This window comes from Gambusia affinis, linkage group LG11 (genome assembly GCF_019740435.1).
Source record: "Gambusia affinis linkage group LG11, SWU_Gaff_1.0, whole genome shotgun sequence".
Taxonomy (NCBI): Eukaryota; Metazoa; Chordata; class Actinopteri; order Cyprinodontiformes; family Poeciliidae; genus Gambusia; species Gambusia affinis.
In genome coordinates, this window is record NC_057878.1 from 4479655 (window position 1) to 4621655 (window position 142001).

Below are 142001 nucleotides of genomic sequence, written 5' to 3' on the forward strand. Positions count from 1 at the left end.
TTGTACAGCAGTCACGGGATATTGTAAATCTGTAAAACATAAAAAACAAGAGAATATGCCTGTCTTAATTTATTAACTTTGGTGGAATCTGTGCAGTTACTGTTTTCTTGCACCGCTTTTGTGATTTTTGTATATGGGGCATGAAAAATATTCTGTGAAATCAATCATTTATATGTTATTGCCTAAACCAGCAGGCTGGGGTTTTACGTACGTTCAGTCTCAATAAATATCAAGTACAAGAATGCGTGTGTATGTACACCAGGTTTTTATGTCTTTATGTCTACAATGTGGGGCTGTGGAGACTGTGTGTGTGTGTGCGTGTGTGTGTGTGTGTGTGTGTGTGTGTGTGTGTGTGTGTGTGTGTGTGTGTGTGTGTGTGTGTGTGTGTGTGTGTGTGTGTGTGTGTGTGTGTGTGTGTGTGTGTGTGTGTGTGTGTGTGTGTTTGTGGCAGGGGAGGGGCTTGTTTTTTATTCAGCATAGGGACGGACCGTTTTTCCATTTTAGGATTTTGGTGGCTGTTTCATTTACCATGGGAATAAATAGTATGCGTGTGTGTGTGTGTGTGTGTGTGCGTGTGTGTGTGTGTGTGTGTGTGTGTGTGTGTGTGTGTGTGTGTGTGTGTGTGTGTGCGTGTGTGTGTGTGTGTGTGTGTGTGTGTGTGTTTGTGGCAGGGGAGGGGCTTGTTTTTTATTCAGCATAGGGACGGACCGTTTTTCCATTTTAGGATTTTGGTGGCTGTTTCATTTACCATGGGAATAAATAGTAAGTATTCAGTGAGTTTCAGAGTGTGATTCACTGTGATTAATACTTGTTTGCAGAAAAGTACAATAAATTACAGTTTACAACCTTAAGAATAGCTTACTATTTACCAACAGATTACTCTGGAGGTTGGAACATAATATAACTTATCTCAATCAAGAGCAGAGAAAGATAACTTATAGAATTTATTAGCCAGTACCCAATAATTCAACCAAGGGGTTTTGTTTGTTTCTCTTTTTTTCATTGTAACATGTAAAGTGGAGTTGGCTCGCTGAGACTTTCATTATTTTTGTCATTGACAGTAAAACGTATTAGTGAATTTTTTGCTGGTGAACAGAAAAGTGGGCTGTAAACAATCTGTTGCTGTGGAGGAATCCCTTCACGTCGGATAAGCAAGTTTGCCGTAAACCACGTGGTTTGTCCTAAAGTGAAAGTGAAAGCGTTTTCTTCCAGCTGCTTGATCATCTTGCAGCGTCTTTCGCTCCCATTTTCAGCTCCTGCAACACAAACAGAAAAGGTAGGAGAAAAGATTTTTCACTGTCATTCTGGGCTGTGCTGATTTTTTTGTCATTAAAAATGAAAGATATGTATGTGAGAAATGTAGCTGATCGGGGAAGCTTTGATTTCGTCTTAAAACTTGAGCATTCTCCGCGGCTCACGGGATCTGGGCTGGAGGTGAACAGAATGAAGTTATAGAGCCTCTAAATAAAGCCAAGAAAGGTTCGGCGCATAGCATTTGGAGGTCCAATCTAAAAATGTCACATATTAATTAAGTCGTCTCTAATATTGTCCCGACAATTTGGACCGCGGCAGGTATGGAAAGCCAAAGTTGCCGCAATCCAATGAATCAAAATGTTCCGAAATATATATATTTACACGTGGAAATGTTAAAACTTGATATGTATTTAATAAATAAATGAATCAATATTTATCCTCATGAACAAATATTTAAATATTACTTTCATTAAAGTAATATTTAGATTTTGTGGTTCACACTTCGTTTTGGAACAGTGTGAAGTTAAGCAGCTGACGTCACAATAATTCAGCACAGACAGTGTAATAGAGTGGTTTGTTGCCCCCTAGTGGTAGAAATACAGATATACCTGTTCTAGGTATAGTTCTTAGTAGGCCAACTTATTAGCGTTGGGTTAGCAAGATAGATGAACTGAAGTGGCTGATTTGTTCCTGTGTTCCACTATTAAAAAGACTTCGTCTCCACATCCCCCCTGCTTGATTTTTCCAACCCCAGAATATCACAGACAGTTTTTTTTCTGTAAATGAAACTTTAAAAAAAATATTTATATATATTACACTTTACACATGATTCAAAAAAATTTTTTACAAATAAAAAACTGAGAAGTGTAGTGTGCAGAAGTATTCAGCCTCCTTTTTCTGAGTGCAACCAATTGCCTTCAGGAGGTGCCTGTTGACTGCTAATAACTAAATAAAGTACAACTGTGTGTAATCTAATCTCAGTACAAATCCAGCTGCTCTGTGACGCCTCAAAAGCTCAGAGGACATTGGGGAGCAAACAGCATGAAGTCCAAGAAACAGCAGACAGGCCGAGGAGAAAGTTTTGGAGAAGTTTAAAGCAAGTTTATGACATAAAAATCATTTCCCAAGTTTTTAACATCTCATTGTTCAATCCATCATCTGAAAATGGAAAGAGTATGACACAACTGTGAACCTACAAGACAAGGCCGTCCACCTAAACCTCCAGGCCAAATAAGCATCAAAGATGCAGATGGGAACTCTGGAGCAGATGCACAGATCTGCAGCTCAAGTGGGGGGATCTGTCCACAGGGCAACTGTTAGTCACTTCACAAATGTGGTCTTCGTGAGAGAGTGACAAGAATAAAGTTTCACCTTCCAGCAGGACAATCACCCTAAGCATAAAGGCAGGGATGCAATGAAATGGTTTAAAACTAAACACATTCATGTGTTACAATGCCGCAGTCAAAGTCCAGTCCAATCGAGAGATGTGACAACTGCTGCTCACAAACGTTCTGCATCTAATCTGACTGAGTTTGAGCTGCTTTGCAAAGCAGAACAGGCGAAAAACATTTTGTCACCTATGGGGACTGAAATAGACAAACCCTAAAAGACTAGCAGCTGTAACTGCATTCAAAATAAGGTTCCACAAAGTATTGACTCAGAGAGGCTAAATGCTCTTGCACACCGCACTTCTCAGTTTTTATTTGTAAAAAAAAAATGTTTTGAATCATGTATAATTTTCTTTCTACTTCACAATTGTACAGCACTTTGTCTTCCACATTAAAGTACAATTACATATGTTTATAAACAAACATAAATATACCTATGTTTGTGGTTGTGATGTAACAAAATGTAGACAAATTCATTGGACGTAAATACTTTTGCAAGCCACTGCACTTCTAAAAGCACTAAAATGGAAAGATGGATGGATTCACTCATGTTAATGTGTATTTATTTGTGCTAGGAAACCACAAGATGGGGAATAGGCTAAGTGAGTGATCATCTCAACTCTTTTTAATACCAAATTTACACTGTATGATCTTACATAACTATTCATTTTTTATGCTCTTTTATTTTTCATAAATGGCTCAGGTAGCGCCATGCAAGTCCACCCAGATGGTGAAACATCAAAAAACAATAAGAAGAAGCCGCCTAAGGTAACAGATGTGAACAAGCAGACATGACATTGCTCTTTTTCATTCAATCATGTCTTGGACCAGATTTGTAGGCAGGCCAGCAAATATTTTAATGAAAATCCCATTGTTGGCATTGTTTTCTATGGTTATTTTCCCTTACTTGTTTGACTGTGTATGTAGGTTAAGAATATCAAAACAGGTGAAACCTTTGGGGCCGACCAAGCTTTGATGGAAAAAATTAACAGGAAGCTCAAGGGAAAAATCAGCAGGAAGAAGATACACCACCTCATAGTTTTTTGTCCCATCACGTCTCGTGTTGGCTCAGACGTGGAAGCAGCCATGGACAAAGTGGGAGGTATGAAAATATACATTATGTTCATGTATTTAACTTTTTTTTAAATTAAAAAAATAATCAAGAATATCTTACCAGATTTTGTTGTCGTATATCTGTACTAACTTGCAGTCCAGCATGTTTTTTCTTTTCTGGGGCTTTTCTGTAGGTCTTGAGACGCTGCAGATTTTTAGTAAATTTCATAATCTACTTCAACATATTAAAAAAAGTCAGGAGATGATAAACATCAATAAGTCTAGATCCCCCAGGCCTTCTGGGAAAACTCACCAAATTTCAAGTTGATCAATCAAAACCTTGTAGAATCGGTTTGATCAAGTGCAGGTTTAATGAGCAGGTCCAACATTTTAGACCAACTCATTAAAAACCTGAATAAAGTTCTGGATGTTTTCATAACTTGTATGTGAGAAAAATGTTCTTGGGACTGAATTTTCAGATTTTTGAGATTGGAAAATTAAGGACACATTTTGAATTAAAAAATGTCTGTTGTAATGATATGGAGGTCAAACTTTGAGCTTCTCTTTTTTTCTTTTTTTGGTTCAACAGGTAATCAGCGTATCATTTTGGTTTTGATGCATCACACCAGAGATCCTGATTACTCAACTGCTGGGACAAATTGGTCTGAAAACATTGCTATTGTTGACTTGGATGTTCACGTTCTCTTTCATGAATCTGTGCCGGGGTCGTTGAAATGTTCACAAAATGACAAGGCTGTGGATCAAATTGTTAAATTTATAATGCAAAATAAAAAGAAAATAGGCAAGACCAGCAAAAAATTAAAAAAAAACTGACAAAAAGAAAGAGGGGATTAAATCAAAAGAAAGAAATAAAAAGAGAGATTGAAATATATCAAATGCAAAAGCAGAGAGAACATAAAGTTCATGACTGATTTACTATGAAACATCTACATATCAACTTACTGAAATTCAAAGAAATAAATTCTTCTTGGAAACAAAACATATTGTTTAAAAAATATACATATAAAACAAGGATAATGAAGTTCAATACCACTGTTGAAAAAATTATTATCCAATTTCATTTAGTTATGAGTTTATTTGAAAGGTTATGTCTTCATGTTATTACTCTGTGTGTTGTTTATTTGGCTCCTTTCTTTTGTGGTAACTGTTTTTTGGATGTTTGCTTGGGGGTTAGAAACGTTTGCACATTCCTGCATCATCAGCTTTCTGATGAAGCTGATTTATAACGGTCAGCCTTGCGTCCTGGTAAGAGCAAGTCCACAGAAGGTTCCAGAACATCCTGTGGTAGAGGCCTTTGATCAGTCGTTCGTGTGACTGTGTGTAAAATCCCAACCTCTTTCCTTGTAATCATAATAAAAGGCAGTTGGGGCCTGAGAGCCGGCGGAGTTGACCACAGACGTCGGTTCTCCTGGTCTGGCTCTGCTCCCCTCTTCTGCAGAAAAGCCATTTATGCCTCTGGTTGATTCTTTGCAGGTTGGGAACCAACATGGACCCAACAACCTCAGATTACTTATGATGTCTTTGATGGTACTAAACAGTATTTTCCAGGCTCTAATTAGACAAAAAAAAAGCAAATCAGAAGAAATCTATGTATAATAATGTATAGTCATATTTAATAAATCGTGTGTTCTGGTGAGACTTGTCAGAAAATTACCTCCTAAAAACACAGCGAAGCAATTCAAGTTGTTTTTTTCATTTACCACACTTTTCTGCAACAAACATATTTGTTTTTTCTTTTTGGTCGGACGTAACTATTCTAATGCTAAGTGTGATCATAAATAACAGAGATAAGGGATGGGAAACATCATTCTGAGTAATTAATCTACATAATGTGTTTCGTTTAGATTAACTTTTCAGTAACATTTTAATTGATCAAATATGAATTTATGTATTTAAGAATAAAAGTTCTCTCTTGTCACTTTGTGTTTAAATGACATGAAATTCAGTTTTCAGGACTGAAGACCTTGTAAAATAACTAATAATTAAAATATCTTTAAGCTTCTCTGTCACGTTAGAGAATCATTCCTGTTTGTCTGCTTTTATTCATTTCTGAGGTTCATGTCAGAACCATAGTTGTTTATTTTGTACATGTTGCCTCTGTCCTTTCTGTATGAAGCATAATACTCAAGATAATGATGTCATTTCCTCCACCTCTTTTCAACTTTGACCTTTGGCTAAAGCTAAGCCTTATCTCTCTTTACATGTCATTTGTTATTCATGTTTTTATCACATTGACTGTTGTAATTCTTTTCTTTGTATTAGTGCAGATGAATCATCTCAGCATCATTTATAAATAGTTCAAAATGCTGCTGATCTTAAAACTGGTGCTCTTCAAATATAATATAATCAGATATTAGAACCATTCAGAAATCTTTATTTCCTCTGTTCTTTGGCTGTTTGATACAAGACACTAAAATATTTCTAGCTTGTAAGGCACTTACACTAAAACTCCACAGATGAATTATGCACAATATGGAAGAATGTTTGTCATGAATGTAAAATAGCTCCTGTAGCTGTTCATCAGTCAGGGTTGTACTTTTTTATCTTTTGATATTTTGCATTATTTGGGACATATTTTGGACATTTTTAACTGGATGATTTTACTGATTGATTTTGTGCGTCATTTCTTTGTATAGAAGTTATAAATAAAAGCTGACTTTCTAATTTGTAAATTGCACATATGTACTATGATATTCCTGAAGATTCGTTCGTAATGGAAGGCATAAAAAAATAAAATAAATGAATAAACTTTTCATGTTGTTTTCCTCTGATCCATGCCTTTCCAAGTATAAAAGAAAATTATTTTTATTAAAGTTGACAAAGGTCAGAGTAAGAGACAGTTCAGCAGCTTGAGGTGGACACAAGTGAAGCTGCAGACGTCCTAAATGCTGCTGTGAAGATTCAGGGTAATAAACTTGAAGAATGACAACGTATTATAAGTAATTAATAATAGTGAGGATACAATTAGTAGTCAGAATTTTACTGAATGTGTTTTACCAGTCAGGTCGTATTAAAACATCTCTGTCTGTCTTTACAGGTGGATCTTGATTTAATGCTGCTGTTCTTGTTGCTGCCATGTGGGTTTCAGTCACATGACTAAATTATCTGCTTTATCAGATCTGATTTATAACTACTCTAGTCTGCCTGAATGATTCAAACTTGAGCAGCCTCATGAAATGTTGGCTCAGTGCTTGTTATTGTGTGTTAAAGTTCAAAACATAATTCTGAAAGAAAACCTGTCAGAGGCTGAATAACTTTATTCTTCAAAGGTACAAATACACTAAACCAAACAGCCTGAGAAACAATGGAATCAATTAGAGCGAAACTTATTTATGTGCAAAAGTCACCCAGTCAAAGTCCGGACCTGAATCCAATGTAGCACCAGTGGAGACACCAGGAAATAGATTATCACATTCTCCACCTAATCTGAAGAACAAAACAACATTTCAGTCACTGGAGTGCATGAGTTAAACTATTATATCACTTAAATAAGAGACGTTTTTATGTGAATACTGCCAAGTCACATTCATGTGCAAAAATGTTCAATTTTATTCAACTTTTAAGAAGTGCACCTGGAATTCAGAGACATTTTCTTTATTCGTGTTCTAACAGTTTATTTCTAGTTTTATCAGTAGATTCTTACTAAACCGACATTCATGATTTTCATATGGCCTAAAATAAAAATAATACATAAATAATGCAGTAATATTGCAACTTCAGACTTATGATATAAATTTATTCTAGAAATGTTATGATTTTATTCTCATATTATTTCAACTGTACTCATAATATTTTGACTTTATTCCCATAATTTTATGTTTTTATTTCCTCTTGCCATGGCTCTAACTCTCCATCACAGAATGACACCACAATTTAGAGATTTGTATTTCCTTTTACTCTTTTTTCTTAAACTTCTCAAGAATTTGGGGAGAGGGTGTTCGCATAAAATAAAAATAAAAATCCACTGAAGTTTCTGAGAGCAAAAGATGAACATGAACACTTCCAATAGAAACCTTCTTCCCCAAAAATCTGTTTTCATTTTCTAAAACGTCCTTAAAGCAAAAATAAAGAGAAAAATTAAATCACAAAAACTGAAAACTTCACAAAAAGAGCACATAACACCAGTTTTAAAGTCTCTCCACTGGCTCCCTGTAGCTCAAAGAATAGAGTTTAAAATACTGTTGTTAGTTTATAAATCACTGAATGGTTTAGCACCACAATACATTAAAGATCTGCTGCTGTTGTATCAACCTTCCAGAACCTCTCAGGTTCTGGTTCTGGTTCTGCTCTGCATCCCCAGAACCAGAACCAAACGAGGAGAAGCAGCATTTAGCATCTATGCACCAAAAATCTGGAACAAACTTCCAGAAAACTGTAAAGCAGCTGAAACACTGACTTCCTTTAAATCTCAACTAAAAACCCACTTGTTTAGAGTTGGATTTGAAACGTAATCGATTGCAAATTTATTGACGGAACCTGACTTGATGTTGTGTTTTTATTGTTGATTCTATGTTGCATTGTATCTTTGTGTTTGATTTGATGTAAAGCACTTTGAAATGCCTTGCTGCTGAAATGTGCTATACAAATAAAGTTTGATTTGATTTGATTTGAAAATGAGTTAAAGTAGGTGTGTCGGAATGAGTAGCTTGCTGCTGTTTTTCATCATTTTCTTTATTTACCTTCGTCAGGCTCTTTTCTTGTCCTTTTTTTTTCATTTTACCACAAATAAGGAACCTGCTACTGCTACCTCAATTCTGTAATTTCTGCATTTTGAACAAGATCATAGCCTGTTTAAATCGGAGAGGAATTTATGACTTTGCAAATTTTGCAAATAAATGGATTTTTTTAGTGACATCACACGTTGCTAAGAACAACTAATTATTCAGGTCACTTAAGTGAAGGCATTGAAAAAAACTTCTTCTTGCAATCAGAAATATAAAAGTTTTAATCGGTTTAATCAACACCGAATTATTTCCTCTTGCTATGGCCTTAACTCTCCGCCATAGAATAACACCACAATGTAGTGATTTGTAATTCGTTTTAATCTTTCTTCTTAAACTTCTCAACTAAGTTTTTTGTTTTGTTTTGTTTTGTTTTTGGGGTGGGGGTTACATAAAAAAACCCAACTAAAATCCATTGAAGTTTCTGAGAGCAAAAGAAGAACATGAGCACTTCCAACAGAAACCTTCTTCCCCAAAAATATGTTTCCATTTTCTAAAAAGTGCTTAATGCACAAATAAATAGAAAAATTAAATCACAAAAACTGCAAACCCAGGCTCGTTTCTTGTCCTTTCTTTTTCATTTTACCACAAATAAGGAACCTGCTACTGATACCTCAATTCTGTCATTTCTGCATTTTGAACAAAATCATTACATCGGAGAGGAACTTATGACTTTGCAAATTTTGCAAATAAATGGATTATTTTAGTGACATCACACGTTGCTAAGAACAAGTAATCTTTCATGTCGCTTTTAATGTAAGTCCTAAAAAAGTGAAGGCATTGAAAAAAAGCTTCTTCTTGCAATCAGAAATATAAAAGTTTTAATCGGTTTAATCAACACTGAATCTCAACTCGCCTGTCAGTCCCTTTTTAACAGTATATGAAATATACTGTTTAAATAATTTTTTTTCCGTCACTATTCATAGATAAGAATAAGCAATCATGACAATGTTATCCCACTTATAAATGTGACCTCAGATCATAATCACATTTTAAACTTCTTGTAAAAGTCATGGTTTCTCCTTGAGTTATCCTTTTTTTTCAGAACAACTTCCTGTCCTCAGACCTGGTCATTATTTACCATGTTGCAGTGTGAATGACTTCACACTTACAGGAAAATAAAATAAATTTGATTCATTTACTTGATATATGGAACATGCAGAAAGACCCCGGACCGGGAATCGAACCCATGACCTTCTTGCTGCAAGGCAACAGCTCTACCAACTGCGCCACTGTGCAGCCCTGCTCATTTATCACTTGGTAAAAAAAAAAATGCATTTTTGAGAGGTCATGAGGTCAACATTTCCATTATGAAGCAAGACAGTGACAGACATATGCAGTAAAGACGTTCTTTTTGACAGACCAAGTCAAAGTACAGATTTAAATTCAAAGAAATAAGATTCTGATTTTTATTATTTCCTTCCAGGTAGCAATTATATCAGACTTTGTGTCGGTTTATTTGAAATCCTTTTTATGTTTCAGTCTGAAACATTTGAAAATTGCTCTAAATTAAAATGTTTATTTCACGGTGGGTAAGCGTCACCAGCTGACCCACAGTTGATGACATCTTTGTGAAAAGTGCAGAGTTTTTAATGGAGCAGTGGGAGCAGGCAGCGGCCTGAATCGAGGCCCCCAGGGCCGCTGTTCCATCCCAGCGGGTGAACCCTGAGCCGTCACGCCGACAGGAAGTGCTCTCCCAGCGGACTTCAACACACATTTACCCGCTGTGGACGTCTGGAGCTGCACACACCCTCCATCAGAGCTTTCTCTAACTACAGGGGGCTTCGCCTGACAAAACACACACGCAGTGAGTCACAAATTAGATTTTTATGACGTTCCTCGTTCCAGGCAGGTCAGTGACAAACCCTCCGTCATTCCCATCTCCCTCCGCGGGAAACTGCTTTTCGTCCGCCGACGTGGCGAAATGAGCCGCTTCAGGGTGTAATAACTTCTGAATGAGGAGCTGCTGCTGGCAGCGTGGGGGCTAATTTTACCCGTTTCCTCTCCTGAAGTGGCATGAAAATTTAAAATGGTCCAAATTGAGCGCGTGCTGTAAAAGAGATGTCGCGCGCAGCCAGGAAGCGGTCACATCCATCGTGTCCCGCTGTTTGGAACCGACTGAGTGATGGAAACCGATAATAGTCGGGCTATTTCTGGAAACCAAGAGCCGAGACACTTACGGAGATTACCTTTAATTTCTCACTCTGCTCCCCTGGTGAACGTCTCCACTGGGAAAAGAAGTGGACACAATTATTATGATTCAATTATTCCGTCCACAGCTCCGCAAAAAAAAGAAATATATTCCCCCTTTTATGGATTTATGGAGGGTTTTTAAGCAGTTCTTCAAAATGTTCAATATCAGCGGCACAACTTCCTGTGGGATTTTTTGTAGAGATTTAACTAATTGAATTTCATTTATTTTTTTCAAGCTACCACTTGAATTTGCTTTGATTTATATCAAAGGTATCCAAACTTTTTGCAATTACGGCCAAAACTGTAAGAGAACTCAAGGGACACATAAAAAAAATTTAAGTGATTAGACAGATATTATAAAAATAGTCTAAATTTTCTTGAAAAGTATTATGTAAATTATTGTTGATCTAAAATATAAACAGTGTTTTTCACAGTTGCTGTACTAATTAGTTTCCAAAAATGTTTTTGTCCTCAAGTTTTCTTTTTGTCATCTTTTTTTTTTTTTACCTTTGGCAACAGCGGTTTTATCAATGTATAATCAATAAAAGCAAACATTGTTAAAAGAAAAATACTTTGTCTTGCATCTAAATAAATGTTTTTAAAAAATTTATTTGGCTGTAAAAAAAAAAATAAATCTCAAATTATTCACAGATTGGCTCCACTCTTGGACTGAGGGGCCAAATAAAGCCATCCACAGGGCCACACTTTGGACCCGAGTCATTCCATCCCATCACAGCCTCCACTCCAGCACCAAGAACAAAGACATGTTATTTTGCGCTTGATAGCCTCTCACAATAAATGGAAAGCAAATCTACAAACAAGATGCTAGATCAAACTGAGGAGGCGAAACGAAGGACCAGACTGAGACTGAAGAACGACAGGAAGATCAGGAAATTACTGGCATTATTAGACCTCTTGATGCCGCGGTTTTCAATTTACCGTTTCCTTCTGAAGAGCACAAAGCATGGGATTGCCTGTGAAAAGCTGGTTGGTTTTAAACTAATTTTACTTTTACTTTTTTGTTTGTCTGGTCCGAATCCACCGGAGGTTTGAGACAACGTGCATCATTGTCATCCTAAAGCACGAAGCTCAGCGAACAAACGGTGAGCTTCATTAGTCCTGTTAGCTGAGCTCATGAGCCCATGCTGTCCTGCAGGCTGTTTGTCGTACAGTTTCGCTCCTCAGACTGTGTTCTGTGTTTACTGATGTGAAAATGAGGTTCTGTTCAGGCCCTGGTGGATCTGAAGGTGTGAACAGAGCTTCAGGGAATCATCTTCCATCTGTTATCTAGACATGAATGAGTGCCGATCCATTCACTCCAGAAAGCTGCTTGTTCTCCTGCCACGTAGAGGTGGGAACATCTGGAGGGACAGATGTTCTTCTTCTCCCCCAGTCCTGCCGTCCTCTAACTGCTGGTTAGGATGGAAGTGTGTGTCAGAAGATTACAGATATGGTTTTGGATTCTTGAACAGAGAGTAGAAGGGGATGTTTGAAACTTGGTGAGGTAACCTGTCTCTGCTCCTGTCAGACAGTTATTCAAGTCAAAATGTTCAATAAAATCCACATAAACACACACTGTGAAAGAACCGCATTGCTGGTTCTGTTGGACCTCAGTGCAGCTTTTGACACTGATCATGACATAATTCCGGAACGGCTCAAGAGTTGGGTCGGACTCTTCGGTCCACTACTCAACTGGTTCGAATCTAAAGAACAGGGACTTCTTTGCTCATAAATATCTTCTTGGAAGCGGCATCAAAAACTGTGTAAGAGAAACTTTCATAGTTTCAATGTCATGCTTTATTTGAAATTAGTTTTCATCCCCTCTGTCTTCCCGTCACTGTTTTCCCTCAATAAATTCACACAACTGTAACAGAGTTCAGTCTAATTTAACGAGGCACAGCCTGATTATGTGCTGCAGGACATATGGCTCCATGGTCTCATCAGCCATGAAACATCTGCTGCTGTTTCAGCGCTTCCTTCTTCCACCGATCGCTGTGTGAAACGCTGGAGCGAAGGCGCTGAAACCGGAGCGAGCGCCAACCGGCAGCCAGGCAGAGATCCTCCACATGAGAGACACTCAGTGACATCTGGTTTATAGTCGCATGGCACTGGAATGGAGAACTGAACAATAGGAAATACATTGGTAATGGTATCGTTGATAATGGTGCATTGAACTGGATTCAGAGACGCGGCTATAGAGGTGGTCAAAAACAAAAACACAACAATCTTGTTGCTCTTTAGATCCACTAACTTCCATGTATTAGTGAAGTTTATTCTTGTTTTCACGGATGGTAGAAAATAGTCCTATATCAAAACACAGAATCAAAGAAATTACATTTTCCTGGAGCAAGAGGGGCTCCTTGTGGTTGTGCATGCTAACTTCAATGCTGTTGGCCAAAACTCCTTGAGAAAATCCTTGGCTCGGCAGAGTTACAAGACTGAATACAGTCTCTTCCAGCTTTCTAAATAACATCCAGCTCCACCTCCTCTGCTGTAAACACAGCAGCAGGACATGTTTAACAGTGACACCTGCCATCCGGGGGTTTGCCTATTAGTGCCAGTCATCTATTGGGTCCACGGAGTCCCAACCCCCGTCCTTCATGTCTCAGGTGGGCGAACTTTCCCCCCAGAAGACTCGTTAGATTGTTGACCACTGTGCCTAGGAAACCGATGTTTCCCAGCGAGTTTATTTCCAGATCGGTGAAGGAAAAGAAACAGAACTTGGCCAAACTCAACATATCGTTGTTTCCTATGTGGAGGAAACCATGTTGTTCTTGGATATATTTGGAGACATGTAAAGTGCCTTGGGCCATCAGCCTTCGGTGTGGAATCATTTTGAAATGGACTAAACATTGAAATTAACGTAGATAAAAGTCTAAGGGGGAAAGATGCACGCCGTTACTAAATATACTGTTACTTTTAGCACAATATTTCGTAAAATTTCACATAAGCATATATTCATATTTGTGATCAACTGTTTAGTTTTGGTCATTTTAAATGTTTCTTCAATAGAGTTCAATATATTTTGTTTTTTATTTTTCTCCATTTTCAACATTAGTCTATTAGTGTAGCACATGTCAGTGACAAGGCAGTTCAATGTGCTTTACATCATAATTGATCGCTTCATCAATTATGAAGAAATCAATAAACATTACAGTTTCATTGCTTTGTTCAGCCCTTTGTATGGAAGCACTTCATAAATAACATTATCAAATGTCATCAGGAAAACCATCAAGTAAATAAACATCAGACATGTTGACCAATGTTTTACATGCTACTAATCAAATTGCATATTTTCTTTTATCATAGTTATTAATATTAGTATTTTAAGTGCTCCATAAAGACGCTTTAGGCTAAATCTTACATAAGATGTTTTGCATCTTATTGCAAAAAATGTTAAATGCTGAGTTTAACATTTTGATTCCTCCCAGTGATGCTTTTCCTACCATCAGTGTTTTGCATTTTAATGAACATAGTTTCTTCTTGTCTACATTCAGTAGCTCCAGCCCCAACCAGAGGGTAACTCTCTGCTGCGGCTCAGTGTGTGTGATGTAGCGATTACAGGCGGTCTGTTCATCCTGCCGACTCGGGGGTTTAAGGAGAAATCACACATTTTGTTCTCTATTGGAAATGACACTGTTGACTTGACCTGGTACCAATGTAAATTTCTCTCCTTATTACAATTTATAAAACCTGTGATCTGCCAGAAATGTTTTTTTTTTTTTTTTTCTCTGGGATCTGACTTTGTGTGATTTTCAGGATTTAGGCCCTGCAGCGCTGCAGGAAAGCCACAGCAGATAACACACCAGCGTCTCTCAGAGTCTTTAATCCATCAAAAGCCCCAAAGGGATGCCAGACACTCTTGGATGTGAAACGTTTTGATTTCCTCTTCTCCTTTTCTCATTTCCAAAACCATAATGTGTAAACACGAGCATCCGAGAGGCTTGTTCTTTTGAACAGCCGGGTTAAATATTAAACAGAATCGTTCCTCTTCCTGATCCTGTCCTGCTGTTCTCAACATGTCCTTTGTTTGTTTTTAAACTATGAATGCTTTATATAAGCAGTGAGTGCATCCTCCCCACTACTGCTGGTATTAGTTGATCTGTTTACACAATTCATATTACATTTCTTCAGGAGGAATTTTTTAAACAATTTCTTCTTCCCATATAACTGCTGCAGCCAACAATTACATTATTTTCCTATGGAGAACATTCAGCCATTGAATTGACACAACCTATACTGTTCTATTAAATTTCACTAAAATAATCAATTTCTTTAAAAAATGGGACCAAACACTCCACTCTGAGGAGTCCCAATAGGACACATCATAATCCTCTTTAATCTTAGCAAAAGGGAGACATGTAAAGATTTTAACTTTGAAAATTACAGGAGATTAATATTATAATACTCTTTAAATTTGGCCAAAAGGAGAGATGTAGATATTTTAATTAAAAGAGGCACAAGATTGGAGCCTTGAGGAACGCCACCAGTAATCTTTGATTGTTCACTCTTTAGAAAAAGACAAATCAGGTTGATTTCATAATTCTCTTTTCTTGTCGACTTAAAGTTTGAGCAGCAACAGTTTTTATCGATTGTTTTATGCCCATGTGGCACAAATCACTTTTATTTTAAAATAAAGTATATTTATTACTTTAGCAACAATCTTCATTTTATATTTTGTGATTTCAGGTTGTTCTCTCCATGTGGTTGATGCTGTAGGAACACAGGAAAAACTTTTTCCCTCCAGGTAGTTTTTCTTTTTAGAAGTTTAGAAACTTTAGAGCAATGTAACCCATTTCTGACAAAAAATAAAATGTGAGTTTTCTTTTTCTGAATGGGCTAAATTGACCAACAACCCAACCCCTGCCTACTTTGTCCAGCAGGGCTGATGGGTCTTATCAGCAGCAGCAGCAGCAGCAGCAGCAGCAGCAGCAGACAGGAGCAGCAGACCGTCCCTCTGCTCTGAAGCTTATCGTAGACAGACAGACAGCCGGGCCTCAGGATGCTGGACCTCCTCTGTCTGCAAGCAAACGGAGATACAGAGCGAGACGGGAGACGAGTCAATGTGGGCCACAGAAATTACCAGATTGAAATTATATTTATATATCAGTATGAAATAATCCCATCTGATTTTGTATTCAATTGTGATATTGCATCCATTTATAAACTGTAGAAAGAAATAATCTATTCTGTTGCATCCAGTGATTTATAAGAGTTTTTTAGATCATTTTAAGTAGAAGACTTTAACTCGTTAGTATTTTACAAGTCTTGGCTTTTATGCATATGAAATATTAGTCATTACAAACATCTTCAAACGGATTTTTGAAGATGTTTTGTTCCACAGCGTGGACTGGATTAGATACACTTTACTGGTCCCAAGGTGCAATTTTACAGTGCAAAAAGCAAAACATGTACAAATGAATAAAATCCAACAGTAAATGATGCAAAATCAAATGAGTTTATATGAGTTAATTTGCTACAAGTTTTCAACTTAAGTTAATCCAACTTAAGTAAATATATTAAGTTTATTAATTCATTATAAAGTAAGTTTGACAAACTTATATTGATTACATGTGACAAATGAACCCTAATCATGGCCTACACTGTTTGGTATAAGGGGTATGAATACTTTTGTCCTTGTAAACAGACAAGCTTTATATACCAAATATGACGCAAAAGAAATTTGACTTTGTAATTTACCGTTTGTAATTTGAAATTGGGCCTCTGTCTCTTTAAGAAGCTCCTGCTCTTTCTGAAGCTCTGCCTTCAGGATGTCATCACAACATGGCTCCTCTATTAACATTTTTACCAGCATTGCACTGAGAAGTAGCTCTTATGAACTCGGCAGATGCTCATTTCCACCAGGTGTTTGCTAATTGCTGCTGGCTAGTCTGAAGGAGCTGGGTGCGGGGAGGAGTGATCTGTGAGCTGGAAGCTCAGAAACTAGGCAACTGTAGCTCAGACCTCGCTGGGTGGCATGCATATGGCGACAGTGGAGAGGAAATCACTCACCTTTAACAGGAGGAAACATCAAGCAGAACCAGAACCCGTCTCAAAAAGAGATTTGCTTCAACCAATCAGTTGTTTGACAGAAACACAAACAAAAAAACAAAAAGAACTTAAAATGTTAACAAAAAGTTAATAGCAAATAGGGAAAAGGATTAGAGGACAGCAGCATCATCTCAGCCAACGCCCTCTTTCAGGAAAGTATCACGACCAAAACAGAACGAAAGACCAGGAGTAGTTTCTATGGAGAGAAAAAAATCCTTAACAGTTAAAATAAGAGAAAATTATGCCAACGAAGAAAATTGGGTTTGTGGCTGTTTTTACTATGAGTTTACAAAAGAGGAAAGTTTTAAGCCTCGTCTTAAAAGTGTAACCCAAAAAAAAAGACTAGGCAAATCTTTTCTACTGGAAACAATAGGAAGAGCAAGAAAAGTATCAGACACAGTTAACTATGTAAAAAGTTTCATATTAGAATAAAACTTGTTAAATAAACTGATTTATAATCTTAACTCAGCAGTGATTATGTAAATGTGTGGAAAGCAGATAACGTTGACTAAGGTATAAATATGTGACGAACTTAAACTCAAGTGGTTTTAGAATTGATCATATAGTGACACCTACTGACATGAATTTGTAATTGCAGTTGTGCTTCAGGCTCTCCTGCTCTAAGAGACAAACATCTTTTATGGCTCCAAACACGATGATACAGAGCTGCTCCATCTTAAAGCTGACCTGCTGCAAACGACCAAACCTCAGCTATCTTCCCCTCTGGACAACAATAGGTTGTGATGTTATGTGGATAAACTTCTCTTATAATAAAAATGGTATATTTTTATTATAAGTAGCATTATACTGTAGCACTTGCCAAAAGAATAGCCAATTCAAGTCTGAGTGAACGCAACTAATAAAGTATGAATAAGTTCAGACATTAAAGCTAGTCAGGACATGTTACATGAACAAATCCATATTTCAGAATAATTCAAACAGATAATGTGTTTGAGTTTGATTGATTAATTCTGATTAAACGTTTACCCGTCATCCTCCCAGTGGTTATTTATCTGAAACTGTTTTACCCAAGATTTTTATCTTAAAAATAAAACAAACAAATCTGAACAGGTATTTCAAAGCTATAGATTCACAAAACCCGGCTGTTTTTCAGAAGGAGCAATTTTGTTCACTTGTTACCATGGAGACTGAGCAAAAGATAGTGGTCAAAGGGTGATTTATTCCTGAGGCAGGTCTTCCTCTGGTCATTTCATTTTGGTTCAGAATATATTTTTGAAATGTATTAAATGACAGATAACTTCCTAAAAGTGTTTGTTTTGGCCTCAACAGGGTCGGATTAAGAAGCATAAGGGCCCCTGGGCCAGAGCCAGTTTGGTGCCCTAACTAAAAAAAATTTAAAGTAAAACAAATAAGCATTTTACTCATGAAAATTACAGTAGATCCAGAAGTAGGTAGGTTTAAACATCCAAAAAAAAAAAAAAACACTTCAAATGGGCCTGTAAGTTTTATATAAATCTAGAAGGCACAAGCACTCATCTTAAAAAAATTCTAAATCTTTGAGGCAACCCCAAAAACTTGGTGCCCTGGGCTACTGCCCATGTAAACTCTCACTAATACCCCCCCCAGGGCATAAAAACCTATACTCTGTTTATTTAATTTTTTTTCAAATAAGGCTTTCTGTGTTCAAACCATTCAAAAAAACAACAACAACAAAAAAAAAACACTGGAGATGGAAAAAAACTTGCTGTTGTTCTCTATTTATTTTTTTCAATGTCGAACTCTTTCAGAGGATCATAAATATGTTACAGAGTGAGAACAGCAGTCTGGTTATTTACAAGATAAAATAACGTACAACTCACAATGTCTGCTCGTGTTCGCGACGCTGAGGCGGAGGAAGCGGAGGGGAGAAACGGAGGGAGGGAGAGAAAACAACTACCGTTGTTTCACAGTTCATCTGAGGGGGGCGCAAACGAGCAAGACTCTGACCTTAGATACAGAAAGGAGAAGAACTGGAAGAGAAGCAGCTGCTGTGCCACGGCTCCTGCAGGTTTTAATTCACATAAACAAACATTATCTGGACTCGCCAGCTAACGGATTAGCTGAAGAGTCCAGCAGCACACGATTATTTTGTAACCTAAAACGAAAAAACAAAAAAACAACAGTAGTGGTTCCTTGAACAGTTTTGAGCTGCCACTCAAGACGACAGGAGATCTGAGACTTAAAAAGGGGAAAACAAAGATCTGAGACTCGGGATCATCAGCTTTTACTTCCTACTTCCTGAACACTGTTTAAGCCAATTAGGAAAAACCAGAGGAGAAAAAAAATGCTTCAAACACTAGAAGACTATGAATTTTAAGTTTTTGCGTTATAGAAAATAATAAAAACGGTAGAAACATTGCTTCCAGCAACAGACAGATGAGAAGTTAAAAGCCAAGGACACAATTATGGATAATATCCAATATCTCTTCTTTACTGGTCAATATTAATAGAAGTAGAATGTTGTAGTGTCTACCAGGAAAGGATGTGAGGTCCAAAAAGGACGAAGCAGAATATGTATGATTTACTTTCAAGCAGAGATGTTCTGATGTTTTTCTTGTCCATCTGAACTGCCAACGCTCCTGTATAAACAGCTGTTTGTACTGGTCAGAAAGCAGCCGAAGCTTCAGTCATTCAGTTTTAAAACATTCAAAGATCTAAGTTTGTAAAAACTTACAAACAACTTTTTCTCCATTTTTTGTCCAAACACAACTAAAGAAAAACCAAACTGAAATATTTTATGACTTAACGTATAACATAGCATAAACTGTGTTAGCCTAGCATTTCAAGAAACTGAACTGTAAGGAAAATTGTCACCAAGTTGTGATTTAACTGAATATGTCTCTACATATCTATCCGAATACATGTTCAACAAATCTGAAACCCTTTCAGTTGTGACAACAGTGAAGTATTTTCCTGACAATGTTATTTTAATGAATATACAAGCCACTGATTTTATTAAGGTACAAGATGAAGATCGACAAATTCGCCTGCAATGACTTGGATCGTATGAGAGACCAAAAAATACTGACTGGGAAGATTCACCTGAAACTTGTGTTTGAAAAGACTACCAGGATACTTCCTTCTAAAAAAAACAACATAAACAACAAAAAAAACGTACCGACTTCTCATCTGTGAATGAAGCGATGACAAACAAACAGGAAGCCAGAGTCTGAAAGTCTCAAGTGTTCAATTTGAAACTATTCAATCAGCCGTCTGTGACCATTGGAAACCTCTGAATACGCTGAACGATTGTTCAGTGTCCGTTCTGAAACAGATTATAAGCTAAATGTGATTGGCAGTGAACTAGATGACAACCTCTGTGCTATTTTTTTTTTTTAAAGCCAGGTTTTTTTCGAGCAAGTAAGGAAGTAAACAGACCGACGGATCGCAGGTCGTTCTCTCAGAGTTGTGGAGAGTAGAGGAGGGGGTTAAAGCTGGGAGCAGCTTGTGCGTATCATCCTAAGTGCGACAAAACATTGTGGGATTGACTGAGACGTGGAAACAACAAAGAGCGTGTAGAAGGTAGTTTGCTCGAAGTGAGAGCCGTTCAGAGTCTTGCCACCAGGAAAGACGACTGAGATGAAGGTGGATGCATCTGGAGATGTCGGTCCTACTGTCGGTGAGTGGGGTGGAGGTGGGGGCGGGGGGTGGAGGTCGCTGAGGGGCGACAGGGAGAAGAGGGGGTTCCTTAGATGGGCAGCTGGAAGGTGATGTCCACTTGAGCTTCTTTTGCCAAGGAAACGATTTCAGAAAGCTTTACAACCTGCAAACAGAAGAGCAGAGGAGATCAGTGCTCATCGTGGTGAACACTGTAAAAACACAAAGTCTTACCAAGTATCTTTGGTCTGGTTTCTATTAGTACACTTCTAACAAACTTAGAAATAACTTTTCAGAAAGATTAATAAGCTTGTTTTCAGTCAATAACTCTTGAATATAGATATTTAAAACGTTCTAGATCCACTGCAGATTATTTCACTTATAAACAAACATTCTTTTCTGTTTTAAGTGAAAAAATCTGCCAGTTGAATTAGTACTTTTTGGATACGTATCTAAAAATTACCAACTGAAAACAAGATTACTTGGTATGATTTTGTGTTTTTGCAGTGTACAATTTTGACTGTTTTATACTTTGTCAGGCAGAAAGTTAAGATGTTAGTAAAATAAACTTAAAGGCTTCTGCACATGCACAACGATTTTATTGAACCTTCATTCAAGTTCAAGAAGAAAATTAAACATTTTCTATGACCCAAGAGTAAAATGTAAAGCCACAGTTCCAGGCGAGATCCGACTGCCGACCCTCAACACCTCCATCACCTGACTCTTCTCCTCAGAACCTGGCAGCTGGCATTTCCTCTCTTGGTTTCTACTGGGAACGTCCGTGTCAAACGAACAAACACAGAGCCAAGTGTGTGTAAGTGTGTGTTTTTACCATCTTTGCAGCTTCGTCCAGGTCGTCACAGGCCAGGATCTTCAGAGGGCTGGAAGCGATCAGAGCTTTGGCGTCGTCCACTCTCGTTCCTGGAGATAAAATTACAGAGAAGCTGATAACCGATGTCACCTGATGAATCGACACACATGCTGCTTTCAGTCAGCTACCCTAGACAGAACTGAGAGAAATCTTCTGGTTGCCAAACCATTTTCAGATTAAACAACCTGGCAGCTGATCAGTGAATGCAGCGTGCCCATGTAATTCTCTGGTTTGAATGCTGTAACTGAGAAAAGAGAGTTTTGTCAGCGGTTTGCTTTGATTCTGATTATTTTTGCGCTTTCTCAATTTCCTATTTTTGCAGTTTTGCTCATTTTGTAAACAGAAAGATCCCCTCTGCTCCAAACATAACATTTAACAACCGCACTATGACAAAAAATAAAATTGGGAAACCTTGCAACCTGATCTGACCCGTCAAAAGTGAAGCATAACTAACTTATAAGGATTTCTTTGGTCGAAGTTGGTCACTAGCACAATATTTACTGCTGGTGAATTCTGTCTGCAATTCACTCTCTGAAGCCAGATTAAAGGCAGACTTTAAAAATGTGTTAAAGGTCAGAAATTCAAAACTAAATACACTCTAAACATTCCTGAAATATAAAAAAACCAAATATATTTAAATAAAATTCCTTCTAACATGAATAGCGTTACACTTAAATAAAAACATATTCACATCATTATTGCACAGCAGTAAAAACAGCAGATTTTCCAAACTGCTGTCATACATGTGCAGCCAGTCTTCAGTCATATTAGCAGCTCAAATGTTTTTTTAATTTCAATCAGTTTTACTCACTGAAAGCTCTCTCCACACCACCAGTAGTCACAGGTACAGTACAAAATACACACAAAGCAATACAGACTGCTCAAACATGCTGAGTTGTTGCATTTTGTGCATTTCATTTAGGAGAACATTGGGGCACAAGTTAGGAGGCAGCAGATATCTGTAACTTATAGCTAAAGTAGGACAGTCGCTGTTCAAACCGCCCAGCCTCCAGTCCAGACAGGAGGCTGTTTTACCATCACATTATAAAAACTGCTTTCATTTCTGTCAGTAACTAATATTTCAGTATTGTTGTATAATTGTAAAAAGATCAAAGAGACAAGAGAAATCATCTTACACTCCCTGGAATGATGCTAAGTAGCCTAGCATGTCACTGAACAGTGTGGCTCACCTCTTTCACTGGGACAGGGGGGAGTTAGGCTGGTATGTGCTGCTGACTCTGACACATCTGTTGTTAAGTGTGGTAAAAAGTACAGGGACAAGTTACATAGATAAATATTTTCCTTCACTGAATAAGTCCTGGTGAAATGGAGGCTAACGCTAGTCTTTAGCTAAGCTAACTAAGCTAATAGGTGGATAATGATGCGCTAGTGTACTAGCCTCTCTGAGAAAAACTGGGTTGCAAACAGACAACCTTCCTTTTTATATGTCTTGTTTTTCTTTTCTCTTTTGTGAAAACTTTATTATTTTTATTAATAGCATAGTAACGGTCAGTCGCTCTGTGAAGACCGCAGAGAAGGAACAAGACATTTTATGTAGATACTGTAGGGTGTTCAATAAACATGGATGTTATGTAAAAGCCATAACATTTAGTTTGTAATACCAAAATTACATAAAAAAAATAATAGTTATGCCTGGAGGAGGAGCTTCGTCCTCAAAGGAGGAGCTAGGTCCTCATAGGCATTTTGCACAGCAGAATGGTTGCCACAGGAGATTAAAGGATTTCTCAAATCTGCATGAAAGAATCAAAGCAACACTCTGGTGTGGTTTTGATTAGGGAATAACTACATAACATAACATAAAGCCTAAAAAGTCAATCTTGCGTAATACTGCCCCTTTTAAAATTCACTGAGAACTTAAAGTGCGGATTTGAGGTTATTTGATGGACAAATAAGTTCAGATGATGTTCTCCAAAGCCATTGTTTCCATCCTGACATCACAGCAGAGCAAATATACATATTTAGCAGATAGCCATCCTACACACTGTGTTCTTTTCTACATGTTCTTCACAAAAACCTTCAGAGGAAGTCGGTTAAGAACATCTTCGTCACATGATTACTCCAGGAATAAATTCCTTGCCCGGTTTCCAAGGACAGGCTAGACACACAACAGAGGAGTCTAAATCAGGGAGCCTCGATTTGCTTATTTATCTCAAAGCTCATGACAATAGATGATGATTATAATGAGATTAGCTAATGAAAATCTTCACTCCCTCTTCATCATAACAATCAAACTCGAGGCCCCCAGTCCCAGCTGATGGCGCCACGCTGCGCCTGTTGAGCTCTGATTATGGAAATATGAATCATCAGAGGGAAGTTTTCATGCTGCAGAAACCCTTCACCCGTCTCCCTCTTTGTGTGCCACTCAGCATCATTAGCTTCCCCTTTCTTTGTGGCTATGAGCGTGACGCACCTTGTAACCGTACTACGATGGGGATTTTCAGATCCAGGTCTCTCACAGCCATGATGATGCCCTGGGCGATGACATCACACCTCATGATGCCTCCAAAGATGTTGACCAGGATGGCCTGAACCTGAGTTACGAAAGACACAATGAGGGATAAATGTGAAATTGTATACAGAACAATATTTAGACTACACAAGTTAAGAAAATAAAGTACAAACAAATTTAAACGGTTTCTCCAAAACTTTCTTGACCTTAAAAATGTGGTTTTTTCTGTTCAATATTTGGATATTATGACAAATCCTGAAGCATCACAGTCAGTAAAATCTTTGTCCCAGAGTTTGTCCAGGTTAAAACATGGAGCTGGGTTTCTTACCTTCTGGTCTGAAGTGATGAGTTTGAACGCCTCCGTCACTTGATGGGCTGTGGCCCCGCCTCCTACGTCCAGGAAGTTGGCTGGTGTGCCGCCGTGGAGCTTGATGATGTCCATGGTGGCCATAGCCAGACCAGCACCGTTAACTGGAGAGCATGAACCCCACTGGTTTGATTAGTTGGCATTATAAAGATAATTTATGTCCAGGATATGCTCCTCTTACTTTCATTGAACACTCTTCAGTGTAGATGTACTTAAAGACGGAAGACGTTTCACTATTTTCCCAGTATCAGTGAGATGAGATATTCAACATTACGTCAAAGGAAGTAGAGATGCAGAAGGCTATTTATTTTGAAATATTTCAACAGATCCCTGCAACTTTTTAATTTTGTAGATAACAGGAAGTTTCTCCAGTGCACTGCAGATTTTCTTTCCTTTATCCTTTTGAGCTTTAACTCAGAGCCAAATCTCAGAAGTTAGGTCAGGATCTACATAGGAAGAGCTATCTTAATAATGCTAACAATGCTAACCACTATGGAGCACCGATTGCAATTTGTTTTTGTCTGAAACGTTGATGAAGTTGTCTGATAGTTGATCTTCCAAAATTAAGGAAAACAGGGCTGATTTATCGGTGCACTCCCTAAAACAATATGGTAATAAGACAGACTATGTTAATTTGTGATCATTTTCTATTTGCTTTAAAATATTAGTGAACTGTTCTACAGCACCTATCCTCCCTCAACACAACGTAATGCCAAATAATATTGATAATCAATGACAGCTCACCATAAGAGGGTTAGAAAAAAAGCCATTTGGATGCTCATCATACATTATTACAATTATTAAAGTGAAATTGGAATTGGTTATATTGAGTTTCAACAAGTTAAGGCTGTAATAAAACCAGGAGATCACAAACTGACCACTCAAGTAAAGGACTTCCTCATTTTAGAAACAATCATTTGAAAAAAAATACGATCACTTGATGAAAACACCAGAGTCATGAACGGATTCTGGTTCTAAATGTCAGAATGACTTCACTTAATACATCTGTGAACGTTTACTTTGAAACACTTAAATGGAGACATATTAAAAAGTACAAGACCCCTGCCTTACACACACACACAAAAAAGCTAAACTAAGACACACTGACCCAGACAGCCGATGGTCCCGTCCAGACCAATGTAGTTGAGGTCAGCCTTGGCAGCCTGCTGGTCCCGGGGATCCTCCTGGCTCCAGTCCCTCATATCAAACACCTTCTTCTGGCGATACGCTGCGTTGGCGTCAAAGTTGATTTTTGCGTCCATGCACATCACTGTTCACGCAAACAAGCATGTTAAGACCAGAGGAAGTTTAACTTTAATTTCATTCTTTAAAATTGTTTGACTGGTCTTGATGCTTTGAGGAACTTCAAGCTTTGGAGGGATGAAAATATCAGAATTAGGTCGTTAGGACTGCAGTGAAAAAGTCTGATGTATTCCCCCCGTGTGTGAACGTAAACAAATACTCTAAAGGATTTTAGGCGAGTAACGTTGGAAGACTAGAGACGCGGCAGTCAAACTGGTCAATGTTCAAAATCTTTTTCTGGATCGGCTTTGACCTGCAAGTCAAATACTAAAAAATTTTATTCGTTTTCTCACACAATGCTTCAACAGGTTTTGAAGATGACTTTTGGAATCAGGCTATTCTAAGCACTAATTATTTGACAGTCGCCATGTAAACTGATCCCCGTCATTTCCCACGAAGGTCAGCGATCCCCTCCTCTTACGACGGTATTTACCAGGAATCAGGCCGAGCCTTTAATCCCGTCACGCTGAGCGAGCGCACAGACGCAGAGTTTAATGAGAAATTGATCTTTTGATCATTTCAACATTTTCACTGACTGACGTATTTCTCCCTGCAGGACGGCCATTAACTTGACTCCCGTAAGGCTGTGACAAAAGTAGCAGCGACCTTTACTGAAGGCTACACATGCATGTCGATGGAAGATTGCATTCATGTAAATGTATCCGTCCTTAATCAGGTTTATGCCAATAATCAAAGGTATAAATAATTTTTCGTAATAATGATGGACAAATTAGGATAAAGCATTCACTGCCAATTGAGTCAAGCAAAATCTGGAATAACATCGTTGGACTACAGCAACCAATGTGTGGTCTAGTAAAAATGAGTAAATAAAAACAATCTAAGAAAATGACAATAAAACTAAACATAATCATAATAAATAAACTCCTCTTTTGATGCAGTAAAATTGTCTAAAAAGTGAAGCACAACATCTTTAGATCATCTTTACAACAGGATCTAAGTGTGTGCATCCACCTCCAAAGCAGGAGGTGGATTTTGATTCTGGTGAATTATTTCTGTGATTATCTAATGAGATGTTTTTGGATCCTGTCCTGCTGGAACACCAAATTATGACCCAGGGTTTCCCTGAGTGTACTATTAGCCTGGCGGGCCTCCAGGCTTCACTTGGCTCACGATTGAATTAATAATACAAGGAGATTTATCCGTGAGCAACAAATGTGAAAACTGTGGAAAAGCCTCATGAGGAAACTGCACATCAAGTAAAACAGAATTATTCAAGATTCAAAAATCTGCTGCACTTATTTGCACAATAATTATTATTATACCTTTCTTTGTTCTAGCATAAAAGTGATTAAGAACAAATTTCTGGCATTTCCTGGTCCCGTCAAAATCAACCTTGGAAGTGTGATAGATGGTGCAGGCGTGTTCGTACCGACACCAGAGGAATCCTCCACCATTGGATTAATCTCCAACATGGAGGCGTCGTACTTGATGAAAACATTGTAGAGCTTGATCATGTTCTCCGCCGCCTCGTCCACCAGAGCTTCTGGGAAGCCCATCTTCTGAGCAACCTGCGGCAACGCAGAGCACACAAATCATCACACCTCATACAGGTATGAGCTGCAATGCCTGCTGACATTTACAGAAGATGACATCATTGCTTTGGGTTTCTGGCTTGATTCACCATCTTTAGCCACAGCTGGCAGAGAAAAGAGGAGACTAAATGATGTCCATATAAAAACACTAGCAGTTATGATAAATTTCCTCTATCAGCTGTAGGACCTGTGTGAATTATCTGCTCTGTTTTGGGCTGTAAAAGGATTTAAATCTAATCTTGGTGTACACACAAACACCATGTCTATATAATCTGAGGTTCCCCACGGTTCAGTCCTCGGTCCACTAGGTTTTTTTTAATTAAGTTGGCATTATTTGACGTTTTTCAATCATTTTCTATCACTTCCATCCCGGCAATATTAAGTTTCATGTTAGATTCCTAATCTGCTAGCTTTTACCAAGAAAAATGTCCCACAAAAAAAACTAGCTGAACATCAGTAGCTTTAAATCTGACACCAAAACTACAGAGCAGTTTGCCCTTCCTTTTATTGACTAAATCGTCATTTGCTGGTGTGAAATTTTAGGTCCTGAAATTTAACTCACTTCATCAAAACAGCGACAATCCGCATTGGTAAAAACCAACTGTCAAAATTCAGCCAATCATCATCTGTTGATGCTTATCGAGTTGTTCTCATTCACAAAACAGACTGTAGAACTACTTTCATTTCTTCATAATTTAAAACAATGATTGTTTAATAGCTTAATTAGAGATATTAGAGTTAATATATCAACATTTAAAAGTGGCAAGTCGCAGAAATGAATCTGAATCTTAAAAGAAAGATCTGGAAATCTGTTTTTTTATTGTTGTTCTTACTATTATTTGCAAAGCAGTTTAATGTTCACCTCTTAGATTCTGACTGCATCCACTGTGAGTACGGTATATTGAAGTTTCTGTCAGCTGAATAAAGGTTTCTGTTTCTTAGAATAAGCTTTGACTGCTAAATATTACAGTGAACTAAAACACTGAAGTCCAGTTAAACTCAGAGGAGTTTCATATGAGGCCTAAGAATCCATAGTTTGTCATTTTATACACGTTTATACACAAATACTCATTTGATATAACATCTAGAATTACATGATGTGTGCCCAGATCGGTTCACAAAAATAGTTAGCTCGTTTTTAATTAGAAAGAGATAAAAAAAGAATTTTAAAAACTACAACTGTAAGCCGTTATAATGGGTTCCTCGCCAAAAACAAATAGCACCACCCCCTGTGCAGAACCCCCCTGCAAAAGAAAAAAAAGGAAGCTAGATTTAGCTGCTTTTAGCCTGTAGGTGACATTTTCCTTTAGATTGTTATCTGACACATGAAATGTTCTGTGAAACACCTTCAACTTGATGCTTCATCAAAAAAGAAAAATTTTTGATAAAATACATTTATTACGACTGTTGTACCAGGTTCCACCAGCAGAGGTCAGACATGGAGTTTAAGAAAAAAAATTATTGGATGCAAATGAGGCATCAAAACATGATGAAACAGCAGTTTGTGTGAAAACTGAAGAAGAGAGAAGATCATTTTCAGCTATTTAAAACTCAAGGATCCAGTCTGTATCTGTTTTAGATGGAGGATCGCCATGGCAATAACAACGTCCACTCAGAAACCGCCACCTCCGTTGCTCTTTGATGACTCAGCTGAAGCGTCTCCAGCCGGCTTTGTGACTATTGATCATACCTTGACAGCCTGCTCCTTCTTAATGCCTTCTACGATGTCGATGGGCTCTTTCACAATGGCGTCTGGATTTTCTGCTGCCACGTCTTCGATGTTCACGCCCCCCTGCGAGCTGCCAATCAGCACAGGACCCTGGGAGACAAGAGGAGGATATTGGTTCTAATGTCGGTACACGTGAAAAAGGTTTAGAGAGGATTCACGTCTCAATCCAACTCATTCTCTGGTTTATCAGTAAATTTCCCGACAGAGCCCAGAAACAAGTAGTCGCTTTTTCAAATTCAGACTTTGTTTGGGCCATTCTAACAGACGAAGGTCCCTTAATGGTGTTGAAACCTCTTTTCATTTTCCTTCCACATACTTGTGAGCATGTTGATGATTCACATAAAAAAAAATAAAAAATCCTACACTGAGGATTCTAGCTGTAGTGTGAAAAGTTCAAATGGTACTTTGAATGAATTATTTTTCTATCATAATTCAATTTTTTTTTCTAAATCTCCAATATTCCCCTTTTTGGCTCAATGAACTTTGTCCACATAGTTCCTACATTTTTTTTAAGAAAAAGATAGAGACAGATAGAAACAGATAGAGACAGATGCAGTCTGAAGAAAAATGGGAAAATACATCAATCAAATTCTGTTACTTTTCCAGAAAGTGTAGGAACTCTGTGCCTATGAGGAGATACTTTCAAAAAACTGTCTTCTGCTCACTGAAATCATTTGGGTTTTCTGTTTGTCTGACTCTTTACTACAAAGTCAAAACAGCAGTCAGCACCTGTCAGACACGTTGTTTGCTCTTTCTTAGCAGTAAATGTCAAATAAAATAAATAAAAACAGTCCAACCAGCAAACAGCCACATTGTTCAGTAAACAAAGACCCCCAAAACGACGGGGAACATTCTTATCACAGAATAACACGTTACTAATGCAGTCTCAAAGCAAATGACTTGTCAATTCATTTGAGGACATTTAGTTGCACCACAATACTCTAATCACTTCAGCACTGAAACGGACTGATTGTGAACACAAACTCTGTGCTGCCGTGACGAGCTGCGTTCGATTTAAGAACACGGCTGCATCAATAACACACTATGACGTCACAAGCTGCCTGAAATGCCACTTCTCTGGGCGTCTCCTAAACTAAACACACACATACATCCCTGCTGTTTTTCTCTGCAGCAGATAAGAGCAGTAATGAGAACCCAGGACTAAATATAGCAATAAAAATAATAAACCCGCTATTCTACAGGAAGTTCTCAGGATCCCTCAAGATTAGATAAGTGTGTGAAGCGTTGCCAGCTTCAACAGGAGGGATGTTCCCCTGCTGAATGACTGGCAGAGCAGCAGATTAGATGGGGGTCATAATCTCAAATCTGGTTAATTAAAATTTTAATATCCAGAATGTTTACAATTTGCCCCTGCTGAGTTTAACTGATCTGAATCAGGAACACTTCTTCAGGGACTCCTCATGTAATGAACATGTAGAACGTATAAATTACTAAGGCTTACTTTTAATACAAGACTGCCCCCTAGTGGTGTTAATCTGCTTTAGTTAGCAAAACCTTGTGCAGGTTCATTTCATGTCTGAATTTGTAGAATGTGACATATTTAAAAAAAAAAAAAAAAAGAAAGAAAAAAAAAACTGTTTAAAAAGTCAACTGTGAGCAGTTCAGGAGCTTCTGGAAGCATAAAAAAACAGATTTATTCAACCACAGTGTCTCACCTGAAAAGACCTCTCCATGGTGATGGCGAAGTAGTACTCTCTGCGCGGATACCTGCGCTCGCAGACGAACACCTGGTTGCAGATTCGACCCGCCTCCCCAGTCTGTTTGGTGAACAGTTTTCGACCAATCATCTGAGAGGAAATTTCCCGAGCCTCTTCTGGGCTGCAGGGAAAACCAAAGGAGGAGAACTTAAAGAGGATGATGGTTGGGATTGTTTAGATAATACAAGTAAGTCCAAAAACTTTGTTTTTCTGATAATATCTACATATGTGGAGGTTACTGTTACTATGGAAGAGGATTAAGGTCACTGAAAAAAATTGAAACTTTAAACTCTTGATTTCATCAGAAAAAGTCTGAATTTTGAGGAAAAAAAGTCAGAATTTGGTTAGTCAAATTTTATTTTATTTTTTTTTTTGGTAGCTATAAACCTCTTCCGTTTATTACCAGCACAAAAACAACAACCATAATCTTTGGAACTTTTCCTGCAGACTTTGTAGAACAACTTAATAGTTTTTATTTCAGACAGATTTGTAGAAAATGTAACTAATTCCAGGTTTTAGTCTCCTTTTATTACACAACATTCACACTGAAGTTATTAATGACACTCTGGAGTGACAAAAATGCCACCAGTTTGGCTGTAGAGGCTGTACTTACGAGTAAACGATCTTCACTCCTCCCTTCAGTCCACCCTCAAACGTCCCCTTCCCTCTGCCTCCAGCCAGAACCTGAGCTTTCACCACCAGGTCCTTGGAGCCTAACACCAAAAAAGATGTCAGAACAAAATGTGTGACGGAGAAAAAGAAACAACAAAATATTGCCAGAAAAGTTCTAAAGTTTAGAAAATGTGAACTAAATCTTAAACCTGTAATCCATTTGGCTCTTTGGTCACAACTTGCCTGTTCTGAAACAATTATTGTTGATGACAGCAAACCACCTCAGCAAAGATTCATCTTTATGTGATGAATGCGAGATTTAAGCAGCTCAGAAATCTATGCTTCCACGTTTTCAGCACATCTCAAATGTTTGTACTTTAATAATAAAATGTCGGTTTGAAAGAGGCGTCAAATATTTGCTCTCATTCATCCTCTGACGATCATCTTTCCAGAACTACATGAGAATAATTAACCGATGCTTTGCACATCAATCATATCGAACCGACAGACAAAATCATTGTCCTTCTTTTTTACGAGGATGGGTCAATAGTTTTTCCCGCCTGCAGCTTGGATATATTGAGTTAGTCAGTTAATTAAGAAATCATCTTTAGTGGATGCTGTTCATTCCTAATCCTCTAACCCTCATGTCTTTTTTTGTTGTTGTCGTTTTTCTCTTACCGATCTTCTTGGCCACATCGTACGCCTCGTCAGAGGAGCTGGCCACCATTCCCGCCGGTACGGAGATGCCGGCTTCTTTCAGCAGGCCTATGCTCATGTATTCATGTAGGGAGAGGTTCCTCTGCTGCTGCTGCAGGTGGGGAGGCTGCAGCTGGGACACATGGCCACCGAACAGACCCGTGGAGCCGCCAAGGACCTGAGGACACAAACATCCCAACCAATGAGTAGAGACAATTATTGTTATGAAAGTTAAATATGTGGATCTTCGTGTTATTTTACTGTTCCTGTTTCTACGAGATGTGTGTCAGATCCTACATAAGATGAACCAGCTGGGTTACTGCTGTCATTAAAGTGAATTTATAATTAGATCCAGTTTGTGCAAGTCAAACTGAAAAAATGCTACATATATCAAATATGACTTGGAAGAAATTGGACTTCCTAATTTAACGCCTCTGTCTCTTTAAGAATTTCCTGCTCTTTCTGAAACTCCGCCTTCAGGAAGTCATCACAACATGGCTCCTCTATTAACCCTTTAACAATGTTTTTAGCAGCTGCGAAGTAACTTGCATAAGGAGCTCAGCAGATGTGTCGTTCCATCAGGTGTTTGCTAATTGCTGCTGGCTAGTCTGAAGGAGCGGAGCGGGAAAGTCGCAGGGGAGGGCTGCTGTGTGAGGCGGAAGCTCGGAAACTTGGTGGAGGAGATTCATCCTTGAAGGTGGAGCTAGTCCATCCAGGTGTTTGGCACATCTGAATGGTTGCCATGGGAGATTGAAGGATTTCTTAAACATACATGAAAGAATAAAACCAACACTCCAGGTATGTTTTTAATGAGGGGAATTAAGTTTGAATATAAAGCTAAAAAAAAGTCAATAAAAAAAAGACTTAAAAAAGTAATAAAAGTGATTTAAAAGGATCACTGAATTCTTTTCAAGTCAGTGATTTTTGATGTAGAAAACAATCTCCACTGCTGTGTGAAGGTCAGGATCTGTGCTTGATCAAACGAACAAACAGCATATTGCTCGAAGAGCTAAACTATTTTATTTGAATTTAAAGGTAACAACAGGGAAAAAGATCCTATTAAACCACTACACTGATGGGTGACTTGAGTCTAGTCTGCAGGTCAGTAGGTCAGTATTGCATTCTGTTCACAAAAGACTATTTATAAAAACTCCAACCAAAGTGTAGATTTTTAAAAAAATCTTGTGTATGGTTTTGTACATGGAAAAATGGAGATTTAGGGTCCCACACAATGCAGTTTGCAACAAATATTGCGCAAATATATCCACATACTTGCTTTGTCATGATTCCCAAACTACATCACCTTGTATTTTAATAACTTTATGTTCTAACACACTATTTAAAAGGATATTTGATTTCTAGCAGGGAGCCATGGCTGTTTTGAAGCAGTCTGATTGGCTGACGTAGGTTTTATCTTTATGCTACACTGCCACCTATGGGTTTGGCATGTTTAAAACAACGCTCATGGGTGGATTTGTGTGGATTCACATGGATGAGAACTTTTCTGAAACCTAATTCTGAGTGTACATTTTGTTTTGTTTAAGCAATATTCCTTTTGTGAACAAGGACTTAGTTACAACATATGAGACGTGTTTGCTGCTTGCAGCACTGAAAAAGCAACACTGGAAACCCAGCTGAGGATGTGAAACAAAAAGTTACTCAGTCTGAGTCAGCAGGACTTCTCTTAAGACTTTTATAAGAATCTAAATGTTAGATAAATACAACTGAAAAGGAATCTTTTAATAATGTGACTAGCCGAGTTTGGCATGATCAACGGTTTCTAATTTAAGAACACTTTATTATTTATTTATTTTAACAGTTAAACATGGCCGTTTTCACCCTCAAACCAAGTAGAAAAACACAAACTCACTATGGCAAACTTCATAATTATAATGCTAGTCATTTTAATTATCAGTATAAATTACACAGGAAGTGTGCACTAATCATTTCAGCTGACTTTGATAACTCTTTTATATACATTGACAGCAGCAAATGCGCTATTTGCATACTATAAATTTCTCATATACATCTGAAGGTAATAGTGACAAAATAAAACTGTATTGTAAACACATTTTAAAGTGAATCACAAGACTATTAAAACCCCAGGTTCCTCCTGACCTTTTTTTATTAAGCCGATGTACAAAGTGAGGAAAACAAAAGTTCATGTATGTAACATCGCATTAACATACGATTCCTGTACATTACAATAAATCTGAGTTTATAAACTCTCTTGAAAAAAATCTAAAACAACCGCCTTGATTGAGCGCCTTGCAAAAGTAAGTTTGAACCATTTTACCTACTGTCGAATAAAAACCACAAAATTCACGACAGAAAGTAGTGCATAACTATGAAGAAGAAGATTATTAATTAATTATTGATGTTTTCCATAATTTACAAAAGGTTGGTGCATCTCGAATGGAAGGGTTAAACATTCACCCTGTCATTTTAAAATGAGAAACAGTTCAAGGGGTATCAAAACAAGGAACATTCAGAATTGATATTTTTTGTTTCTATGTGGAGTTACACCAAAAAAAAAATGCAACTAGTTTTTAAATGTGGTAAATATATTTTCCCCCATCTCAAGGTCTCTCTAGTTCTTTTTCAGGCCGCTGAGCGTTCAGGCATCAGTGAAAACTGCTGTCTGTCCAGACAGAGGCTGAGAGGATTTACCCCCAGATCTTTCCCAAAGGACTCAATGGAACAAATGAAACGGTCCAGTCCAGCTATGGGACAACGGCTGGTTCAGGGACGGTCACCGAACTTTCTCGCGGCACCTCAGCATCAGAAACGCCTCCTTATGCCGACTCAAACTGCCAGAAAAATGAGAGTGAAGAGACCTGCTATGTGGGACCGCTGGTGTTGCTTTAACATTGACAGCTAGCCCTGCTAACGCCAGAGACCCGCTAGTTAGCATGTTAGCCAAAACAACGGAAACTCTATGGAGTTGTGCTAATGTCAGATTTGACCCCTTCAACTATTTAGGAAGTTGCATTTGTCGGGTGAAGGTGCAACACAGAATGAGACATATGCTGCTAATGCCAAGGGGATTTCCTTCCGTTTCGTGACGCAGTTACCTTTGAAGCAGCGCTGATAGTGTTTCTGGCCCCCGAAGATCTCAGGCTAGCCGTCAAACAGCCGCAAATCAGGGACGTCGCCATGTCTCCCGATTCAACCGAGAAGTCACGAACGCGCATGCGTAGCGGGCTTCAAAACTCGGCTTTCTCTCGTGCGACCTTAAGGTGCTGTCGGAAATAAGGAAACAACACTATGTATGTACATACAAATAAACTTCAAAGAGGTAAATATATTATCCATGATATTATAAATAAATCATTTAGTAAACATAAACATGAGTTATTTACTAATCAATTAGTCGTTTAAGAATAACACAAGCCTATTATCATTAAATTTATAATTTACCTAGGTGATTTACAAATTTCCCTTCCATTCCTGCCCCTCTCAGTGGAAATTTAGTAGTTTTAAATAAATACAAAGCTACAGCAAAGATACAATGCAAGAGTTTGACTAATAATAATATGTTTTACCCAATTAAAATACAACGCAAATAAAACAAAGCGACAGTCCACCCTGTATGAAGAGCCTTTGAAGGAAGCATGATGAAGGTCTTCAACGCCTTGTAAATATAGGCATTCTCACCTTTGACCTATATTTCTAATTACTATGATTCATATCAACCTTATTCCTAACCCATTATCTGGAAGAAGTAAGGTTAGTTAAAGAGTTAAACCTATTATGTGTTAAACAGATCTTGACTGATGCTAACAAAAATAACCTCCCGACCATACAAGCTAAATTAGACAGCATCTACGAAAGAAAGGCCTGGGGAGCTTTAATCAGGTCCAGAGCTAAGTGAACCGAGGAAGGAAAAAAAAACAGTTCATACTTCTGCAGACTGGAAAAGAGGAAGCAAGTTTTAAAAAACACATTCAATCCCTTATTATTAACAACAATGAATGTACAGGTCAAATTCTAACTGCAAAAGAAATTAGCAACTTTTATCAAAACCCTTAATTGCTCTTCTTTTTCAACCCAAGACTGCAACCTTCTGCTAGACCAAGTCAGAGACTTGGGCACCAATTATAGTTTTTTGCATAATTAAAGGAACACATGACGTTGAATGCTTAAATTGTACTTTATCAATCAGGTCAAAAGCAGTTTTCATCTAAATGCTGCCAAATTACATCAATGTGAAAAGATGTTCAATATTAATGAACCTTAAGAAGTGCATTGAGTGTAGAGACGATTTCAGAAAAAAACTCAAAAGGTTTTGGGTAATTATGAACAAACACAAATCAGAAAATATTATTTAAAAATAATGTCAGGAAAGGTATTTCTATCACATCCACAAAATGAAAGAGTATCAAGATTTATGCAATTTACACTTCTTTATTATTATTATTTTTAATGTAAATAAGTCTCTTCCTTTGATAGTAGCAACCAGGTACAAAAAGGTCTATTCAAAAAAATTTTATTTACAAGTATATACAAGCTTATTTACATATTGTACCACATGCAACCATCGGAGTTATGCAACACAAAAACTCAGTGAATCACACAGAGAGGAGACAGACCATTAAATACTCACAGTTTTGTTATGCAGGGTTACATTAAACCAATTACAGCTGATGTTTAAAGAAAAGAAAAACAAATCATCAACATTGTCTTATTTCAGGTAAGCTGTTGTTACTGGAGATTAACCAGAACTTTGGGAAACTTGAATCTTGACTGTAACAAATATTCCAACGTCAGTGGTTGTAAAAACTAATGCAAGCTGGTCTGTTTGGCTGCATCAATCCTCATGTTGGTTGAATTCAGAGGGGAAAAAAAAACATCCAAAGGAAACCTGGGATGACGACACTGAAACAAGATTCACACGACAAAAACTGTCGATCGACTTATTAGAAATGAGGCAACATGTTGTTAAACGTAGAAAATGACTGCTGGGTGGAGTTTCTGTTCTTTTTGAAACGGGTTTTGTTTAAGTGGGCACGTGTGCTGGTTACAGTCAAAATTATAGGGAATTTTTTTTTAAATCCCTATAAAAAAAAAATCAACAACTTATATCCTGTTTAATCTTTACAAAAAGCTTTATGTGTAATCAGAAGTAAAGTGAGAAGAACATTTTCACTTCACTTGTTTTGGTACAGTTGAGCTCAGGCTTAAAGTGTGATATAAACAGACAAGTGGCAGCCATTTTGGCCGTTTAGCACAAGGCTAATTTATCACAGAACAATGGAAAAAGTTTGAGGCAAAAACTGAGATAGTCAAGCCTCCATATAGTGAGGAGACAACAGAAAGCAGTAATGAAAGGGAGAAATTCAAACATAAAACTACAGACTGCTGCTAATGCATTCATAGTTCCTAATTTGGTTTCATTTTTGTTATCCAAATAGAAGATGACAAAGAATCTGTTGCATTTTTGTGCAGAGGTTTAGAACATTTTACTTCTTCTCGACTTCTATATATGCTGAGTATTTGAGTTATTCCATTTGAACACTAGATGGCACTGTGGAAGTGGAAGTTCATTTCAATATAGAGAAACTATTTAGCTTTTAAACTGAATGATCATGTGAATTATCTGGGATTATAACTGAAACAGAAACAAGACGGATGAAGGTATCAGTCAGGGTGTGCTAGTAAAAACTCAATAAAGAGCATTAAAAACACAACAGTGAAGAATTTGTGATTTGATCTACTGATAACTTTTTGGAGCATTTGTTTTTTTAATGTCTTCAGTAGAGATATTTACTGCATGACTTGAAGGAAGAAATACTTTGTGAATCTAAAAACCAGCATCACCGTGGCGACAGAAACAAAGTGGGTTAAAGGTTTTCAGCATTTCACAGCGTGGAAACGAGCGGCGCTTCATAACCTCACCTTTCCAGAAATGATTCACGCATTAGGTCAGGAGTTGAAAAAACCTCGTGAGAAAATACATGTTCAAGTGTTGCCTAACATTACACACACACACACCTACACACACACACACACAGACACACACACAATGTCTTTGTTTCAGTCTGAGTCGCTGCTGCTGCTGGACGAATCTGTGGACATGGCCTCCACGTCGTCCTCGTTCTCCTTGTTGTGACCCGGCGGCTCCAGGCCGAAGTCATTTCCATGGTGAGGAGGAAGCATCCCTACTGAGACATCTGAGGGCTGCCAGGGGTAGTGAGGCGTCAGAACGTCTGAGGAGAAACAACACAACATCTGGTCATCTGATGAAAAACTATGAGGCAGAAAATGTTTCTTATAGCAAACAAACATTTGATTTTTGCTCTTAAATGAGCTGAAACGTCTGCTGCGCACACACTGTCAAAAAAAACCAAAAAAAACAAAGGTGGAAATAGTGACGTACTTCTTTCTTAGCTGTGGAACACAGAAAAAAGATGAAGTGTGAGCATTGGGTCAGAACTACAGAGAAAGGGAGAAAGATAGTGAGCAAAAAAGAAAAGGAGGGAAGGAGGCAAGAAACAGAGGAAGGAAAAAAACAAGCAAGAAAAAAAGCAACAAAGACAAGAAGATTCCTTCAAGTAAGAAGGAATGAAGGAAGCAGAAAAAAAGGAAGAAAGAACTCAGGCAAAAAAGGAAAATAGTGGAAAGAAGGCAAAAAAAGGAAAGAAAGAAAGCAATTAATAAAACAAGAAAAATAAAGGAGTGAAGGAAGAAAGCAAGCAAAAAATAAAATAAAATAAAAGAAGGACGTCTCAGAGAACTGGATACCAAATACAGTCTGGAAACATATTTTCCATCTGGAATCTGGATGACTATATTTCTCCAGACTGCATAGTAATCCTGTCACCATTGGCCCATTTTGTCTGATTCTAACATCAGAACTGGCCTCCAGTTCTTCCTGTCCCTCTATGGTAAACTGACCAGGCAGCCGTCCTGCAGCCAGAGCGTCTCCTGGCAGATGTCCGTTCATCCCGTTGGACGGCAGGTTGGCCATGTGCCCCAGCATCCCGCTGCGCATCTCCAGGTCAGTAGGGTACGGTCTGCGCGGGTCACCTGTGGCGCAGCGTTCCCGTTAGCGACTCAAAGTAGCAGAACAGAAACACCAAAGTGACTAAAAGGAGACGCCCGCTCTTACCCGGCACCCAGTTGAGCGGCGCGCACACGGCGTTACTGGCGCTGATTCGGTGAGCGTATTTGATGATTTCTTCGGAAGATATGCTTCCTGCGTTGGAACGAGAAAGTGTGGAGAGTTCAGAAAGAGACAGGGGAAAACAATTATTTAAAATATCTAAATGGTAAATGTTCACTGAAAGCTGCATTTGCTCACCTTTTCTGGCCTTCTCGATGGATTTCAGCTTCTCTTTAGCCTGGTAAACAGCCGTGGCCTTTGGGGGGGGAAAAAAAACACAAAATGGAACACGGCTTGTAAGGGAGTCAGCATAAAGAGTGCTAAATTAACAGTTAGAAGATCATGCTGCTTAACTAATCACCTGCGAAAAATGTAGTAGATTTAGCTAAAGTCCAGCGGTATACGAGTGGAGAAAGCCGTCACATTGTCAGTTCCACTGTCATATTGTTATTAAAGGGGCGGTACTGTGTGTTTTCCTACCATATAGTGTTATTCTATAGCACAACCAAGTAACTATCTTACCTTCAGTTGATGTAGAGATGCTACATCTAAATATATCAAATGTGACTTAAAAGAAAATAATTTAACACCTTGAAATTGGACCTCTGTCTCTTCAAGAAGCTCCTGTTCTTTGTGAAACTCCACCTTCAGAAAGTCAACACAACATGGCTCCTCTTTTAACCCTTTAGCAACGTTTTTGCCAGCATTTCACTGAGAAGCAGCTCCTATAATGAGCTCAGCTGATGCTCAGTTCCAACAGGTGTTTGCTAATTGTTGCTGGCTAGTCTGTAGGAGCTGAGTGGGGGAGTCGTGATCTGTGAGGGAGAAGCGTGGAAACTTGGAAACTGCAGCACAAACGAGGAGCTTCGTCCGTGAAAGCAGAGCTAGGTCCAGCCAGGCGTTTTGCTCAGCTGAATGATTGTCATGGAGATGAAAGGATTTCTCAAACAGGAATGAAAGAATCAAGTCTTTTTGATGAAGGAATAGCAATATTACACAATGTAAAGCTCAACAAAGGGGCGGTACATAATACTGCCCAATTTAACAGGAAAGTAAGGACAAAATAACTGCTTCTGACCAGGATGTGCTCGGCCTCCTTCAGCTGTTTCTGCAGCTGCTGGATGTCGCTGTCCCTCTTCTCCACCTCCTTTTCTAGCAGCTGCATCTCCTGGTGGACCTTCCCCTGCTGCTGTGCCACCTCCATCAGCTCCTGGAACTCCTTGTCCCTCTGCACGAGTAGCTCCAAGATCTGGGACAGAGCGGACCCTCTTTAAATACACCAGAACTAAATTGACCTACGCCATAAACTCAGAAACAATGAATAAATAATGGAAAAAAGGTATAGCTAATAAAAAGTCACCTGGGTAACCAGATACTTGATTTGAGTAATTTGAGATGTGTAAAAAGTGAATGGGGGGAGCTGGAAGTCTCACTTCTCAGCATATATTTACTGTTATTTACTTTATTCCTACATTACTGTATGATAATTTGGCTGCACTACATTAATGTAGCAGTTGAAACATAAGAACTCTGATACACACATTCTTTACTTTTCACACATTTTCAGCAAAAATGTCACCCTAAAAAAATAGAACAAAAATAGTTATTTTCAATCAAACGACAACACTAAGACATCAAATTTGTATCATTTTTGAATTGGGAGCATAATTTTGGAGACCACTGGTTTAAAATGTCCCACTAGCATCCTTTTAAATTGCAGAGTTTATGTAATTCTGACTGCTTGCTCTTACATCCTAAGTGTTACATATCCTCTTGTGTGACGTGCTGAACAGTTTTTTCTCCGTTACCTGCGTGTCTTCTCCTGGCTGAGGGAGTTTCTGACTTCTGGACAGTGCCAACATCTCTATCAGCTCCCTGTAATAAGAATAGTCGAATATTTGTTAACCAAGAGTATGCAGATTGCATCAAACACCCGCTGGTATGATTGCTTTCTGTAAGGCTAGGAGTAATTTATTTGTTTGTTTGTTTTTTTGTACTTTTTATTCTTTTATTGTCTTTGTTTTCCTTTTTATGTAATCTGGACTCTGAGTCTGTAATAATAAATCTATCTATCTATCTATTCGACATATTTAGGGCACCATAGAGAGATAATTATAAAGCAGGGTTATGTGTTTAAGCGACCGGAACTCGCTAAATTGTGATTTTTAATCACTTCTACAATAGAAAACCCGGTAAAGATGGTTCTGACCCGAAAAGCGAATAGCCCTCAGTTGTTTCTTCCTACTTGAAGAGAATGGAAAATAAGAACAACGTCGAACAAAACAAATTAACGAACTTAAAAAGTTCAATTTTACCGTGATAAAACCTCTAAGTCGTCCAAAAGAGAAAGAAGACGCTCCTTCGTTGATTTCTCCGCCAGCGTCGCCATGTTTGAATCTCTCTTTACGACGAACGGATGTGACGTCATTCACTTCTTTCTCGTCATGATGCTCAATGAGTGCCCTCTATCGTTAATAAGACGGTATTACAGAAACCTGCTCCTCGCTCTTGTTAATAAAGAGACAAGCCCCTTCTGGCAACGACGGTGAATTTCATTTTCACTATTAAGAACGTTATTATGGCGAGGAAGAGTGATGTTACTGGCGTCTCACAGTATGTTAAAGTGGAGCCTATATGAAATGCTACCAGGTGTCCCAAAAAATTATTTCTGGATATTGATTATTATTAGAAAAAACAATAACCTCCTGAGTCCTGAGCCAATCAGAGGCCCGAGACCGAATATCATCCATTTCATAAAGGCCTTTAAACAAGGACCAGGAGTAAAGTTAAGAGTTACCAGAGGCACGTGACCACATATCCTCATGCTTTTCATACAGGCCTTTACATAAAGACCCGGACTAAAAATTCTCTTTTTTGTATCCTACATACCGATGCTCGTCCATTTTAGAAAGGATAACCTTTCTTTAATGGCCTTTCTGTTAACAAGCATTTACCTGCAAGACAAAGAAAATGATTAGCGACCATTTGATCGCAGAAGGCTTACATTCAAAGACTCTGTTTCAGGTGGTCATTGACGTCAATCTGTGACGTGTGATTCGGGGTTTGAATACTTTCCTTTTCCTTTTTCTCTTAAAGCGTAATTATTTTCAAAGCTAAGAATCTCTGTTAAAATAAGATATTCACGGCTTATGTCATGTTATTAAACACTATAAAATATTGATAACACATATAACACCCGCTTCGGATGTTATCATCCCATAGAATGGCCTCAGTTGGTCCCTTCTCTGCCTGCTATCAAGTTAATTATCTGTAAAAAAAAAAATATATACTTCCATAGGCCCTGTCTATGAAATTTCCGGTAATTATATGTTGTAAGGTAATTATACATTTTATAAACCGGTAGAATATTTGGGTTTCTGTTTTTACAAATATTGACACGACAAAGAAAAGACAAAGTGACTAAATAATCGCAGATAATTATCGCAGTGACTATATTATCGCAGATATAAAATTAAGATATTATACAGTCTACCTTCAAAGACTGTATAAAAAATACTGTGATGAAGATTTAAATATCTATTTCTATATAGCAACATCCTACATCTATATCACATGTCACGTGACTATTAAAGTTAAGTTACATCACACAGACCACCGTCATTTCACACTAACAACCAGCTGAGCCAATCAGTGGCCACATATCATCCTGCTTTTCATACAGGCCTTTACATAAAGACCCGGACTAAAAATTCTCTTTTTTGTGTCCTGCTTACCGATGCTCGTCCATTTTAGAAAGGATAACCTTTCTTTAATGGCCTTTCTGTTAACAAGCATTTACCTGCAAGACAAAGAAAATGATTAGCGACCAAATGATCGCAGAAGGCCTACATTCAAAGACTCTGTTTCAGGCGGTCATTGACGTCAATCTGTGACGTGTGATTCGGGGTTTTAATTCTTTCCTTTTCCTTTTTCACTTAAAGCGTAATTATTTTCAAAGCTAAGAATCTCGATTAAAATGAGTTATTAACAGCTTATATAATGTTATTATACACTATATAAGTTGTTAATAACACATTTAATATATAAGTTAACTATACATTAGAACAGTATAAATGTATATTCTTCCATTTATAGGCCCTGTCTGTAAAATTTTCTGCAATTATATTTTGTAAGGTAATTATACATTTTATAAACCGGTAGAATATTTGGGTTTCTGTTTTTACAAATATTGACACGACAAATAAAAGACAAAGTGACTAAACTATCGCAGATAATTATCGCAGAAAAACTGTATAAAATGAAGATCTTATACAGTCTACATTCAGAAACTGTATAAAAAATAATACGATGTAGATTTATATATCTATTTAGTAACATGATATATCTATATCACATGTCACGTGACTATTAAAGTTTAGTCACGTGACACAAATTGCCTTCATTTAACGCCAATACCCAGCTGAGCCAATCAGAGGCCACATATCATCCTGCTTTTCATACAGGCCTTTACATAAAGACCCGGACTAAAAATTCTCTTTTTTGTGTCCTGCTTACCGATGCTCGTCCACTTTAGAAAGGATAACCTTTCATTAATGGCCTTTCTGTTAACAAGCATTTACCTGCAAGACAAAGAAAATGATTAGCGACCAAATGATCGCAGAAGGCCTACATTCAAAGACTCTGTTTCAGGCGGTCATTGACGTCAATCTGTGACGTGTGATTCCGGGTTTGAATTCTTTCCTTTTCCTTTTTAATCTGTGACGTGTGATACGGGGCTTGAGTTTGTTGTATTCTTTCCTTTTCCTTTTTAACTTAAAGTTTATGTGGTAATGTAGCCTCCTCTTTCCTTTTTGGTTCATATTTATGTTCCTTATATCTCTGTTTTGGATTGCTTGTTATAATGTGAAGCTATCTAGTTTTGTTAGATTTAGTGGAGTTATATTATGGGGTTGTTGTGTTGCATGTTTCTGATTGGTTGTTTTGAGATCACGTGCCACATACATCGGGAGACATCCGACTGCAGTGGCACAGGTGTTCTGCATCTAATTAAGCAGCGTGAAGAGCGGGAAGGATGATAAGTCATCGACTCCGAGACAGCGGGACGAGAGGAAGACAGTACGCGGCTGGATGGAGAAGCAGACGGACCTGGACTGATCGTTGGAGGACGGCGCAGATGGACTGGAGGACTAGAGACTGGAGGACAAGAGACGGGAAGACTAGAGACTGGAGGACAAGGGACCGGAGGACTATAGACTGGAGGACCAGAGACTGGAGGACTAGAGACTGGAGGACAAGAGACTGGAGGACTAGAGACTGGAGGACCAGAGACTGGAGGACTAGAGACTGGAGGACAAGAGACGGGAAGACTAGAGACTGGAGGACCAGAGACTGGAGGACTAGGGACTGGAGGACTAGAGACTGGAGGACTAGAGACTGGAGGATTGGGAGCAGAGGTGGACTGCGCCTCCCCCTTTGGCCAGCTAAGAGTCTACGTTACAGACTTGTTTATTGACTTTGCATTCAAGGACTGCTTACGCCTCCTTTTAATTATTCACTTTTTAAATAAATCCTTGTAAATTTTATTTGTCTGTTTAAAACTCTGTCCACAATCCTTGTAGTTGTTTATTATGTATGCCACTCGGGTGCCACATTTAATTATTTCCAAAGCGAAGCACTTCAGTTAAAATAAGTGATTAACATCTTATATAATGTTATTATACACTATGTAAGTTGTTAATAATACTTATATAATGCATAAGTTAATTATACTTTATATACGTATAAATATATATACTTCCAGTTATAGGACCTGTTACTGAGATTTCCTGTAAGGTAATTATACATTTTATAAACTGGTAGAATATTTGTGTTTTTGTTTTTACTAATATAGACAATGTGACTAAATTATTGCAGATAATTATCGTAGTGACTATATTATCCTAGATGGAGTGTATAAAATATAGATCTTATACAGTTTTCAGAGTGTATAAAAAAATATTGTGATGTAGATTTAAATATTTATGTCAATATAGAAACATCACATATTTATATCGAATGTCACGTAACTATTAAAGTTTAGTCACATGACACAGACCGCTGTCATTTAACGCCAATATCCAGCTGAGCCAATCAGAGGTCACATATCATCCTGGTTTTCATACAGGCCTTTAAATACAGACCCGGACTAAAAATTCTCTTTTTTGTGTCCTGCATAGCGATGCTCGTCCATTTTAGAAAGGATAGCCTTTCATTAATGGTTTTTGTATTTATATAACATACAAATGACGTGTGATTCGGGGTTTGCGTTTGCTGTATTCTTTCCTTTTCCTTTTTATTTTAAAGTTTATTTTCAAATAGAGAAGCAACTCAGTTAAATTAAGTCATTAACAGCTTATATATTACATAAGTATGTATTTTATATATTGAAATTACACATTATATAAGCTAGTAGAATATTTTGCATTTTGTTTTTACAAATATTGACACGACAAAGAAAAGACAAAGTCACTAAATAATCGCAGATAATTATCGCAGTGACTATATTATCGCAGATATAAAATGAAGATATTATACAGTCTACCTTCAAAGACTGTATAAAACATACTGTGATGAAGATTTAAATATCTATTTCTATATAGCAACATCCTACATCTATATCACATGTCACGTGACTATTAAAGTTTAGTCACATGACACAGACCACCGTCATTTCACACCAACAACCAGCTGAGCCAATCAGTGGCCACATATCCTCATGCTTTTTATACAGGCCTTTACATAAAGACCCGGACTAAAAATTCTCTTTTTTGTGTCCTGCTTACCGATGCTCGTCCATTTTAGAAAGGATAACCTTTCTTTAATGGCCTTTCTGTTAACAAGCATTTACCTGCAAGACAAAGAAAATGATTAGCGACCAAATGATCGCAGAAGGCCTACATTCAAAGACTCTGTTTCAGGCGGTCATTGACGTCAATCTGTGACGTGTGATTCGGGGTTTGAATTCTTTCCTTTTCCTTTTTCACGTAAAGCGTAATTATTTTCAAAGCTAAGAATCTCGGTTAAAATAATTTATTAACAGCTTATATAATGTTATTATACACTATATAAGTTGTTAATAACACATTTAATATATAAGTTAATTATACATTAGATCAGTATAAATGTATATACTTCCATTTATAGGCCCTGTCTGTAAAATTTTCTGCAATTATATTTTGTAAGGTAATTATACATTTTATAAACTGGTAGAATATTTGGGTTTCTGTTTTTACAAATATTGACACGACAAATAAAAGACAAAGTGACTAAACTATCGCAGAAAAACTGTATAAAATGAAGATCTTATACAGTCTACATTCAGAAACTGTGTAAAAAAATAATACGATGTAGATTTATATATCTATTTAGTAATATGATATATCTATATCACATGTCACGTGACTATTAAAGTTTAGTCACGTGACACAAATTGCCTTCATTTAACGCCAATACCCAGCTGAGCCAATCAGAGGCCACATATCATCCTGCTTTTCATACAGGCCTTTACATAAAGACCCGGACTAAAAATTCTCTTTTTTGTATCCTGCTTACCGATGCTCGTCCATTTTAGAAAGGATAACCTTTCATTAATGGCCTTTCTGTTAACAAGCATTTACCTGCAAGACAAAGAAAATGATTAGCGACCAAATGATCGCAGAAGGCCTACATTCAAAGACTCTGTTTCAGGCAGTCATTGACGTCAATCTGTGACGTGTGATTCCGGGTTTGAATTCTTTCCTTTTCCTTTTTCACTATAAGCGTAATTATTTTCAAAGCGAAGCATCTCAATTAAATTAAGTTATTACCTGCTTAAAAAATGCTATTATACACAATAAAAAGTGTTTATAATAGTTATCTATTGTATAAATGTATTTTACATTAGATAAGTATAAATACATGTAGTTTCATTTATAGGTCCTGTCACTGAGATTTTCTGTAAAGGCATTTTTTTTGGTAAAGTAATTATACATTTTATAAACTGGTAGAATATTTGGGTTTTTGTTTTTACAAATATTGACACGAAAAGACAAAGTAAAAGATTTACAAAATGCTCCAAGTAACACTAAAACATTTCAAAAGAAAACAAAATCTGCATTATTTGTTTTCCAATTTCTCTCACGCACCAGTGCGTGCGTTCGTCAATGAAAGTCATGGAAACGACGTTAGCGTTCTCAACCCTATAAATGACGCTGACCTTCTGAATTCGTTCCCCTTTGCGACGGGACTTTTGAGAGAGACGCCTGAAGGAGCCTTTAAAGCCTCGGAAGGTTTGAGCTTGTCGAGAAGTCTACTGTGCAAAACTTATTGAAGAAGCACTTGCTGAAATACGCACTTGCTGAAGAAGCCCGTGGTTACCAAAGCTGCGAAAGACGGTTCCTGGCCAGGAGAAGGACCAGCAGGGTGAACAGCTGGAAGGTTAACATCATTCTTCTACTATTTTTAATAAACGAAAGCAAGTTATTACAACGATATTAGTGACTTGTTTAGTTTATTTTGTGTTTGTGTGTGTGTTTTGAGGAAATACAGACTGCTGTAGAAAAAAAGACGAGTAGCATTCTTTGCTAGCATAGATCGTTCTTAACTAATGAGCCTTTTTCTGAACTGAATTTCGCTGGAAATGTCCGGAATGTTAAACTGTGGGTAGTGATTTAATAAATATATGTATTTTACTGAATTATAGTTAAATTAGTTAAATTAACGTCAAATTCCTGAAAAATTAGCTTGTTTTTTGACCGTTACTTTTTGAAAAATGCCGTGATAAACACTCAGTATCCATGGATACGCTAAATGAAATGCCTTAAATATTTAATTTTTTTTTTTTTAATTTTAAAAAAATTGTATTTGTCCTTATAATAGCCTATATTTTAATTGTTCAGTTTCATTATTTTTTTCAAGATTGGGACATGTTGATATGTTTTTCTTTACGTTTTTCGTTAGCATAGCCAGGAAACATGGTTGAATTGATTGGAAAAAAACAAAAATGGTGATATTTAATCTAAGAGTATCAGGTTTGATGACTTTGGTGTCCAATTCTTTGAAATTTTGATGATTTCTTTGAAATAAATAGCTTTTATAGGTCTCTTTTACATTTGTGGGGTGAAACTAATTTGTGAGTTAATTTAAATTGTTTTGTGACTTATGTGTTCGCTTATTGACATTTATGGATAAATACTTCAGATATTATAGCATTAGTGTTTAAGAAAAATTGTTGTTGGTTTGAAAAAACAGTCAGATTTCTGTCCAATTCTCAGCCTTTACATTTTTTTTTTTTTTTTTTGAAAAATGCCCTTAAAATTATACTTGGTTTCCATGGTAATGACATCAGACTAGGTTTGCTAGGACACTAACATCAATCAAATCAAAGCTAATTTTCACAAACAAAATAATTATTTATTTTTGAAAATCAGCTTTGGAGTCTAATTCTTGGTAAACTTGAAGGTTCTTTGTCCATTTTTTATCTTTTTGATAAATGCCTAGACAAACATATTTAGTTTCCATGGATACATTGGTGACATTATTTAAAATGACTTCACTAAAAAATAAAGAAATGAAGACTTTGCAGACATGTGCCTCCTCCTATTTAATGATAGACTTTAATATGTTTGTTTAGTTTTTCTAAATGGGTGAATTAATTAAAAAAACAACAAAAAAAACATTATTTGAGTTGGTTAAAATCAGCTTTGATTTATTCCTACTCTTTGTTTAGGACGGTTTAATTTGCATTTTAGGGCTGCAACATATTTGTGAGTTAATTGAATTAGTATTGTGATTCATATTGTAGTTATTTGATATTTTGGAAAATGTCAGTAATGCTGTTTGTAGTTGTTTTGGTTTGAAAGACGTTTTGGAACCAGCATTTTGAACAATGTGGTATATGTAGTCTCCATGGATACATTGATTAAATAACAACACACAACTTTATTCTTATAAAAAGTCATTAAAGAACAATCAATATGTGCCTGTCGATTTCACAAAGTAACTAAATTATTTAGTTTATTGTAATTACTCAAGACCAGAAACACAGTCTTTTGTTCCATTGTATTTTAGTGACGTATTATTTTCAGAAGTTATTGAATGTTAAAATTCATTAGAAAAACAATCATTCATTTGTTAGTTAAAATCTTGGGGGGATTGCAGGGTTTGACATTGTTTATGTGTTTTAAAAGTTATTTGTGGTTTTAGAAGATCTGTTTTGTTTTATTCAGATCTTTGGAATAAGTAATCAGTGTCTGGTTCAGGTTTCAAAAAATGCCTCAATAACACATTTGGTCTCCTTGGATACGTTCAAATAAATCCTGAATACTTGAATATTAAAAAAGTTTTTAGATGTATATTTCTCCAGTATTATTTCTAAGTAGTTTAGTTTATATTTAAACTTATTATTGTTTAGTTTTATTTTTTAAGAAAGAGGAGTTTTGAATAATTAGTTTTTTACAAATGCTGTGTTGGTCCTTTGCATGTTTGGAGCTGTAATAAATTTTCACGCTGATCACATTTTCAGAAATAGTCAACAATATTAATAGTGATGTGGTGATTGGAAAACTTTTTATCTTATCAGATTACCATATTATTTTAATAATTTTTTTGGCTTATCTCCAGGCAAAATATAATGGCCATTTCAACACTGGATATGGGTTTCTAAACCAAATAAACAGTTTCATTTTTTGTAGGAGCCCCTGGAAACGGAGGAAAGGCCACTAATGTCGGCCTGATTATGTAGATCCCTACTTTAAAAGATGTACATGTATAAAGTTTTAATTTTCTAGATGTACATTTCTGCTGTAGGCTAAATGTGGGAGTATGAAGGTATTACTGATGGGGTGTCAGAGTAGCTGTGGCTGTGATAACTTTAGTTTGATTATCTACAAATAAGATTTTGGTCATTTATAAATGCTATTGGAAACATTTTTTTGAAGAAAACTTTGATGCTTTTAAAGTATTAAAGTTGTGTAAGCAGTGATTTAAGTATAATAGTAATGAAAGCATCACGTATCTTATCCTGGCTATTATTAAGAATGATAAAATGTATCTGTAGCATCAAAGATTTGTGAGGATGGGTTGTTATAGAAACTGAGTAACTTGTTGCAGGGTTTTATTTGATTCACACTAATGGCACTATCTAAGACTACAAGTGTTTCATTAGCCTTTAAAAAGTCATAAACACAGTGTATAGCTCTTTAATTTATGTTTCCAAATGTTTAAGAGTTTATGGCTAGGAATGAATTACCAAATTACCACATTCACAAACCTGGGTTATTGTATTGTTGGTATTTCAGTGTTCCCTCTAAACATTGCTTTGGACTTTTGTGATTTTTACAAGATACATTATTATAGCTTTTTGCTTTGTTTTTTTTCTTCACAGCCCATACCATGGAGCTTCCAGCGGATGGATCCCCGATGTTGGAGGGACTTCCAGATAATGGTAAGGAAGACGGTAAGTTGTGTTTAAACAGAGCAAACATGGTTTCTGAAGACCATGGAGAGGAGTTGAGGTATAGTTCACCTCCACAGTCTGAGGACTCTTCTACCAGCTCCAGTGGTAGCTCTTCTTCTAGCTCCACTGGTAGCTCTTCTTCTAGCTCCACTGGTAGCTCTTCTTCTAGCTCCAGTGGTAGGTCTTCTTCTAGCTCCAGTGGTAGCTCTTCTTCTAGCTCCACTGGTAGCTCTTCTTCTAGCTCCACTGGTAGCTCTTCTACCAGCTCCAGTGAAGATGAGGTAGGTAATGGAGACCAGGACTTTAGATCCCGATTTCGGGTTGTCCAGGTCCTTCAACCAAACATTAAATTCCTGTGGGGCATCGGCGTGCTTGAACAGGCATTGGAACGTCTGAAATCGACAGTTGATCAGCTGGGCTCCGGTGACAGTAGCCCAGTGGTTCTTGCCAATGTTGCGTTGCAGCTGCCTGAGATTCTTCCCCATAATTTCAAATATATACAAGACATTGGGGTGGCTCAGAAGCCCCAAGAAGACATGGCTCCTTCTACTTGTCTTGAATTGCCCTCTGGACTTGACAAACAGGAAGAGCCCATTTTGCGTCCAGAGAAGTCCAGTCCTATTGGTACCTTGCAACATCCTCAGGTAGGTTTGAAAGAGGACACGGCTCATGTGACATCTGTGACTGGTATAAACGGGAAGAGGAGAAAGAACAGTGATGATGAAGCAGCAGCCCCAGCCAAGAGGTCTAGACAGACTGTTACTGAATTGGAGCTTGCCATCAAGTCTATTGTCCAGTCCTTCCCCTCCCAAGAGATGGAATATGAAGATCCCGTTGTGTTACCACCTGTCCTCTGTCTCTCACCTTTGATGTCATGTGAGGATCCTGGACTGTCATCCCCTATCCTCAGTCCCTCCTGTAAAAGTCCTGTTTTCTCATCCCCCGTCCTCAGTCCCTCAACATTGACTCACTGTGAAGATCCCATTTTGTCACCCAGTGTTTTCGGTCTCTTACCATGGATGCCATGTGAGGATCCCATTCTGTCTCCCCTTGTCAGTCCATCATCAACACACTTTCCAGATTCAAATTGTTTGTCCCCTGACTTCCGTTTCGGGATGGATACTGAAGAGGAAGCAGAAGAGGAAGCAATACCTTCAACCTCTAGTGGAATTACAGCAAGAGAGAGTTCCAGACACGTGTGGTTTAGACCTCACTACGACTTGTCAGGTGACTCTGATTAGATTGGGATCCGTAAAAACTGAAGACCTGTTTGGGAAGTCACTTTAGGACGTCATCATTCCTCTCATGTTTTTTATTAAAGTCAAAGGGTTTCTAGTTAGCCTGAGGAAGCCTTAGGTAGCGTCTTGCACTGGGGATTTTCTTCATCTTTGTGTTTTCCTCTCAGCTCCCCCATGTTTCAGGGTGTAATAGTGGTGCTTCCCAACACGCTGCTCTCCAATATAGTAAATTATTCTGTCCTGTTCCTCTACTAATCCAGTCTCCCAGTTTTTAATCTTTCAGGTTTTAGCTGCTCATCGCTGGATCCTTTCATCGTTGTCCATGTGGTTCCTGCCTTCTGGATCCCTTGTTTTTCACACTGCTTGTAAGTTTTTGCTTTCCACCTTCACATGATACTGGTGGCAGATCAATAATGTCTCTGATCATTGCAGGTTGGATCTCCTCATCCTGTAAACCTCCACCTTCAACACCACCAGTCAGACGGAGGAAGATAAGAGAACCCTGTTGACAAAAAAAGTAAGAAAACATATTTTTACCAAAGTAACAATTTTAAATATGGATGAAATTTAGATCAAACTTTTTCTTTTTTCTGTATATTCTCTGTTTTTTAACACGGTTCTGTTTTCTCTTTATTTCATTTCTCCGTCAACTCATGTACCATGACTGGAGTTGACCAACAATTAAAGAAGAAGACCTGCTCCACCTGCTGATCTACTGGCTGTAACAGATTGTGGAAAAGGTGAGGACATGATGACTTGATGAGAAAGTCTCTTTCAATCATCTGTTATTCAGACAGAGATTAAGGAATGTGTGTCTGATCATGTGTTGATTCTCCAGCATCACCAGCAGCACTGGACCAATCAGGAGAGAGAAGACACAGAGGACTGAAGGGACACAGAAAATCCTGCTGGAAATCCTGAGATGAAGTTTCCTGATGTAACCGGGGGAACCTGAGGACACAGAATAAAGAAGGACCATGTGAAGTAGGTCCTTCAATAACAAACCAAGCATGAGCAGTCTGTGTTGCAGCAAACCTGAAGAACCCTCTGACTGATGATACTCTGTTTTCCCCATACAGACTCATGAAGAGGATGGTCAGAGTCGTCCATAGCTTTCTTGACTCTTATGAAGAATCCTTCTTTGCTTCATCTCCAGAGGGTCCACAGTCGTCTCCAGAACAGAACCAGAACCAGAACCAATCCAGCCTTCTTTATCAAATTGTTGAGCCTTTTGAGGTTCCTGGCTCTGATGCTGCTGCACCAACAGATGATAGCAGAAGAGATGACACTCTCAGCAGCAGACTTCAAGATCTGCAGCAAGTGGCTGCAGATCTACAGTCATTATGACTTTTCTTCGGTACCGGAACCAGGCAGGATGTCTTCCACAACAACGGAACCTCTTCTTGGGTCAGGCAAAGGTTGAAGAGATGCTGCAGAATCCCACAGAGGGACTCTGGGACTGAAACCATCTGGACCTGCAGCCTCGTTCCTGTTCAGTCTCTCCGGCTGCTTCTTCACCTGACTTCTAGATACAGAAACGTTGGAGGTGGAGGCAAAGGGAGCAGCAGCGTCTCCTGATGTGGTTGAAGACAAACTTGTGGAAGCAGAAGAGTCCATGACTGAGGTGGAAGATGGAACATCTGAGGTTCGACAGGAAAGCTGTGGGTCAGAGGAGGATGAGATTCTGTTTGGCTGCAGACAGGAGAGGATGATGATGATGAGCTTGTTCCTGGACTCAACCTGTTGAAGAATGTGTTCAGCTCATTTGCTCTGTGCAGAAACTGATATTGTTCCAAACAAAAGTCATGGTAGCATGTTTTTATGTAATAATGAGTATGTAATGTTTGGAATGAAGAAGATATGCTGCATAATCTGATGAATTACAAAAGATCATTGTGGCTCCCGCTCAGTGCAAAAACATATTTTGTTGGTTTCTGAAGAGTAAAAATTGAACAAATGTGTACACTTAAAGATTAAGTTTATATTTCACAGTCATCACAATGCTAAAGAAAAGTCTCACAACAGTGTGAAAATCATGATGTTTATTTACAAGACAGGAAGCAGGAGGAAGATATTAAAGAATGTAATATTTATTTTGCAGTGTCAGGTTATTTCTATGTATTATGATATAATAAAACATGTATTTTTGGCCTTATTGCATTCTGTTTTATAATTGTGTGAAACTTTAACTTGATTTTGAAAGCATGTAAAATAATCAATCTGATCATAGAGTGAAATAACATTAAGTTGTAAGCAAATTCAATAAAAGCTTTTTTTGCCACCACTGCTTTGGTTTTATTCAGATATCAGATTTGGATCATTTGAGATGATAAATATCTGTTTTAGAGCAGCAGGACAATCATTTGATTTCCTTTTTTATGATATTTAAACTCTGGCATGAAGCCTGGTACAAACAAGAAAACATTAAAGTTTGATCATCTTTTATGTTTTAAAAATAGCCTCAAATACAGAAGCTCTTTTCACATTCATTCTGTTCCCACGGAGTCTAAAGGAACAGATTAAACTGATCTAAGCTGGGAGGAACAAACAGGACATGGAGAGCTGCATGAAAAAGAGATAAAGGACAAAAAACACATGAGAAAAGAATAGTGGACAAACAAATGAGTGGCCAGAAATAAAAGATTAAGAATCATAAAAAAAAAAAAAGAACAAGAGAGCCATTGAACAAAAAATATCAAGAATTAAAATGCCCAAGAAACATTCAGCCTGTCATAAAAATTTATTGATTGAGTCACGTTTGTGAAATCTGACACATTGACTGGAGAAGTATTGATTTCCTCTAGTGACATTATTTTGTAAGGTAATTCTACATTTTATAAACTGGTAGAATATTTGGGTTTTTGTTTTTACAAATATAGACAGACAAATAAAAGACAAAGTGACTAAACAACCGCAGATCATTATCGCAGTGACTATATTATCGTAGATAGACTGTATAAAATATAGATCTTATACAGGCTAAATTCAAGGACTGTATAAAAATACTGTGATGAAGATTTAAATATCTATTTATTACAACATCCTACATCTATATCACATATCACGTGACTATTAAAGTTTATTCACATCACACAGACCACCGTCATTTAACACCAACAACCAGCTGAGCCAATCAGAGGCCACATATCATCCTGCTTTTCATACAGGCCTTTACATAAAGACCCGGGCTAAAAATTCTCTTTTTTGTGTCCTGCATACCGATGCTCGTCCATTTTAGAAAGGATAACCTTTCTTTAATGGCCTTTCTGTTAACAAGCATTTACCTGCAAGACAAAGAAAATGATTAGCGACCAAATGATCGCAGAAGGCCTACATTCAAAGACTCTGTTTCAGGCGGTCATTGACGTCAATCTGTGACGTGTGATTCGGGGTTTGAATACTTTCCTTTTCCTTTTTAATCTGTGACGTGTGATACGGGGCTTGAGTTTGTTGTATTCTTTCCTTTTCCTTTTTAACTTAAAGTTTATGTGGTAATGTGGCCTCGTCTTTCCTTTTTGGTTCATATTTATGTTCCTTATATCTCTGTTTTGGATTGCTTGTTATAATGTGAAGCTATCTAGTTTTGTTAGATTTAGTGGAGTTATATTATTGGGTTGTTGTGTTGCATGTTTCTGATTGGTTGTTTTGAGGTCACGTGCCACATACATCGGGAGACACCCGACTGCAGTGGCACAGGTGTTCTGCATCTAATTAAGCAGCGTGAAGAGCGGGAAGGATGATAAATCATCGACTCCGAGACAGCGGGACGAGAGGAAGACAGTACGCGGCTGGATGGAGAAGCAGACGGACCTGGACTGATCGTTGGAGGACGGCGCAGATGGACTGGAGGACAAGAGACGGGAAGACTAGAGACTGGAGGACAAGGGACCGGAGGACTATAGACTGGAGGACCAGAGACTGGAGGACTAGAGACTGGAGGACCAGAGACTGGAGGACAAGGGACCGGAGGACTATAGACTGGAGGACCAGAGACTGGAGGACTAGAGACGGGAAGACTAGGGACTGGAGGACAAGAGACGGAGGACTAGAGACTGGAGGACAAGAGACTGGAGGACAAGAGACTGGAGGACTAGAGACTGGAGGACCAGAGACTGCAGGACAAGGGACCGGAGGACTAGAGACTGGAGGACCAGAGACTGGAGGACTAGAGACTGGAGGACAAGAGACTGGAGGACTAGAGACTGGAGGACTAGGGACTGGAGGACAAGAGACTGGAGGATTGGGAGCAGAGGTGGACTGCGCCTCCCCCTTTGGCCAGCTAAGAGTCTACGTTACAGACTTGTTTATTGACTTTGCATTCAAGGACTGCTTACGCCTCCTTTTAATTATTCACTTTTTAAATAAATCCTTGTAAATTTTATTTGTCTGTTTAAAACTCTGTCCACAATCCTTGTAGTTGTTTATTATGTATGCCACTCGGGTGCCACATTTAATTATTTCCAAAGCGAAGCACTTCAGTTAAAATAAGTGATTAACATCTTATATAATGTTATTATACACTATGTAAGTTGTTAATAATACTTATATAATGCATAAGTTAATTATACTTTATATACGTATAAATATATATACTTCCAGTTATAGGACCTGTTACTGAGATTTCCTGTAAGGTAATTATACATTTTATAAACTGGTAGAATATTTGTGTTTTTGTTTTTACTAATATAGACAATGTGACTAAATTATTGCAGATAATTATCGTAGTGACTATATTATCCTAGATGGAGTGTATAAAATATAGATCTTATACAGTTTTCAGAGTGTATAAAAAAATATTGTGATGTAGATTTAAATATTTATGTCAATATAGAAACATCACATATTTATATCGAATGTCACGTAACTATTAAAGTTTAGTCACATGACACAGACCGCTGTCATTTAACGCCAATATCCAGCTGAGCCAATCAGAGGTCACATATCATCCTGGTTTTCATACAGGCCTTTAAATACAGACCCGGACTAAAAATTCTCTTTTTTGTGTCCTGCATAGCGATGCTCGTCCATTTTAGAAAGGATAGCCTTTCATTAATGGTTTTTGTATTTATATAACATACAAATGACGTGTGATTCGGGGTTTGCGTTTGCTGTATTCTTTCCTTTTCCTTTTTATTTTAAAGTTTATTTTCAAATAGAGAAGCAACTCAGTTAAATTAAGTCATTAACAGCTTATATATTACATAAGTATGTATTTTATATATTGAAATTACACATTATATAAGCTAGTAGAATATTTTGCATTTTGTTTTTACAAATATTGACACGACAAAGAAAAGACAAAGTCACTAAATAATCGCAGATAACTATCGCAGTGACTATATTATCGCAGATATAAAATGAAGATATTATACAGTCTACCTTCAAAGACTGTATAAAACATACTGTGATGAAGATTTAAATATCTATTTCTATATAGCAACATCCTACATCTATATCACATGTCACGTGACTATTAAAGTTTAGTCACATGACACAGACCACCGTCATTTCACACCAACAACCAGCTGAGCCAATCAGAGGCCACATATCATCCTGCTTTTCATACAGGCCTTTACATAAAGACCCGGGCTAAAAATTCTCTTTTTTGTGTCCTGCATACCGATGCTCGTCCATTTTAGAAAGGATAACCTTTCATTAATGGCCTTTCTGTTAACAAGCATTTACCTGCAAGACAAAGAAAATGATTAGCGACCAAAGATCGCAGAAGGCCTACATTCAAAGACTCTGTTTCAGGCGGTCATTGACGTCAATCTGTGACGTGTGATTCGGGGTTTGAATACTTTCCTTTTCCTTTTTAATCTGTGACGTGTGATACGGGGCTTGTGTTTGTTGTATTCTTTCCTTTTCCTTTTTAACTTAAAGTTTATGTGGTAATGTGGCCTCGTTTTTCCTTTTTGGTTCATATTTATATTCCTTATATCTCTGTTTTGGATTGCTTGTTATAATGTGAAGTTATCTAGTTTTGTTAGATTTAGTGGAGTTATTGGGTTGTTGTGTTGCAGGTTTCTGATTGGTTGTTTTGACGTCACGTGCCACATACATCGGGAGACGCCCGACTGCAGTGGCACAGGTGTTCTGCATCTAATTAAGCAGCGTGAAGAGCGGGAAGGATGATAAGTCATCGACACCGAGACAGCGGGACGAGAGGAAGACAGTACGCGGCTGGATGGAGAAGCAGACGGACCTGGACTGGTCGTTGGAGGACGGCGCAGATGGACTGGAGGACTAGAGACTGGAGGACAAGAGACTGGAGGACAAGAGACTGGAGGACAAGAGACTGGAGGACTAGAGACTGGAGGACTAGAGACTGGAGGACTAGAGACTGGAGGACTAGGGACTGGAGGACTAGGGACTGGAGGATTGGGAGCAGAGGTGGACTGCGCCTACCCCTTTGGCCAGCTAAGAGTCTACGTTACAGACTTGTTTATTGACTTTGCATTCAAGGACTGCGCGCCTCCTTTTAATTATTCACTTTTTAAATAAATCCTTGTAAATTTTATTTGTCTGTTTAAAACTCTGTCCACAATCCTTGTAGTTGTTTATTATGTACGCCACTCGGATGCCACATTTAATTATTCCCAAAGCGAAGCACTTCAGTTAAAATAAGTGATTAACATCTTATATAACGTTATTATACACTATATAAGTTGTTAATAATACTTATATAATGCATAAGTTAATTATACTTTATATTTGTATAATATACTTCCAGTTATAGGGCCTGTTACTGAGATTTCCTGTAAGGTAATTATACATTTTATAAACTGGTAGAATATTTGTGTTTTTGTTTTTACAAATATAGACAATGTGACTAAATTATTGCAGATAATTATCGCACTGACTATATTACCGCAAATATACATTCAAAGACTGTATAAAAAAATACTACAATGAAGATTTAGATATCTATTTCTATATAGCAACATCATATATCTATATCACATGTCACGTGACTATTAAAGTTTATTCACATCACACAGACCGCCGTCATTTCACGCCAATACCCAGCTGAGCCAATCAGTGGCCACATATCATCTTGCTTTTCATACAGGCCTTTACATAAAGACCCGGACTAAAAATTCTCTTTTTTGTGTCCTGCATACCGATGCTCGTCCATTTTAGAAAGGATAACCTTTCATTAATGGCCTTTCTGTTAACAAGCATTTACCTGCAAGACAAAGAAAATGATTAGCGACCAAATGATCGCAGAAGGCCTACATTCAAAGACTCTGTTTCAGGCGGTCATTGACGTCAATCTGTGACGTGTGATTCGAGGTTTGAATACTTTCCTTTTCCTTTTTAACTTAAAGCGTAATTATTTTTCAAAGCTAAGAATCTCGGTTAAAATAAGTTATTAACAGCTTATATAATGTTATTAAACACTATATAAGTTGTTAATAACACATATAATGTATAAGTTAATTATACATTATATCAGTATAAATATATATACTTCCATTTATAGGCCATGTCTCTAAAATTTCCTGTAATTCTATTTTGTAAGGTAATCATACATTTTATAAACTGGTAAAATTGTTGGTGTGTTTTTTTTTTAACATATGTTGACACGAAAAGACAAAGTAAAAAAATTCCGTATAACTGTACAATCCCATGTTTTAAAAAATGCCCCAAGTATACCACTAAAACATTTCAAAAGTAAACAAAATCTGCATTATTTGTGTTCCAATTTCTCTCACGCACCAGTGCGTGCGTTCGTCAATGAAAGTCATGGAAACGACGTTAGCGTTCTCAACCCTATAAATGACGCTGACCCTCTGAATTCGTTCCCCTTTGCGACGGGACTTTTGAGAGAGACGCCTGAAGGAGCCTTTAAAGCCTCGGAAGGTTTGAGCTTGTCGAGAAGTCTGCTGTGCAAAACTTATTGAAGAAGCACTTGCTGAAATACGCACTTGCTGAAGAAGCCCGTGGTTACCAAAGCTGCGAAAGACGGTTCCTGGCCAGGAGAAGGACCAGCAGGGTGAACAGCTGGAAGGTTAACATCATTCTTCTACTATTTTTAATAAACGAAAGCAAGTTATTACAAAGATATTAGTGACTTGTTTAGTTTATTTTGTGTTTGTGTGTGTGTTTTGAAGAAATACTGACTGCTGTATAAAAAAAGACGAGTAGCATTCTTTGCTAGCATAGATCGTTCTTTACTAATGAGCCTTTTTCTGAACTGAATTTCGCTGGAAATGTCAGGAATGTTAAACTGTGGGTAGTGATTTAGAAAATATATGTATTTTACTGAATTATAGTTAAATTAGTTAAATTAACGTCAAATTCCTGAAAAATTAGCTTGTTTTTTGACCGTTATTTTTTGAAAAATGCCGTGATAAACACTCCGTTTCCGTGGATACGCTACATTAAATGCCTTAAATATTTAATATTATTTTTAAAAACATTTTCAAAAATTGTATTTGTCCTTATAACAGCCTATATTTTAATTGTTCCGTTTCATTATTTTTTTCAAGATAGGGACATGTTGATGTGTTTTTCTTTACGTTTTTCGTTACCATAGCCAGGAAACATGGTTGAATTGATTGTAAAAAAACAAAAATGGTGATATTTAATCTAAGAGTATCAGGTCTGATGACTTTGGTGTCCAATTCTTTGAAATTTTGATGATTTCTTTGAAATAAATAGCTTTTATAGGTCTCTTTTGCATTTGTGGGGTGAAACTAATTTGTGAGTTAATTTAAATTGTTTTTTCGCTTATTGACATTTATGGATAAATACTTCGGATATTATAGCATTAGTGTTTAAGAAAAATTGTTATGCTGGTTTGAAAAAACAGTCAAATTTCTGTCCAATTCTCAGCCTTTACAATTTTTATTTTATTTTTTTTTTTTGAAAAATGCCTTGAAAAATATACTTGGTTTCCATGGTAATGACATCAGACTAGGTTTGTTAGGACACTAACATCAATCAAATCAAAGCTAATTTTCACAAACAAAATAATGATTTATTTGTGAAAATCAGCTTTGATGACTTTGGAGTCTAATTCTTGGTAAACTTGATGGTTCTTTGTCCAATTTTTCTCTTTTTGATAAATGCCTAGACAAACATATTTAGTTTCCATGGCTACATTGGTGACATTATTTAAAATGACTTCAATAAAAAATGAAGAAACACTTTGCAGACATGTGCCTCCTCCTATTTAATGACAGACTTTAATATGTGTGTTTAGTTTTCCTACATGGGTGAATTAATTAAAAAAATTAAAAAAACATTATTTGAGTTGGTTAAAATCAGCTTTGATTAATTCCTACTCTTTATTTAGGACGGTTTAATTTGCATTTTAGGGCTGCAACATATTTGTGAGTTAATTGAATTAGTATTGTGATTCATATTGTAGTTATTTGACATTTTGGAAAATGTCAGTAATGCTGTTTGTAGTTGTTTTGGTTTGAAAGAAGTTTTGGAACCAGCATTTTGAACAATGTGGTATATGTAGTCTCCATGGATACATTGATTAAATCACAACACACAACTTTATTCTTATAAAAAGTCATTAAAGAACAATCAATGTGTGCCTGTCGATTTCACAAAGTAACTAAATTATTTAGTTTATTGTAATTACTCAAGACCAGATACACAGTCTTTTGTTCCATTGCATTTTAGTGACGTATTATTTTCAGAAGTTATTGAATGTTAAAATTCATTAGAAAAACAATCATTCATTTGTTAGTTAAAATCTTGGGGGGATTGCAGGGTTTGACATTGTTTATGTGTTTTAAAAGTTATTTGTGGTTTTAGAAGATCTGTTTTGTTTTATTCAGATCTTTGGAATAAGTAATCAGTGTCTGGTCCAGGTTTCAAAAAATGCCTCAATAACACATTTGGTCTCCTTGGATACGATCAAATAAATCCTGAATACTTGAATATTAAAAAAGTTTTTAGATATATATTTCTCCAGTATTATTTCTAAGTAGTTTAGTTTATATTTAAACTTATTATTGTTTAGTTTTATTTTCTTAGAAAGAGGAGTTTTGAATAATTAGTTTTTTACAAATGCTGTGTTGGTCCTTTGCATGTTTGGAGCTGTAATAAATTTTCACGCTGATCACATTTTCAGAAATAGTCAACAATATTAATAGTGGTGTGGTGATTGGAAAACTTTTTATCTTATCAGATTACTGTATTATTTTAATAATGTTTTTTGGCTTATCTCCAGGCAAAATATAATGGCCATTTTAACACTGGATATGGGTTTCTAAACCAAATAAACAGTTTCATTTTTTGTAGGAGCCCCTGGAAACGGAGGAAAGGCCACTAATGTCGGCCTGATTATGTAGATCCCTACTTTAAAAGATGTACATGTATAAAGTTTTAATTTTCTAGATGTACATTTCTGCTGTAGGCTAAATGTGGGAGTATGAAGGTATTACTGATGGGGTGTCAGAGTAGCTGTGGCTGTGATTGTGAGAAATTGTGGAGCTCAAAGACTTTAGTTTGATTAGCTACAATTAAGATTTTGGTCATTTATAAATGCTATTGGAAAAAATTTTTTAAAATAACTTTGATGCTTTTAAAGTTGTGTAAGCAGTGATTTAAGTATAATAGTAATGAATGGATCACGTATCGTATCCTGGCTATTATTAAGAATGATAAAATGTATCTGTAGCATCACAGATTTGTGAGGATGGGTTGTTATAGAAACTGAGTAACTTGTTGCAGGGTTTTATTTTATTCACACTAATGGCACAATCTAAGACTACAAGTGTTTCATTAGCCTTTAAAAAGTCATAAACACAGTGTATAGCTCTTTAATTTATGTTTCCAAATGTTTAAGAGTTTATGGCTAGGAATGAATTACCAAATTACCACATTCACAAACCTGGGTTATTGTATTGTTGGTATTTCAGTGTTCCCTCTAAACATTGCTTTGGACTTTTGTGATTTTTACAAGATACATTATTATAGCTTTTTGCTTTGTTTTTTTCTTCACAGCCCATACCATGGAGCTTCCAGCGGATGGATCCCCGATGTTGGAGGGACTTCCAGATAATGGTAAGGAAGACGGTAAGTTGTGTTTAAATGGAGCAAACATGGTTTCTGAAGACCATGGAGAGGAGTTGAGGTATAGTTCACCTCCACAGTCTGAGGACTCTTCTACCAGCTCCAGTGGTAGCTCTTCTTCTAGCTCCACTGGTAGCTCTTCTTCTAGCTCCAGTGGTAGCTCTTCTTCTAGCTCCACTGGTAGCTCTTCTTCTAGCTCCACTGGTAGCTCTTCTACCAGCTCCAGTGAAGATGAGGTAGGTAATGGAGACCAGGACTTTAGATCCCGATTTCGGGTTGTCCAGGTCCTTCAACCAAACATTAAATTCCTGTGGGGCATCGGCGTGCTTGAACAGGCATTGGAACGTCTGAAATCGACAGTTGATCAGCTGGGCTCCGGTGACAGTAGCCCAGTGGTTCTTGCCAATGTTGCGTTGCAGCTGCCTGAGATTCTTCCCCATAATTTCAAATATATACAAGACATTGGGGTGGCTCAGAAGCCCCAAGAAGACATGGCTCCTTCTACTTGTCTTGAATTTCCATCTGGACTTGACAAACAGGAAGAGCCCATTTTGCGTCCAGAGAAGTCCAGTCCTATTGGTACCTTGCAACATCCTCAGGTAGGTTTGAAAGAGGACACGGCTCATGTGACATCTGTGACTGGTATAAACGGGAAGAGGAGAAAGAACAGTGATGATGAAGAGCAGCCCCCAGCCAAGAGGTCTAGGCAGACTGTTACTGAATTGGAGCTTGCCATCAAGTCTATTGTCCAGTCCTTCCCCTCCCAAGAGATGGAATATGAAGATCCCGTTGTGTTACCACCTGTCCTCTGTCTCTCACCTTTGATGTCGTGTGAGGATCTTGGACTGTCATCCCCTATCCTCAGTCCCTCCTGTAAAAGTCCTGTTTTCTCATCCCCCGTCCTCAGTCCCTCAACATTGACTCACTGTGAAGATCCCATTTTGTCACCCAGTGTTTTCGGTCTCTTACCATGGATGCCTTGTGAGGATCCCATTCTGTCTCCCCTTGTCAGTCCATCATCAACACACTTTCCAGATTCAAATTGTTTGTCCCCTGACTTCCGTTTCGGGATGGATACTGAGGAGGAAGCAGAAGAGGAAGCAATACCTTCAACCTCTAGTGGAATTACAGCAAGAGAGAGTTCCAGACACGTGTGGTTTAGACCTCACTACGACTTGTCAGGTGACTCTGATTAGATTGGGATCTGTAAAAACTGAAGACCTGTTTGGGAAGTCACTTTAGGACGTCATCATTCCTCTCATGTTTTTTTATTAAAGTCAATGGGTTTCTAGTTAGCCTGAGGAAGCCTTAGGTAGCGTCTTGCACTGGGGCTTTTCTTCTTTTTTGTGTTTTCCTCTCAGCTCCCCCATGTTTCAGGGTGTAATAGTGGTGCTTCCCAACACGCTGCTCTCCAATATAGTAAATTATTCTCTCCTGTTCCTCTACTAATCCAGTCTCCCAGTTTTTAATCTTTCAGGTTTTAGCTGCTCATCGCTGGATCCTTTCATCGTTGTCCATGTGGTTCCTGCCTTCTGGATCCCTTGTTTTTCACACTGCTTGTAAGTTTTTGCTTTCCACCTTCACATGATACTGGTGGCAGATCAATAATGTCTCTGATCATTGCAGGTTGGATCTCCTCATCCTGTAAACCTCCACCTTCAACACCACCAGTCAGACGGAGGAAGATAAGAGAACCCTGTTGACAAAAAAAGTAAGAAAACATATTTTACCTGGCTAGCAATTTTAAATATGGATGAAATTGATGTCAAATTTCAAAATTGTTCTTTATTGTCCACTTATATTCTGTTTGTTAACCCTGTTGTCTTTTCTCTTTATTTCATTTCTACATCAACTCGTGTCATTTGACATGAGTTGACCAACAATGAAAGCAGAAACCTGCTCCACCTGTAAACCTCCACCTTCAACACCACCAGTCAGATGGAGGAAGATAAGAGAACCCTGTTGACAAAAAAAGTAAGAAAACATATTTTTACCAAATTAACAATTTTAAATATGGATGAAATTTAGATCAAACTTTTTCTTTTTTCTGTATATTCTCTGTTTTTTAACGCTGTTTTGTTTTCTCTTTATTTCATTTCTCCGTCAACTCATGTACCATGACTGGAGTTGACCAACAATTAAAGAAGAAGACCTGCTCCACCTGCTGATCTACTGGCTGTAACAGATTGTGGAAAAGGTGAGGACATGATGACTTGATGAGAAAGTCTCTTTCAATCATCTGTTATTCAGACAGAGATTAAGGAATGTGTGTCTGATCATGTGTTGATTCTCCAGCATCACCAGCAGCACTGGACCAATCAGGAGAGAGAAGACACAGAGGACTGAAGGGACACAGAAAATCCTGCTGGAAATCCTGAGATGAAGTTTCCTGATGTAACCGGGGGAACCTGAGGACACAGAATAAAGAAGGACCATGTGAAGTAGGTCCTTCAATAACAAACCAAGCATGAGCAGTCTGTGTTGCAGCAAACCTGAAGAACCCTCTGACTGATGATACTCTGTTTTCCCCATACAGACTCATGAAGAGGATGGTCAGAGTCGTCCATAGCTTTCTTGACTCTTATGAAGAATCCTTCTTTGCTTCATCTCCAGAGGTTCCACAGTCATCTCCAGAACAGAACCAGAACCAGAACCAATCCAGCCTTCTTTATCAGATTGTTGAGCCTTTTGAGGTTCCTGGCTCTGATGCTGCTGCACCAACAGATGATAGCAGAAGAGATGACACTCTCAGCCGCAGACTTCAAGATCTACAGCAAGCGGCTGCAGATCTACAGTCGTTATGACTTTTCTTCGGTACCGGAACCAGGCAGGATGTCTTCCACAACAACGGAACCTCCTCTTGGGTTAGGCAAAGGTTGAAGAGATGCTGCAGAATCCCACAGAGGGACTCTGGGACTGAAACCATCTGGACCTGCAGCCTCGTTCCTGTTCAGTCTCTCCGGCTGCTTCTTCACCTGACTTCTAGATACAGAAACGTTGGAGGTGGAGGCAAAGGGAGCAGCAGCGTCTCCTGATGTGGTTGAAGACAAACTTGTGGAAGCAGAAGAGTCCATGACTGAGGTGGAAGATGGAACATCTGAGGTTTGACAGGAAAGCTGTGGGTCAGAGGAGGATGAGATTCTGTTTGGCTGCAGACAGGAGAGGATGATGATGATGAGCTTGTTCCTGGACTCAACCTGTTGAAGAATGTGTTCAGCTCATTTGCTCTGTGCAGAAACTGATATTGTTCAAAACAAAAGTCATGGTAGCATGTTTTTATGTAATAATGAGTATGTAATGTTTGGAATGAAGAAGATATGCTGCATAATCTGATGGAATTACAAAAGATCATTGTGGCTCCCGCTCAGTGCAAAAACATATTTTGTTGGTTTCTGAAGAGTAAAAATTGAACAAATGTGTACACTTAAAGATTAAGTTTATATTTCACAGTCATCACAATGCTAAAGAAAAGTCTCACAACAGTGTGAAAATCATGGTGTTTATTTACAAGACAGGAAGCAGGAGGAAGATATTAACGAATGTAATATTTATTTTGCAGTGTCAGGTTATTTCTATGTATTATGATATAATAAAACATGTATTTTTGGCCTTATTGCATTCTGTTTTATATTTGTGTGAAATTTTAACTTGATTTTGAAAGCATGTAAAGTAATCAATCTGATCATAGAGTGAAATAACATTAAGTTGTAAGCAAATTCAATAAAAGCTTTTTTTGCCGCCACTGCTTTGGTTTTATTCAGATATCAGATTTGGATCATTTGAGATGATAAATATCTGTTTTAGAGCAGCAGGACAATCATTTGATTTCCTTTTTTATGATATTTAAACTCTTTGGCATTTAGCCTGGTACAAACAAGAAAACATTAAAGTTTGATCATCTTTTATGTTTTAAAAATGGGCTCAAATACAGAATCTCTTCTCACATTCATTCTGTTCCCACGGAGTCTAAAGGAACAGATTAAACTGATCTAAGCTGGGAGGAACTAACAGGACATGGAGAGCTGCATGAAAAAGAGATAAAGGACAAAAAACACATGAGAAAAGAATAGTGGACAAACAAATGAGTGGCCAGAAATAAAAGATTAAGAATCATATAAAAAAAAAAAAAAAGAACAAGAGAGCCATTGAACAAAAAATATCAAGAATTAAAATGCCCAAGAAACATTTAGCCTGTCATAAAAATTTATTGATTGAGTCACGTTTGTGAAATCTGACACATTGACTGGAGAAGTATTGATTTCCTCTAGTGACATTATTTTGTAAGGTAATTATACATTTTATAAACTGGTAGAATATTTGGGTTTTTGTTTTTACAAATATAGACAGACAAATAAAAGACAAAGTGACTAAACAATTGCAGATAATTATCGCAGTGACTATATTATTGCAGATAGACTGTATAAAATATAGATCTTATACAGTCTACATTCAAGGACTGTATAAAAATACTGTGATGAAGATTTAAATATCTATTTATTACAACATCCTACATCTATATCACATATCACGTGACTATTAAAGTTTATTCACATCACACAGACCACCGTCATTTAACACCAACAACCACCTGAGCCAATCAGAGGCCACATATCATCCTGCTTTTCATACAGGCCTTTACATAAAAATTGATGCTAAAATTCTCTTTTTTGTGTCCTGCTTACCGATGCTCGTCCATTTTAGAAAGGATAACCTTTCATTAATGGCCTTTCTGTTAACAAGCATTTACCTGCAAGACAAAGAAAATGATTAGCGACCAAATGATCGCAGAAGCTCCACATTCAAAGACTCTGTTTCAGGCGGTCATTGACGTCAATCTGTGACGTCAGATTCGGGGTTTGAATACTTTCCTTTTCCAATCTGTGACGTGTGATACGGGGCTAGTTTGTTGTATTCTTTCCTTTTCCTTTTAACTTAAAGTTTATTTAATGTGGCCTCGTCTTTCCTTTTTGGTTCATATTTATATTCCTTATATCTCTGTTTTGGATTGCTTGTTATAATGTGAAGTTATCTAGTTTTGTTAGATTTAGTGGAGTTATTGGGTTGTTGTGTTGCAGATTTCTGATTGGTTGTTTTGACGTCACGTGCCACATACATCGGGAGACGCCCGACTTGATGAGCACAGTCTCTGCATCTAATTAAGCAGCGTGAAGAGCGGGAAGGATGATAAGTCATCGACACCGAGATTAAGGGACGAGAGGAAGACAGTCATGCGGCTGGATGGAGAAGCAGACGGACCTGGACTGGTCGTTGGAGGACGGCGCAGATGGACTGGAGGACTAGAGACTGGAGGACAAGAGACTGGAGGACTAGAGACTGGAGGACTAGAGACTGGAGGACTAGAGACTGGAGGACTAGGGACTGGAGGACAAGAGACTGGAGGATTGGGAGCAGAGGTGGACTGCGCCTCCTTTGGCCAGCTAAGAGTCTACAGACTTGTTTATTGACTTTGCATTCAAGGACCTGACGCCCCTTTTAATTATTCACTTTTTAAATAAATCCTTGTAAATTTTATTTGTCTGTTTAAAACTCTGTCCACAATCCTTGTAGTTGCTTCATCTCCAGAGGTTCCACTCGGATGCCACATTTAATTATTTCCAGAACCAGAAGCACTTCAGTTAAAATAAGTGATTAACATCTTTGGGGTTCCTGCCCATAGCTGCTGCATAAGATGAGAGCAGTGAGACTTGCCTCGCAGTCAGTCACTTCAAGATCTGCAGCAAGTGGCTATTCTACCCAATAGAATGTCTCTTTAAGTATTATTTATTATTCTTCCACAACACGAACTCGCACTTCTTGGGTCAGCCCAGCCACAAAAGTGGTAAGAGATGCTGCAGAATCCCGGCCCGCAGGTGTGCTATTATTTTTATAAGACCATCGGACTCACGATGGCGTTCAGTCTCTGCGACTGCAAAATTTCCAACCTGCGATACAGAAACGCGTTGAGCATAACTGAGCAACAACTGGCGCTCCAGTGAGTGAGAATTTAAGACAGATTTTTGACCCCAAAGCGATTTTGAAATTGCTGAGGTGGAAGATGGAACATCTGATTGGTATCAAACTCGGTCAGACATTGGAGGCGTGCCTGCTTGGTAAAATGTGATGATATTTCTCTAGCAACGGTTTTCTGTCAAGTTGCTTCAGAGTGAAATAATGCGACAGGGTAACTGAGCCTCCCTGATTCACTTCCATGTATTTCTGAAAAGTTTCTGCACAATTTTGTCTCATCACTGCAATTACTGTGAATGAGGTAAAATATGATATGCTGCATAATCTGATGGAAGACAAATAGCCCTCTTATCGCTTCAAACGGTTTTTGAATATGTATGGTTCCTGAAGAGCAAAGGTTTGTTAGTGTTTTTCCATATTAATTGGCTGGGTGTCTCACAAAGATAGAATTTTTTCCCCCTTTCTGTCTCACACACAGAAAAGTTACCAGCTGATCCATTGTTTATTTACAACACATGAGGTCAGAGCAGCTGATTTATGGGAGGACACTCTGGAATGAGCTGGCCTTTAGAACTACTTGTGTTTGGGCATTTTATAACTGATTATGATATACAAACCATTGTTACACACAGGATTAATGTTTTTTTTAAATAAAGTTAATGAAATTTCCCAATAAAAGCCCCAATATCTCTGTCAGATCATAGAGTGAAATAGCAGGAAAAAATCTCTGCCTATATTATCTTTTCCTCTCAGGTTATGGCACTGGCTTGAAAGTCAGTGCAATACAACAACCATTGACCTAATGATATTAAATAGGACCAAAATCATGTGTTGGGCATTTAATATGAAGCTTATGTTATTTTTTCAAAATAAAAGCCTTCATATTGCCCTCAGATTAAACTGATCTAAGCTGGGAGATATAGAATGCTTTATATTCTTCTCTCAGGTTAAGGGATCTGCCTTGCAGCAAAAAATCATTAGATAAGACTTTTACCTTAAATAAACTATTAGCTATTTTCTTACTTATTAGTCATTTTAAATATACTGAATTGAGTAAGTCAATTACAGAAAACATTCAAAGATACAACATGCTATTGGCAACACTTAGGTAAAGATATGTTTGGCCTGCTTTGATCAGAAAATACTTGATTACTGCTTGAAACTATTAGGATTCCATCTCTCCTGTGTGTTTCATTCTCATGACAGTTGAGCTGCTCTTTAGAACTACAAAGACTGAAGGTAACAACTGGTAGGAACTGTCAGTTACAAATAGAGGAGGAGAGCTGGCCTTTAGAACTACTTGTGTTTTGAGCATTATAGAAACAATTTAACACATTCACTGTTACACATGGGATTAGATTGACCATTTCTTATGATGCTTACTGAAAAATTCAAAATAAAAGCCTTGGCAATTTTTACATCATATATTTGCTCATTTTCTATTTGACGTGATTGGTTATCAAGCACTCTTACACACTATTAGTGTGCATTTAATATGAAGATTACTGCAAATTTAAAATAAAAGCCTCAATATCCCCCTGGTGACAGAGGGTACAATGATATCATTCTGCATTATCTGGTTCTCTCAGGTTAGGGAGCTGCCTTGAGCAAGGCAGTTCTCTTTTAGCTTTTAGCTTAAATAAGCTATTACCCATTTTACTTATCTTTCTTTAATGTATACTGAAGGAATTAAGTAAATTACAGAGAACATTCTAATATCCCACATGCTACTGAGAGCATTCGCCAACATTAGCATTTTGCTCATTTTAGCTTATACACTTACTTTATCTGTGAATGGTGATGTCCAGTTTACTTAACATTCTTTTGTGATTCTTTTGATTCTATTGATTACATTGTATTCTTTCCTTTGATGCAAATTGTTAGCATCAGAACGCTGGGTCCAAACCGACGGGCACACTTTGGCAGGCCCCAGTTAAATTTCTTCAGGAATTTTCTAGTATAACGTTATTATACACTATATAAGTTGTTAATAATACTTATATAATGCATAAGTTAATTATACTTTATATTTGTATAATATACTTCCAGTTATAGGACCTGTTACTGAGATTTCCTGTAAGGTAATTATACATTTTATAAACTGGTAGAATATTTGTGTTTTGTTTTACAAATATAGACAATGTGACTAAATTATTGCAGATAATTATCGACTGACTATATAAAATATACATTCAAAGACTGTATAAAAAAATACTACAATGAAGATTTAGATATCTATTTCTATATAGCAACATCATATATCTATATCACATGTCACGTGACTATTAAAGTTTATTCACATCACACAGACCGCCGTCATTTCACGCCAACAACCAGCTGAGCCAATCAGAGGCCACATATCATCTTGCTTTTCATACAGGCCTTTACATAAAGACCCGGACTAAAATTCTCTTTTTGTGTCCTGCATACCGATGCTCGTCCATTTTAGAAAGGATAACCTTTCATTAATGGCCTTTCTGTTAACAAGCATTTACCTGCAAGACAAAGAAAATGATTAGCGACCAAATGATTAGAAGGCCTACATTCAAAGACTCTCTGTTTCAGGCGGTCATTGACGCCAATCTGTGACGTGTGATTCGAGGTTTGAATACTTTCCTTTTCCTTTTAACTTAGCGTAATTATTTTTCAAAGCTAAGAATCTCAGGTTAAAATAAGTTATTAACAGCTTATATAATGTTATTAAACACTATATAAGTTGTTAATAACACATATATAATGTATAAGTTAATTATACATTATATCAGTATAAATATATATACTTCCATTTATAGGCCATGTCTCTAAAATTTCCTGTAATTCTATTTTGTAAGGTAATCATACATTTTATAAACTGGTAAAATATTTGGTGTGTTTTTTTAACATATGTTGACACGACAAATAAAAGACAAAGTAAAATTCCAGATAACTGTACATGTATTTTTTAAAATGCCCCAAGTATACCACTAAAACATTTCAAAAGTAAACAAAATCTGCATTATTTGTGTTCCAATTTCTCATGACATAGCGTCGTTGCGCCAATGAAAGTCATGGAATCGACGGCGTTAGCGTTCTCAACCCTATAAATGGCGCTGACCCTCTGAATTCTTCCCCTTTGCGGGACTTTTGAGAGACGCCTGAAGGAGCCTTTAAAGCCTCGGAAGGTTTGAGCTTGTCGAGAAGTCTGCTGTGCAAAACTTATTGAAGAAGCACTTGCTGAAATACGCACTTGCTGAAGAAGCCCGTGGTTACCAAAGCTGCGAAAGACGGTTCCTGGCCAGGAGAAGGACCAGCAGGGTGAACAGCTGGAAGGTTAACATCATTCTTCTACTATTTTTAATAAACGAAAGCAAGTTATTACAAAGATATTAGTGACTTGTTTAGTTTATTTTGTGTGTGTGTTTTGAAGAAATACTGACTGCTGTATAAAAAAAGACGAGTAGCATTCTTTGCTAGCATAGATCGTTCTTTACTAATGAGCCTTTTTCTGAACTGAATTTCGCTGGAAATGTCAGGAATGTTAAACTGTGGGTAGTGATTTAGAAAATATATGTATTTTACTGAATTATAGTTATATTAGTTAAATTACCGTCAAATTCCTGAAAAATTAGCTTATTTTTTGACCGTTATTTTTTTTAAAATGCCGTAATAAACACTCAATTTCCATGGATACGCTACATAAAATGCCTTAAATATTTAATATTATTTTTAAAAACATTTTCAAAAATTGTATTTGTCCTTATAACAGCCTATATTTTAATTGTTCCGTTTCATTATTTTTTTCAAGATAGGGACATGTTGATGTGTTTTTCTTTACGTTTTTCGTTACCATAGCCAGGAAACATGGTTGAATTGATTGTAAAAAAACAAAAATGGTGATATTTAATCTAAGAGTATCAGGTCTGATGACTTTGGTGTCCAATTCTTTGAAATTTTGATGATTTCTTTGAAATAAATAGCTTTTATAGGTCTCTTTTGCATTTGTGGGGTGAAACTAATTTGTGAGTTAATTTAAATTGTTTTGTGACTTATGTGTTCGCTTATTGACATTTATGGATAAATACTTCGGATATTATAGCATTAGTGTTTAAGAAAAATTGTTATGCTGGTTTGAAAAAACAGTCAAATTTCTGTCCAATTCTCAGCCTTTACAATTTTTATTTTATTTTTTTTTTTGAAAAATGCCTTGAAAAATATACTTGGTTTCCATGGTAATGACATCAGACTAGGTTTGTTAGGACACTAACATCAATCAAATCAAAGCTAATTTTCACAAACAAAATAATGATTTATTTGTGAAAATCAGCTTTGATGACTTTGGAGTCTAATTCTTGGTAAACTTGATGGTTCTTTGTCCAATTTTTCTCTTTTTGATAAATGCCTAGACAAACATATTTAGTTTCCATGGCTACATTGGTGACATTATTTAAAATGACTTCAATAAAAAATGAAGAAACACTTTGCAGACATGTGCCTCCTCCTATTTAATGACAGACTTTAATATGTGTGTTTAGTTTTCCTACATGGGTGAATTAATTAAAAAAATAAAAAAAAACATTATTTGAGTTGGTTAAAATCAGCTTTGATTAATTCCTACTCTTTGTTTAGGATGGTTAAATTTGCATTTTAGGGCTGCAACATATTTGTGAGTTAATTGAATTAGTATTGTGATTCATATTGTAGTTATTTGACATTTTGGAAAATGTCAGTAATGCTGTTTGTAGTTGTTTTGGTTTGAAAGAAGTTTTGGAACCAGCTTTTTGAAAAATGTGGTATATGTAGTCTCCATGGATACGTTGATTAAATAACAACACACAACTTTATTCTTATAAAAAGTCATTAAAGAACAATCAATGTGTGCCTGTCGATTTCACAAAGTAACTAAATTATTTAGGTTATTGTAATTACTCAAGACCAGAAAATCAGTCTTTTGTTCCATTGCATTTTAGTGACATATTATTTTCAGAAGTTATTGAATGTTAAAATTCATTAGAAAAACAATCATTCATTTGTTAGTTAAAATCTTGGGGGGATTGCAGGGTTTGACATTGTTTATGTGTTTTAAAAGTTATTTGTGGTTTTAGAAGATCTGTTTTGTTTTATTCAGATCTTTGGAATAAGTAATCAGTGTCTGGTCCAGGTTTCAAAAAATGCCTCAATAACACATTTGGTCTCCTTGGATACGATCAAATAAATCCTGAATACTTGAATATTAAAAAAGTTTTTAGATATATATTTCTCCAGTATTATTTCTAAGTAGTTTAGTTTATATTTAAACTTATTATTGTTTAGTTTTATTTTCTAAGAAAGAGGAGTTTTGAATAATTAGTTTTTTACAAATGCTGTGTTGGTCCTTTGCATGTTTGGAGCTGTAATAAATTTTCATACTGATCACATTTTCAGAAATAGTCAACAATATTAATAGTGGTGTGGTGATTGGAAAACTTTTTATCTTATCAGATTACTGTATTATTTTAATAATTTTTTTTGGCTTATCTCCAGGCAAAATATAATGGCCATTTCAACACTGGATATGGGTTTCTAAACCAAATAAACAGTTTCATTTTTTGTAGGAGCCCCTGGAAACGGAGGAAAGGCCACTAATGTTGGCCTGATTATGTAGATCCCTACTTTAAAAGATGTACATGTATAAACTTTTAATTTTCTAGATGTACATTTCTGCTGTAGGCTAAATGTGGGAGTATGAAGGTATTACTGATGGGGTGTCAGAGTAGCTGTGGCTGTGATTAAGAATGATAAAATGTATCTGTAGCATCACAGATTTGTGAGGATGGGTTGTTATAGAAACTGAGTAACTTGTTGCAGGGTTTTATTTGGTGTTTCATTAGCCTTAAAAAGTCATAAACACAGTGTATAGCTCTTTAATTTATGTTTAAATGTTTAGAGTTTATGCTAGGAATGAATTACCAATAAATCTAATGGATTTGATTTATTGTGTTTAATGATTGATTGATACCAAGATCTGTAGCATCACAGATTTGTGAGGATGGGTTGTTATAGAAACTGAGTAACTTGTTGCAGGGTTTTATTTTATTCACACTAATGTGTTTTTGTTATTTTCTAAGACTACAAGTGTTTATTTATTTAATCATAACACAGTGTATAGCTTGTTTAATTTATGTTTCCAAATGTTTAATATTGTTAATTAAATATATTCAATGAATTACCAAATTACCACATTCACAAACCTGGGTTATTGTATTGTTGGTATTTCAGTGTTCCCTCTAAACATTGCTTTGGACTTTTGTGATTTTTACAAGATACATTATTATAGCTTTTTGCTTTGTTTTTTTTCTTCACAGCCCATACCATGGAGCTTCCAGCGGATGGATCCCCGATGTTGGAGGGACTTCCAGATAATGGTAAGGAAGACGGTAAGTTGTGTTTAAATGGAGCAAACATGGTTTCTGAAGACCATGGAGAGGAGTTGAGGTATAGTTCACCTCCACAGTCTGAGGACTCTTCTACCAGCTCCAGTGGTAGCTCTTCTTCTAGCTCCACTGGTAGCTCTTCTTCTAGCTCCACTGGTAGCTCTTCTTCTAGCTCCACTGGTAGCTCTTCTTCTAGCTCCAGTGGTAGCTCTTCTTCTAGCTCCACTGGTAGCTCTTCTTCTAGCTCCACTGGTAGCTCTTCTACCAGCTCCAGTGAAGATGAGGTAGGTAATGGAGACCAGGACTTTAGATCCCGATTTCGGGTTGTCCAGGTCCTTCAACCAAACATTAAATTCCTGTGGGGCATCGGCGTGCTTGAACAGGCATTGGAACGTCTGAAATCGACAGTTGATCAGCTGGGCTCCGGTGACAGTAGCCCAGTGGTTCTTGCCAATGTTGCGTTGCAGCTGCCTGAGATTCTTCCCCATAATTTCAAATATATACAAGACATTGGGGTGGCTCAGAAGCCCCAAGAAGACATGGCTCCTTCTACTTGTCTTGAATTCCCATCTGGACTTGACAAACAGGAAGAGCCCATTTTGCGTCCAGAGAAGTCCAGTCCTATTGGTACCTTGCAACATCCTCAGGTTGGTTTGGAAGAGGACAGGGCTTCTTTGACTTCCAGCCCCACCGAGAGAACAACGAAGAAGGTGGATGCTGCGAAGGATGACGACCCACCATCACAACCTAGTCATCAGGTAGGTTTGAAAGAGGACGCGGCTCATGTGACATCTGTGACTGGTATAAACGGGAAGAGGAGAAAGAACAGTGATGATGAAGAGCAGCCCCCAGCCAAGAGGTCTAGGCAGACTGTTACTGAATTGGAGCTTGCCATCAAGTCTATTGTCCAGTCCTTCCCCTCCCAAGAGATGGAATATGAAGATCCCGTTGTGTTACCACCTGTCCTCTGTCTCTCACCTTTGATGTCATGTGAGGATCCTGGACTGTCATCCCCTATCCTCAGTCCCTCCTGTAAAAGTCCTGTTTTCTCATCCCCCGTCCTCAGTCCCTCAACATTGACTCACTGTGAAGATCCCATTTTGTCACCCAGTGTTTTCGGTCTCTTACCATGGATGCCATGTGAGGATCCCATTCTGTCTCCCCTTGTCAGTCCATCATCAACACACTTTCCAGATTCAAATTGTTTGTCCCCTGACTTCCGTTTCGGGATGGATACTGAAGAGGAAGCAGAAGAGGAAGCAATACCTTCAACCTCTAGTGGAATTACAGCAAGAGAGAGTTCCAGACACGTGGTTTTAGACCTCACTATGACTTGTCAGGTGACTCTGATTAGATTGGGATCCGTAAAAACTGAAGACCTGTTTGGGAAGTCACTTTAGGACGTCATCATTCCTCTCATGTTTTTTATTAAAGTCAATGGGTTTCTAGTTAGCCTGAGGAAGCCTTAGGTAGCGTCTTGCACTGGGGCTTTTCTTCTTCTTTGTGTTTTCCTCTCAGCTCCCCCATGTTTCAGGGTGTAATAGTGGTGCTTCCCAACACGTTGCTCTCCAATATAGTAAATTATTCTGTCCTGTTCCTCTACTAATCCAGTCTGCCTTCTGGATCCCTTGTTTTCACACTGCTTGTAAGTTTTTGCTTTCCACCTTCACATGATACTGGTGGCAGATCAATAATGTCTCTGATCATTGCAGGTTGGATCTCCTCATCCTGTTAACCTCCACCTTCAACACCACCAGTCAGACGGAGGAAGATAAGAGAACCCAGTTAACACAAAAAGTAAAAAACATTTTTTACCTGGCTAGCAATTTTAAATATGGATGAAATTGATGTCAAATTTCAGAATTGTTCTTTATTGTCCACTTATATTCTGTTTGTTAACCCTGTTGTCTTTTCTCTTTATTTCATTTCTACATCAACTCGTGTCATTTGACATGAGTTGACCAACAATGAAAGCAGAAACCTGCTCCACCTGTAAACCTCCACCTTCAACACCACCAGTCAGATGGAGGAAGATAAGAGAACCCTGTTGACAAAAAAAGTAAGAAAACATATTTTTACCAAAGTAACAATTTTAAATATGGATGAAATTTAGATCAAACTTTTTCTTTTTTCTGTATATTCTCTGTTTTTTAACGCTGTTCTGTTTTCTCTTTATTTCATTTCTCCGTCAACTCATGTACCATGACTGGAGTTGACCAACAATTAAAGAAGAAGACCTGCTCCACCTGCTGATCTACTGGCTGTAACAGATTGTGGAAAAGGTGAGGACATGATGACTTGATGAGAAAGTCTCTTTCAATCATCTGTTATTCAGACAGAGATTAAGGAATGTGTGTCTGATCATGTGTTGATTCTCCAGCATCACCAGCAGCACTGGACCAATCAGGAGAGAGAAGACACAGAGGACTGAAGGGACACAGAAAATCCTGCTGGAAATCCTGAGATGAAGTTTCCTGATGTAACCGGGGGAACCTGAGGACACAGAATAAAGAAGGACCATGTGAAGTAGGTCCTTCAATAACAAACCAAGCATGAGCAGTCTGTGTTGCAGCAAACCTGAAGAACCCTCTGACTGATGATACTCTGTTTTCCCCATACAGACTCATGAAGAGGATGGTCAGAGTCGTCCATAGCTTTCTTGACTCTTATGAAGAATCCTTCTTTGCTTCATCTCCAGAGGTTCCACAGTCATCTCCAGAACAGAACCAGAACCAGAACCAATCCAGCCTTCTTTATCAGATTGTTGAGCCTTTTGAGGTTCCTGGCTCTGATGCTGCTGCACCAACAGATGATAGCAGAAGAGATGACACTCTCAGCAGCAGACTTCAAGATCTGCAGCAAGCGGCTGCAGATCTACAGTCGTTATGACTTTTCTTCGGTACCGGAACCAGGCAGGATGTCTTCCACAACAACGGAACCTCCTCTTGGGACTGAAACCATCTGGACCTGCAGCCTCGTTCCTGTTCAGTCTCTCCGGCTGCTTCTTCACCTGACTTCTAGATACAGAAACGTTGGAGGTGGAGGCAAAGGGAGCAGCAGCGTCTCCTGATGTGGTTGAAGACAAACTTGTGGAAGCAGAAGAGTCCATGACTGAGGTGGAAGATGGAACATCTGAGGTTCGACAGGAAAGCTGTGGGTCAGAGGAGGATGAGATTCTGTTTGGCTGCAGACAGGAGAGGATGATGATGATGAGCTTGTTCCTGGACTCAACCTGTTGAAGAATGTGTTCAGCTCATTTGCTCTGTGCAGAAACTGATATTGTTCAAAACAAAAGTCATGGTAGCATGTTTTTATGTAATAATGAGTATGTAATGTTTGGAATGAAGAAGATATGCTGCATAATCTGATGGAATTACAAAAGATCATTGTGGCTCCCGCTCAGTGCAAAAACATATTTTGTTGGTTTCTGAAGAGTAAAAATTGAACAAATGTGTACACTTAAAGATTAAGTTTATATTTCACAGTCATCACAATGCTAAAGAAAAGTCTCACAACAGTGTGAAAATCATGGTGTTTATTTACAAGACAGGAAGCAGGAGGAAGATATTAAAGAATGTAATATTTATTTTGCAGTGTCAGGTTATTTCTATGTATTATGATATAATAAAACATGTATTTTTGGCCTTATTGCATTCTGTTTTATATTTGTGTGAAATTTTAACTTGATTTTGAAAGCATGTAAAGTAATCAATCTGATCATAGAGTGAAATAACATTAAGTTGTAAGCAAATTCAATAAAAGCTTTTTTTGCCGCCACTGCTTTGGTTTTATTCAGATATCAGATTTGGATCATTTGAGATGATAAATATCTGTTTTAGAGCAGCAGGACAATCATTTGATTTCCTTTTTTATGATATTTAAACTCTTTGGCATTTAGCCTGGTACAAACAAGAAAACATTAAAGTTTGATCATCTTTTATGTTTTAAAAATGGGCTCAAATACAGAATCTCTTCTCACATTCATTCTGTTCCCACGGAGTCTAAAGGAACAGATTAAACTGATCTAAGCTGGGAGGAACAAACAGGACATGGAGAGCTGCATGAAAAAGAGATAAAGGACAAAAAACACATGAGAAAAGAATAGTGGACAAACAAATGAGTGGCCAGAAATAAAAGATTAAGAATCATATAAAAAAAAAAGAACAAGAGAGCCATTGAACAAAAAATATCAAGAATTAAAATGCCCAAGAAACATTTAGCCTGTCATAAAAATTTATTGATTGAGTCACGTTTGTGAAATCTGACACATTGACTGGAGAAGTATTGATTTCCTCTAGTGACATTATTTTGTAAGGTAATTATACATTTTATAAACTGGTAGAATATTTGGGTTTTTGTTTTTACAAATATAGACAGACAAATAAAAGACAAAGTGACTAAACAATCGCAGATCATTATCGCAGTGACTATATTATCGCAGATAGACTGTATAAAATATAGATCTTATACAGTCTACATTCAAGGACTGTATAAAAATACTGTGATGAAGATTTAAATATCTATTTATAACAACATCCTACATCTATACCACATATCACGTGACTATTAAAGTTTATTCACATCACACAGACCACCGTCATTTCACGCCAACAACCAGCTGAGCCAATCAGAGGCCACATATCATCCTGCTTTTCATACAGGCCTTTACATAAAGACCCGGACTAAAAATTCTCTTTTTTGTGTCCTGCTTACCGATGCTCGTCCATTTTAGAAAGGATAACCTTTCATTAATGGCCTTTCTGTTAACAAGCATTTACCTGCAAGACAAAGAAAATGATTAGCGACCAAATGATCGCAGAAGGCCTACATTCAAAGACTCTGTTTCAGGCGGTCATTGACGTCAATCTGTGACGTGTGATTCGGGGTTTGAATACTTTCCTTTTCCTTTTTAATCTGTGACGTGTGATACGGGGCTTGTGTTTGTTGTATTCTTTCCTTTTCCTTTTTAACTTAAAGTTTATGTGGTAATGTGGCCTCGTTTTTCCTTTTTGGTTCATATTTATGTAACAGCTTCCTTTTTACCGGTCCTGTCATACAGACTCGCGTGGACAGTGGGTTGGATTGTAAGTGGTTTATTTTACAACCTGCAATGAGTGGTCGACAAAAACATCCCGTCAGCCTCCCCTACTAGTCCACCTGTTCTCTGTGCACACATAAGAGTGCAAAACCGTCTGTGACAAATGATTATTACAATGAAGTTTATCAACATATTTTCTCTATAACATGCGATCGTATAGTGATTATACTTAATAATACATCTTTAATATAAATCCCATACAATTTCATCTTTCTTCTATAAACAAAACAATCTAGAAAAACAAACACAGATAGCAATCAAAATTAATCATTAAATTACTAAATAGCACCCTTTAGTGCTTAACAGAAAATAACAGCCATGTTGTCATGAAAACAGCTAATAAACAAACTAACAAATAGGCAAACATAACTGACAAACAGGCTAATACAACTGACAAACTGACAAACATAACTGACAAACATAACTGACAAACTGACAAACATAACTGACACATCAAATTATTTACACTTTTACCTGCAATGAGTGGTCGACAAAAACATCCCGTCAGCCTCCCCTACTAGTCCACCTGTTCTCTGTGCACTGCAACAACACTCCAATTTAGTCCCGAACAAAATCACAAAAACAAGTCAGAGGAGAACCAGACCTGATGACTTACCACATAAGAGTGCAAAACCGTCTGTGTGGAATTTCCGGTTTCCCCTCTTATTTATAGGCAACCAGTAGGGGGCGCCAAACACCACTCATCCCAAGGCAGTTATAAAATATATACAAAGATGTTTACCAAACACATTTTAGCAAGAATTTCAACTTTTGTATCTAATATCCGTTACATACACCCCCCTGAAATTCTGCTAAATATGAAAAGTAATATTTCGGATCGAACAAAACAAAAACAAACAAACAAATTAAAAAATGTGTGTACCAAGGGGAAAGCAAAAAGAAAGTGTGCAACACTAGGAACAAAACTGTGTATACTTGTCAGTGTAAAAACTCTCCCAAAAGGAGTATGTAAAGAAAGGAGGCGATCAAACTCCTAGCTAAACACAGACTCAAAGGTGCCCATTACGCCTCTGAAATGTAAACAATGTTCCTGTGATCCTAAAAGTACTACTCAAGCACTTCAATGCTTAATACTGTCCTAACTCTGTTACTTAAACTGAAAATGCATTTGAAAAAAACTGAATCAGGGAACTAACAGATACGGCAGATAAAGAAGTCTCATCTACTGTTTGATTGTTCATCTCACAAATAAGACGTCTGGGGGCCTAATGGAACTACGGTCCCTAAGAATACGACGGTCCAGCTGTGTGGAAACAGTCTGGGTTAAGGAGTCTGGAAGGGCAGTGTCTGAACAGTCACCGTCTGGAGTAGCTGTCACAGGGGTGTCAATGTCTATGAGGAGTTTGTCAGGAGAGGGCACGTCTGGATGGACAGAGTTGGTAGGGGTTATTACCATGTCTGGGCAATGTTTTGGATCTTTTATATCATCGACTGTTGAGTGGCCAATATTGTGGACAGGAATCGGGTGACTGGTTGGACTGGATGTAACAACTGAGAGAGAGTCAGACTGGATGGCACAGGATTCCCGGTCAAGTGAGTCGTCATCATCTGAATGGGTTCCATCATCGCCGGACTGCATCAGCCAATTGACTGTGCGGACATCACTGTCCTCCATTACATCAGGTACATCTGGACATAGACCACTTCCATGCATAGCAGCAGTACTGTCAGATTCATGGTCTCCAGCACTCTCACATGGCAAGAAGCTAACAGAGAGTAGCAGATTTCTGTGGACAACTCTCTCTCCGTTAGGACATCCTTAACTTTGTAGACGTTGATATCAGGCTTGACTGATATGACCTCATAAGGGGTAGATTCCCACTTGTCTGCAATCTTGCGTTTTCCCGGCACTCCTCTGTTGGCGATCAGTACTCTGTCTCCAATGACGAGAGGTGATCCCTTGAACTTGCGGTTGTATAGATTGGCATGGCGAGTCTGTTCCGTGAGACTGTTTTCTGCACAATCTGAGCAGCCTCGTGTAGATCTTTCTTTAGGTGAGAAACAAAGTCTGAGTAGTTGACAACAATATCATTGTTGAGGGCATGTTGAAACATCACATCAACAGGTAGACGAGGGATCCTTCCAAACACCAGGTAGAATGGTGCAAACCCTGTTGTCTCATGCTCTGTGCAGTTATAGCAAAAGGTTAGTAGCTGCAGTATTTGTGGCCACTTTGCTTTTGGCTGAGGGGGAAGGGATCTGATCATGTCTCCCAGAGTCCTGTTGAATCTCTCTGCAATACCATTCCCCATGGGGTGATAAGGGGTTGTATGGGATTTCTGTATCCCAGCCATCTCTAGAAGCTCTTTGATTAGCTTGCTCTCAAAGTTGGCCCCTTGGTCAGAATGTATACGGCGAGGAAACCCATAAATGAGAAAGAAGTTGTTCCAGAGACGACGAGCAACTTCCTTGGCAGTCTGATTCCTGCAGGGAAAGGCGTGTGCCATCTTGGAGAAATGATCAGTCACAACTAGAACATCCACAGACTTGTTCCCTTGCTCAGCAGTCCAAAAGTCTATGCAGACTAATTCCATAGGCTCAGTAGTGACTATGTTTTGAAGTAGCGCACGGCTGTGTGGTTCCGGTGTCTTCCCTACAATGCAGCGCTGGCAGGACCGAACATAGTTCATTATATCATGGCCCATACCACTCCAGAAAAATCTTTGCCTTGCCAGGGACAAGGTACGGTGCTGGCCTTGGTGACCCGCTGCATCATGGAGACCATGGAGAACTTTCTGTTTCATTGAGTCAGGTACTATGAACTGGAGGATTTTCTTATTCATGTGAGGATCTTTCCTTGCCTTGTACAGCATGCCATTCTGTATGGTGAGTCTGGTCCAGTGTTTCAGTAGCTTAATCACGCTTCGTGATTCATTAGCCCTTTCACGTTTGGTAGGTCTTCTATGTCTCTGTACATAGTACATGGCTCTGCTGATTGTGTTGTCAGCCTCCTGCCAATTGACAAGCTGGCTCTGTGGGAGTGCAGACGACTGGTTTTCATCCAGCAGAAAATTGGGGTCAACACCAGTTCCCATCATATGACTCACACCTCCGCTGGACTGAACATTGAGGATGGCAGCAACTTCATCTGCTGAGACTGTGCCTTTTTTGTTTGGTGGAACTGTATCTTGAACTGTCTCATTTGGCATCTCACTACTATCATCTACAACAGCTTGACAGTTGTTGGACACTCTGAAGACATCCTGTACGAGTCTGTCATTCACACTGTTGACCTGGTCCAACAGCGAGGTATATGGCTCATTTATGAGGCGATGACCCACACATGATTGGACAAACGGCTCACGGCTCAAGGCGTCTGCAACAATGTTCTTTGGGCCAGGGATGTATTTTAGGTCAAAATCATATGCAGCAAGCTTTGCCACCCACCGCTGTTCACACGCGTCAAGTCTGGGTTTGGTCAGAATATATGTCAATGGATTATTGTCAGTCCATATGGTGAAGTGTCTGCCCTTCAACCAATGGCTGAATTTGTCACATACTGCCCATTTCAAGGCAAGAAATTCAAGGCGGTGTGCAGGGTAGTTCAGTTGAGAGGATGAAAGAGTTTTACTTGCAAAGGCAACTGGCCTGGCCACTGTTCCACCAGGTGGTAGTTGTGACAGGACAGCTCCAATCCCATCAAAGGATGCGTCGACAGCCAGAATGAATGGGGCCTTGAAATCTGGGTGTGCTAGAGTGACTCTTGTCATGAGGTCATGTTTCAGTGTTTCAAAAGCAGTCTGGCATGCATCTGTCCAATCAGCAGGTGTCAACTTCACATGACCTTTCCTTTTGACAGGTTTGCGACCTCTTTTGTGTTTGTTTTGAGCATCCAGTCCAGCTGTTAGTTTAAACAGTGGTTTTGCCTTTGCAGAACATGCCTCAATGAAGCTTTGATAATACATCACCATGCCTAGATAAGATCTGATTTTGCTAGGGCAAGGTGTTTTTCCATCAGGCTGCATGAGGTCAGTGACTTGGATGTCATTTATGGCCTTCACTTTCTCAGGGTCTGTTTGGACACCATTGTCACTGATGACATGCCCAAGAAACTTCACAGTCCGCCTTAGGAAGAAGCACTTCTTGGGTGCGAGTTTAAGATTGTGTTCTTTAAGGCGGGAGAAAACCATGTGTAGGCGATGGAGTGCGGTTTCCTCTGTAGGTGCAAAAACCATCAGATCATCGAGGTAGCACAATAGGCTTGTGAAGTTCTCATCACCGAATATGGACATCATCATCCTCATGAATGTAGCTGGACTATTGCACAGGCCTTGAGGAAGGCGGTTATATTCATGTAATCCAAATGGGGACGAGAATGCTGTATATTTTTTGTCATCAGGGTGAAGAGGGATATTATAAAAGCCTGATGTCAGGTCCATCGTTGAGAAGAACGCATTACCACCAAGGGCAGCCAAAGCATCAGCTTGATGTGGAAGTGGGTAAGCATCCTTCACAGTTCTCGCGTTGAGCCATCTGAAGTCAGTGCAGACTCTGAGGTCACCATTTGGTTTCCATACCAGAACGAGTGCAGATGCATACTCACTGTTTGACTTCTGGATAATGCCTCTCTCTTCCATTTCATTCAGAGTCATTCTCAGTTTCTCATACTGGCTTGGTGGTATGCGTCTGTAAGGTAAACGGAATGGCTTGTCATCGACAAGATGGATGCGGTGAACGAACCCCTTAGCTTCTCCACAATCCATCTTGTGACGGGAGAAGATCGACTCATGCTGCACAATGAGGTCAAGGAGCTTGTCTTTCCACTGCAGTGGCACTTCACATGATTTCAGGTCAATGTCTTGCAGACCCAGAGTCTTCAGTGTATGCATCATGTCCTCCTCTGACCTTGGCTGCACAACTTCACTCTGTATACGCTGCATATTACACTCAATCTTGTCAGCTTTTGGTAGGTCTTCAACTGCAATACATGGAGACACATCTGCTAATTTGGCATTTCTTCTCAGTACTACAACTCTGTCTGTAGGATTGATGACTCTAACAGGCACCCATCGATCTCCCCAAAGAGGAGTGACAACTCTGCCAACAAGGATGTCTCTTGGCCTAGCTTTAGACCGTGTTGGCTCAACAATCACTGTACTGCCTGCCGACATCACTGCTGACTCAGGTAACTTGCTCCAGACAAGGTGTTCACCGTGGTTTCAGGGTCACACAACTCTTGACTTTCACTGTCCCTACTTTATCTGGAATGCAATCACCCCTCCAACGTTCTGTATTGGATAGTAGTGACAGAAATTGGCAGTGGTCAGGTGTCTGGCCATTGTTGGGTGCATAAACTAGTCTCCAGTAGCTGTCAGTGTTCTTTAGTTGGGTTAGAATGTGTTTTATGGCATTGCTGCCAAGAATCATCTGTTCTGTCTGGCCTGGAACAACCATTGTTGGAATTATCATCCTACATCCATAAACCATGACATCAAGGTCATACATGTCTTTGGGGAAAACCTTTTGTCCACCACAGCCTATAATGACATAATCTTCAGCTGTGCTTTTCGTTATGTCAGGACACTGCTGTAAAAGGGACTGAACAGAGGACTCATTTATTGTACAAGCCATTGAACCACTGTCTAACAGTGCTTTGAGGGTGAGGCCATTCTGTACAGACACAGGTGTGTAGAACAGGCTGTTAGTTTCTGCTATTCTTTGGGATCCCTGGAATATCAGTTTCTTGGATGGGATTAACGTACTACTGTACAACTCATAGAGGGATGCATTATCTTGGATTTCTGGAGACTCATTACTGATGGGAGGCTTATTGAGTTCATCTGCACTGTCCTCCCTTGTGTGCAGACCAGTCAGTTTTCCTGATGCTCTGGGGCAGCTCTTTTAGTTGGGCAGTTGTGGCGTGAATGGCCTGGAGCATAACACTTGAAACAGAGCCTATTTTCTCGGCAATGTGACAAGGCACTGTGGTTGTCAGCTTTGCAAATAATGCATGGTTTAATTGTGAAACCATCAATTTTGTCTGTATTGTCTACAGGTCGCCTGGGTGGAGTTCGCCTTCTTACATGTGATTGATCAGAGGCTCCATGCAGCAGAACCTTCTCTAACATGAACATTACATCTGTCAGGGAGACACACTGAGGGCTGTGTGTCTGGGAGTACTCCTGACTGTTGTGTGTAGGGACCAAGCCATGGCCTACCTCTGCTTTGTGCACTTTAATGTCCACTGTCTTCTCGTGGTGCACTGGGGAAGTTTCTTTACAGCTCACCTCAGCATGGTACTCATTCAGCACCTCCAGGACTTCGCTGACCACTTATCAATAGTTTTGGACCTGAAAGTGAGAGTCAGGTCTTTACAGGGACAATTTCTAATAAACATACGTGTCACCTCCATCTCAGGGTTTTCAAATAATTTGCCCTGTTCTCTCAGGCAGTCAGAGGCGAAGTCAGCTGCTCTGTTTAGTCTCAGCCAGTAGTCATATGGGTCTTCGTGGTCTTTGGGAAGGGTCGAATAAAAGTCAGCTAAGGGGACAGCAGAGTACTTAGTAGAGCTGAAGTGTTTTCTGAGGAGACTAAAAATCATGTCAGGGTGAGCAGTAATGTTAATGTTACTATTTCTAATCCCAAACTTAACTACGTCCTTAGCCTTTCCCCTCAGATGCATAAGAATTTCATCAGCCTGCTCTTCAATCTTAACATTACTTTTCCTAATGAATGTTCTCATCTGATCTTCCCAGTCATGCACTGTAATGGAGTCTGAGCCATTACCTGCAAAACATGGAGGTTCTTTGACTTTTCTCTGCATGACAACCTGAACCTGCGATACATCGCAACCGGACTGACCCACAATGCTCGTTACAGTTTGTGTGGCTGTAGAACTGGGAGCAACTGTGTTATGTGGCTGTATGCGTGAAATGATGCTGTCAGCAAGCTGATGTCCTATCTCTTGGATAACAGATTTCATCTGGGCAGTTACACACTCAGAACTGTCACTAGTAGGGTTCGGTGTTGGTGTGATATTAGGCATAGGTGTTCTGGTATAACAGTCAACAGGATTATGGACTCTAGCACTAGGAATTTCATCTAATGAGGCCATAAGACCACTAGGAGCAGGACTATCAACAGAAAAAGGAATGGGAGCAAGCACACCTCTTCCTCTACCAATACTAATGGGTGTGCTATACCAACAGTGGTTACTTTGATTAGACATTGTTCAGGAGTTTAACAAATGAAAAAAAATTTTCAGAATCTAAAACACAATAAGAAATAAAATCACCAACTTGGAATAAACGAATAATAAAGACAGGACGGTCACAGGTTCGATGAGCTTGATTGAAATCCGGGTCACGGCACCAATGTAACAGCTTCCTTTTTACCGGTCCTGTCATACAGACTCGCGTGGACAGTGGGTTGGATTGTAAGTGGTTTATTTTACAACCTGCAATGAGTGGTCGACAAAAACATCCCGTCAGCCTCCCCTACTAGTCCACCTGTTCTCTGTGCACACATAAGAGTGCAAAACCGTCTGTGACAAATGATTATTACAATGAAGTTTATCAACATATTTTCTCTATAACATGCGATCGTATAGTGATTATACTTAATAATACATCTTTAATATAAATCCCATACAATTTCATCTTTCTTCTATAAACAAAACAATCTAGAAAAACAAACACAGATAGCAATCAAAATTAATCATTAAATTACTAAATAGCACCCTTTAGTGCTTAACAGAAAATAACAGCCATGTTGTCATGAAAACAGCTAATAAACAAACTAACAAATAGGCAAACATAACTGACAAACAGGCTAATACAACTGACAAACTGACAAACATAACTGACAAACATAACTGACAAACTGACAAACATAACTGACACATCAAATTATTTACACTTTTACCTGCAATGAGTGGTCGACAAAAACATCCCGTCAGCCTCCCCTACTAGTCCACCTGTTCTCTGTGCACTGCAACAACACTCCAATTTAGTCCCCGAACAAAATCACAAAAACAAGTCAGAGGAGAACCAGACCTGATGACTTACCACATAAGAGTGCAAAACCGTCTGTGTGGAATTTCCGGTTTCCCCTCTTATTTATAGGCAACCAGTAGGGGGCGCCAAACACCACTCATCCCAAGGCAGTTATAAAATATATACAAAGATGTTTACCAAACACATTTTAGCAAGAATTTCAACTTTTGTATCTAATATCCGTTACATTTATATTCCTTATATCTCTGTTTTGGATTGCTTGTTATAATGTGAAGTTATCTAGTTTTGTTAGATTTAGTGGAGTTATTGGGTTGTTGTGTTGCAGGTTTCTGATTGGTTGTTTTGACGTCACGTGCCACATACATCGGGAGACGCCCGACTGCAGTGGCACAGGTGTTCTGCATCTAATTAAGCAGCGTGAAGAGCGGGAAGGATGATAAGTCATCGACACCGAGACAGCGGGACGAGAGGAAGACAGTACGCGGCTGGATGGAGAAGCAGACGGACCTGGACTGGTCGTTGGAGGACGGCGCAGATGGACTGGAGGACTAGAGACTGGAGGACAAGAGACTGGAGGACTAGAGACTGGAGGACAAGAGACTGGAGGACAAGAGACTGGAGGACAAGAGACTGGAGGACTAGAGACTGGAGGACTAGAGACTGGAGGACAAGAGACTGGAGGACTAGAGACTGGAGGACTAGGGACTGGAGGACAAGAGACTGGAGGATTGGGAGCAGAGGTGGACTGCGCCTCCCCCTTTGGCCAGCTAAGAGTCTACGTTACAGACTTGTTTATTGACTTTGCATTCAAGGACTGCTTACGCCTCCTTTTAATTATTCACTTTTTAAATAAATCCTTGTAAATTTTATTTGTCTGTTTAAAACTCTGTCCACAATCCTTGTAGTTGTTTATTATGTACGCCACTCGGATGCCACATTTAATTATTCCCAAAGCGAAGCACTTCAGTTAAAATAAGTGATTAACATCTTATATAACGTTATTATACACTATATAAGTTGTTAATAATACTTATATAATGCATAAGTTAATTATACTTTATATTTGTATAATATACTTCCAGTTATAGGACCTGTTACTGAGATTTCCTGTAAGGTAATTATACATTTTATAAACTGGTAGAATATTTGTGTTTTTGTTTTTACAAATATAGACAATGTGACTAAATTATTGCAGATAATTATCGCACTGACTATATTACCGCAAATATACATTCAAAGACTGTATAAAAAAATACTACAATGAAGATTTAGATATCTATTTCTATATAGCAACATCATATATCTATATCACATGTCACGTGACTATTAAAGTTTATTCACATCACACAGACCGCCGTCATTTCACGCCAACAACCAGCTGAGCCAATCAGAGGCCACATATCATCTTGCTTTTCATACAGGCCTTTACATAAAGACCCGGACTAAAAATTCTCTTTTTTGTGTCCTGCATACCGATGCTCGTCCATTTTAGAAAGGATAACCTTTCATTAATGGCCTTTCTGTTAACAAGCATTTACCTGCAAGACAAAGAAAATGATTAGCGACCAAATGATACTTGAAGGCCTACATTCAAAGACTCTGTTTCAGGCGGTCATTGACGTCAATCTGTGACGTGTGATTCGAGGTTTGAATACTTTCCTTTTCCTTTTTAACTTAAAGCGTAATTATTTTTCAAAGCTAAGAATCTCGGTTAAAATAAGTTATTAACAGCTTATATAATGTTATTAAACACTATATAAGTTGTTAATAACACATATAATGTATAAGTTAATTATACATTATATCAGTATAAATATATATACTTCCATTTATAGGCCATGTCTCTAAAATTTCCTGTAATTATATTTTGTAAGGTAATCATACATTTTATAAACTGGTAAAATTGTTGGTGTGTTTTTTTTTTAACATATGTTGACACGAAAAGACAAAGTAAAAAAATTCCGTATAACTGTACAATCCCATGTTTTTAAAAATGCCCCAAGTATACCACTACAACATTTCAAAAGTAAACAAAATCTGCATTATTTGTGTTCCAATTTCTCTCACGCACCAGTGCGTGCGTTCGTCAATGAAAGTCATGGAAACGACGTTAGCGTTCTCAACCCTATAAATGACGCTGACCCTCTGAATTCGTTCCCCTTTGCGACGGGACTTTTGAGAGAGACGCCTGAAGGAGCCTTTAAAGCCTCGGAAGGTTTGAGCTTGTCGAGAAGTCTGCTGTGCAAAACTTATTGAAGAAGCACTTGCTGAAATACGCACTTGCTGAAGAAGCCCGTGGTTACCAAAGCTGCGAAAGACGGTTCCTGGCCAGGAGAAGGACCAGCAGGGTGAACAGCTGGAAGGTTAACATCATTCTTCTACTATTTTTAATAAACGAAAGCAAGTTATTACAAAGATATTAGTGACTTGTTTAGTTTATTTTGTGTTTGTGTGTGTGTTTTGAAGAAATACAGATTGCAGTATAAAAAAAGACGAGTAGCATTCTTTGCTAGCATAGATCGTTCTTTACTAATGAGCCTTTTTCTGAACTGAATTTCGCTGGAAATGTCAGGAATGTTAAACTGTGGGTAGTGATTTAGAAAATATATGTATTTTACTGAATTATAGTTAAATTAGTTAAATTAACATCAAATTCCTGAAAAATTAGCTTGTTTTTTGACCGTTATTTTTTGAAAAATGCCGTGATAAACACTCCGTTTCCGTGGATACGCTACATTAAATGCCTTAAATATTTAATATTATTTTTAAAAACATTTTCAAAAATTGTATTTGTCCTTATAACAGCCTATATTTTAATTGTTCCGTTTCATTATTTTTTTCAAGATAGGGACATGTTGATGTGTTTTTCTTTACGTTTTTCGTTAGCATAGCCAGGAAACATGGTTGAATTGATTTGAAAAAACAAAAATGGTGATGTTTAATCTAAGAGTATCAGGTCTGATGACTTTGGTGTCCAATTCTTTGAAATTTTGATGATTTCTTTGAAATAAATAGCTTTTATAGGTCTCTTTTGCATTTGTGGGGTGAAACTAATTTGTGAGTTAATTTAAATTGTTTTGTGACTTATGTGTTCGCTTATTGACATTTATGGATAAATACTTCGGATATTATAGCATTAGTGTTTAAGAAAAATTGTTATGCTGGTTTGAAAAAACAGTCAAATTTCTGTCCAATTCTCAGCCTTTACAATTTTTATTTTATTTTTTTTTTTGTTGAAAAATGCCTTGAAAAATATACTTGGTTTCCATGGTAATGACATCAGACTAGGTTTGTTAGGACACTAACATCAATCAAATCAAAGCTAATTTTCACAAACAAAATAATGATTTATTTGTGAAAATCAGCTTTGATGACTTTGGAGTCTAATTCTTGGTAAACTTGATGGTTCTTTGTCCAATTTTTCTCTTTTTGATAAATGCCTAGACAAACATATTTAGTTTCCATGGCTACATTGGTGACATTATTTAAAATGACTTCAATAAAAAATGAAGAAACACTTTGCAGACATGTGCCTCCTCCTATTTAATGACAGACTTTAATATGTGTGTTTAGTTTTCCTACATGGGTGAATTAATTAAAAAAATTAAAAAAACATTATTTGAGTTGGTTAAAATCAGCTTTGATTAATTCCTACTCTTTGTTTAGGATGGTTAAATTTGCATTTTAGGGCTGCAACATATTTGTGAGTTAATTGAATTAGTATTGTGATTCATATTGTAGTTATTTGACATTTTGGAAAATGTCAGTAATGCTGTTTGTAGTTGTTTTGGTTTGAAAGAAGTTTTGGAACCAGCTTTTTGAAAAATGTGGTATATGTAGTCTCCATGGATACGTTGATTAAATAACAACACACAACTTTATTCTTATAAAAAGTCATTAAAGAACAATCAATGTGTGCCTGTCGATTTCACAAAGTAACTAAATTATTTAGGTTATTGTAATTACTCAAGACCAGAAAATCAGTCTTTTGTTCCATTGTATTTTAGTGACGTATTATTTTCAGAAGTTATTGAATGTTAAAATTCATTAGAAAAACAATCATTCATTTGTTAGTTAAAATCTTGGGGGGATTGCAGGGTTTGACATTGTTTATGTGTTTTAAAAGTTATTTGTGGTTTTAGAAGATCTGTTTTGTTTTATTCAGATCTTTGGAATAAGTAATCAGTGTCTGGTCCAGGTTTCAAAAAATGCCTCAATAACACATTTGGTCTCCTTGGATACGATCAAATAAATCCTGAATACTTGAATATTAAAAAAGTTTTTAGATATATATTTCTCCAGTATTATTTCTAAGTAGTTTAGTTTATATTTAAACTTATTATTGTTTAGTTTTATTTTCTAAGAAAGAGGAGTTTTGAATAATTAGTTTTTTACAAATGCTGTGTTGGTCCTTTGCATGTTTGGAGCTGTAATAAATTTTCATACTGATCACATTTTCAGAAATAGTCAACAATATTAATAGTGGTGTGGTGATTGGAAAACTTTTTATCTTATCAGATTACTGTATTATTTTAATAATGTTTTTTGGCTTATCTCCAGGCAAAATATAATGGCCATTTCAACACTGGATATGGGTTTCTAAACCAAATAAACAGTTTCATTTTTTGTAGGAGCCCCTGGAAACGGAGGAAAGGCCACTAATGTCGGCCTGATTATGTAGATCCCTACTTTAAAAGATGTACATGTATAAACTTTTAATTTTCTAGATGTACATTTCTGCTGTAGGCTAAATGTGGGAGTATGAAGGTATTACTGATGGGGTGTCAGAGTAGCTGTGGCTGTGATTGTGAGAAATTGTGGAGCTCAAAAACTTTAGTTTGATTAGCTACAATTAAGATTTTGGTCATTTATAAATGCTATTGGAAACATTTTTTTTAAAATAACTTTGATGCTTTTAAAGTTGTGTAAGCAGTGATTTAAGTATAATAGTAATGAATGGATCACGTATCGTATCCTGGCTATTATTAAGAATGATAAAATGTATCTGTAGCATCACAGATTTGTGAGGATGGGTTGTTATAGAAACTGAGTAACTTGTTGCAGGGTTTTATTTGATTCACACTAAAGGCACAATCTAAGACTACAAGTGTTTCATTAGCCTTTAAAAAGTCATAAACACAGTGTATAGCTCTTTAATTTATGTTTCCAAATGTTTAAGAGTTTATGGCTAGGAATGAATTACCAAATTACCACATTCACAAACCTGGGTTATTGTATTGTTGGTATTTCAGTGTTCCCTCTAAACATTGCTTTGGACTTTTGTGATTTTTACAAGATACATTATTATAGCTTTTTGCTTTGTTTTTTTCTTCACAGCCCATACCATGGAGCTTCCAGCGGATGGATCCCCGATGTTGGAGGGACTTCCAGATAATGGTAAGGAAGACGGTAAGTTGTGTTTAAATGGAGCAAACATGGTTTCTGAAGACCATGGAGAGGAGTTGAGGTATAGTTCACCTCCACAGTCTGAGGACTCTTCTACCAGCTCCAGTGGTAGCTCTTCTTCTAGCTCCACTGGTAGCTCTTCTTCTAGCTCCAGTGGTAGCTCTTCTTCTAGCTCCACTGGTAGCTCTTCTTCTAGCTCCACTGGTAGCTCTTCTTCTAGCTCCACTGGTAGCTCTTCTTCTAGCTCCAGTGGTAGCTCTTCTTCTACCAGATCCACTGGTAGTTCTTCTACCAGCTCCACTGGTAGCTCTTCTACCAGCTCCAGTGAAGATGAGGTAGGTAATGGAGACCAGGACTTTAGATCCCGATTTCGGGTTGTCCAGGTCCTTCAACCAAACATTAAATTCCTGTGGGGCATCGGCGTGCTTGAACAGGCATTGGAACGTCTGAAATCGACAGTTGATCAGCTGGGCTCCGGTGACAGTAGCCCAGTGGTTCTTGCCAATGTTGCGTTGCAGCTGCCTGAGATGCTTCCCCATAATTTCAAATATATACAAGACATTGGGGTGGCTCAGAAGCCCCAAGAAGACATGGCTCCTTCTACTTGTCTTGAATTCCCCTCTGGACTTGACAAACAGGAAGAGCCCATTTTGCGTCCAGAGAAGTCCAGTCCTATTGGTACCTTGCAACATCCTCAGGTAGGTTTGAAAGAGGACACGGCTCATGTGACATCTGTGACTGGTATAAACGGGAAGAGGAGAAAGAACAGTGATGATGAAGAGCAGCCCCCAGCCAAGAGGTCTAGGCAGACTGTTACTGAATTGGAGCTTGCCATCAAGTCTATTGTCCAGTCCTTCCCCTCCCAAGAGATGGAATATGAAGATCCTGTTGTGTTACCACCTGTCCTCTGTCTCTCACCTTTGATGTCGTGTGAGGATCCTGGACTGTCATCCCCTATCCTCAGTCCCTCCTGTAAAAGTCCTGTTTTCTCATCCCCCGTCCTCAGTCCCTCAACATTGACTCACTGTGAAGATCCCATTTTGTCACCCAGTGTTTTCGGTCTCTTACCATGGATGCCATGTGAGGATCCCATTCTGTCTCCCCTTGTCAGTCCATCATCAACACACTTTCCAGATTCAAATTGTTTGTCCCCTGACTTCCGTTTCGGGATGGATACTGAGGAGGAAGCAGAAGAGGAAGCAATACCTTCAACCTCTAGTGGAATTACAGCAAGAGAGAGTTCCAGACACGTGTGGTTTAGACCTCACTACGACTTGTCAGGTGACTCTGATTAGATTGGGATCCGTAAAAACTGAAGACCTGTTTGGGAAGTCACTTTAGGACGTCATCATTCCTCTCATGTTTTTTTATTAAAGTCAATGGGTTTCTAGTTAGCCTGAGGAAGCCTTAGGTAGCGTCTTGCACTGGGGCTTTTCTTCTTCTTTGTGTTTTCCTCTCAGCTCCCCCATGTTTCAGGGTGTAATAGTGGTGCTTCCCAACACGTTGCTCTCCAATATAGTAAATTATTCTCTCCTGTTCCTCTACTAATCCAGTCTCCCAGTTTTTAATCTTTCAGGTTTTAGCTGCTCATCGCTGGATCCTTTCATCGTTGTCCATGTGGTTCCTGCCTTCTGGATCCCTTGTTTTTCACACTGCTTGTAAGTTTTTGCTTTCCACCTTCACATGATACTGGTGGCAGATCAATAATGTCTCTGATCATTGCAGGTTGGATCTCCTCATCCTGTTAACCTCCACCTTCAACACCACCAGTCAGATGGAGGAAGATAAGAGAACCCTGTTGACAAAAAAAGTAAGAAAACATATTTTTACCAAAGTAACAATTTTAAATATGGATGAAATTTAGATCAAACTTTTCTTTTTTCTGTATATTCTCTGTTTTTTAACGCTGTTCTGTTTTCTCTTTATTTCATTTCTCCGTCAACTCATGTACCATGACTGGAGTTGACCAACAATTAAAGAAGAAGACCTGCTCCACCTGCTGATCTACTGGCTGTAACAGATTGTGGAAAAGGTGAGGACATGATGACTTGATGAGAAAGTCTCTTTCAATCATCTGTTATTCAGACAGAGATTAAGGAATGTGTGTCTGATCATGTGTTGATTCTCCAGCATCACCAGCAGCACTGGACCAATCAGGAGAGAGAAGACACAGAGGACTGAAGGGTGTTTGTTACTACGCAATAGCCAGCCTCGCCCTCTCCTCTCAACTCCTCGGGGCTGACTACTGACCAGTTCTCTGTCTAACAGGTCCGGAAAATCTCTTAAGACCAGGGTCTTACCCTGAACAAGATCTTTGAGATAATCTGTTTAAACTGGTGGCGAAAGAAATTCGTCCAGCTCTCACTACCTTCGTCCAGAAGTTATGGCCTTCTTAAGTTAGGAAACGGTCAGCCGAGTAGCCCTCACAACTGCATAGTTTCAATAACCACTTCTGTTAACGGCAGTATTCTTTCTAAAATGTAACGAGTACTTGTTAACGGCTGGATAATCTTTAGTGACTAGGATTAAAATCAAGTCCCAAGGCCATCATCTTAAACTCACCAAAGGAAAGTCTGAAGCCACCACATTACTAGAATCACGTATACTGGTTTTACTATAAATAGAAGAACTTTGATTCAAATGACTCAATTAATTTCAAGGTCCACAACCTGATTAGAATTTTATATTATATGCATTTATTAAGCAAGCTTTAGCAGGGTAAATGACAGGCATACAGAATTCACTTGAGATTAACATACAAAGAAAATCAATAAAATTTAGATCAATTTAACTATTTCCTAATAATCTCCCTACACTGTCATCTTTCTATCAAATAAGGCTTTAGGGAGCGGCAAACTCATACTCCTACCCAGATGGAATTGGATCTCGGCAACAGAAGTCCTTGGTTAGAATCCTTCCACTTGTGACCGTGAAAAATTAATCCTTTTTTGGAAATGAAACAAAATGAACTGTCTGTTATATCCAACTGAACAGCTCTTGATCGGAATCTTTATCTTTAAAAAAGTAAATCCTTCCTCGGAATGGAAATAAGGTGAACTGTCTGTTATATCCAACCGAACAGCTCTTGATCGATCCTGTGACTTTTGTTCAATTCCCCAAGTCTGTGCGATGTATTTTGAAATCGCTGGGTCGAGTGCAGGGTAGGTAAATCCAATGAGGAACCGAGGCAGTGGGTCGGTGGATCTTCGTCCTGTTAATCCGGCGTGAGGTGCTCCGTAGTACTCCTTAAGAGGTAATTTACTTGGTTCCAGGATGTGGTCTTCTGCCGGTGCTGCACTTGTCGAGTCTCAGCCGGAGGACGAAGAACCTCGTGTTCCTTCAGTCTCGTGGCTTTATACCTTTCTTTTCTCTCTCTCCAAGACAAAGAACATCTGCGCACGCAACCCATGATGGCCCAACCAGGCCCTCACCTTTAGACCTCATGAACTTGTGACATGAACTTTGTCTTCTTTTCCACGTGGGCGGTTAACTTGTAACATACACCTGGGCTCTTTCCATGTGGGTGGTCGACTTGCAAGCTGGCGAGAAGCTCACCACATGGCGTCATCCTCCATCTCACCTCTGCAATCCGAGCTGCTAACTTCACACCTCCGCCCTAACCTTTCTTTGATCTTATCAGGCAGCTGCATCCTCCAACACATAAAAGTCACATTTAACTTATTTTACTTTCCTAATTTATCATCTACCAATTCATTATAATATCCATAATTCATCAGTTGTAACTTAACGTGAGCTTACTACAAGTTTTCTGAAAAGAAACTAGGAATAATCCATAATTCTAATTACTTGACATCAAAGTTACAGTTTTAATACATGAGTAAATGTTTACTATAAGCAAACCAACATCAACAAAAGCGTTGCTCTTTAATTCTTATTCAATTACTCACAATATTTAGATAGTCTTTCTTATCTGCAGGCTGGAAACAGAATATTTATTTTATTAACCTTTAAGTTTACTGTTGAGTATAAATTCCTCTTAAATGATTCATTTTAAGGATAACTTTATTTACTAAAATAACTAAAACCTCCACCTCTTCTTGACTTTTCCTCGACTCATGACAGTTTGTAACTATTTTAAAAACTTTCCGAGTCTGCAGCTGCAAGCAGCTCTCAGCTCTCATCGGCAGCTCTGACATTCTAACCACTTCCTGTCGCTGCAACACAGCCCTATTTCTTTTCCTGTGTAAAACTTCAATTCCTTACATTTTACCAACCATAGATTATTTGATTTTGGTTCATCGTTACAAAGAACATACCAAACACAGGGATTACACCTTAAGAATTCATTATTACTCAATACAGTAGTCTGTGGCAGTCTCCTAGGCATCTTATGATCGTTTGTTCTGCTTGGGCCTGGACAGATCTCACACACCCCAGATTTCTTGACACCCCCTCCTTGAGATCGGACAGTGCTCAGCAGTAATCCTACTTGAATAGATCCAGACCATCATCCAGTCCATCATTGCAGTAAAGAAATAGGACATCCTCCTCATGGAAAGCTGTAGGAGAGGGAGTCGGTATCCATGTGTCCACTATTTCATATTCCGTCAAATTCGATGGTGGTGGTCGCAGACATCCGCGTCCATATCCTCGCCAGATGTACAGGAGGGTAGGGACGTAAGATGTGACTCAGCTGAGGTGGAGGAAGCACAGTAGCAACCCCGCATCCCTCCAGAGGCGGTGCAGAAAGATCACTTAGCTCCGCCAACAGCTCGTGGGATGTCCTGGAAGCCGTTCTCATAAGCGGACAACTCCTTCGAACAGCGCCTGCAACTGAAGTACTAGAGACGCTGCATACAATGGTGTCTGGTGAGGGCAATGATGAGATGTCATCAGCAGCCCGACAGGATTGGAGAGACAAACTGAAATCATCAGTTTGGGAACACCGATCCTGTGTTGCTATGTAGGTTTGGGCACCGACATCGATGAACCTATCAGGCGACCCTGGGCAAACAGGGGAAACATATTCTCCCACTGCTACCAATATGCCATTCAGCAGGTGGAGAGTAGGTAGGCAGCGACGGGTTACTTGATTCTCCCATAGTTTCCTAACTACGGGGAACAGTCGCCCGTTTCCCAGCCTGGATGATGATAGCATGTCGTCAGATTGGCCCAAAGCAGAGGTCCACACGACCTTGTGGTCCCGCTCCAGGCATCTAGATATGGAAGTGTCAATGTACGGCAATACCCCCCGACCGTTGACGCAGAAGATTGCCGTTACATAACTGTAGTGAGTGTGCACGCACTTGTGACACCACCATGATGACGATGCTGCCCAAAGAAATCCGTAGGATTCTGCACCAATTCCACACCCCGCACAGCAGATCGATGCCTGGAGAGAAATAGCAACCCAGGTAACTTTAATGAGTAATAATTAATTAGAATATTTTTGTAAATAATCAGCTAAGAAGCAAAAGCGGAAGCAAAAAGGATGAGAACTTGATTAAACTGGTGTGCCTGATTCCGCTTCGAGCCGTAGAGAATTCATCACAGCGGGTACGTTGGCATAGGTGGGGGATCGAACGTTGGCATAGGTGGGGGACTGAACGTTGTCATAGATGGGGTATTGAGGCTCCGGATCCCGTATTTGAACAGAATCGTTGAATATGGCCGAGTAGGTCATGAGCCATGCAACCAAGGGCAAGGTGGAGGTCTCCTGTGTCCAATAGAGGATTACCAGGATACCCCAACACGTTGCCCAAATGGCTAACAGGGCCCATTTCTGGAGCCAACGACGCCTCCCGCGGCCTTTGATGGAGACCGCCAGATGCATCAGGTAGATGAGGACGAGGACAGCCAGGAGCCCCTCAACTATTGCAGTAATGATCTTGAGAGGACCAGCACGGGTGGCATGAATACCCCCACATACCAACTCCATCAACAGGCCCATCGTATCTGTAGTGAGCCAGAGGCCTGCCATGATGCCTCTCCGCCAGTTGATCCGGGTCCGGCCCATCAGATAGCAAGCAAAGAGAGATGGAGCACAATCCCATCTTTGGATTAGGATGGGTCGCAGAATGATCTTCACATATCCCTGCAGTGCCACGAACATCCTCAGTGGTTGTCCAGCCGACCAGGAACCGGTGTGGCAGTAAACCACCCAGGCGAAGATAACACCGACTTGCTCCAGTGGACTCACTTGGCTCGGTGCAAAAAGCGAAGTAGCCGCAGATGAATTGGAGGCCATAATCTCTAACGATGGTCTTTCCTTGGGCCAGGTCCCCACCTCAACTGTGAAGGAGAAATGGCTCATCAGCACACCACAGCTCTCTTTTATGCAGAATGACGCTTCCCCTTCGGGGGGGGAAGGGGTTTATAGACCCTCCCCCCAGGCGGTCGTCTGGTGGCAACATCCTCTATGCAGTCCAGATGATAATTTCCCCAGAACTTCCCTCTTGGGAGCCAGGTCCGGCAGCCTGAGGATCTATGCGGGGCCGCATAGACTACATCAGTATCCCAGTATCCTTGTAGTGGCAACAGGATCAAAGGTCGACATGCCATGTTGCAGTGCCACTCTGGCACCCCTAGGTCTGGATGAATCCAGTTGCATCGGACGTTGTGACGTTCCTTTTGAAGTAGGATCCTTATCCTACAGCGTACTCCTTCACTGAGGAAGACATAATCGTAGATTTCCCATGTATGATTCAGGAGGACATCGATGTTAGAATTATTCAATTTGAAGGCTCGACTCTCCACATATTTCTTGCCATAATCCTTGGCAAACACGGCAGTCATGTTCTGGGTAGAGGACTCGTTGTCCCATGGCACAAAAATGGATGTTGTACTGGTATTCCAGCAATTGTAGACGGCATACTTGGAGTGACCATAGGTGACACTTGAATACATAAAATGCCACGGTCCAACTCCGACGAAGTATAGGGCAGCGATGAGGATAGCAGCAGCAATCAGCAGAGCGAAAAGCGCAAATAAACTTCTGCAACAATGGGATTTATCCATACTCGTAGTCGTTATCCGTAGCTGGGGTCCTTCAGAGGTTTCTGAGTCTCCGTCGTCATCAGAGTCTTCTGGAGCTGATATGTCAGCAAGCAGATTTGGTATTGTATGCATTCTTTTCAGGCGGACTTCTTCCATTCTGGTTTTGTCGCTTGATGAGCCAATTGTTCTCCGGGGTACACCTCACTTGGACTTCTGCAGGTCTTCTTGAGAGCCTTGGTGTGTCGCTGGACCATAGGGTGCTTTTTCACCCGTCTGATGACTCTTCCCTGCTGCAGTGTGGTATATATTGGAGAGGGGTAGGGCAAGTCAGGTTCCAGCCCTCTCCACACCCACTTCCAAAAGAGCACCCTCCAACAGTCAGGTCTAGGAAGTGGACCCTGTGCCCTACCACTTGTTAACGCCTTATCTAGCCAGGCAGCATGCGTGTACCCCACAGGGGTGGGCACAGCAATATACGTGCACAAGGATTGGCCCTGCAGCGTGAGTCGGGTGCGGTACCCCATAGGTGATGGAGTGAAAACCCTCGGATGTGGAGGATTGGGGTAAACCCTGTCTATTTCCAGTCTCAGCGGCAGTCGGGTGTTGTTAAAGATAAAACAGTCCGGATCTCCTTCCATCCTCACCAGTGTTTTAACCATGCAGCGGGAAGATGTCCAGATAATGACGCCACTCACCGCGATTTCACAGAATAATCCTTGCATTGGCTCCAGGTAATGGGGTCCCCATCTGATTCTTACTTCTTTTCCCGCCGATCTCAGGTACACAGTGTTAAAGATCCAGGGGAGATGTCTCCGGCAGTCCGGGGAAATCTCTGCTTGTCTCACTACGTCAGTCATTTCTCGCCCCCTCCAAACCGGAGGTTCTGACGGGGTGAAATAATGCATGCTGTGCCATGGTCTCGACATCGTTTCATCGCCATCTCCCACTTTTCCAATTTCCCGAAGATCGGTTGGTCGTATATAGATCAGGTGTTGGAAATAATAAGCTTCCGAAAGTGGGAACTGAGTAGTGAAATCTTCTCGTGGGGTGTCTAATAAGACAGAGCCTTGGGGGAGTTTCAGAAAAGGGCCTTTCTTCGAAGTCCCGGACCAAACTCCCGTACCTACTTTAAAAAGTTTTCTTACAAAATTTTTTTTTCCACCTCGTTTATTTTTCTGCTGACCTTTAGACTTGACGACTCGTCCACCTCTTGCCTGTGTATCCATTATTTCTGACTTTCCTTCTGCAACGATGATATGGAGTCGAGCGTTGGCCAGTCTCCGGTCTTGGCTCTCTTACGGGTTAGCTCTGGTTCAACAAAGGACACGGTAGCATAAACCTGGTCATCCGGCACCGTCGTAATTGTTGCTCCAACCGAGTAGATTTTTTTAAATGGGACGATAACCATCCGCACCGACAGTTGAATATGACGGGTGGTGTTTAAGTCGATGGGCGTTCTCACCCTGTGAGCCACGCCTCCCGGAACCTGCAACACTCCATCTCGGAAAGGAGACTCCGCGGTTACCCAGAAGAGGGATGACTTCTCTTTAGGTCTTGCGGCATGACTACCCCACCCATCCAATTCGGTGGTGTAGTAATACGCTTCCGTCATGTACACTCCACTCTCCCTCGGAACGTCTGGTAGATCCACTACCGGGATGGTACCGTCGTTGATGACTTCCAAAATCAGATGTGCCCAGGTAGTTAGCTCCCAAGGGCCTGTCCAGCCCCCCTTGACAGCTTGTTCCCTGATGTCATCTTGGAGTGTATCTGATTCTTCATCCAGCCGACCTAGATGATGCCGGTACACCCTGAAAATCTCAGGGGAAAGTTGAATGCCTACCGGTGGTAACGGTGGTATGTGTTGGGAGGGGTCATACGGCCAGCTCGCATGGACAGATGTCCAGAGGTCGTCATGGGGCCCCGCTGCTTTCCTCCAAACCCATTCTACCGACCCCCTAAGGTCTTCCGGAGTATTAGGAGGGGCAGGTGGTCTGGAAAACCAGCTTGCTGATGGTATAGGGTTGTCATAATTCGTTCGGCAACGCCCACTTGCTCTCAATACACGTAGGGAGCTATAATATTTCCTCACCTGCCAGCCTTCAGCTTGCCCCGTAGAAGTCACTTCTGCCCCCCGAATCTGATCATAGCAGACCGAACAATAGCACAATTCTTTTCCATCCCACCTGCAATGACATCCTTCCGGTTCCTTATCCTGCCATCCCCATTGGGTTACCACCGTAAGTCGGGGCAGGTAATCCATCCGGCAACTCCCACAGATCATGACGCCCAAGATTATGACCGGGGATACAGGGAGGGTACGCAGTACCTCCGCCGTTGCTTTCTGTCGTCTTGGTTTGTCGCTGCCCGGCCCCTCCCAGATGGTGGGGAGCTGATTATCTGTTAAACAAACAGGGCAGCAGTTCTTGATTCTACTCCACATCAGCATTTCTTTCTCCATCGACAGGATTCCTTTTTTGGCCCATTCCAATTTATTCAGGGCGCTTCCTGCCCAAATCCCTGAAGTCGTTCTTCTAATTACAACCACCCCCCCTACAGTGGCCAGTCTGAGATAGGGTGGAATATTACACGATTCACTGGCCATTTCACCGGCTTCTGTTTCTCTTTAGTTGGGAACTGGCTTGCTGCACGACTCCTTGGATCCCTTTCTTCTCCTGCAATACTGTGTTCCTATCCAGTACTTGCGTGACTATGTCTGTAGTCTCAATTTTGGATCTTACTGCTGCGTTCACAGGCTGATCTCTTGCTCTGACCCACACGTGCTGTCCCACACGGAATGGCACCTCGGGCGTCAGCTTCTCCTTTTTAATTGCTAGAGCTCCGTCCCACTTCCCTTGTGGTAAACGGCAGTTGGTTGAGCTCCATCACGGGGGCGGGTCTCTCGGCTCTGCTTCCGTCGTTCAGGGCCTGCCCAATTTCCACCGCTTTGGTGCTCCAGCTGTTGGTGTTAGCATTCTTAGCTATCCAGCTTTTCACTAATCCTATGGTGCGTTCCACCACCCCGTTGGCTGGTGGGGTGTATGTTGTGAATAAACTCGCATCACCTCATATGTCGGGCACCATTGATCAACCTGTGCATCCGCACGCAGCTCCTTTTCGGGGTTGCCAGGGCACTGCACTCTTGCTCCAGCATGCCATTGCAGTTTGCTTTCCTGGCTGCCTTTACAGTTACAAATCCCGACATAGAATCCACCATCTCTAAGAGGTACTTCTCACCACTTTTTCTTGTTACCCCCATGGGGCCTGCAACATCCATGTATACTGAGCCCCAGGGGACTGTGCTCCCGATGGTCAACCCCTCCAACCGCTGCTCTCGGCGACCTGCGTTGTATTGACCACACACTTCACAGTCCCTCAGCACGCGTTTGGATCTTCTTTATCCAAGGCTCTTGCTCCTCCAGTTCCCTGTGAGTAAGTCGCACGCCTGCATGTTTCAAAGGCCTCATGCACGCTCCGCACGACCTCGTCCACGTACTTCTCTGGGACTCTCCAACCTTTGGGAGTACTGTCCCACCTCTCGATACCGACAAAGTCCATCTTTCACTATTGGACTTAACAGTCCACTTCTTCATTCCCACGCCAATAAGCTTCCTCTTGCTTATGCGCTCGTTGATGCTCAACTTCGAGTTCCAGCTGCAGCTTTAACTCGGCAATCTTTTTCCACAAGTCCTTATGTGCCACTGGCTTGCCTTTAGCTGTTTCTTTAAAGGCTTGAGCGCAGTAATAGCTGTCTGTTACTAATCCGGCACGTTTAATTCTTCTTTTCACCAACTCCAACAGTCCTTCCAACATTGCTGTCACTTCCCCTACTTGGGTGCTACCAGGGGCTCTTCCCTCCTGTAGGCTTCTTCCTTTGCGTCTTTGTTCAGGATAACTCCCAGCATACTGTCTTTTCGGACCCCTCTCTTGATCCGTAGGTGTATAGTATCCACTCTAGTTGTTCTGGTGTTTCGGGTGTTTCTTGTAGTCGTTTCTTAGTGGGTTATGTAGGCCCAATTTCAAGCTCTGGGTCTAACAAGATGTCTTCCCATCTTCCCCACCGTGCGTTAGTTGCTTTGGTACTCTCAACGGTCCCTTTTCTTAAGTACTTGTGCACCTGGCTTTGAGTGATGACTTTAACTGGTTGTCCTTGTGCTAGGTCTTTCAGGACACTCCAGTAACGGGCTAGCACCGCTAGCTCTTTCTCCTCCTGTGGGTACTTCTTTTCCACAGAGGTTAAGGTGTAACTCTACAGGGTAACCAGACCCCCATTTTCGTTGCTCACCTTGATCATGGCGTCATTCTCACAGCTGATCTCTGCCACCAATCTGTCCGACACTCCTTGGTTCCAGCCTCACAGCTGCTTGAATTGCATTCCTCAACTCTTCCAGGTTCCATGGTTTCTTTTCCCCTTTCTCTTTATCTTCATTTTCCTTCAGGCAGTTATATAATGGTCTGGCATATTTTTGGTAGTTGGGCACATGGTCTCTGACATAGTTACATAATCCTAATATTTTCTGCAGTTCATTTTCTGATTGAGGGGGTTGAATATTCATCAATTTTTCTCCGTATCCCTCTGAGAGTCCCAGATCTGACGTGACCTGGAACCCCAGATAATTCACTTGGAACTGTCCGAATTGGCATTTCTTGAGGTTTAGTTTCAGACCTGCCTTTGTGAGGTTTTCGACCACAGTTTGCAGTTTTGCTAGGTGCTCTTCTTAAGTGTCATCAGCAATGAAAACATCATCTATGTAGACTGTTGCCCCCACGTCCCCCAGTACCTCCATTACGGCCGACTGGAAAACATTTGGAGAGTTCTTGTATCCCTGGGGCAACCTCTGCCAGACGTAGCTCTTGCCTTTATGGGTAAATGCGGTCTTACCCTGAGATTGTCTTGCCAGGCGGAGGGAGAAAAATCCATTAGCCAGGTCGTTGCAGGACTTGAACTTCTTGACACGGAGCGTTTTCAGCGTGCCTTGCGGGTTGATTAGGCTGGCTCGGTTCACTATTGTTCTTCGATTTAGGGCCTTAAAGTGGATCACAGGTCTCCAACCCCCTCCTGCCGATTCAGGTTTCTTCACTGCTTGGATGGGGCTGTTCGTGATGGGACTGAGTTCCTCTCTGATGATTCCCAGGGCGCTCAGCTCCTTCACTATTTTGTCCATTTCCTCGACCGCTCCCGGGTTCAACGGGCTCCCGATGATCTGAAACACCTTGAGACCAGTCTGCATCCTAACGCAGATGGCCTCCAGTGGCAGTGGGGCCAGACTCTGTGACATCTTCCAGATGTCCGACTTCTGGGTCTTTTTCCTTTGTCTGTCCGTATTGTCCCCTGCGACGTCGGAACTACTCTCCTTCTGATGTCGTGGTGGGGATGATAATTCCCTCCCTGTTCTGTGATGCGTCGGGCGAAACTCGGACCGCTGGGCTCGACGCGACGACCAGTCCGACCAGTCCATCGCAGCCGTCTCCATCCCCTCCTCCTCAACCTTCTGCTGGGATGTTTCTTCCGCTTCTTCCAGACGTGCTGATCTCAGACTTCCTCGGGCTGGTGACGGAGCCGGCTGAGATGATCCTTCTTCCTCGTCGACGGTCAGGTCGATGAAATCTATGTCCGACATCCCCAGCTCTCCGACTGGGGCTCCTGTCCCGTCCAGGAAACGGGATGGAGCCTCAGTCACATCAGGTTCCTCCTCCTTCGCCGCTGGGGCTGATGCTTGTTCTCGCTGTTTCTTCTCCTTCTTGTAGACGTACAGCCGTTCCAATTCCTCACCGCATGCGGTGTAGCGAACTCCTCTGGCATCTGGGTTCACCAGTATCCCATAAATCCCAGCAGCCCGTGTCGCTGTCTTGACTATACCGTCGTACTTATCAGATGGGCTGTAAATCGTTCTTATGTCGCTGGCCTTTTCCTCAAGCAAGTCAGCCAACCATTTCAGCCAGACTTTAACCTCCTCTTCCTTGCTGATTTTGACAGGACACGAAACTACACTCAACCGAGTGCCATAGTCCAGTTTGGGACAGCCGTAGATACCTCCGGTTTTTATTGAAATTTCCATCCAGGTTAGTATATCCTCCTGCTTGCATGGGTAGTGATGCTTGAAGAACATGAGTCGGTTTACTTCGGTCCATGTATCAAATCCATCACCCAACAGCAGCAACTTCATTGGAGTTCTCGGTAGTTGGGATTTGGAGAGCTTAGATTGCTCCCCTCCTATACTTTGTTCACCATCTTCGTGGCCAGAGCCACTTCCTTGTAGATTTTCTTGAATCGGAACTCTCGCGTATCCATCTTCTTTATCATCCATTTTTATTCTTTGTCTTCGAGTTGCTTATCCCCCAAAGCCTCTCTTAGTACTATCGAGCAGGGATGGGTCTAAGCTGGGTTGGCTACTGGCTTCACTGTCTGGACCTGGTCATTTATCCTCAGTAGAAGCTTTCCCTCACCTGTATGCCATACAATTACTGCAAGGGTTGTGACTGACGGCCCATGCCAGTCACCGCTAGCTCTTCTCTCTAAGAGCTAGCCACTAAGCGAGCTATTCAGAATCACACATCTGTTTTCACTGACTTAGTACCTGGGGCTCTCCTACTCCGTTGGACTTGAGCCCACCCAGGGACGCCATGTTTGTTACTACGCAATAGCCAGCCTCGCCCTCTCCTCTCAACTCCTCGGGGCTGACTACTGACCAGTTCTCTGTCTAACAGGTCCGGAAAATCTCTTAAGACCAGGGTCTTACCCTGAACAAGATCTTTGAGATAATCTGTTTAAACTGGTGGCGAAAGAAATTCGTCCAGCTCTCACTACCTTCGTCCAGAAGTTATGGCCTTCTTAAGTTAGGAAACGGTCAGCCGAGTAGCCCTCACAACTGCATAGTTTCAATAACCACTTCTGTTAACGGCAGTATTCTTTCTAAAATGTAACGAGTACTTGTTAACGGCTGGATAATCTTTAGTGACTAGGATTAAAATCAAGTCCCAAGGCCATCATCTTAAACTCACCAAAGGAAAGTCTGAAGCCACCACATTACTAGAATCACGTATACTGGTTTTACTATAAATAGAAGAACTTTGATTCAAATGACTCAATTAATTTCAAGGTCCACAACCTGATTAGAATTTTATATTATATGCATTTATTAAGCAAGCTTTAGCAGGGTAAATGACAGGCATACAGAATTCACTTGAGATTAACATACAAAGAAAATCAATAAAATTTAGATCAATTTAACTATTTCCTAATAATCTCCCTACACTGTCATCTTTCTATCAAATAAGGCTTTAGGGAGCGGCAAACTCATACTCCTACCCAGATGGAATTGGATCTCGGCAACAGAAGTCCTTGGTTAGAATCCTTCCACTTGTGACCGTGAAAAATTAATCCTTTTTTGGAAATGAAACAAAATGAACTGTCTGTTATATCCAACTGAACAGCTCTTGATCGGAATCTTTATCTTTAAAAAAGTAAATCCTTCCTCGGAATGGAAATAAGGTGAACTGTCTGTTATATCCAACCGAACAGCTCTTGATCGATCCTGTGACTTTTGTTCAATTCCCCAAGTCTGTGCGATGTATTTTGAAATCGCTGGGTCGAGTGCAGGGTAGGTAAATCCAATGAGGAACCGAGGCAGTGGGTCGGTGGATCTTCGTCCTGTTAATCCGGCGTGAGGTGCTCCGTAGTACTCCTTAAGAGGTAATTTACTTGGTTCCAGGATGTGGTCTTCTGCCGGTGCTGCACTTGTCGAGTCTCAGCCGGAGGACGAAGAACCTCGTGTTCCTTCAGTCTCGTGGCTTTATACCTTTCTTTTCTCTCTCTCCAAGACAAAGAACATCTGCGCACGCAACCCATGATGGCCCAACCAGGCCCTCACCTTTAGACCTCATGAACTTGTGACATGAACTTTGTCTTCTTTTCCACGTGGGCGGTTAACTTGTAACATACACCTGGGCTCTTTCCATGTGGGTGGTCGACTTGCACAAGCGAGAAGCTCACCACATGGCGTCATCCTCCATCTCACCTCTGCAATCCGAGAGCTGCTAACTTCACACCTCCGCCCTAACCTTTCTTTGATCTTATCAGGCAGCTGCATCCTCCAACACCATAAAAGTCACATTTAACTTATTTTACTTTCCTAATTTATCATCTACCAATTCATTATAATATCCATAATTCATCAGTTGTAACTTAACGTGAGCTTACTACAAGTTTTCTGAAAAGAAACTAGGAATAATCCATAATTCTAATTACTTGACATCAAAGTTACAGTTTTAATACATGAGTAAATGTTTACTATAAGCAAACCAACATCAACAAAAGCGTTGCTCTTTAATTCTTATTCAATTACTCACAATATTTAGATAGTCTTTCTTATCTGCAGGCTGGAAACAGAATATTTATTTTATTAACCTTTAAGTTTACTGTTGAGTATAAATTCCTCTTAAATGATTCATTTTAAGGATAACTTTATTTACTAAAATAACTAAAACCTCCACCTCTTCTTGACTTTTCCTCGACTCATGACAGTTTGTAACTATTTTAAAAACTTTCCGAGTCTGCAGCTGCAAGCAGCTCTCAGCTCTCATCGGCAGCTCTGACATTCTAACCACTTCCTGTCGCTGCAACACAGCCCTATTTCTTTTCCTGTGTAAAACTTCAATTCCTTACATTTTACCAACCATAGATTATTTGATTTTGGTTCATCGTTACAAAGAACATACCAAACACAGGGATTACACCTTAAGAATTCATTATTACTCAATACAGTAGTCTGTGGCAGTCTCCTAGGCATCTTATGATCGTTTGTTCTGCTTGGGCCTGGACAGATCTCACACACCCCAGATTTCTTGACAAGGGACACAGAAAATCCTGCTGGAAATCCTGAGATGAAGTTTCCTGATGTAACCGGGGGAACCTGAGGACACAGAATAAAGAAGGACCATGTGAAGTAGGTCCTTCAATAACAAACCAAGCATGAGCAGTCTGTGTTGCAGCAAACCTGAAGAACCCTCTGACTGATGATACTCTGTTTTCCCCATACAGACTCATGAAGAGGATGGTCAGAGTCGTCCATAGCTTTCTTGACTCTTATGAAGAATCCTTCTTTGCTTCATCTCCAGAGGTTCCACAGTCATCTCCAGAACAGAACCAGAACCAGAACCAATCCAGCCTTCTTTATCAGATTGTTGAGCCTTTTGAGGTTCCTGGCTCTGATGCTGCTGCACCAACAGATGATAGCAGAAGAGATGACACTCTCAGCCGCAGACTTCAAGATCTACAGCAAGCGGCTGCAGATCTACAGTCGTTATGACTTTTCTTCGGTACCGGAACCAGGCAGGATGTCTTCCACAACAACGGAACCTCTTCTTGGGTCAGGCAAAGGTTGAAGAGATGCTGCAGAATCCCACAGAGGGACTCTGGGACTGAAACCATCTGGACCTGCAGCCTCGTTCCTGTTCAGTCTCTCCGGCTGCTTCTTCACCTGACTTCTAGATACAGAAACGTTGGAGGTGGAGGCAAAGGGAGCAGCAGCGTCTCCTGATGTGGTTGAAGACAAACTTGTGGAAGCAGAAGAGTCCATGACTGAGGTGGAAGATGGAACATCTGAGGTTCGACAGGAAAGCTGTGGGTCAGAGGAGGATGAGATTCTGTTTGGCTGCAGACAGGAGAGGATGATGATGATGAGCTTGTTCCTGGACTCAACCTGTTGAAGAATGTGTTCAGCTCATTTGCTCTGTGCAGAAACTGATATTGTTCAAAACAAAAGTCATGGTAGCATGTTTTTATGTAATAATGAGTATGTAATGTTTGGAATGAAGAAGATAATCTGATGGAATTACAAAAGATCATTGTGGCTCCCGCTCAGTGCAAAAACATATTTTGTTGGTTTCTGAAGAGTAAAAATTGAACAAATGTGTACACTTAAAGATTAAGTTTATATGTCACAGTCATCACAATGCTAAAGAAAAGTCTCACAACAGTGTGAAAATCATGGTGTTTATTTACAAGACAGGAAGCAGGAGGAAGATATTAACGAATGTAATATTTATTTTGCAGTGTCAGGTTATTTCTATGTATTATGATATAATAAAACATGTATTTTTGGCCTTATTGCATTCTGTTTTATATTTGTGTGAAATTTTAACTTGATTTTGAAAGCATGTAAAGTAATCAATCTGATCATAGAGTGAAATAACATTAAGTTGTAAGCAAATTCAATAAAAGCTTTTTTTGCCGCCACTGCTTTGGTTTTATTCAGATATCAGATTTGGATCATTTGAGATGATAAATATCTGTTTTAGAGCAGCAGGACAATCATTTGATTTCCTTTTTTATGATATTTAAACTCTTTGGCATTTAGCCTGGTACAAACAAGAAAACATTAAACTTTGATCATCTTTTATGTTTTAAAAATGGGCTCAAATACAGAATCTCTTCTCACATTCATTCTGTTCCCACGGAGTCTAAAGGAACAGATTAAACTGATCTAAGCTGGGAGGAACTAACAGGACATGGAGAGCTGCATGAAAAAGAGATAAAGGACAAAAAACACATGAGAAAAGAATAGTGGACAAACAAATGAGTGGCCAGAAATAAAAGATTAAGAATCATATAAAAAAAAAAGAACAAGAGAGCCATTGAACAAAAAATATCAAGAATTAAAATGCCCAAGAAACATTTAGCCTGTCATAAAAATTTATTGATTGAGTCACGTTTGTGAAATCTGACACATTGACTGGAGAAGTATTGATTTCCTCTAGTGACATTATTTTGTAAGGTAATTATACATTTTATAAACTGGTAGAATATTTGGGTTTTTGTTTTTACAAATATAGACAGACAAATAAAAGACAAAGTGACTAAACAATCGCAGATCATTATCGCAGTGACTATATTATCGCAGATAGACTGTATAAAATATAGATCTTATACAGTCTACATTCAAGGACTGTATAAAAATACTGTGATGAAGATTTAAATATCTATTTATAACAACATCCTACATCTATACCACATATCACGTGACTATTAAAGTTTATTCACATCACACAGACCACCGTCATTTAACACCAACAACCAGCTGAGCCAATCAGTGGCCACATATCATCCTGCTTTTCATACAGGCCTTTACATAAAGACCCGGACTAAAAATTCTCTTTTTTGTATCCTGCATACCGATGCTCGTCCATTTTAGAAAGGATAACCTTTCATTAATGGCCTTTCTGTTAACAAGCATTTACCTGCAAGACAAAGAAAATGATTAGCGACCAAATGATCGCAGAAGGCCTACATTCAAAGACTCTGTTTCAGGCGGTCATTGACGTCAATCTGTGACGTGTGATTCGGGGTTTGAATACTTTCCTTTTCCTTTTTAATCTGTGACGTGTGATACGGGGCTTGTGTTTGTTGTATTCTTTCCTTTTCCTTTTTAACTTAAAGTTTATGTGGTAATGTGGCCTCGTTTTTCCTTTTTGGTTCATATTTATATTCCTTATATCTCTGTTTTGGATTGCTTGTTATAATGTGAAGTTATCTAGTTTTGTTAGATTTAGTGGAGTTATTGGGTTGTTGTGTTGCAGGTTTTTGATTGGTTGTTTTGACGTCACGTGCCACATACATCGGGAGACGCCCGACTGCAGTGGCACAGGTGTTCTGCATCTAATTAAGCAGCGTGAAGAGCGGGAAGGATGATAAGTCATCGACACCGAGACAGCGGGACGAGAGGAAGACAGTACGCGGCTGGATGGAGAAGCAGACGGACCTGGACTGGTCGTTGGAGGACGGCGCAGATGGACTGGAGGACTAGAGACTGGAGGACAAGAGACTGGAGGACTAGAGACTGGAGGACAAGAGACTGGAGGACAAGAGACTGGAGGACAAGAGACTGGAGGACTAGAGACTGGAGGACTAGAGACTGGAGGACTAGAGACTGGAGGACTAGGGACTGGAGGACAAGAGACTGGAGGATTGGGAGCAGAGGTGGACTGCGCCTCCCCCTTTGGCCAGCTAAGAGTCTACGTTACAGACTTGTTTATTGACTTTGCATTCAAGGACTGCTTACGCCTCCTTTTAATTATTCATTTTTAAATAAATCCTTGTAAATTTTATTTGTCTGTTTAAAACTCTGTCCACAATCCTTGTAGTTGTTTATTATGTACGCCACTCGGATGCCACATTTAATTATTCCCAAAGCGAAGCACTTCAGTTAAAATAAGTGATTAACATCTTATATAACGTTATTATACACTATATAAGTTGTTAATAATACTTATATAATGCATAAGTTAATTATACTTTATATTTGTATAATATACTTCCAGTTATAGGACCTGTTACTGAGATTTCCTGTAAGGTAATTATACATTTTATAAACTGGTAGAATATTTGTGTTTTTGTTTTTACAAATATAGACAATGTGACTAAATTATTGCAGATAATTATCGCACTGACTATATTACCGCAAATATACATTCAAAGACTGTATAAAAAAATACTACAATGAAGATTTAGATATCTATTTCTATATAGCAACATCATATATCTATATCACATGTCACGTGACTATTAAAGTTTATTCACATCACACAGACCGCCGTCATTTCACGCCAACAACCAGCTGAGCCAATCAGAGGCCACATATCATCTTGCTTTTCATACAGGCCTTTACATAAAGACCCGGACTAAAAATTCTCTTTTTTGTGTCCTGCATACCGATGCTCGTCCATTTTAGAAAGGATAACCTTTCATTAATGGCCTTTCTGTTAACAAGCATTTACCTGCAAGACAAAGAAAATGATTAGCGACCAAATGATCGCAGAAGGCCTACATTCAAAGACTCTGTTTCAGGCGGTCATTGACGTCAATCTGTGACGTGTGATTCGAGGTTTGAATACTTTCCTTTTCCTTTTTAACTTAAAGCGTAATTATTTTTCAAAGCTAAGAATCTCGGTTAAAATAAGTTATTAACAGCTTATATAATGTTATTAAACACTATATAAGTTGTTAATAACACATATAATGTATAAGTTAATTATACATTATATCAGTATAAATATATATACTTCCATTTATAGGCCATGTCTCTAAAATTTCCTGTAATTATATTTTGTAAGGTAATCATACATTTTATAAACTGGTAAAATTGTTGGTGTGTTTTTTTTTAACATATGTTGACACGAAAAGACAAAGTAAAAAAATTCCGTATAACTGTACAATCCCATGTTTTAAAAAATGCCCCAAGTATACCACTAAAACATTTCAAAAGTAAACAAAATCTGCATTATTTGTGTTCCAATTTCTCTCACGCACCAGTGCGTGCGTTCGTCAATGAAAGTCATGGAAACGACGTTAGCGTTCTCAACCCTATAAATGACGCTGACCTTCTGAATTCGTTCCCCTTTGCGACGGGACTTTTGAGAGAGACGCCTGAAGGAGCCTTTAAAGCCTCGGAAGGTTTGAGCTTGTCGAGAAGTCTGCTGTGCAAAACTTATTGAAGAAGCACTTGCTGAAATACGCACTTGCTGAAGAAACCCGTGGTTACCAAAGCTGCGAAAGACGGTTCCTGGCCAGGAGAAGGACCAGCAGGGTGAACAGCTGGAAGGTTAACATCATTCTTCTACTATTTTTAATAAACGAAAGCAAGTTATTACAAAGATATTAGTGACTTGTTTAGTTTATTTTGTGTTTGTGTGTGTGTTTTGAAGAAATACAGACTGCAGTATAAAAAAAGACGAGTAGCATTCTTTGCTAGCATAGATCGTTCTTTACTAATGAGCCTTTTTCTGAACTGAATTTCGCTGGAAATGTCAGGAATGTTAAACTGTGGGTAGTGATTTAGAAAATATATGTATTTTACTGAATTATAGTTAAATTAGTTAAATTAACGTCAAATTCCTGAAAAATTAGCTTGTTTTTTGACCGTTATTTTTTGAAAAATGCCGTGATAAACACTCCGTTTCCGTGGATACGCTACATTAAATGCCTTAAATATTTAATATTATTTTTAAAAACATTTTCAAAAATTGTATTTGTCCTTATAACAGCCTATATTTTAATTGTTCCGTTTCATTATTTTTTTCAAGATGGGGACATGTTGATGTGTTTTTCTTTACGTTTTTCGTTACCATAGCCAGGAAACATGGTTGAATTGATTGTAAAAAAACAAAAATGGTGATATTTAATCTAAGAGTATCAGGTCTGATGACTTTGGTGTCCAATTCTTTGAAATTTTGATGATTTCTTTGAAATAAATAGCTTTTATAGGTCTCTTTTGCATTTGTGGGGTGAAACTAATTTGTGAGTTAATTTAAATTGTTTTGTGACTTATGTGTTCGCTTATTGACATTTATGGATAAATACTTCGGATATTATAGCATTAGTGTTTAAGAAAAATTGTTATGCTGGTTTGAAAAAACAGTCAAATTTCTGTCCAATTCTCAGCCTTTACAATTTTTATTTTATTTTTTTTTTTGTTGAAAAATGCCTTGAAAAATATACTTGGTTTCCATGGTAATGACATCAGACTAGGTTTGTTAGGACACTAACATCAATCAAATCAAAGCTAATTTTCACAAACAAAATAATGATTTATTTGTGAAAATCAGCTTTGATGACTTTGGAGTCTAATTCTTGGTAAACTTGATGGTTCTTTGTCCAATTTTTCTCTTTTTGATAAATGCCTAGACAAACATATTTAGTTTCCATGGATACATTGGTGACATTATTTAAAATGACTTCAATAAAAAATGAAGAAACACTTTGCAGACATGTGCCTCCTCCTATTTAATGACAGACTTTAATATGTGTGTTTAGTTTTCCTACATGGGTGAATTAATTAAAAAAATTAAAAAAACATTATTTGAGTTGGTTAAAATCAGCTTTGATTAATTCCTACTCTTTATTTAGGACGGTTTAATTTGCATTTTAGGGCTGCAACATATTTGTGAGTTAATTGAATTAGTATTGTGATTCATATTGTAGTTATTTGACATTTTGGAAAATGTCAGTAATGCTGTTTGTAGTTGTTTTGGTTTGAAAGAAGTTTTGGAACCAGCATTTTGAACAATGTGGTATATGTAGTCTCCATGGATACATTGATTAAATCACAACACACAACTTTATTCTTATAAAAAGTCATTAAAGAACAATCAATGTGTGCCTGTCGATTTCACAAAGTAACTAAATTATTTAGGTTATTGTAATTACTCAAGACCAGAAAATCAGTCTTTTGTTCCATTGCATTTTAGTGACGTATTATTTTCAGAAGTTATTGAATGTTAAAATTCATTAGAAAAACAATCATTCATTTGTTAGTTAAAATCTTGGGGGGATTTCAGGGTTTGACATTGTTTATGTGTTTTAAAAGTTATTTGTGGTATTAGAAGATCTGTTTTGTTTTATTCAGATCTTTGGAATAAGTAATCAGTGTCTGGTCCAGGTTTCAAAAAATGCCTCAATAACACATTTGGTCTCCTTGGATACGATCAAATAAATCCTGAATACTTGAATATTAAAAAAGTTTTTAGATATATATTTCTCCAGTATTATTTCTAAGTAGTTTAGTTTATATTTAAACTTATTATTGTTTAGTTTTATTTTCTAAGAAAGAGGAGTTTTGAATAATTAGTTTTTTACAAATGCTGTGTTGGTCCTTTGCATGTTTGGAGCTGTAATAAATTTTCATACTGATCACATTTTCAGAAATAGTCAACAATATTAATAGTGGTGTGGTGATTGGAAAACTTTTTATCTTATCAGATTACTGTATTATTTTAATAAATTTGTTTTGGGCTTATCTCCAGGCAAAATATAATGGCCATTTCAACACTGGATATGGGTTTCTAAACCAAATAAACAGTTTCATTTTTTGTAGGAGCCCCTGGAAACGGAGGAAAGGCCACTAATGTCGGCCTGATTATGTAGATCCCTACTTTAAAAGATGTACATGTATAAAGTTTTAATTTTCTAGATGTACATTTCTGCTGTAGGCTAAATGTGGGAGTATGAAGGTATTACTGATGGGGTGTCAGAGTAGCTGTGGCTGTGATTGTGAGAAATTGTGGAGCTCAAAAACTTTAGTTTGATTAGCTACAATTAAGATTTTGGTCATTTATAAATGCTATTGGAAAATTTTTTTTAAAATAACTTTGATGCTTTTAAAGTTGTGTAAGCAGTGATTTAAGTATAATAGTAATGAATGGATCACGTATCGTATCCTGGCTATTATTAAGAATGATAAAATGTATCTGTAGCATCACAGATTTGTGAGGATGGGTTGTTATAGAAACTGAGTAACTTGTTGCAGGGTTTTATTTGATTCACACTAATGGCACAATCTAAGACTACAAGTGTTTCATTAGCCTTTAAAAAGTCATAAACACAGTGTATAGCTCTTTAATTTATGTTTCCAAATGTTTAAGAGTTTATGGCTAGGAATGAATTACCAAATTACCACATTCACAAACCTGGGTTATTGTATTGTTGGTATTTCAGTGTTCCCTCTAAACATTGCTTTGGACTTTTGTGATTTTTACAAGATACATTATTATAGCTTTTTGCTTTGTTTTTTTCTTCACAGCCCATACCATGGAGCTTCCAGCGGATGGATCCCCGATGTTGGAGGGACTTCCAGATAATGGTAAGGAAGACGGTAAGTTGTGTTTAAATGGAGCAAACATGGTTTCTGAAGACCATGGAGAGGAGTTGAGGTATAGTTCACCTCCACAGTCTGAGGACTCTTCTACCAGCTCCAGTGGTAGCTCTTCTTCTAGCTCCACTGGTAGCTCTTCTTCTAGCTCCAGTGGTAGCTCTTCTTCTAGCTCCACTGGTAGCTCTTCTTCTAGCTCCACTGGTAGCTCTTCTACCAGCTCCAGTGAAGATGAGGTAGGTAATGGAGACCAGGACTTTAGATCCCGATTTCGGGTTGTCCAGGTCCTTCAACCAAACATTAAATTCCTGTGGGGCATCGGCGTGCTTGAACAGGCATTGGGAATCTGAAATCGACAGTTGATCAGCTGGGCTCCGTGACAGTAGCCCAGTGGTTCTTGCCAATGTTGCGTTGCAGCTGCCTGAGATTCTTCCCCATAATTTCAAATATATACAAGACATTGGGGTGGCTCAGAAGCCCCAAGAAGACATGGCTCCTTCTACTTGTCTTGAATTCCCCTCTGGACTTGACAAACAGGAAGAGCCCATTTTGCGTCCAGAGAAGTCCAGTCCTATTGGTACCTTGCAACATCCTCAGGTAGGTTTGAAAGAGGACACGGCTCATGTGACATCTGTGACTGGTATAAACGGGAAGAGGAGAAAGAACAGTGATGATGAAGAGCAGCCCCCAGCCAAGAGGTCTAGACAGACTGTTACTGAATTGGAGCTTGCCATCAAGTCTATTGTCCAGTCCTTCCCCTCCCAAGAGATGGAATATGAAGATCCCGTTGTGTTACCACCTGTCCTCTGTCTCTCACCTTTGATGTCGTGTGAGGATCCTGGACTGTCATCCCCTATCCTCAGTCCCTCCTGTAAAAGTCCTGTTTTCTCATCCCCCGTCCTCAGTCCCTCAACATTGACTCACTGTGAAGATCCCATTTTGTCACCCAGTGTTTTCGGTCTCTTACCATGGATGCCATGTGAGGATCCCATTCTGTCTCCCCTTGTCAGTCCATCATCAACACACTTTCCAGATTCAAATTGTTTGTCCCCTGACTTCCGTTTCGGGATGGATACTGAAGAGGAAGCAGAAGAGGAAGCAATACCTTCAACCTCTAGTGGAATTACAGCAAGAGAGAGTTCCAGACATGTGTGGTTTAGACCTCACTATGACTTGTCAGGTGACTCTGATTAGATTGGGATCCGTAAAAACTGAAGACCTGTTTGGGAAGTCACTTTAGGACGTCATCATTCCTCTCATGTTTTTTTATTAAAGTCAATGGGTTTCTAGTTAGCCTGAGGAAGCCTTAGGTAGCGTCTTGCACTGGGGCTTTTCTTCTTCTTTGTGTTTTCCTCTCAGCTCCCCCATGTTTCAGGGTGTAATAGTGGTGCTTCCCAACACGCTGCTCTCCAATATAGTAAATTATTCTCTCCTGTTCCTCTACTAATCCAGTCTCCCAGTTTTTAATCTTTCAGGTTTTAGCTGCTCATCGCTGGATCCTTTCATCGTTGTCCATGTGGTTCCTGCCTTCTGGATCCCTTGTTTTTCACACTGCTTGTAAGTTTTTGCTTTCCACCTTCACATGATACTGGTGGCAGATCAATAATGTCTCTGATCATTGCAGGTTGGATCTCCTCATCCTGTAAACCTCCACCTTCAACACCACCAGTCAGATGGAGGAAGATAAGAGAACCCTGTTGACAAAAAAAGTAAGAAAACATATTTTTACCAAAGTAACAATTTTAAATATGGATGAAATTTAGATCAAACTTTTTCTTTTTTCTGTATATTCTCTGTTTTTTAACGCTGTTATTCAGACAGAGATTAAGGAATGTGTGTCTGATCATGTGTTGATTCTCCAGCATCACCAGCAGCACTGGACCAATCAGGAGAGAGAAGACACAGAGGACTGAAGGGACACAGAAAATCCTGCTGGAAATCCTGAGATGAAGTTTCCTGATGTAACCGGGGGAACCTGAGGACACAGAATAAAGAAGGACCATGTGAAGTAGGTCCTTCAATAACAAACCAAGCATGAGCAGTCTGTGTTGCAGCAAACCTGAAGAACCCTCTGACTGATGATACTCTGTTTTCCCCATACAGACTCATGAAGAGGATGGTCAGAGTCGTCCATAGCTTTCTTGACTCTTATGAAGAATCCTTCTTTGCTTCATCTCCAGAGGTTCCACAGTCATCTCCAGAACAGAACCAGAACCAGAACCAATCCAGCCTTCTTTATCAGATTGTTGAGCCTTTTGAGGTTCCTGGCTCTGATGCTGCTGCACCAACAGATGATAGCAGAAGAGATGACACTCTCAGCAGCAGACTTCAAGATCTGCAGCAAGTGGCTGCAGATCTACAGTCATTATGACTTTTCTTCGGTACCGGAACCAGGCAGGATGTCTTCCACAACAACGGAACCTCCTCTTGGGTCAGGCAAAGGTTGAAGAGATGCTGCAGAATCCCACAGAGGGACTCTGGGACTGAAACCATCTGGACCTGCAGCCTCGTTCCTGTTCAGTCTCTCCGGCTGCTTCTTCACCTGACTTCTAGATACAGAAACGTTGGAGGTGGAGGCAAAGGGAGCAGCAGCGTCTCCTGATGTGGTTGAAGACAAACTTGTGGAAGCAGAAGAGTCCATGACTGAGGTGGAAGATGGAACATCTGAGGTTCGACAGGAAAGCTGTGGGTCAGAGGAGGATGAGATTCTGTTTGGCTGCGGACAGGAGAGGATGATGATGATGAGCTTGTTCCTGGACTCAACCTGTTGAAGAATGTGTGCAACTCATTTGCTCTGTGCAGAAACTGATATTGTTCAAAACAAAAGTCATGGTAGCATGTTTTTATGTAATAATGAGTATGTAATGTTTGGAATGAAGAAGATATGCTGCATAATCTGATGGAATTACAAAAGATCATTGTGGCTCCCGCTCAGTGCAAAAACATATTTTGTTGGTTTCTGAAGAGTAAAAATTGAACAAATGTGTACACTTAAAGATTAAGTTTATATTTCACAGTCATCACAATGCTAAAGAAAAGTCTCACAACAGTGTGAAAATCATGGTGTTTATTTACAAGACAGGAAGCAGGAGGAAGATATTAACGAATGTAATATTTATTTTGCAGTGTCAGGTTATTTCTATGTATTATGATATAATAAAACATGTATTTTTGGCCTTATTGCATTCTGTTTTATATTTGTGTGAAATTTTAACTTGATTTTGAAAGCATGTAAAGTAATCAATCTGATCATAGAGTGAAATAACATTAAGTTGTAAGCAAATTCAATAAAAGCTTTTTTTGCCGCCACTGCTTTGGTTTTATTCAGATATCAGATTTGGATCATTTGAGATGATAAATATCTGTTTTAGAGCAGCAGGACAATCATTTGATTTCCTTTTTTATGATATTTAAACTCTTTGGCATTTAGCCTGGTACAAACAAGAAAACATTAAAGTTTGATCATCTTTTATGTTTTAAAAATGGGCTCAAATACAGAATCTCTTCTCACATTCATTCTGTTCCCACGGAGTCTAAAGGAACAGATTAAACTGATCTAAGCTGGGAGGAACTAACAGGACATGGAGAGCTGCATGAAAAAGAGATAAAGGACAAAAAACACATGAGAAAAGAATAGTGGACAAAAAAATGAGTGGCCAGAAATAAAAGATTAAGAATCATATAAAAAATTAAAAAAAAAGAACAAGAGAGCCATTGAACAAAAAATATCAAGAATTAAAATGCCCAAGAAACATTTAGCCTGTCATAAAAATTTATTGATTGAGTCACGTTTGTGAAATCTGACACATTGACTGGAGAAGTATTGATTTCCTCTAGTGACATTATTTTGTAAGGTAATTCTACATTTTATAAACTGGCAGAATATTTGGGTTTTTGTTTTTACAAATATAGACAGACAAATAAAAGACAAAGTGACTAAACAATCGCAGATCATTATCGCAGTGACTATATTATCGTAGATAGACTGTATAAAATATAGATCTTATACAGGCTAAATTCAAAGACTGTATAAAAATACTGTGATGAAGATTTAAATATCTATTTATTACAACATCCTACATCTATACCACATATCACGTGACTATTAAAGTTTATTCACATCACACAGACCGCCGTCATTTCACGCCAACAACTAGCTGAGCCAATCAGAGGCCACATATCATCCTGCTTTTCATACAGGCCTTTACATAAAGACCCGGGCTAAAAATTCTCTTTTTTGTATCCTGCTTACCGATGCTCGTCCATTTTAGAAAGGATAACCTTTCTTTAATGGCCTTTCTGTTAACAAGCATTTACCTGCAAGACAAAGAAAATGATTAGCGACCAAATGATCGCAGAAGGCCTACATTCAAAGACTCTGTTTCAGGCGGTCATTGACGTCAATCTGTGACGTGTGATTCGAGGTTTGAATACTTTACTTTTCCTTTTTAATCTGTGACGTGTGATACGGGGCTTGTGTTTGTTGTATTCTTTCCTTTTCCTTTTTAACTTAAAGTTTATGTGGTAATGTGGCCTCGTTTTTCCTTTTTGGTTCATATTTATGTTCCTTATATCTCTGTTTTGGATTGCTTGTTATAATGTGAAGTTATCTAGTTTTGTTAGATTTAGTGGAGTTATATTATTGGGTTGTTGTGTTGCATGTTTCTGATTGGTTGTTTTGAGATCACGTGCCACATACATCGGGAGACGCCCGACTGCAGTGGCACAGGTGTTCTGCATCTAATTAAGCAGCGTGAAGAGCGGGAAGGATGATAAGTCATCGACACCGAGACAGCGGGACGAGAGGAAGACAGTACGCGGCTGGATGGAGAAGCAGACGGACCTGGACTGGTCGTTGGAGGACGGCGCAGATGGACTGGAGGACTAGAGACTGGAGGACAAGAGACGGGAGGACAAGAGACTGGAAGACTAGAGACTGGAGGACAAGAGACTGGAGGACTAGAGACTGGAGGACTAGAGACTGGAGGACTAGAAACTGGAGGACTAGAAACTGGAGGACTAGAGACTGGAGGACAAGAGATAGGAGGACAAGAGACTGGAAGACTAGAGACTGGAGGACTAGAAACTGGAGGACTAGAGACTGGAGGACTAGAGACTGGAGGACTAGAGACTGGAGGACTAGAAACTGGAGGACCAGAGACTGGAGGACAAGAGATAGGAGGACAAGAGACTGGAGGACTAGAGACTGGAGGACTAGAGACTGGAGGACTAGAAACTGGAGGACTAGAGACTGGAGGACAAGAGATAGGAGGACAAGAGACTGGAAGACTAGAGACTGGAGGACTAGACACTGGAGGACAAGAGACGGGAGGACAAGAGACTGGAAGACTAGAGACTGGAGGACAAGAGACTGGAGGACTAGAGACTGGAGGACTAGAGACTGGAGGACTAGAGACTGGAGGACAAGAGACTGGAGGACTAGAGACTGGAGGACAAGAGACTGGAAGACTAGAGACTGGAAGACTAGAGACTGGAGGACTAGAGACTGGAAGACTAGAGACTGGAGGACTAGAGACTGGAGGACTAGAGACTGGAGGACTAGAGACTGGAGGACTAGACACTGGAGGACTAGAAACTGGAGGACTAGAGACTGGAGGACTAGAGACTGGAGGACTAGAAACTGGAGGACTAGAGACTGGAGGACAAGAGACTGGAGGACAAGAGATAGGAGGACAAGAGACTGGAGGACTAGAGACTGGAGGACTAGAAACTGGAGGACTAGAAACTGGAGGACTAGAGACTGGAAGACTAGAGACTGGAGGACTAGAAACTGGAGGACTAGAGACTGGAGGACTAGAGACTGGAGGACTAGAGACTGGAGGACTAGAGACGGGAGGACAAGAGACTGGAGGACTAGAGACTGGAGGATTGGGAGCAGAGGTGGACTGCGCCTCCCCCTTTGGCCAGCTAAGAGTCTACGTTACAGACTTGTTTATTGACTTTGCATTCAAGGACTGCTTACGCCTCCTTTTAATTATTCATTTTTAAATAAATCCTTGTAAATTTTATTTGTCTGTTTAAAACTCTGTCCACAATCCTTGTAGTTGTTTATTATGTACGCCACTCGGATGCCACATTTAATTATTTCCAAAGCGAAGCACTTCAGTTAAAATAAGTGATTAACATCTTATATAACGTTATTATACACTATGTAAGTTGTTAATAATACTTATATAATGCATAAGTTAATTATACTTTATATTTGTATAATATACTTCCAGTTATAGGACCTGTTACTGAGATTTCCTGTAAGGTAATTATACATTTTATAAACTGGTAGAATATTTGTGTTTTTGTTTTTACAAATATAGACAATGTGACTAAATTATTGCAGATAATTATTGCACTGACTATATTACCGCAAATATACATTCAAAGACTGTATAAAAAATACTACGATGAAGATTTAGATATCTATTTCTATATAGCAACATCATATATCTATATCACATGTCACGTGACTATTAAAGTTTAGTCACATGACACAGACCGCCGTCATTTAACACCAACAACCACCTGAGCCAATCAGAGGCCACATATCATCTTGCTTTTCATACAGGCCTTTACATAAAGACCCGGACTAAAAATTCTCTTTTTTGTATCCTGCATACCGATGCTCGTCCATTTTAGAAAGGATAACCTTTCATTAATGGCCTTTCTGTTAACAAGCATTTACCTGCAAGACAAAGAAAATGATTAGCGACCAAATGATCGCAGAAGGCCTACATTCAAAGACTCTGTTTCAGGCGGTCATTGACGTCAATCTGTGACGTGTGATTCGGGGTTTGAATACTTTCCTTTTCCTTTTTAATCTGTGACGTGTGATACGGGGCTTGTGTTTGTTGTATTCTTTCCTTTTCCTTTTTAACTTAAAGTTTATGTGGTAATGTGGCCTCGTCTTTCCTTTTTGGTTCATATTTATGTTCCTTATATCTCTGTTTTGGATTGCTTGTTATAATGTGAAGTTATCTAGTTTTGTTAGATTTAGTGGAGTTATATTATTGGGTTGTTGTGTTGCAGGTTTCTGATTGGTTGTTTTGAGGTCACGTTCCACATACATCGGGAGACGCCCGACTGCAGTGGCACAGCTGTTCTGCATCTTAGAAAAACAACAGAGTAATGCTCCAATCTTCGGAGCGAGGACATAAAAAAAATGAATCGGAGCAATCTGGAAGACCAAAGAGGTTATGGATTAAACGTATTCGGAGAAAAGTGCAGTCGGGATAATTAATGAGATTAACTGACGCAAAAGGGTAAACATCTTGTCATAATGGCAATAACAGTTGACTGGGGAATATTTAATGATGACAAATACTCACCAAAAGGTTTGGATTTGGATTTTTACCCCCTTATGAATTGGTAATTATGCTCTACTATGTGTTGCATTCATGAAAGCCTTATTAAATGCATGGAAATATATGGTTTTAAGGTTTAGACAGTTTTTACGACCAACCCATGGCTGAAAGTCTGAACGTCACATTTTAAGAATGTAGATTCTTACATTTTAAAAATTTCTTTGTTTCAGTCATGGAACTAAAAACTGTAGAAATCGAGATCACAAACGGCTAACAAGAGCCTGAACGATGCAGGATGGGTCCTCCTTGGAAAAACCAACAAAAAAAACCAACCCATTAATCAAAAATAACAAAAAAACTTTCGTAATTAAATGTGAGAACTGGTATGCGTTATTAATTACCAGCCGATTTTAGGGATAAAAGAGGAAACAGCCTGTGGATTTTCTTTATCTGACAGCGTTTGGAGCTGAGATTTGTTAAGCTGTTGCTTTGTGGGTTATAGTTGGTTCTGTGAACGTCTTCGGTGAAAATGGACCGTTTTCCTGTGGGCAGGGAATGACGACTACTGACTCATTACTGAATTCAAATGCATATTCGCTGAGAAACCTTCGGTTCAATGGGGAAACCCATGACTCAGCATTTCTGGAAGACACCTCAGCGTTTCTTTCATTAACGTCTTCACCTGCGATGCTGGATTTACATTTAGCAATTTGTGTGCTATTTAAAGTCACTAAAATGTCGGTTAACCTTTAAAATTGTGTCTTTTGAGCCTTCTGGGACACATTGCTTCTGTTTAAGCCTTTTCCTTTTTACCTGGGCTGTGTGTAGCTCAATTCCATGTCTTAATTTGAGAAATAAAGCAAAAATGAAGTGGACGGCAAACATGAGGCAGTTGAATGGGGACGACGTTGAACCACAGAACTCGGGAATCAAAACGTAACTCGAAGTTTGGCCAAGAAATAGTGATGAACGGTGAATCAAATATGGCTACTTTGGGGGGAAAAAAAACCAAACAAAAAACATACATGGTAGTTTACTCCAGTGAGGTGGACAAACCACAAACCGTTCAAATCTGAACCACATTTTCCCCGTAGAGGAGTTTTGGAAACAACATGGTTCTACGTTATGATACTTTTTTCCATGTAACTGTAAATATGAAATGAAAACCCACATTTTGAACCTAGATTGTGGAAAGACTAATTTTATTTGATTTTAGGACCTGACACTTTTCCCCCCTGTCAATAACAGTAGCTGTATGACTGAGTATCCTCTCATTTGTTTTTGTTTTTCTGTAAAAATCAAATCCAGCAATCTTTTCCTTTAACAGTCATTCGGTAGCAGTTAGTTGCTAATTTTTTAATTTCAGTTAAGAGAAGCTCTCATGGGCGTGCTGTGGTGGCGTAGGGGATAGCGCGACCCACATTTGGAGGCCTTGAGTCCTCGACTCGGCCGTCGCGGGTTCGATTCCCGGACCCAGCGACATTTGCTACATGTCTTCTCCCGTCTCCATCCCCCTTTCCTGTCAGCCTACTGTCATATAAGGGACACTGGAGCCCACAAAAGACCCACTGGAGGGGAAAAAAATAAAAAAATAAATAAATAAAGAGAAGCTCCCATACAGACTTTCAACAGTGAAATCTCCACCAGATTCACAGGAAGCGGCTCAGTAACCACAATGTGAACACCTCAGATCTTGGTGTGTCTCAGCGTGTTGCACCTCAGATCTTGGCTTTACCGTGATCGCAACACACTCTTCCACCCGTGGAGGTGGGACCAAGCTGGTGACCAACCGGCTGAGCTGCATGGTGGAGACGCCACTCCGGTGTAAACTCTCTAATCCTTCCTGTGCCTCACACCGCCTCGCGCGACGCTTGCTCTTAGGTGAGTCGATGCACTTTGCATGTTTGTTTTGATTTGAGGGTACAGATTTTCTTATTTTATTTCAGTTTTTTTTTTTTTTTTTTTTTTTAATCCTCCTGTAGGAACTGAACCATCTAATATCACCTGCCACACTTTCATTTGCATTAAGAGGAAGTAAATAAAACACAGCGTTCAGGGCTGGGTGTTGAATATCCGACTAAAGAGCTTTTGAAGTCCAACCTCAAAAGAAGGCTCACTTATCTTCTCTTCCTGTCGCAGATGGAGACACCATAGTAAGGGTGACTATTCTCAAGCGACGTATAGAAAATGTTCCATTGTGAAGTATGTACAGAAAGGCACGATGTCACACTTTAAACTACATCTGTCTGCAGTTGGTGTGTGCTTTTAACATGTGCTTTTAACATATGCTGACCAGCACTGTTTCTGGTCAGGACATTTCATGAACAGAGCAAGACAGGTTGTTGTTCAGATCAGGGTACTTTGAACACCGTTTCTGCTCGATGTTGTTATCCAGCTTTGCCGCAGCGCAGTTAGCTGTTCAGATGTGTGATAAATTTCTCAGAGCATCTCACCACAAACATGCTGTGGGTTTTCAGACCACCCTCTCTGGCAAAGCAGAGCAGAAGATAGCTTATGAAAACAGGAAGGAAACCCAAAGAGAGAAACATCGAAAGATGAGAATATTAGTGAGAAACGGGCCACCGCCAAACCGCGGGTTGCAAAATACGGGGCAGATGATGTTTTAAACAAGCAACTGTGAGAGATGTCTTTCTGCCAGAGAGAGAAATCAAACCGTTCTAGGAGGGAGGCAAACTCCTGAATATCACAGACTTTACCAACCAACGATCTCTAGACAACGACACAGAGGTCTCTCTATGCATGTCTGAAATGTTCTGTGCTCTCTGCCTATCATTTCTGTCAGGGATAGAAATCTTTGTCTTTATTATCTGCTACAGGTGAACAGTCCTTCTCTTTTTTAGGCAGTGAACTTAAAAAGGGATCTAGAGTCATTTCTGGCGCTGGCCGTTGTTGATCTCTAAGGTCAGTCTGATAACGGTTCATTATCAGACTTCCTGTGGGAGTTCTACCTTTATTCAGGGTGCGTGCACTTCAAAGTTGGAAGTGTGTTTTGTTAAGAGTTGGAAAGTTGATCTCAAAGATAATTGGCAATCAGCTCGGTAAAAGTAAAAACACATTTTCCACACTTCCCGGCAGCCGCAGCTCCGGCTCCGAGCAGGCAGTTTGAGCAGCGTGTTGGGTAGGAGGCTTTCTGTAATTTCCAGATACACAGTGTCGTTTTATAGCGCAGTCAAGTAAATGCGTCACCTTCAGTGGTTTCGAAAAGGATGTGTTTATCCAAAGTAACTTAAATGGCAGTATCTGATGCCTCCTTGTTGACCTGCACCATCCGAAACCCGCCGTTCTGTGCGCACAACAATGCTTCTCCACGATGCTGTTCACAGCCCTTATTAGGGATTATTATTATTATTGGACTGAGAAGCAATTTCTACAACAAGCTCAGCAGCTCGTGTTTGCTAGCTGCTGCTGCTGCTGCTGCTGCCGCTAGTCTGATGGGGTGAGAGGCGCTCTCTGGGGATCAGCCGGGGACTGAGGGTTGCCGGCAAAGCTTTGGGTGTTCATGTCGATCCTTATTTCTCATAAAGTTTATTTCAATCAATCAATCAATCAATCAAACTTTATTTGTATAGCACATTTCAGCAGCAAGGCATTTCAAAGTGCTTTACATCAAATCAAACACAAAAACACAATGCAACATAGAATCAACAATAAAAACACAACATAGTCAGATTCCGTCAATAAATTTGCAATTGATTACGTTTTGAATACAACTCTAAACAAGTGGGTTTTTAGTTGAGATTTAAAGGAAGTCAGTGTTTCAGCTGTTTTACAGTTTTCTGGAAGTTTGTTCCAGATTTTTGGTGCATTTCACATTCCACGTGCATGTAACCTTGCGCTGGGCTCTGAAGGAAGAGGAAACCACATCAAGCCCGACACCGCTTTGGTTAAGATCTGCATGTTTTTCCCCGTACATCTGCGGATTTCCCCCAGGTGCTTCTGTTTCCTCCCACAAACTGATCTGTGCTTTTTTTTCCCCACAAAAAAAAAAAAAAAAAAAAAAGAAAAGAAAACAAGAAATGACCAATTCATTGTCAACAAGTTAACCGGTGACTGTGACTGGATAGTTGGGTCTAGATTCACCCTGTATGCCTGTCCAGGGTGAACGCTGCCTCTCATCATTTGCTGAGTGTCACAGTTTGCAACGTGTCGTTGTTCATGATCTCTTCTAGATTTAACACTGATCTACCATCTTTTTTTTTTTTTTTACAAGGGGTGATGTTTAAGACGTAGCTCCTGCTATCCTCTAAATGTCTAAATGGATCCCTTTAAAGTAAGAATAATACTAAAACAAAAAAAAAAGACTGTATGACTGTTCTCTAGAACCTAAACCTCTGATCAGATAAAGAAAAACAACATGAGTGTGAAACCACAGGAGCGACCTCATCCACCTTACATGCAGCACAGCTTCACCACACATGTTTTCCACCTGCCTCTATAACTGTGGACTCTCCTGAAGTTTGGGTGCGGTGTGTACCGTGGTTAGAGTAATTTCCCCTCTCTGTACTCTCTCAACAGCGGTTTCACACGGCCTTCTGTGTCAAAGTTTTTCTTCTTCTTCTTCTTCTTCATATCAGCTCCGGTTTGACTGACTCTTACTGCCAACCTGTCCTCAGATTCAGCGTTTTTCCTTCAAACCTCCAGTTTCATGTCTTTTGACCTACTTTCTTTCAATGTCTATCACTCCTCCTGAAGTTCCCAGGGAGGCAAAACTGCGAAGAAAAGAAAAAAGATCCCATCCGTATCCTCAGACACTCACTGTTGCCCTCCACCGTCGTTCTAACCTGACAACAATTCATCTTTAGGTAAAAATCTTCTCCTTACGTAGTTCCACCTGGTTGGAAACTGTGTTGAATGTCAACTTCATAAACTTTGAGCTTCATCACAGATCAATTCTCCCGTTTGCTTTCATGGGATAATTTCATATGATTTTAACATTTTACTTACTTTGTTTAGATTTTTTTTTCCTCAAGTCTCTTTGCACTTTTTCCTCAGCCGCTTTGGTGCATTTCTAAGACCAGAATTGAAATTCCCTCCAAACAACTAGTTCAATCTTCAAATCACTGTGTCACGTGGACAAATAATTATGTACAAGTCTCTGCTTTTTCCTACATTTTCAATTGCTTAAGTCATATCGATCAAAAATGAACTGTACTCTGTTGAATAGTCGTAACCTCCTCAATACTTAAACAGAAATTGCAATGTTTACGTCTGGCATTGGTCTAGAAATTTCCATTGGACGTTATTTTTTTTGAATGAATTGGTAAATTGCTCCCACGCAAATCTTGACTTTCTACAAAGTAGGTGAATGTGTGAGACATTAAATGTGTGAGACAAAGGTCCATCTATATATATATAGATATATATATCTATATATATATATATCTATATATATATAGATATATATAGAAATATATATATAGTCATAAAACAACATGTTGTTACATTTTTGGTAAGGACAATGATTTGAATGGAGTCAACAGCCAGAGAGAAGAAGAGGAGCGAGGCCGAGTTTCCAGTTTCCATCGCTCTCACGTCATCAGGCAATGGCTTTCAAACCGCGACAGGATCCAGTTGCTCTCACGCTGTTCCTCATCTGAAAATACTATTTCCAAGCTGCATCAACAGAGAGCAATGTGTACTGAGACTCTGTGGAGGCGAAGGAAGACTTCACTGAGGAGATTGTCCTACGTTCCCATTGCTGCTTTAGTTTTCTCCCTTCACCTCTCTAGTGCTGACTTTTCCTTTTTGAATCGCCATGGTAATTTGTCAACAAATTACAAGCGTGAATGTGAATGTTTTCCTATTTCTTGCCTTTGGTCGCCCACAATTATAATTTACAACATTTGTCATCAAAAGCTTAACCACAGTTTAAGGTTTTGTCAATGTAACAGGCCACACTGTTGTACTGAAAACATGACTAATCAATGTGACACAATGAAACGAGGACTAGTCATTCTGAGACACTGATGTGTTCACTGACACATACTTACTGTTGTATCAGTGCTTGAGGAGCAGAGGGTGGGAGAATGGGGAAGGATGGAGCAGAGAGAGGAAGAGAAACATGTGTGTTATGAAAAGTTTTACGTTGGAGGTTTGTGTCAGAGCCCCACTGGCTGGCTCAACATGTTCAGGTTGCTGCTGTAGTCCATAAGACACAGGTGTTTCTGTTTGTTTTCAGAAATGAGCCCGAGTTCATCGCTGGAAAGCTTTCTGTTGTTCCTCTGGATTTCAGTGGTCTGTGGTGGACTGGCCCAGGCTGAGCTGATGAAAAAAGGTTGGTTTAGTTTTCTATCTTGTGATAAACATATGAATAAATACATGAGATCACCAGTTCTGGATTTGTCAACAGCCTCCACTAGTCACATGTAAGCATTTCACTGCCCTCTTGTGGACAAAAATTGCAACATCATCCACGCATCTCAAAAGTACCAATAAATAAATAAGAGGAGCAATCACACCTTATAGTTTCAGCTTTTTGCAGGTTTCATTTTTGCTGATTGATTTTTGAGGCTGGAAGGTCTCCTTACCATCACCCTAATCTTTTGATCCCCTCAGATATTATCTATCAGATTAAAGTCGGGACTCTGACTGGAACACAGTTTTAAAATATAGGCTACACCTAATCAAGGCAGCTGCAGCATTGCTCTCAAATCTGTTGCTCACAAACAATGCAAGTGTGTTTAAAACAAGCATGTTTAGAGTTATAGTTGATGAAGTTTGAATCACACCTGACAGCTAAAAATGAACCTTGACACGGACATCCACAGTCATTCATTTGAACTGAAAGTGACATCACACATTGAGCTTTCTGATGAACGGACACGACGTGAAGCTAATTTTAGCAGCTAAGTTTGACAGAAAGTTGAGAACTGAACACCCAATGTGACATGCGTTGCAGATAACTGCACCAACTACGAGCTGGTGTTTGAACGGGTGTACTCTGTCCCCGGGGACGCGGCCATGCTGAACAGCACCCTGCTGTCTCCGGACGTCTTTAACTTCACCGCCGTCCCGTTCAACATCACCTGGTTCAGCACAAAGACGGGACAGGAGATGAGAAATGAGACGGGTCGGGTTCTGGTGCTCCAGGAGACGCTTTGGTTCCTCAACACCACTATGGACGACGATGGGGAATACCTCGCCATAGCGCGGTAAGAGGCTGTCTGAAGCGTCAAGTTGTATTTATTCCCCTACTTGTCAGAAAACTGATATTGGTACCACTTTACAGTAAGGCTCCCCTTATTGATGGCTAATAAATAACTTATAGATGTGTTATCAATTAATCTATAAACACTTTATAAACGATTAATAACTGTTTATTACTCATTAATTAAGGGTGAGAAGGAGACTACATGCTGAAAGATTCTGCTTACAAATGCTTATTATGTTTATAAGGTAGTAATATACATTTAATAGTACAATAACTCTAGATAAAATACACTATTTGGCAAGAAACCAGTGGATTTTGTCTCCTTCTCAACCTTAATACATAATAAACAATTTCTAATTTATAATAATTTATTAAGCGTTTAGAGTTGAATTAATATCATCTTATTGTAAAGTGGTACCTTGTTAAATGCAAGGCAGCTTAGTATCAACAAAGATGTCAATATTTGTTAATGTTGGGATACAATGTCGCTAAATTAAGACTAAAAATACTTCAGAAGGGTAAATATGCGTCATACCAGCAGCTCTGCTTCATATTAATTATTTTAGCATGTCAGTTTTAACTCTACAAGATTAATACCACATCGGAGGGTTTTGCTTACTTGATTTGTGGTTTAGCACTCCACAGATGGTTTGGTTATTCTGTGGGTTAGTAATATTTTCCATAGCAGAAATTGTGGATATATAACAAGCGATTGTTTCTCCTTGTTGGGAAGTTAGAACAGGAAGAAAAGGCTTCTGATAGCCGCAACGTGACATCAAGGTTTGTCACTTTCCCCCCACCAAATTATCTGAAGAAGAGCTCAATGGGGATCTGAACCTAAGAGATGCAAATCTTCCCTCACCGTCTTTCTAACCACAGCTTCCTGTTTGACCTACTTTATGTTTTCTAGCACGACTTACAGTAAAAAGGGCCTCTGACTGCTGTAAAAAATAATAAAAAAAAGAGAAAGAAAATCTCTTTGTGGAGAAATGATCAAGTAGTATAAAAAAAGCTAACGAAGATCCATAAATCACATTTGAGATGGACAAACACATTTCTATCGCGCTAGAGACGTGGTGCCAAACTCACTGGTTTGTCTTTCCATGCAGGACTCCTTCTCAGTGCTACAGGTGGACCGCTAAGCTGGTGATGGATCGGCCAGTTGCTGGAGAGTGTGGAAGGCCAAGAAAACATCCTCGAAATGTGTTGAATGTCCTGCAATGCCCTCTGACAGATTATATTCACAAACTGATGATCTACGGCATTGACTTCTCTGTTAATTGGTACAAAGTGAGTAGCATGAAATTCAATACGTTGAGTCAGAGAATAAACTGCTTCTGTTCTTTATGAAGGTCGGATTAACACCAGTTAATTTAATTGCCCTTGATTAGCTTTCTGTATATTGAAGTGTTTTAATGCTTAGCTAAATATGAATCCTTAAAAAGTTCATAATTTCTGAAGTGTTGTTCTGTTGAGAGGTCATACATGGTAAACGTTTTACTGTCAGAGGGTGATTTAGATTAGTCCTGTCACGAGCTACAGGTCCATTTATAAATTTTTACAACAGAAATGAAAGAAAAGAAAAAAAAAACTCTAGCAAAATAATGTTGGTTGTTGTCAAACCTGACTGTCACAGTATCAGTGACAAAAGAAACTTTGAAAAAATAAAAAACCCCAGAAATGTTGACATTTTGTATTGAATGTGACTAAAATATAAGAAAGTTAATGTCAGTCACTGCCTCCCTCCGTTTTGCTAATGCTGCTACTAGCTAGCGTGTTCAGCTTCTCCGTTTTCCCTCCATTTTCCTTCACTCTCTCTCTTCTTCTTCTACTTCATGTTGTTATTTAACGTCTGTTGCTGCACAAGTTGAGACCTGAGAGCAAACATGTTTAATATATTTTCACATTTGGCGGCATCTCTTTGGATATTTCCCCTCTTTTTTTACTAACTTTTTTCTTTTTGTGGCTTTCCATTTCGCATCCTTGTTGCTTCGCGGTTTTCACCGGAGAGTTCAGCGATTGAGGAGCTGTAGTTCCTATTTGAAACAGTAGATGGTGCTGCGGGTAAAACCAGAATATATTCAGCAGGGTTTTGCTCAACTGCCAGAAAGATTAAAAGCTTATTCTACTGTTAGAAAATAAAATTGACTGGTTAAGATTGGATAAAGATTCATCCCCCCTTTAGAAATACTAATGATCATGGCCTTTTTTTTTAAATTGTCAAAATATTAAATCAAATTGCTGCAAAATAGTGGAAATCTTTGTGAATATATGTATTTTTGTCTTCCAACTCAGGGCTGTGTCCTGATATCGAACACATCAGGCAGTCATACCATCAGGGACAGGAGAGACTACACGGTAACAGTTGAAGGCAGTGGCCCATACACCTGCACTCTGACCTTTACCCTGGATGGTGCAACAAGATCTGTGTCAGAAACCATTAATGCAATGATCACAGGTCAGTTCAGATTCAACAGCAAAAATGAAAAATGTTTCATGCAACCAACTTTGGAAGCATCTACGGTTTGTTTTAATAATACAAAAAGGGAAAAAGTGGAGTTAAAAATTCATGCAGGGATTTTTTTCTAATAGGCATTAAGAAAGCTGGGACGATTACAATCACACGTTGCAGAAAAGTAGCAGTGTAATATAATAGTGTTGGCTGTTTTTTCCTCTTGGGGGAGTGTTGGTGAGGACGGGTTCTCAATCAACTCAGGTGGTTAAATAAAACATTTAAAAAAATCCCAGTCAGAATCGTGTTGAGGAAATATGACAAGAAGATTTAAAGGCCATTCTCCATCCAGTCTGAGGTTGAGATATTGAGTAAAAAAATAAAAAAAACAACAGGTGAAAATTTCACCATTGTTGTAGTTTTAGTCACTTTGTTTCATTTGACTTTTGAAGGAAAAACTAATGTGAAAATAAATGATTGCTGTAAGCATTGGTTAAATAAACATACATTAAAGGCATACAATTTTATCTTCCACTTATTTTCTTTAGTCATGATGGTATTCGTTGTCCATGGACTGTAGTTTATATCAAAACAGCAACAAAAACAAAACACACAAAGAATAAACTGTTGGAGAAATCTCTGACTAAACCTAGAACAACAAAACCACAAATAACAGCAGAAAATAACATATATATATTTTAAATTTAATCTTTTTTTTCTTTTTTTTGCAGAGCAGTACTCCCTGCCTCCACAAATCCGTGAGCCGGAAAATGAAATTTTAAAAGCAGCAAAAGGTGAGGTCTCCTTTTAGACTTTCTTTTTCAGAAAAAGAAAAAAAGTCTCTCAGTTTGAAATATTGAGCACGTATTTCTGACGCAGTCTTAAAAACCGGGTTGTTTAGCACAAATAACCCATTTTGTTATCTGAGTCATTTTCACTACATATGCGAATGAAAGTCACAACACTTTCGAGACCTGCAGAAAACCCTCGAGGTGAAATCAGAGCGGCAATGTCATTTATTCACTGTCGAGTGCGAGAAATTAACAAAGTCCAAACCTTGTTAAAAAGAGAGAACAAAACACAGTTTTATTACCTCTGGCCAGATGGAGAACCCAGAAGAGATCTGAGATCTGACCAGACAAAGGAATCACTTCTCTATATAAACTGTTTAATGCCCTTCGTACACAGACAGGGTGTCATCGCTGATATTCTAAAAAAGCTTATCAGATTAATACGCATAGTGAGAAAAATGCAACCTTTAGTTAAAAACCAGTTTCAGGCAGAATATTCTGTGCCTAATAATAATCACTCAGCCGTTGGGGTCTGGTCTGTCACTCCGGAGGTTTGATAGTTATTTACTGATCGCACTGGATCAAACTTGTGAGACAATGACTCTGTAAGTCTGAGTAAAATATAATAAACTGATTAAACATTGTAAGATTAGCATTAAATAAACTTCTAATAAAAGTAAACATACTATGAATAATTAGGCTGCACAGTGGTGCAGTTGGTAGAGCTGTTGCCTTGCAGCAAGAAGGTCCTGGGTTCGATTCCCGGCCCGGGGTCTTTCTGCATGGAGTTTGCATGTTCTCCCTGTGCATGGTGGGTTCTCTCCGGGTTCTCCGGCTTCCTCCCACAGTCCAAAAACATGACTGTCAGGTTAATTGGTCTCTAAATTCTCCCTAGGTGTGAGTGGTTGTGTGTCCTGTATGTCTCTGTGTTGCCCAGCGACAGACTGGTGACCTGTCCAGGGTGAACCCGCCTCTCGCCCTGAACGCAGCTGGAGAGGAACCAGCAACCCTCCTGACCCCATTTAGGGAGGAAGGGTGTTTAGAAAATGGATGGATGGATGGATACTATGAATAATTATTTTATTCCACATCACATTTTTCTCAAACCTGACAAGGACAAAAAAAGGCTGAGAGTTTGATGATGCAGTATTTAAAAGAGGTTCTTCACACCAGGAATCAGTTTAACTAAGTTTTATTTACGACTGCTCAAGCATTTGATTTGCATAATGATTTGCTTTAGGTTGCATCCAATTCAATGATAGTTTGCTCTGCATCTTCAGGCATTCAAACCTGTTGGAGAAGAGAGTTGCGTTTTAAGATACCAAATAAAAAATAAAAAAAAATAAAAAATGACGACTATTTTAGACGAATCTCTGTTTTAGCTCAGCAAACACATCCAGGCTTTAACCATTTGTAATTTGTTCTTCCTTTATTTCACAAAGAGGTGAATGAAAAAACTGAAAATAAAAAAGACAAAATTCAAACACGCCACTGTTTGTCTCAGCAAGCGCTCTCACACTGAGAGATCTGTCGTTTCTTCTCTTTTGCTTCTAGGGTCGAATTTCACAAAGAGGTGTCTGGTGTTCGTTCCTGGTACTGCAATAAATTATGTTAACGTCAGATGGTTGGACAACAGAAAGGACCAATTTGATTCTCAGTCGTCTGAACGCATCTACACCACGAAGCGGCGGTTGGTACTTTTAAATTAACTTCTGCTAGTGGAAAGTTAAAGTCGACGCGTTCAACAATTTAACCTTTTAACAGTAAGTGGACCCAGGATGAACCGAGGGGTGAGTGGTCAGAACGGCTGCTTCTCTTCTCAGAGCTGAGGCAGGAGGATTTCTACCTCAACTACACCTGCAGGGTCACCACTGTCCAAGGACATTCAGAGGGATACTTCACTTTGCTGCCGACAGGTAAAGCTCGAGTTCATAAACTGTACTGCTTTGATTTTGTCGTGCCAAATGTTGCTGCTCTTAAAAGTTTAATGGCTTATAAAACCGTTTCTTCATGGACTCTGTGTTCAAAGAGCATTTGTGTTTCTGTCTTGTTTTTGTTCTTAAAAGAGAGAATAAAGATTACGTGATGCTCTATATGTGTTATTAAGAATCTTTGCTCCGTTTAAGATTTGGATTTGACCACAGATACATCAAAGTAGTGAAAAAGCTCCTTACCAACTTTCTTTCTGACACAACATGGCCAAACACCTGCTCTCCACTGACTGGGTCACAAATACAGAACAAGGACAGGAAGTCGTCGCCTCTCTAGTCTCCGTTCATCCATTCTCTCTGGACAAGCGGAAAACGGTGGACGGACAGACGTTGGCACCCTGGTGCCGCTAACAACACGTAGAAGTTCATCTTCAACAGGAAGAGACCTGTTGAAATCATCACTTCATATTCCAACCACAATATTAGCCTCATTTTCATAAATATGGGTCATAAAAATGTCACTTTGTGGCCCTGAATACGTTCCAACAGCCTCACTGTTGTGTCCTGAGTCGCATTTCCTCTCCAGTTTTCAGCATGACAAAAAGAAAATACACATTGATGTTGACGTTAATTGTAGTTGTCTTTGAACCTCCGATGGACTTCCCCTCTCTTCAGCTCTGACTTCCTGCTCTGGTGTCTCAAGGTAAAAAAAAAAAAAAGAGACGCACAGGTGGCTTTGCAATAATAAAGCTTGTCACGATTATCCAGCTAGATCCACAACCTTGGAGGCGTTGATGAAGTAGAATCAAAAGATTGCTGCTTAATAAAAAAAAAGTAAGGACTAAAATTACGAGCAATTTTTGTTTTGTAGCTTTTAAATCAGTTTGACTCAGAGGAGGATTTATAAGCAAAATCTGCCTAAAACTAAGTATTCCCAATGTAAATTGATTTTACTCTGGTATGTGATTTCTTATTTCCGCAGATCCCAACATCGTCCTTCCCATCGGATTAGTGTTTGGTGGAGTGACGGTTCTCTTCGTCATCAGCGTCACCGTCTACTACGTCTTCAGGATAGATATTGTGCTGTGCTTCAGGAGAACGTTTCCAGTCCTTTACTCAAATAAAGGTAACACTTTACATCACTTTACATGTGCTGTGGATACTACGATGTGATCACGCATTGGAATAAAATGGAAACACTCGATCAACAGCCTCCGTCTTAAAAAACCCCCAAACAAAAACAAACAAAAAAACCAGAAACAGTAGCTGCAGCGTACAATTTACCCACACATCATTCCAAAGTCACAGAATCTCAAAGTCTAATCTTGCGTTTCACCACATCTTCATACAGTGCAAGAAACAGAGGAAGCACACAAACCACAGGGCCTGCCTGCACTGTTTCAGATAAAATGTCACCCGCCTCTCATGCAAAGGGGTCGCAGGCGCCTTTTTAACCGACACAACGTCAACGCTACGCATCCAACATGAAAAACTCCTGGATGCCAAAATGACTCACGGCAAACATCCTCAAGACGCTCTTTGCTTATTCATTCTGGTTTATTTTCTTAACGTTCGCTAACTAGGTGTCTAGCTGGTTGTTGTTTTCAGCCACCTCTCAGAAAACAAATACTGAAGTGACCTCGAATTGTCTGCGTTCAGACGGCAACCTTGCTGCGCATCTAATGAAAACTTTTCACTTTTAGATCTTGATGGCAAGCTGTACGATGCTTATGTGGCATACCCCAATCCTGGAGCCTTTGGGTTCAGTGAAGAGGTGGAGAGGTTCGCCCTGCAGACATTGCCTGAAGTGTTGGAACAGGCCTGTGGCTACAAACTGTTCATAGCGGGCCGTGACTGCCTGCCGGGGCAGGGTAAGTCTCCCACATGGGAAAGTTGGCTTCTTAAGGGAAAAGCTTTTGTCTGTTTGTCGCTTCCTGCATCTTCATGATTAAATGATCTGATCCCTATGCACCTGCCTCTTTAATGTTTAAATTTTGGATCCTAAACAAACATTATGTTGTGTCGTGTAGGATGTAGAAGACGGACCGCTGGTCAGAAGAGACCAAAATTAAACTCTTTGGTCTTAGCAAAACATAGTGGGGACACCATGTTGCGTTGTCTTTGGACAGGGCTAAATAAAAGGCAGTATCAAAGTAAACGTAAGACCAGGACATGGATTCAACATACAGCAGTACATTGATGCCAAAAATACAGCTAGTGCTACATAGAGAGATGGTTTACCTGAAGCATCCAGTTCTCCGCATTCCCTTCAGGGTTTCTCATCTTTCTCCATGCTTTCTGTCTTCCTGCAGCCGTCGTGGACTCTGTGGACGAGAACCTTCAGGCTAGTCGTCGTGTCCTCCTGCTCTACACCGCTTCCACTTTCATTAAGGAGAGGCACACGAGCAGCACCAGCAGTAACAACAACAACATCATTACAAAGATTGGCGAGGAGGTTGATCAAATCGAAAGTAGGACCAGTGAGGGCGATGGCGGCGTGGGTTATGGTGGTTACGACAAAGCGTTTTCAGACACAAGGCAGCATCTGGAATGTGTGGCATCCATGAGCAGAGCGCTGCTGGAGGGCTCCTTAAAGGTACGACAGAGAAATGTCATAATATAGCCGCAGACAGTCACACAATCCAGCCAATAAGCAACTCTTATTCATGTTGAGGTCTCCCAGTGTCCTCAACAAAGAGGTTCTGATGGAGTTCTGTCCTCTCAGGTCATTCTGGTGGAACTGGAGGAGATCACGCCGGCCCAGCTGGCCCTCTTCCCTGAGTCGGTTCGCCACCTGAGGAAGAAACAGGGCGCCGTGTGCTGGTGGAAGGCTCTCCAGACGAGGCAAAAACGGAGGACATGGAGAGAAGACGAGGAAAGACGTGGAAAGGACTCACAAGTGTCACCGTCCCTCTCTCCTGCCTCCAGGTTTTGGAAAGAAATTAGGTATCATATGCCAGTTAGAGGCAAGAGGGCGGTTTATCCAGAGACAACTGCCCTGTTGAACTTATGATGTTAAATGTAAATGCTTAAGTGAACCGGTGCAATGAAAAAGTAGAGAAAAAAAAAAAAAAGAAAGTCTCGCTCGAACGAATACGACATTTTACTTTATTCTTTTGTAATGTTAGAAGAATATTTTGGTTTAGTCAAAATTTTCTGTTTGACATGTAGTGAAGTCAAAGAAACGTGTGAAGAATAATCAGAAGCTGTAAAACCAGCCAGTCTGTCCAGCATTTGTTGTTATTCTCCAAGTGTTCATGTAAAGAAGGAACAATGTAAATGTAAATTGTGAAAGTTATGAAAGTATTTGCTCATATTTTTCATGTTTCTAAGGTCACACAAAGAATATGGAAGCTTTTTGCTCCTGCTGCTTGTGATTATTGAAAATGTTCATAAGAAAGCATAAACATGTAAATATAAGCCATTGGCACAACATATTATTGTGACATGTGAAATCAACAGTTCAAGATTTTCCATGTAACATCTTATATTTTCTGGTGTTACACATTGTCTTAAGCTTTCAGATAAAAGAGGTTTGTCAAAAATGTGGAGAAGCCGTTCCTCCTGAATGACTGAGGTACTCACCCTATGTTTAAGGAGCATCATGACACCCTTTAGAGAACACTTATTTCGCATGCTTGTATCCGAGCGTCCACATCGGACTCAGCACCAAACCTCTCATTGACCTCCTGCTCTGTTTTTCTTTCATTCGTGAACAATACCCTGAGATACTAAAACTCCTCCTCTTGGTACAGCAGATCTCTCCCCAGATCTGGAGAAGACCCTCTAATCTTTTCCGGCTCAAAACCATTGTCTCAGGTTTGGAGGCACTGATCCTCATCCCGGGCTCCTCAATCAGCTTCAAACTGCTCCAGCGAGATCTATAGACCACAATCTCATGACCACAGCATCTGCAAAAATCAGAGATACCAAGACTGGTCCCCTCAAAACCATGGCTGTGCCTAAAAAATTTTACCACAAAGGTTATGAAAAACATCAGAGACTATTGACAACCCAGACGGAGTCTGGCTCTTACCGGAAATTAGCCCGACTTACTGCCAGCAAAGCAGTCCAAAGTTTTGACATCGATCGTACTGGGACCTAACATCCTGTATCAAATCGTCCACAGGATTCCCCTGAGGGACACGGTCAAACATCTTCCCCAAGTCCACAAGACACATGGAGACTGGTTGAGTGAACTCCCAGAAACCTGCTGAGGGTGTAGAGCTGGTAAGATGTTCCATCAAGAGGAACAAAAGTACACAGCTCCTCCTGAATCTGAGATTCCACTGTCTGGTGGACCCTGTAGTTGGAACAGTCCCCCATTTTGAATAGGGGGATCACCAATCCATGAGAACCGGCCCCATTGTCCACGCAATATTACAGAGCTGTATCAACCAACACCCACATAGCATCCAGAGCCTAAAGGAACTCCAGGTGGATCTCCTGCAACCGGGAGCCTTAACCACCTTGGTGACCTCGGCACCAGAAATTGGTGACCTCGGCACCAGAGATTGGTGACCTCGGCACCAGAGATTGGTGACCTCGGCACCAGAGATTGGTGACCTCGGCACCAGAGATTGGTGACCTCGGCACCAGAGATTGGTGACCTCGGCACCAGAGATTGGTGACCTCGGCACCAGAGATTGGTGACCTCGGCACCAGAGATTGGTGACCTCGGCACCAGAGATTGGTGACCTCGGCACCAGATCCCCAATGAGGATTTGGCAATATAGCGTTTTACGATTTGAGCATTAGCAAGTAATAGCTGAAGCAAATCAGACTGAACTGAGTCAATCCTAACACTTCCATGAAGTAGCTTTTTCATTCTATGTAGGGCCAAAATCAGGTTCAATGTATCCCGTGTCCATTTCATGTGTTTGGTCTGTTCGCGTTTTGGCAAGGCAAGACAAAAGAGGAGAAAGAGGATGATGGAAGAGAAGACAGTAAAGTCAAAGACTGCTTTGAAAGTAGTGAGGAGGAAGGGAAGACAGAAAGAGATTGTGCAGTGACGGTAAATAGGCATTTTCTCAATGTTGCAAAAATGTGTAGAAGAGATAACCTACCAAGATGCTTTTTGTCTGTGATTCACTGACAGGTAAAGAAAATGAGACTTGTACATCAAAAAACAAGGCAGTTCAAAGTGCTCGTGTTCACACCGACAAATCACAGACGTTTGAGAGACAACGTTCCTCCAGTTCTTGTTTGTAATGACAAACACTTTCTAAACTTCATATCTGAACTTTCTGAGGTCAAGTGGCCTACATTTACATTTGCATACAACCAAAATCCTGTTTGACTCTCAGTGAATCATTGCGCTTCACCTGTACTGCAGAGTATGTGGGGCATTTGTTTGTTTTTTTGTGGGTTTTTTTAAGCTGAGTGGAAATTTCAAGTAGGGGTTATGAGACGAAACACCAAATGCAGCAGCATGGAAAACCCAGAAACCCAGAGATCAGGACTGGTGCAACTAACCAGCAGTTTGTCT

The 142001-nt window shown here is 39.3% G+C and overlaps 5 protein-coding genes and 6 long non-coding RNA genes across 16 annotated transcripts; 8 read left to right on the forward strand and 3 right to left on the reverse strand.

Moving 5' to 3' along the window:
* Window positions 1-1125: 1125 nt before the first annotated feature.
* On the forward strand, window positions 1126-6464 carry LOC122839822. Its single transcript, XR_006372117.1, has 5 exons — window positions 1126-1276; window positions 3218-3244; window positions 3346-3410; window positions 3570-3744; window positions 4285-6464. It is a non-coding gene; the product is annotated as an uncharacterized LOC122839822 (long non-coding RNA).
* An 11919-nt stretch (window positions 6465-18383) lies between these two features.
* Window positions 18384-34825, reverse strand: sucla2 (succinate-CoA ligase ADP-forming subunit beta). The gene is made up of 11 exons (XM_044131799.1): window positions 34671-34825; window positions 31579-31774; window positions 30902-31001; window positions 30247-30409; window positions 28532-28660; window positions 26679-26817; window positions 25095-25256; window positions 23948-24090; window positions 23581-23701; window positions 21111-21199; window positions 18384-20444 (listed from the first exon to the last, which is right to left on the reverse strand). Exons 1-11 carry the CDS (start codon window positions 34788-34790, stop codon window positions 20370-20372), a joined length of 1437 nt encoding a protein of 478 aa, XP_043987734.1. The 5' UTR covers window positions 34791-34825; the 3' UTR covers window positions 18384-20369.
* Window positions 34826-36069: 1244 nt separating this feature from the next.
* med4 (mediator complex subunit 4) lies at window positions 36070-41163 on the reverse strand. The gene is made up of 7 exons (XM_044131800.1): window positions 41017-41163; window positions 40510-40576; window positions 39780-39950; window positions 38900-38957; window positions 38708-38794; window positions 38494-38625; window positions 36070-37805 (listed from the first exon to the last, which is right to left on the reverse strand). Exons 1-7 carry the CDS (start codon window positions 41127-41129, stop codon window positions 37633-37635), a joined length of 801 nt encoding a protein of 266 aa, XP_043987735.1. The 5' UTR covers window positions 41130-41163; the 3' UTR covers window positions 36070-37632.
* Window positions 41164-49074: 7911 nt separating this feature from the next.
* Window positions 49075-63765, forward strand: LOC122839826 (nucleosome assembly protein 1-like 3). 2 transcript variants are annotated; one of them, XM_044131804.1, is made up of 2 exons: window positions 49075-49507; window positions 61779-63765. In XM_044131804.1, exon 2 carries the CDS (start codon window positions 62356-62358, stop codon window positions 63610-63612), a length of 1257 nt encoding a protein of 418 aa, XP_043987739.1. In that variant the 5' UTR covers window positions 49075-49507; window positions 61779-62355; the 3' UTR covers window positions 63613-63765. The 2 variants fall into 2 exon arrangements, with proteins under 2 accessions (XP_043987739.1, XP_043987738.1); XM_044131803.1 differs by lacking the exon at window positions 49075-49507 and adding an exon at window positions 59112-59387 and having other exon boundaries at window positions 62348-63765.
* Window positions 63766-63768: 3 nt separating this feature from the next.
* Window positions 63769-66158, forward strand: LOC122839828. 2 transcript variants are annotated; one of them, XR_006372119.1, is made up of 6 exons: window positions 63769-63975; window positions 64043-64127; window positions 64289-64390; window positions 64544-64613; window positions 64712-64857; window positions 64953-66158. It is a non-coding gene; the product is annotated as an uncharacterized LOC122839828 (long non-coding RNA). The 2 variants fall into 2 exon arrangements; XR_006372118.1 differs by lacking the exon at window positions 64289-64390 and having other exon boundaries at window positions 63773-63975.
* Window positions 66159-71516: 5358 nt separating this feature from the next.
* On the forward strand, window positions 71517-95437 carry LOC122839825 (nucleosome assembly protein 1-like 3). 2 transcript variants are annotated; one of them, XM_044131801.1, is made up of 6 exons: window positions 71517-71692; window positions 74704-75423; window positions 93955-94910; window positions 94978-95062; window positions 95215-95284; window positions 95383-95437. In XM_044131801.1, exons 2-3 carry the CDS (start codon window positions 74712-74714, stop codon window positions 94545-94547), a joined length of 1305 nt encoding a protein of 434 aa, XP_043987736.1. In that variant the 5' UTR covers window positions 71517-71692; window positions 74704-74711; the 3' UTR covers window positions 94548-94910; window positions 94978-95062; window positions 95215-95284; window positions 95383-95437. The 2 variants fall into 2 exon arrangements, with proteins under 2 accessions (XP_043987736.1, XP_043987737.1); XM_044131802.1 differs by having other exon boundaries at window positions 74704-75419; window positions 93951-94910.
* LOC122839829 lies at window positions 76393-77723 on the forward strand. Its single transcript, XR_006372120.1, has 5 exons — window positions 76393-76417; window positions 76485-76831; window positions 76985-77054; window positions 77153-77298; window positions 77394-77723. It is a non-coding gene; the product is annotated as an uncharacterized LOC122839829 (long non-coding RNA).
* Window positions 79821-80826, reverse strand: LOC122839831. Its single transcript, XR_006372123.1, has 3 exons — window positions 80487-80826; window positions 80345-80410; window positions 79821-79877 (listed from the first exon to the last, which is right to left on the reverse strand). It is a non-coding gene; the product is annotated as an uncharacterized LOC122839831 (long non-coding RNA).
* A 13627-nt stretch (window positions 95438-109064) lies between the features above and the next one.
* Window positions 109065-110446, forward strand: LOC122839830. The gene is made up of 2 exons (XR_006372121.1): window positions 109065-109154; window positions 109250-110446. It is a non-coding gene; the product is annotated as an uncharacterized LOC122839830 (long non-coding RNA).
* An 8231-nt stretch (window positions 110447-118677) lies between these two features.
* On the forward strand, window positions 118678-120161 carry LOC122839832. The gene is made up of 2 exons (XR_006372124.1): window positions 118678-118860; window positions 118956-120161. It is a non-coding gene; the product is annotated as an uncharacterized LOC122839832 (long non-coding RNA).
* A 5755-nt stretch (window positions 120162-125916) lies between these two features.
* On the forward strand, window positions 125917-140068 carry LOC122839833 (interleukin-1 receptor type 1-like). 3 transcript variants are annotated; one of them, XM_044131805.1, is made up of 12 exons: window positions 125917-126049; window positions 130368-130463; window positions 131088-131340; window positions 132449-132629; window positions 133635-133797; window positions 134523-134585; window positions 136137-136272; window positions 136347-136498; window positions 137496-137639; window positions 138217-138384; window positions 138826-139109; window positions 139239-140068. In XM_044131805.1, exons 1-12 carry the CDS (start codon window positions 125971-125973, stop codon window positions 139524-139526), a joined length of 2007 nt encoding a protein of 668 aa, XP_043987740.1. In that variant the 5' UTR covers window positions 125917-125970; the 3' UTR covers window positions 139527-140068. The 3 variants fall into 3 exon arrangements, with proteins under 3 accessions (XP_043987740.1, XP_043987741.1, XP_043987742.1); XM_044131806.1 differs by lacking the exon at window positions 125917-126049 and adding an exon at window positions 128680-128991 and having other exon boundaries at window positions 139239-140066; XM_044131807.1 differs by lacking the exon at window positions 125917-126049 and adding an exon at window positions 130234-130280 and having other exon boundaries at window positions 139239-140066.
* Window positions 140069-142001: the final 1933 nt, after the last annotated feature.

Excerpts from the sequence above, each read along its gene's own strand:
- sucla2 (XM_044131799.1), bottom strand. The coding sequence starts at position 34,790 with ATGCGCGTTCGTGACTTCTCGGTTGAATCGGGAGACATGGCGACGTCC. Across the intron at positions 26,818-28,531 it reads AGAAGGAGCAGGCTGTCAAG|GTTGCTCAGAAGATGGGCTT; the intron begins GTATGATCAATA and ends GCGTTGCCGCAG. Across the intron at positions 20,445-21,110 it reads TGGACGAAGCTGCAAAGATG|GTTGTAAAGCTTTCTGAAAT; the intron begins GTAAAAACACAC and ends TTCTGTTTGCAG.
- med4 (XM_044131800.1), bottom strand. The coding sequence starts at position 41,129 with ATGACGTCACATCCGTTCGTCGTAAAGAGAGATTCAAACATGGCGACG. Across the intron at positions 38,958-39,779 it reads AGGAGGCCGAGCACATCCTG|GCCACGGCTGTTTACCAGGC; the intron begins GTCAGAAGCAGT and ends CCCCCCCCAAAG. Across the intron at positions 38,626-38,707 it reads GCCGCTCAACTGGGTGCCGG|GTGACCCGCGCAGACCGTAC; the intron begins GTAAGAGCGGGC and ends GCTGCGCCACAG.
- LOC122839826 (XM_044131804.1), top strand. The coding sequence starts at position 62,356 with ATGGAGCTTCCAGCGGATGGATCCCCGATGTTGGAGGGACTTCCAGAT.
- LOC122839825 (XM_044131801.1), top strand. The coding sequence starts at position 74,712 with ATGGAGCTTCCAGCGGATGGATCCCCGATGTTGGAGGGACTTCCAGAT. Across the intron at positions 75,424-93,954 it reads CTTGCAACATCCTCAGGTTG|GTTTGAAAGAGGACACGGCT; the intron begins GTTTGGAAGAGG and ends ATCCTCAGGTAG.
- LOC122839833 (XM_044131805.1), top strand. The coding sequence starts at position 125,971 with ATGGTGGAGACGCCACTCCGGTGTAAACTCTCTAATCCTTCCTGTGCC. Across the intron at positions 132,630-133,634 it reads TCTCTGTTAATTGGTACAAA|GGCTGTGTCCTGATATCGAA; the intron begins GTGAGTAGCATG and ends CTTCCAACTCAG. Across the intron at positions 139,110-139,238 it reads TGCTGGAGGGCTCCTTAAAG|GTCATTCTGGTGGAACTGGA; the intron begins GTACGACAGAGA and ends CTGTCCTCTCAG.